The following is a 144,179-nucleotide window of genomic DNA, read 5'->3' on the forward strand; positions in this document are numbered from 1 at the left end:
GTCTTTTGTTTCCTTAGGTAGATATATTCCTAAGTATTTAATTGTTTTCATTGCAACAGTGAATGGAATAGTTTCCTTAATTTCTCTTTCTATTTTCTCATTATTAGTGTATAGGAATGCAAGGGATTTCTGTGTGTTGATTTTATATCCTGCAACATTACTGTAATCATTGATTAGCTCTAGTAGTTTTCTGGTAGAGTCTTTAGGGTTTTCTGTGTAGAGGATCATGTCATCAGCGAACAGTGAATGTTTTACTTCTTCTTTTCCAATTTGGATTCTTTTATGTCTTTTTCTGCTCTGATTTCTGTAGCCAAAACTTCCAGAACTATGTTGAATAGTAGTGGTGAGAGTGGGCACCCTTGTCTTGTTCCTGACTTTAGGGGAAATGCTTTCAGTTTTTCACCGTTGAGGATAATGTTTGCTGTGGGTTTGTCATATATAGCTTTTATTATGTTGAGATATGTGCTTTCTATTCCCACTTTCTGGAGGGTTTTTTTTTTATCGTAAATGGATGTTGAATTTTGTCGAAGGCTTTCTCTGCATCTATTGAGATAATCATATGATTTTTATTTTTCAATTTGTTAATGTGGTGTATTACGTTGATTGATTTGCGGATATTGAAGAATCCTTGCATGCCCAGTTGGTCATGATGTATGATCTTCTTACTGTGTTGTTGGATTCTGATTGCTAGAATTTTGTTATGGATTTTTGCATCTATGTTCATCAGTGATATTGGCCTGTAGTTTTCTTTTTTTGTTGGATCTTTACCAGGTTTTGGGATTAGGGTGATGGTGGCCTCATAGAATGAGTTTCGAAGTTTCCCTTCCTCAGCAATTTCCTGGAAGAGTTTGAGTAGAATAGGTGTTAGCTCTTCTCTAAATATTTGATAGAATTCAGCTGTGAAGCCGTCTGGACCTGGGCTTTTTTTTGCTGGAAGATTTCTGATTACAGCCTCTAGTTCCGTGCTTATGATGGGTCTGTTCAGATTTTCTATTTCTTCCTGGTTCAGTTTTGGAAAGTTGTACTTTTCTAGGAATTTGTCCATTTCTTCCTGGTTATTCATTTTATTGCCATATAATTGCTGATAGTATTCTCTAATAATCCTTTGTATTTCTGTGTTGTCAGTTGTGATCTCTCCATTTTCATTTCTAATTTTATTGATTTGGTTCTTCTCCCTTTGTTTCTTGATGAGTCTGGCTAGTGGTTTGTCAATTTTATTTACCTTCTCAAAGAACCAGCTTTTGGCTTTGTTGATTTTTGCTATGGTCTCTTTTGTTTCTTTTGCATTTATCTCTGCCCTAATTTTTACAATTACTTTCCTTCTAATAACCCCTGGGGTTCTTCATTTCTTCCTTTTCTAGTTGCTTTAGATGTAGAGTTAGGTTATTTAGTTGACTTTTTTTTGTTTCTTGAGGTGTGCCTGTATTGCTATGAACTTCCCCCTGAGCACTGCTTTTACAGTGTCCCAGAGGTATTGGGTTGTTGTGTTTTCATTTTCATTCATTTCTATGCATATTTTGATTTCTCTTTTGATTTCTTCTATGATTTGTTCATTATTCAGCAGCATGTTGTTCAGCCTCCATATGTTGGCGTTTTTAATAGTTTTTCTCCCTTAATTGAGTTCTAATCTTACTGCATTGTGGTCAGAAAAGATGCTTGGAATGATTACAATTTTTTTGAATTTACCAAGGCTAGATTTATGACCCAGGATGTGATCTATTCTGGAAAAGGTTCCGTGTGCGCTTGAGAAAAAGGTGAAATTCATTGTTTTGGGGTGAAATGTCCTATAGATATCTATTAGGTCTAATAGGTCAGTTAGATATCTAACTGGTCTATTGTATCATTTAAAGTTTGTGTTTCCTTGTTAGTTTTCTGTTTAGTTGATCTATCCATAGATGTAAGTGGGGTATTAAAATCTCCCACTATTATTGCATTGTTGTTTATTTCCCCCTTCATGCTTGTTAGTAATTGTCTTACATATTGTGGTGCTCCTATGTTGGGTGCCTAAATATTTATAATTGTTATGTCTTCTTGTATTGATCCTTTGATAATTACATAGTTTCCTTCTTTGTCTCTTTTCACAGCCTTTGTTTTAAAGTCTATTTTATCTGATATGAGTGTTGCTACTCCTGCTTTCTTTTGGTCTCTATTTGCGTGGAATGTCTTTTTCCAGCCCTTCACTTTCAGTCTGTATGTGTCCCTCATTTTGAGGTGAGTCTCTTGTAGACAACATATATGGGGGTCTTGTTTTTGTATCCATTCAGCCAGCCTTTGTCTTTTGGTTGGGGCATTCAACCCTTTTACATTTAAGGTGATTATTGATAAGTATGATCCCGTTTCCATTTTCTTTATTGCTTTGGTTTCGAGTTTATACACCCTTTCTGTGTTTCCTGTCTAGAGAAGATCCTTTAGCATTTGTTGGAGAGCTGGTTTGGTGATGCTGAATTCTCTCAGCTTTTGCTTGCCTGTAAAGTTTTTGATTTCTCCTTCATATTTGAATGAGATCCTTGCTGGGTACAGTAATCTGGGCTGTAGGTTATTTTTTTTTCATCACTTTAAGTATGTCTTGCCATTCCCTCCTGGCATGAAGAGTTTCTGTTGAAAGATCAGCTGTTATCCTTATGGGAATGCCCTTGTGTGTTTGCAGATTTTCCCTTGCTGCTTTTAACATTTGTTCTTTGTGTTTGATCTTTGTTAATTTGATTAATATGTGCCTTGGAGTATTTCACCTTGGGTTTATCCTGTTGGGGACTCTCTGGGTTTCTTGGACTTGGGTGATGTCTTCTTCTTCTGAGACTCCTATGATTCAAATGTTGGAGCGTTTAACATTGTTCCAGAGGTCTCTAATATTGTCCTCATTTCTTTTATTTTATTTTTCTTTTTTCCTCTGTTTCATTTATTTCTACAATTCTATCTTCTAGCTCGCTTATACTGTCTTCTGCTTCTGTTATTCTACTGTTTGTTCCCTCCAGAGTGTTTCTGATCTCATCTATTGCATTATTCATTGTATATTGACTCTTTTTTATTTCCTCTAAGTCCTTATTAAACCTTTCTTGCATCTTCTCAATCCTTTTCTCCAGGTTATTTATCTGTAACTCCATTTTGCTTTCAAGATTTTGAATCATTTTCACCACCAAAGTTCGAAATTCTTTATCAGGTAGATTCCCTATATCTTCCTCTTTTGTTTGTGTTGGTGGGCATTTATTTTGTTCCTTTACTTGCTGGATATTTCTCTGCCTCTTCATCTTGCTTATATTGCTGTGCTTGGGGTGGCCTTTCCGTCTTCTGGCAGTTTGTGGATTTCTCTTTATTATGTAGTTTTCTCGCTGTGTGTGGGGTTGGACAGGTGACTTGTTAAGGTTCCCTGGTTAGGGAAGCTTGTGTCGGTGTTCTGGTAGGTGGAGCTGGATTTCTTCTCTCTGGAGTACAATGAAGTGTCCAGTAATGAGTTATGAGATGTCAGTGGGTTTGGAGTGACTTTGGGCAGCCTGTATATTGAAGCTCAGGGCTATTTTCCTGTGTTGCTGGAGAATTTGCGTGGTATGTCTTGCTCTGGAACTTGTTGACCCTTGGGTGGTGCTTGGTTTCAGTGTAGATATGGAGACGTTTGATTAGCTCCTATCGATTAATGTTCCCTGGAGTCAGGAGTTCTCTGGTGTTCTCAGGATTCGGGCTTAAGCCTCTTGCCTCTGGTTTTTGGTCTTATTCTTGGAGTAGTCTCTAGACTTCTCTATCTGTCATTTCCAAGGTGGTTCCCTCTGTTTTAGCTTCTGTTTGCTGGTCTTTTCAGTGTCTAATTTCTGCCCTGATACTAGGGGGCGGGTGGACACTTTTTAAAGCTCAGTTGTTCAGTCATGTTCCTTTGTCTGCAGAGGAACGCTGCAGACAAATATCTCTGGTGTCTGTGGGGAGTGCTCACAGCGTCTCAGCCACACTGGGTTTGCCCTCGCTCACAGCGCGTGTGTTGTCCCAGTCTACACTGCACAGGCTCTAGGTTGCTCTGCCAGGAACTGTCTGAGGCCAGCGCTGGCTTGTATGCACTTCCCAGGTCTGAGTGGCTCAAGTTCAGTTCTCGGGTACTCCACAAAGGCACAAACTTGATTGGGCCTGCGTTTTGTGCCTTCCCGGGTCTGAACAGCTCAGTTGACCATGTGTTTGGTGAGCATGGTCGCTGCAACTTATCACCTCCCCAGTCCCTGCTACTCGGTTTTCTGGGTGTACAACCAGCGCACCTTCTCAGGTGGATATCCACCGTCCCGAGCCCAAGAAGTCTTGATTAGCAACAAGCCTGCCTGCAGTTTGTATCGGATGCCTTTCTGGGGCCTTGGTTGCCCCCTCCGGCTCTGGCTGACCTCCCTGCCTGTCTCGGTGGGGGATGGGGGATGGGCCGACCGCAGCCGGCTCGCTCTGCTCAGCCCTTTGTTCTGTGAGTGGGGCTGGCAGAGTCTTAGGTTAGAGCTTTCCGCCTTTTTGTGGGGAAGCTATCCCAGTCTGCTTTGCTATCCCCAGTTAGTTCTCTCAGATTGTTCTCGCGGCATTCAAGCCCAGGCCTCTCTCTAAGCAGTTCAGCTGGCTCCTTCCTGCCCAGCCCCCACTTGCTAATGGTGTATGCAGGGATCTGTGCTGTTTCTCTGCTGGGAGTTACTGTATGGCGGGTAATCTGTGGGTTTTAATTATTTCTTTCTTTTTCCTTCTGGTTATGTGGCCCTCTGAGGTTCCAAGGCTCGCCACAGACTCGTCAGTGAGAGTGTTTCCTGGTGTTTGGAAACTTCTCTTTTTAAAGCCTCCCTTCCCAGGATGGAGCTCCGTCCTTACCTCTTTTGTCTCTCTTTTTATCTTTTATGTTTTTTCCTACCTCCTTTCGAAGACAATGGGCTGCTTTTCTAGGTGCCTGATGTCCTCTGCCAGCATTCAGAAGTTGTTTTGTGGACTTTACTCCACGTTCAAATGTTCTTTTGATGAATTTGTGGGGGAGAGAGTGGTCTCGCTGTCCTATTCCTCCTCCATCTTGTTCCTTCCTCCTCTTTTTTCTTTCTATATATCCATCCTTTTTTTAATATTTTAAACAATTTAATTTATTTTAATTGGAGGCTAATTACTTTACAATATTGTATTGCTTTTGCCATACATTGACAAGAATCCACCCCGGGTGTACATGTGTTCCCCATCTTGAATCCACCTCCCTCCCCATACCATCCCTCTGGTTCATCCCAGTGCACCAGCCCCGAGCATCCTATATCACGCATCGAACCTGGACTGGCGATTCATTTCACTTTTTACTTCCTTCATTACATAAAGTGAAATTTGCTCAATTGTGTCAGACTCTTTTTGACCCCATGGACTATACAGTCCATGGAATTCTCCAGGCTAGAATCCTGGAGTGGGTAGCCTTTCCCTTCTACAGGGGATCTTCCCAACCCAGGGATCTAACCCAGCTCTCCCATATTGCAGGTGGATTCTTTACCAGCTGAGCCACAAGGGAAGCCCAAGAATACTAGAGTGGGTAGCCTATCCCTTCTCCAGCAAATCTTCCCAATCCAAGAATCAAACCTGGATCTCCTGCATTGAAGGTGGATTCTTTACCAACTGAGCTATCAGGAAGCTACTTATATATGTCTAGCATCTCTCTAAGAGGCTGGGAAAAAATAAGAATAACTTTTTCAGTGAAAAACTATTGAAGTCATAATATGTAATATTTGAAAATATCAGCAGTTCTTTATGTTTTTAAGAGATCCAGGTATAACAGCAACTGAAAACAATGCCTTCAATTTTATATAATAAACTTATATGTTCCTTCGATCATAACATAGAGACCTGATGGGAGTGTTTTCAGGAAACTTAAAGTCTAATTAGGCAGGGAGAAAGAAAAATACATCTCTTTTTATAAACTAAGAAAAAAATTATGAAATGCTACTATGGAAAAATGACTCTTATAGGAAATAATATTTAGACTAACCGTGACCTGATAGAAAATAAAAAATCAATAGGAGGAAAAGCATGGTGTGTAGAAGGCAAAGGAAGTGTAAATTTTCTAGGGGAAAGAAACTTGATGCATTCAATAAATGAAAATGGACCAATGGGGCTTTATCATTAGCAAAGAAATGGATCCCTCATCCCTGAGTGTGTGTTCAGTTATGTCCAACTCTTTGTGATCCCATGGGCTGTAGCCCTCCAGGCTCCTCTATCCATAGAATTTTCCAGGTAAGAATACTGGAATGGATTTCTATTTCCTGCTTCAAAGGATCTTCTTGACCCAGGGATTGAACCCGTGTCTCTTGCTTCTCCTGCATGGGCAGGCAGATTCTTTACCACTTGAAAGTCTCCCAAAAAGAGAATAATTGCCAATAATTAGTAAGAATGATCAATGGATATGGATTTGCTAATAAAGTAAAATATATTCTAGTCCAGAGTTTTAAATTACAGCTAAATGTGAGTAAAAAAACAAAAACATAAGAACACACCTATTTTTTGTTTTAACAATTTTAAACACATATCAGGCGATATTATCCAAAGGAAATCTGCTATTGTATATCAATGAATCAAGAACACAAAACAAGAAAAGTAAAGAAAAACACCAAAACGTATCTGCAAACAATAATAATTTTTAAATTTAACTTAAGAATCTGCCTGTAAGCTGAGGGATCAGCTGATCAGCTCTTATCTCCCTTGGGCTCCCTTTACAACTGGGAGTTGATGGATCTCCACTTGACATAGCTGTTATAACTTGGCTTCACTCTAGAATTCTCTCATCTCCCTTCTGTACTTCTCCTTTCAAGTTCAATTATCTTTTTCAAACTTCACCTTGCATTATGTCTGCTAAGATCTCATTGGTCAAATCATATCCCATAGACTAAGGAGTGTACTGTTACCACATTGGGAGGACAGTGCATAGACAATGGTGCGGATATTTGATCCACTTATGAGGGAAAGAGCAAGAATTTGAGGGATAGTTCAATCTACCACAAAATATATATTAATGTCTAACAAAATGGACTTTATGAAGAAGGCTTTAGTAGACATAATACTACTAATTCATAACACGTTAAGTTCACAGGGAAAGTAGTTTGAGTTTAAAACAATCTTCCCAAATAATATACATGTTTATAATTATAAAAATAACTGCAACTGATGTAAACAGAAAAAAAAATATACAGGTTTATTTCAACTTGTCTGTTTTAGTAATTAAGATTAATTGAAGGGAAATATCAGAAAGGCCTAGATTAACACTGTCTAAAAGAAATAAAATAAAAACTATATATATTATTTTAAAGTTTCTTGTTAATTAGTTCAGTCGCTCAGTAGTGTCCGACTCTCTGTGACCCCATGAATCACAGCATGCCAGGCCTCCCTGTCCATTACCAACTCCCGGAGTTCACTCAAACTCATGTCCATCCAGTTGGTGATGCCATCCAGCCATCTCATTCTCTGTCGTCCCCTTCTCCTCTCGCCCCCAATCCCTCCCAGCATCAGAGTCTTTTCCAGTGAGTCAACTCGTTGCATGAGGTGGCCAAAGTACTGGAGTTTCAGCTTTAGCATCAGTCCTTCCAATGAACACCCAGGATCGATCTCCTTTAGAATGGACTGGTTGGATCTCCTTGCAGTCCAAGGGACTCTCAAGAGTCTTTTCCAGCACCACAGTTCAAAAGCATCAATTCTTCAGTGATCAGCTTTCTTCACAGTCCAACTCTCACATCCATACATGACCACTGGAGAAACCATAGCCTTGACTAGATGGACCTTGGTTGGCAAAGTAATGTCTTTGCTTTTTAATATACTATCTAGGTTGGTCATAACTTTCCTTCCAAGGAGTAAGCGTCTTTTAATTTCATGGCTGCAATCAGCATCTGCAGTGATTTTGGAGCCCCCCAAAATAAAGTCTGACACTGTTTCCACTGTTTCCCCATCTATTTCTCATGAAGTGATGGGACCAGATGCCATGATCTTTGTTTTCTGAATGTTGAGCTTCAAGCCAACATTTTAACTCTCCTCTTTCACTTTCATCATGAGGCTTTTTACTTCCTCTTCACTTTCTGCCATAAGGTTGGTGTCATCTGGCATATCTGAAGTTATTGATATTTCTCCCGAAAATCTTGATTCCAGCTTGTGCTTCTTCAGCCCAGCGTTTCTCATGATGTACTCTGCATATAAGTTAAATAAGCAGTGTGACAATATCCACATTAAATGACATAATAATAAATAGATAAATTAATTTTAATATATTTTATTTAACCCAATATATGTTATCATTTCAACAAATAATCAATATAAAATATGTCATTTTTGGTTTTTAATTGTTGCCATATACTGTATTTATGTATTTTTATGGGAGTGGAGGAATAGCTAGTCAGTGAAGTGGGAGGGTAAAAAATTAAGAGATTACCAAGCTGTCTAGTTATTAGTGCACTGAGAGAAGGAAAATATGGTGATGTTATAGAACTGCACATGGGAGTGTTCATATTAACATAAATTGAAATTAAATAAAATGAAAAATACAGTTCCTTGGCTCAATAGCCACATATGGCTTGGTTCTTGGCTACTGTATTGATCAGCACTTGTTACAGGACATTTCCAACCTTTCTAACACAGGAAATCCTGTTCAGTTCAGTTCAGTTGCTTAGTCATGTCAGACTCTTCATGACCCCATGAATCATGCACGCCAAGCCTCCCTGTCCATCACCAACTCCCGGAGTTCACTCAAATTCATGTCCATTGAGTCGGTGATGCCATCCAGCCATCTCATTCTCTGTCATCCTCTTCTCGGTCATCCCCTTCTCCTCCAGCCCCCAATCCCTCCCAGATCAGAGTCTTTTCCAGTGATTCAACTCGTCACATGAGGTGGCCAAAGTATTGGAGTTTCAGCTTTAGCATCAGTCCTTCCAATGAACACCCAGGATTGATCTCCTTTAGAATGGACTGGTAAAGCCCTAAAGGTCTGTTACTTATTTTTATTTTATATTGTATTATATTTTATTTACAGTGTTGTGCTTGTTTCAGGTGTATAGCAAAGTAATACAGTCATATATATATGTATATGAATTAACAAAAGCAGTTCCCATCTTTTGATGGTGTGCTCATGGTTTATAACATAAATGGCATTATTTTGAGAGAGGGATAACTTAGGTATGGCATTGGTTTTTTTGTTTCTTTTTGCAGCTTGAGGCAGTTGTAAAATAACTTAATGTAGCTTTTTACAACTGTGTATTCTATAGTATTTTTTCATTTGGTGAATTTTTAACTGTTAATGTTTTTGGCATTGTGCTATAGAAATTTTATTAAAAAAAAAAAAGAATGGACTGATTGGATCTCCTTGCAGTCCAAGGGACTCTCAAGAGTCTTCTCCAGCACCACAGTTCAAAAGCATCAATTCTTCGGTGATCAACTTTCATAGTGCTATTGCAGAAAATGACCGGGGGAATGAGGGACCTCTTCAAAATGAGAAGCTAGAGAAGTCTCCTCTGAGAGAGAGGTATTTAGGCATGACCCAAAGGATAAGAAAAAGCCAATTCTGCAAAGATGAAATGCAAGACATGGGGCAGAGAGAGCAAAACGCATACAGCCCTTTTGGTGGGAGCTGTTGTGTTCTGAGTTGCACCCCTCAGGCCGACAAGCAGGCATTTGCCCAACTTCAAGACCAAAGAAATAGCCCAGAATCAGTGAGAGAGACATCAATGATTTCTTGGATAGGTGTGGCAGGCAGGACATAGTGTCAGTCTCCATTCTGTTTTCATATTCCAATAAGATGAAAAATTGTGAGAGATTCTGGAGGCAGTGATAAATGCATAAAGGACACTGGTATATCCTCTCCATTCTGTTATACTTGGAACATATGAGAATAGATTCTACCCAAGAATGCAGCAAGAGATGAAATTTGTCCTAAGAGAATAGCCAAGTTACAGCCAGGGTAGAAGATGGAGAAAACTTTTGGATAGAGATTTAGAATATGATGAAAACTGTCAATCACTAAGTAACAGTTGAAAAAGGCTAAATGGAAGAGCGATCCCAGAGAGAGGCATAGTACAGAAAGAGAGATGAGTTGGGGAATTTGTTAAGAAACAAAATGTGACAGGGAAGGTTTGACCTATGTCCATTTATCCATGTTTCTCCCTGTTTCTTATTCTCTCTGACTTTCCCACTTAGAATTTTCATTATAATCTAAAGACATTCCAGTTGTTCCTATGGCACAGTGATTGCTGTTATTTCTATTTATATTTCCCTTTTAATCTTTAACAGAGAGTAAGCTTATTAAGAACAGAGACTGGGTATTTATTAGTTTTTATTTTCCCAATGCTTACAGAGTGTCTGAGACTTAATAAGTGTTTAATGCCTGATTTAGGAATGAATTACCTCTTGACTATGCTCATTTGTGTATAGGATTGGATCTATAACTCCAAGAATTGAAAGTAAAAGCTGAGAGCATTATTTCAATTTCTTTTTCTATAAAGTATAAGGGTTTGTCCAGAATGACCTCTGTGATTTTCTGAAGATGGAGATTTCACGACTTCTAAATGACAAATCCTTTCATTGTCCAAATGTTTCACCAGTGGTTTAATTTCCACTTTCTCTGCAAAGATACCTAAGCTAGCTGTGAGAATTTTTGACAATGACCACTATTTTAGGAGCCTTCCATGTCAAGTATCTTATCATTTACTTCTCTTTTAAACATTCTGAAATACAGAGTTAAACTTTATATCAACTACCTTGAAGAAGGAAAAAAATAAAAGACTATGAGCCATCTAGCTCTAAATATCAAGTAGATGTTGTGTTTCCTGAAACCCAATCCTTTATTAAATAATAGAATTTAAGCTACTTTGTCAACAAAATGGAATTATTAATTAGTGGGCATTGGAATAAAAGATGTTTCAAGGATGTGGAATAGTGAGCCAAAGGAAATAAAATTCAACTCATGTTCATACCTTCTAATTGACTACTGTTCAGAGGGAATCGATACCCTCAACACAAGGATCGATAAGAGCAAGACTTTTTTGTATATCACCCAGGACAGCCCTCAGCAGGTTAAAAGAGTTTTTTTTAACATTTGAACTTCCCTTTGTCTTTTAATTTGCTCCAATGTACACTATTTGAAATTACAATAATAATTGTACAGAACAGTAGCCAAATGGCATATAGTAAAACATGGATTCTTAAAGTACTGTCTGGGACCATCAGGTTATATAGATTGTACAAGTCCAGAAAGTTGAAAGTTTATGGAATGAAATGTTTCCTATATTGAAAGCTTTTTGTTTTCACATATTAATTTATCCATTCAGTGCCAAAGAGGGTGTAGTACATAAATAACATGGTCACAAATAATTTTCTTTTCCCTCCCAAGTCTCAGAATTCTGCCATATTCTGATTTATACTTTTGTTCCACCCAATAGGCATTTCACACAATTTCTTTTCACTTTGCAATTTTAATTTCTAGGTATGACTATGAGAATAAGGAATGGGATATAAAGGCTTAAACAGAAATGATTTTATTTGCCATTTAGTCAATAAGCACTTAACGTGATTCGCTAGGCTCTAGAACAGAAACATATATCAAATATAGGAAATATCAAAGGAATCAATTATATTGACACTTTTAAAAGAACAAAACTGATTTAAAACTGCTTTGATCACAATGAAAATTAACATAACATCACCCGAGTAAATAAATATGAAAGAGAATAGAGTGAAACATTATGTTCATACATGTAGGAAAGAAATCTTCCTTGAGGAAGTCTTAAACATGATATTTAAGAAGGGATAAGACATGACATGGCATAACTCCAACCCAAATCCAAGGGCAAGTTTTCAATCACCAAGGGGCAGTTGGAAGAGCAAATAGGTCATGATAGAGATTATACAAAGTGTAAAAGCTAAGAGCTATAAATTCAGTTACTTCTTTTTGAATCTTATAGTAAGAGGTCTCTGCTCTGCTTAAATTTCATCATCATTTAAGTGAACTATCTTCATTAAACCTTTGTTTATTGAGTGTGTTAGTATTGAGTGTGTTAGTATATGCTGTAACATATTAACACAAACTTAGTGAGTTTAGACATCAGAAATTCAATTTTTTCACAGTGTTAGAGGCCAGAAGTCTGAAGACAAGGTGTTTCAGAGTCACGCTGCCTCCAGAGGGTTTAAGGAGGCATGTACTCCTTGTCTGCTTCAGCTCTCAGTGGCTCCGGTGGTTCTTTGGCTGTGGTCACATCACTCTCTATCTCTGCCTTGATGGTCATATTCCATCTCCTTTTCTGTCTCTCTCATATAAGAATATGTGTGATTGCATGTAGGACCCATCTGGGAAACCCGTGCTCTCCCTCTCAAGAGCCTAATTTAATCATATATTTTGCTATACAAGGAAATACTCCAGGTACAGAGATTAGGATTTAGACATTATTTTTTTAGTTTGAGGGATATCACTTAGCCCAAAATATTAGGCATACCAAATTCTGTCTTTAGTATAACCCAATTTAAAGGCAATGTTTCTTTGTTTATGAGAAGAGGAGTAATGAGATATAATGAGATCAAAAGAGCAAATAACTTGCTATGTACTATATTCTTCAAGTGAATTCTTAGAATGGTGATAGGTTTAATATTTCCATTTGTGTCAGTCTCTAGTGTGGTTGCTCTATCTTCGGTCCTGTATTCAGAATATTAAAAACAAAAATGCTTGTGATCTATTTTTCAGGAAAGCTAGGACTTATCCCAGAAATTGCTTTATCCTTGAACTTATAAAATTCACTTGTGTCAAAAAAAGAGAAAATGGAAGGACGAATAGGCAGCTCATGTGAAAATGATGACTTCATGTCACGTCTCCGTTTTCTTTTGGAGAGGATTTGCAAGCCACCATTTTGCCCTAGGGAGAAATGTTACCATTTTCACAGCAAAGTGTTTTGTTTTGTTTTTTGTTTTTTTTTTTGTACAGCAAAATGACAGTTTTCTTCAACAGTAAAACTGAATTAACTTCTGAGGAAAAATGCAGTAAAAATGTCAAACTCATAAAATATATCACGTTTTGAACATCTGCACATGTTTTTGACTGACCTGACCAAGAAAGAATATGTCCTCAAGGTACCAGTGAATCAGGGACTTGGTAGTTGAAGGACAGGTGGGGGAGAGCAGGGGGGAAATGAGGAGGAGAAGGGGGAGGGGATGAGAGGGGGAAAGTATGTTTAGTTTACAGACATGGAGCTCAGATGTGGAGCTGTTTAGGGATGCTAGCAATGATTATACTTCTTATTTGTGCAATGCCATGTTAAATAGTCTAAAAGATCTATGCAAGTCTGGAGTCAGGGAAATATAGGTCTAAACTAGAAAGGCTGATGTGTCTCGGGGAAAAGATCCCCCTTCTTCCCTCTACCCACTCCTTCCTTCTTTTTCTCCTTCCTTCCTCTAAGTCTTCTCTGCTAGTGTATTCCTATGAATATACATAATATTTTTCAGGAAAAGTGTTTTCAGTTAATTTGGACTCTTATCTGCTGTGTGCTATCCTGCACTTTTATTTATTAGCTGAATGGTGATCAAATGTTTGCTTACAGGTATGATTTGGTTTAGTGAAGACAACATTAAGTCATAGCCATTAAATACATGGAGGTGTACAGTATAATCTGCAAGAACCAGGCATTATGACCCTTTATATTCTGTTAAGTGAAAACTGAGTGTTAGTCATTCAGTGGTGTTCCATTCTTTGTGACCCCATGAATTGTAGCCCACCAGGTTCCTCTGTCTATGGGATTCTCCAAGCAAGAATACAGGATTGGTTAGCTCTCCAGGGATCGAACCCAGATCTCCTGCATTTTGAGTGGATTCTTTACCATCTGAACCACCATGAAATTCCCCTATCTACTGCTAGAGGAGATTTCAAACCACAAATAAGTCCTTTTACTTTTACAAGAAGAGGAGCCAGCCTATCATTTTTCCTTCTGATCAATGAGTAAAAGTAGAGAAATCGACACCGCGTCCCACCATGCATGACACAGGAAAAGAGAATAAGATACTATTAGAAGTAATAACAGTTCATAATTGTGTACAATCCATCATCTATAAAACTGTTCAATATTCTTTGTTTAATTTTGTCATCATAAGAGACATTGAAATGAATATGAAAGTGTCATCCTGTCAGTTTTTTATAAATAAAGACATGAGTCCAGAATGTTCACCTTCTGGTATAAGAGATGTTACCTTCTGGTACAATAATTGGGCTCACTGCAGACTAAGGTTTCATATAAGTCAGGAAGCACTTTGGGAAGCCAGAGTTTTGGCTCAGTTATAGGCTACTGACTCCAGTATACTTGGGCTTCCCTTTTGGCTCAGTTGGTAAAGAATCTGCCTGCAATGCAGAAGACCTGGGTTTGATCCCTGGGTTGGGAAGATCCTCTGGAGAAGGTAAAGGCTATCCATTCCAGTGTTCTGACCTGGAGAATTCCAGGGGGGTTGCAAAGTGTTGGACATGACTGAATGACTTTCACTTTCTTACTACTTACTGTTTGACTCTATTCCTAGGCATCAGTTTTTATTTCCTTGTATAATAGAAATGAAGTAACCTATGGTTTCTCAGATCATTTCCAACTCAGACAAGCCCAAATTATAGCAAACCATTTCAGCAAGAGTGTCACCTGCCCTCTGTACATGGGAAAACTAACTTGTCCTTTTAATATTCTCTTAATCTGACTAATGAGAGCAAACTTTGCTTTTGATGTCATACCTTGCCTTAGTGTGACCTTAGGCCAATAAGATTGTTTGGAAAAAGAGTTGGATTTCAGGATCCTACATTGTCTTTATTACTTAAGTTGTTCATAAGGCAGTCTCCTACCCATTTATGTTCCCCTCTGTTGCTAATCACCTTCCACTAAAAGTGTCATCCCTTCTAGCCTTCTCAGTGGTAATATTGTATCATAGGCAGTCAACTCATCAGATTAAAAAAAAAATAGATTTCAATCATGACTAATGTGCAGGACATGATTGAAATAGAATGTACATGTAATTGGAATGTTTCAAAGTTAACTGTGGCTTGCAAACATCCTTGAGAAAATTCAGATGTTTCCTAGTTAATAAAGAGAGGATACAATAACCCTGTAAATGAGACAACTAATCTTCGAATGTATAGCCATAAAGTTGTTTCTATTATTTATATTCTTAATGCTTCTATGAATAATTCCCATTTTGAATATTGTTTATTTGCAAGATTTTTCTTGTTGATTATTGTTACCTGATGTTTCCCTTTTTAGAGAAGCTTTTTAAGGCAACTTTGCCTCTGTTGAGCCTCTCAATTTTATCTTTATTTTTATTTCATTAATACCTGGTATGTATTAGGTGCTTTCTTTTCTTTATGATTATTCTGTATATCTTGCTATCTTCTTAAACCGGCTGTATACTTGTATACTCATTGCTTTTCCTTTTTATGTAAAGTCTATTACATTTAAGGCCTCAGTAGATGATGTTTTCCATATCCCGTAGGTATTAAGATTTTGTATTTTTGTTATCTTTCTGTAACGATGTTGTTTTTAAATGCCATGTACTCAGTGAGTGATATAAACACATTGTAAATTTCAGTTTTCTAATAAAATTTACAAAAATATTAAAAAAAAAAAAAAACAGAGGATACAGGAGGGACTTGCATACAGTATGAACTTCTGCCCAAACCTCTGTTAAGGAGCCTCTTCTGATCTATTGTTATTCAATCTCTCAGTCCTGTCTGACTCTTTGTGACTCCCATAGACTGCAGCACACCACACTTCCCTGTCTTTCACTGTCTCCCTGAATCTGCTCAGATTCGTATCCATTGAGTTGTTGATTCTATCTAACCATCTTATCCTCTGCCACCTTTTTATTCCTGACAAAAGATCCAAGACACATATCCCACATCATCGTCTATAGGATACCTTTGGGTTGTGTGAAATAGAACACATTTATTCAAAGAGAGTGTGTATACAGAAGATATGATCTCAGAATGGACATAGAGTTGAAGTTAAAGAAAGGTGAAAATGATTAAATTGAATAAATTCACTGAGTACTAATATTCTTTAAGAGTTTATCTTTAAATTATTTAATGAAAAGTAAAATTGGATGCTATCAGGAAAGGAAAATATTTTTTTAGATTCTGCTGTGCAGCATGCTTGATCTTACTACCCCAACCAGGTATCAAACCCACGCCCATTGCACTGGGAGCTCAGTCTTAACCATTAGACTGCCAAAGAAATCCCAAAAGTCTTTTCTTAAGACAATGTGTTTGCTATGTCTGTCTATGCATCATTTCATACATTCAAAACTTTTCCTCTTGTTTATTTTTTATTCCCCCTATTCTCCCAAATGAAACAAAAAAAATTACAATACTTGAAAATTATTTTAAAAGTTTTATTATTATTTAAAAAGTTAATTCTGGAAGGAGGTAAAAAGATCTATTCAGGTAGTCTTTTGACTATCCTTCTGTCTATAACAGATTTTGTGGCTCTCCGATCCATCTTTTCATTTTTTTTACATCTCGGACTGCTGTCCAACTTTTGACTTGGTGGGTAATAAGAAAAGATTTGAATTCAGTTTCAGGTATTTTCCAAACCATGATGCTTTTTTGAGGAAAGTGACAAAAGATAGACTATTGCCTATCTATTACTCAAAGGTTTCTATTTCATTTTATTCTTAATTTAAGATAACTTTATTCCTGCAGGTATCCAGTTTTACCAAGACTAACTAATTTGTAAACTTTGTAGAGTCCCATTCTCAAATAATATGAGACTGGATGTCACAGTCACTTGTTTTCTAAGTTGTTCTGATTATCCTCAGTTTGAAGTTCCCCTTGAGATCTGATGTCTTATCTTCTGTTTCCTGCTCTGTGCTCCAGAAAGCTAAACACTTCATAAACAGTTCATAAAACTTATTGCCCCTGTTCCCTGAGCTCCTCTTTCAGTTGGGATCAGCCAATAAAAGGCACCAGCAAGAAGTGAGAGAATAGAAACATAAAGGACATTCTGGATATATATTTTCCTCTTGTCTCCTTGTCAAGATGCTAGCTATGATGCACTCCGAGAGGCACCATTCCCACTGCACAGATTCTTCTGGAGTGTCCCTCATCCTTCTAGTGAACATTATCACCTCTCCCTCAACCTCTTGCCCAGACAGGCCCAGTGATGGTAGCAACTCGTTGGTTATTTTAGATCAGTTCCCTGGGAAATGGATACTGAGAGAATATTCCTATGGAGGAACTTTACTGGGATGTGCACTCAGGAGATAAAAGAACATAGGAATAGACAGAGAGCAAGTTATTCTTTGATACTCAGGCAACCATGGCTTTGCTTTACAGCTGAGATGTCCTTTAAGAGAAGTCTGGCTGGCAGTCAGCAGGCCGGGCCTTTGCATTCCCTGAGGACCTGCCAGTGATTGTGGGCTGCTCAGGGGAGGAGAATAACCTCAGATTAGGTAGATTTCTTTCACAGAGAATAATCTTTGTGAGTCCTCAGCCTCGCAGTTTCCATGGAAAGGGGAAGGAATGGACTATCATGGAGGACAGTTTTGGCCAAACACCACAACATCCATTATATTCATCCCCTTTGCTTTTCCAGCTTTCATTGGTTCCTTTAATTTTGCGTAAACCTCTGTAAGTAATCCCTTCATTGTGCTCACTTTGGTTAAACCTTTGGAAGAAGCATCGTTTTTTAGTCCAGATTCCTGACTCATAAAATATTGCAAAAGACATGAGGTAACTAACATGTATTACTTAAATACAGTGCCTATTGTTTATAGGAAATTAAATTTCTTGAAAAACTTCTTTGGCAGTTTTTGAAATTTCCACTTTCAAATACTGGTTTTATACCACTTACTTCGCTCTTACTTTGGGATACTGGTTGGTTATTTAAAATGTGTTATTTGACTTCTGTGCTGTACTGTTATAAGTCACTTCAGTCATGTCCGACTCTTTGTAAGCCTATATAGACTGTAGGCTGCCAGGCTCCTCTGTTCATGGAATTCTACAGGCAAGAATACTGGAGAGGGCTGCCATTTCCTTCTCCAGGGGAATTTTCCCAACCCAGGGATCAAACCCATGTCTCTTATGTCTCCTGCAGAATTTTTACCACTAGTGCCACACCTATTTATTTAAAATAAAGACAGTGTGAACACCTACCCACATATAATGCTATGCGGGTTACACAAAATAATCAAAAGACTATAAATGTACCCGGCACACAGCAAACATCCAATAAAGCATCCAGATGATCCAATGCTATCACTTATAATTTTTATTCAATCCTTCAAAAGCTATTTTATTAGATCGTTTAACAGTTATAGTCCTGAATTTAGTATTATACCTAATTGTTAAAGAGTTCAAATTGTTGAAAACCTTCAAAAATCCATTTCCTGCACTGCTTTAATGCAGTTTATTTATACTTCTGCCACTTTTTAAATAAATGTCCCATTTCTCCCATACTTAAAGTTCATGAACTGGTCAAAGATTTTCATAATTATACCATTATTCATAAGTAATTTAAAATATTTCATTTTCTGTTATTAATTTTGTTTAGGAGAAGCCGAACATTTAAAACTTAGCAGCAGCAGCAGCAGAACATTTAAAAATATCCATAAGGTCCTAAATTCATGACAGTGTTTTGTTTGTTGTGTGGTAGTAAGGTTTTTATTGCTATTTTTCACCTGATTGATTTGGATCTTGCCTTAAAATGTGTTTGTGCTTAGTTGCTCAGTCGTGCTCCACTCTTTGTGACCCAGGGACTGTACCCCGTCAGGTTCCTCTGTCCATGGGGATTCTCCAGGCAAGAATACTGGAGTGGGTTTCCATGCCCTCCCCCAGGTATAATTCAACTCCAGTCTGTAGTTATTGTTATTGCTTTTACTAATTTAAATCATTTCTTTAATTCTTTTCTCCAACCAAAAATGAATAAGGTGGATCACTGATGCTAATGTTTGTTCATTGCTCATATTTAACAAATTTGATGTGGCCTTTTTCATGTATGCATTTGAAAAAAGCTTAGCAAAAAGGAAGTTATGTGATTTTCCCCTTATTTTCTGTTTCTGGCAAGAAAACTAGCATTTCCTTTATTTTAGCTTAGGTGGCAATGTTGTTGTTGCTGTTGTTTGTTTGTTCGCTACATTGTGTTCCCCTCTTTTGCAATGCCAAAGACTGTAGCCCACCAGCCTCATCTGTCCATCAGATTTCTCAGGCAATAATACTGGAGAGGGTTGCTATTCCCTTCTCTGAGGAATCTTCCTGACTCAGGGATTGAACCCGAGTCTCCTGCATTAGCAGGTGGATTCTTTACCACTGAGCCACCTGGTGACATCTATGTTCACATGAATCTAGCTATATGAACCTGAAAGGAGACATACAATTTTTGATTAAAGAAATCTAAATGAATCTATTCCTGCTTCTCATCTATCATTAAATGGGTTTGAACCTTACAAAGGTGAAAAGTTATTTTGAATATGCTATTTATATTTTTATTATTGAAGGCATCCTGATTATTTCATCTTTACTACTCTTTAAAAAATATTGATTGGTAGAGTGATATTTTACTGTATTAAGTTCACTATCCTGGAAAATCACAATCACAATTTTTCTCTGGCTAACAAATTTTCTATAGAGAAGAAATATTTTTCATCACTGTGCCAAGCAGCTCTCATTAAACTTAATGGTGGCAGAGAACATTATGCTTAGACACTGGAAAGATAATACAAGGACATTAGTATGAAAATGAATTTTAGACCCATAACAAACAACTTTGCAGAGGAGTTATATATAACATAGAAATCCAACTTAAAGGCTGTTGAGTAACTCATAAAGCATTCACAAATGCTGTCAAATTCATATGCAGATAGAGGGCCATAAATGATCAGATCAACAAAACAGTAGAGAAAACTTTGGGCAAGAAAATTAAGCTCTAACTTAGTGTGGCTTTTTGTAATGACAGAGATACAGATTTTATTTTTATCATATATATGTCTTATGAATTATTTATTATTCTAATAAAATAACATAATTTTACAATTAAAAAATCAGAGACAATTTCATAGGATTAAGATGTTGCTCTTTAGATTGCATTTGGTTTTCATGAGCATTCTGATTTTGATTTGAATATTAGCTAGCCAACTGGGGCCTGACAAATACTAGAATATATTTAGTTCATCATTTAACGTGGCGTTTATTCAAATTTTACCTTCTGTGTAGGTATTTGTATGAATAGAACTTTTAACTCAAAAGCTACTAGGCATGGTAAAGTGAAAAAAAAATGCTGTTTATTTATGATGGTTGGGGGCAATCATTTTTTAATCTAAGTAAAAGAACAGCCAGGAGTCTCCATGACATTCTGTTATTTCAGATAATGTAGAATTCAGATAGCCTCCTGAAGAATATCACATTGTGTGCCTAGAATTATCTGGCAATATCACTGCTGGTGATCCAAGTTCATGTAAAACTGGGCTCCCTTTTCTAATAATATTTTCTTTCATTCAATATGTTTGCATTATTTGGAAAAGATAGGTTTTTTTAATCAATTTTTCTGTTCTTCTGTATTATGTAACCTCTTTTTGTTGTTTGTTTCTTTAGATTTGGGATACAAAATGACAACTTAAAATTTGAGCCATATTTGTTAGGGATCCAGTGGCACTTATTCAAATGGGATCGCTAGCATAGGTGAATAATGTGTATACATTTGAAAATAAGAAGTCATAAAACATTAATGTATTTTGTACATTTTCAGTATTATGAAATATTTTAATGTAGCTGTAGGAATAATAGATCCATCAAGAATTTTCTCCTTGATTTCAGCCTATCTGAGAGTCCTTACTTCATACCATTGATCTAGACTATTCAAAGGCAATTAGGAATTAAGAATAGGCTAAATCATTTAAGTATTCAAATTCATTCAGTAAAACAATTATTAGGATATTGAGAATTAAGGGTATTTCATTCCATCATCATTGACCATGTGTCTATAGGACACTTAGCATAAAAACAAGTGCTATATGCCTTGCAAATGCCTTGTTAACACATACACACAATAATAGTTATATGTGCTTTAGATCTAGTACATAAGTCTAAACTTACATTTTTTGTTATAAGGGGTTTCTTATGAATCTTTGCCATGAAAAGAAGTAGAAGGATCTTTAGAATTCAGAATTAATTCATCTGCTCTAGAACCATTTACATGATTCTATAAAATACTTGATTACACAAGTATCTCCTCCATTGCCCATACTCACAGAATGAAAAATAATTTAACCCATGGGAATGCTCATTTCTGAGACTGTATCTATACAGCCCATAGAAACCCCCTCAGTTCAGTTCAGTTCAGTCGCTCAGTCGTGTCTGACTTTTTGCGACCCCATGAATCACAGCACGCCAGGCCTCCTTGTCCATCACCAACTCCCGGAGTTCACTCAAGCTCATGTCCATAGAGTTGGTGATGCCATCCAGCCATCTCATTCTCTGTTGTCCCCGTCTCCTCCCACCCCCAATCCCTCCTAGCATCAGACTCTTTTCCAGTGAGTCAACTTGTCGCATGAGGTGGCCAAAGTATTGGAGTTTCAGCTTTAGCATCAGTCCTTCCAATGAACACCCAGGATTGATCTCCTTTAGAATGGACTGGTTGGCTCTCCTCGCGGTCCAAGGAACTCTCAAGAGTCTTCTCCAATACCACAGTTCAAAAGCATCAATTCTTCGGAGATCAGCTTTCTTCACAGTCCAACTCTCACATCCATACATGACCATGGGAAAAACCATAGCCTTGACTAGACGGACCTTTGTTGGCAAAGTAATGTCTCTGCTTTTTAATATGCTATCTAGATTGGTCATAACTTTTCTTCCAAGGAGTAAGCGTCTTTTAATTTCCTGGCTGCAATCATCATCTGCAGTGATTTTGGAGCCCCCAAAAATAAAGTCTGACACTGTTTCCACTGTTTCCCCATCTATTTTCCATGAAGTGATGGGACAAGATGCCATGATCTATACAGCAGGAGTTGGAAAACTATGGCTTCGCAAGATAAATATACACTCTAGTTCAGTTCAGTTCAGTTCAGTCACCCAGTCGTGTCCAACTCTTTGCAACCCCATGAACTGCAGCACGCCAGGCCTGCCTGTCCATCACCAACTCCCGGAGTCCACCCAAACCCACGTCCGAGTCGGTGATGCCAACCAACCATCTCACCCTCTGTCATTCCCTTCTCCTCCTGCCCTCAATCTTTCCCAGCATCAGAGTGTTTTCCAGTGAGTCAGTTCTTCACATCAGGTGGCCAAAGTATTGGAGTTTCAGCTTCAACATCAGTCCTTCCAATGAACACCCAGGACTGATCTCCCTTAGGATGGACTGGGTGGTTCTCCTTGCAGTCCAGGGGACTCTCAAGAGTCTTATGCAACACCACAGTTCAAAAGAATCAATTCTTTGGTGCTCAGCTTTCTTTATAGTCCATACATGACCACTGGAAAAACCATAGCCTTGACACACACTCTAGTATATTTTTATAAATAAAATGTTTTTGGAAAAGTGACACTCATTTGTCTCTGTGCTTTTACACCACAATGGCAGTGGTGAGTAGATACAACTGAGAATATAGAGCTCTCAGAACCAAAAGTATTCTGATTTGGCTCTTTTTGAAAAAAATTAGCTGCTCCTTATATAGTGCTCTCTTTCATTTTGAGAAGAGAAATTTTAATCGATCAACACTTAAATGCACACACATTTTAATGTATAACCAAGCTTGCTGCATTTGGAGAATACACAACATTTCTAGAAAGCCAAAAAGATCACTGCAGCATGAAAAATCTTAAGGACAGATTTGTTTAGAAAATTAAAGTTTGCCCACCTTAATTCTACTTACAAAGAGAGTGTTGTTTTTAAGATTTTCTATGGTTTTTCCCATGGTCATGTATGGATGTGAGAGTTGGACTGTGAAGAAAGCTGATCGCCGAAGAATTGATGCTTTTGAACTGTGGTGCTGGAGAAGACTCTTGCGAGTCCCTTGGACTGCAAGGAGATCCAACCAGTCCATTCTAAAGGAGATCAACCCTGGGTGTTCATTGAAAGGACTGATGCTAAAGCTGAAACTCCAATACTTTGGCCACCTCATGCGACAAGTTGACTCACTGGAAAAGAGTCTGATGCTGGGAGGGATTGTGGGTGGGAGGAGACATGGATAACAGAGAATGAGATGGCTAGATGGCATCACCGACTCGATGGATATGAGTTTGAGTGAACTCCGGGAGTTGGTGATGGACAGGGAGGCCTGGCGTGCTGTGATTCATGGGGTCGCAAAGAGTCGGACACAACTGAGCGACTGAACTGAACTGAACTGAATTCAGATACACTGTGTAAATATGGAAACAATTTTTTTCTTTGTTTTCACTTCACTTTTTGCTAATCTGTTTTCATTATCCATTTTTCACTTCTATATATGCTTCTTTCCCATTAAATGAATGTCTTCATTTGCTGATTTTTTTTAAAATTCACAGTTTCTCCTTCTTGCCATATATATTTATAAAATTATGAGGGTCTATAATTCTGCATCATTTACTAAAATAAATATAGCTTCTAGCTGTAATTCTCCTTGTCATCTCAAAGAAGAGGACAGCAGGCAACTTAGGGCAAACAGAGCTCAAAAGTAGTACAAAATGTTGTATGGGGCAGGGTATAGCTATGCCCAATTCCTCTTAAACATCTGCTACAATGAAAATGACCATTAACCCTTCATGTCCCCCCTGCTCCTACTCATTCTCAGGGGCAGTGGTAATCTTAGGGAACTCACTTTTCTGAGTTTTCACAGAGAAACAAATTACTTTGCACATCTTATTGGCAGGCAGTCCATCAATATTGATTGAGTATATACTGTGTGCAGAATAAAATTCTAGAAGCTTGGGAATAGTTAAAAAATCCTGAATTTATTGCTCCTGCCCTGGAGGAGATTATAATCTAAATGATGCTTTAGGAAAAAAGAAAAGCTCATTTTGTGGGGAAAAAAAAGTTTGACAACTTTGTTTTTGTAAAAGTTGTATAATTGGTTTACAGGCACTCAGGCTATATTGCATCAGAAATCAAAACATCTAAATTGACAGACTCAATTTAGAAAAGAAAACTTATCAAGAAAAAGCCTATGGCATTTAGAAGACCTTTCATTTCCTCTTGTTATTAATCTGGAATTCCATACATTAGTAGTGGCAGCAATAGTAGTTTTAAGCTCTTTTGGAGATTTCTGTCAAACTTCCAGAAAATATGATAAAAAATGGTCTACTCATGTCGCTTCTCTATTTCAGAAGAGTTTGAATTGTTACTAATGCTTGTGTGCTATAGTAAATGTAATTGAAGCAGAGGTGGCAGAGATGTTTGAAAGACTCTCTTAAAATAATCTATAGCTCCTCCTAGGCTTTTCTAAATTGAAAACAACATGGTTACCACTACATATTTGCCACTGAGTATGAAAGTCTTGTCTCTCAGAAAATGAGATAGCAGTTTGATGCTCATAAATCAAGAGGCATCTACTTAAAAAAAAAAAAAAGAAAAGATGTCATTGTGAGGGAACTTAAAAATACAGAGTATTTCATCTAGAATTGTTGTGACTCACACATTATCTTGGCATTCCAATTACACATTTTAATTTGACTAATTTGATTCCTCAGTTTGTTAGATCCCTTGTGAGAGACCTCTGCTTGGCTCTTTCCTGTGTGTTTCATTCCAAACACACATTCTCACTCTTGGAGTCCCTTTGCTTTTCCAGGAAATTATTTGGGGCGGAACTTTTTGCTCATATGATCCTACATGGTTTATGGAAAACAATGACCATTGAAATATTCCAGCATGAATGGGGGTTTAGATTTTTCCAAACATAACTCTCTATTGTCTCTCTTGTCTTGCTCATGACTATTTTAGCCTTTTCAGGCATGAATCAAGAACCAGGAGAGTCCTCAACTGCAGGGAACAACAATGTGGCTTGTCATGTCGTTTATTTGAAACCTCTTTATGGCTTGAGATAAGACACTTCTCACTCCCAACGGTGGTAGGGGGAATGAATGAGCTCAGAGAATATTGACTATAAATTAAATACATGAGTACATAAATAAATAAAAGCAGCATTTATTATAGTGCAGTACCATAATTAAAACTTTAATAGCTTTATCATTTCATTTCACATGCATATTCTGATTGTTTAGTACAACCAGAAAATGTAATTATTCAAGTTACATGGAAAGGCTGGCTCTTTAGGCATGTGTCCTGAGCAACCAAATGAGGCCCCATGGTCAGATGGTTTGTTTAGTTCAATGCTCTGCTATTCTTTCTTTAAATTCTTGGCAATTTTATTTTGAACTTGTGTTCTGTAAGTGAAACTCAAAGGGACAAGATGTGTAAAATATGTATGTCCCCTGTTCCTGCATGCACACTCAGTTGTATCCAACTCTTTGTGACCCCAATGACTGACTGCAGCCCCCAAGACTCCTTTGTCCATGGAATTTCCCAGGCAAGAACATTGGAAGTAAAGTGAAGTGAAGTGAAGTCGCTCAGTCGTGTCCGACTCTTTGTGACCCCATGGACTGTAGCCTACCAGGCTTCTCTGTCCATGGGATTCTCCAGGCAAGAATACTGGAGTGGGTTACCATTTCCTTCTCCAGGGGATCTTCCCGACCCAGGGATCGAACCTAGGTCTCCCGCATTGGAGGCAGACGCTTTAACCTCTGAGCCACCAGGGAAGCGCCATTTCCTATTCCAGCCCCTTTTCCCCAACCTTCTCATTGTTTATAGCATTCATGATGCCCCAAACCCTCAGAATACTATTGAATCCATCATGCCTTGGGATCCAGAGGGACTCAAAGCCAGAATAAGGTAAAGCTGTAAGGCTGTAACACATATGACTAAGAAAATGTGGACACTGACAGCCATGCTGTCCATTTGAACTGGAACTTTCTTTGAACACAGAAAGGAGGCAAGTGGTCTAAAAGATAGAGATGACCATGAAACTCTATCATATTCATGCTACTAGTCTATTAGCCAACCATTTGCAATGAAAAGTATGATGTAGAAAGAAAAGGAATAATAGGGCAAAATGTCCTTACTCAGTACACAGCAGGTTAAGGGTGTTAGTAGGATGCCTGCATATCTGGAAGTTAAATGTAAATTTGGGTTCATTCTATGCAGCAAGTCCACTGTTATGGTAGTAAAAATATGTGTATACAAAAAATGTGAAATAGAAATTATGATATTTTGGTGATTCTAATGTAAGTCAAATACTCTTATTTTGCATTTAATACCATTGCATAATATAATGATGAATGGAACATTGTATTGCAATAATTTAATTTTTTTTATTTAAAATGACATTAAAAGATGAAACAAAAACAAGTTACCATAGCAAATCAGCAAAAAGAATGTGGAAGAAAAGAAAAAACTTTATATTTCTGAACTGCTAATAGAACTTTTTTCTAACTTTTGGACAAAAGATCCACATTTCTGTTAGCTATGGGTCCCACAAATTAAGGTTTCCCTAGTGTCTCAGACGGAGAAGGCAATGGCAAGCCACTCCAGTACTATTGCCTAGAAAATCCCATGGATGGAGGAGCCTGGTAGGCTGCAGTCCGTGGGGTCGCTAAGGGTCGGACACGACTGAGCGACTTCACTTTCACTTTTCACTTTCACACATTGGAGAAGGAAATGGCAACCCACTCCAGTGTTCTTGCCTGGAGAATCCCAGGGATGGGGGAGCCTGGTGGGCTTCCGTCTATGGGGTTGCACAGAGTCGCACAGGACTGAAGTGACTTAGCAGTGTCTCAGATGGTAGAGAATCTGCTTGCAATGGAGGAGATCTAGGTTCAGTCCCTGGGTTAGAGAGAGCCCCTGGAGAAGGAAATGGAAACCCACTCCAGCATTCTTCCCTGGAGAATTCCGTGGACAGAGGAGCCTAGCGGGCTATATAGTCCATAGGGTGGCAGAAGAGGCAGACACAACTGAATGACTAACACTTTTCACTTTCCCACACATTATGCAGCTAGCATTGGTAAACAGTTATTAAAAAAATTGAGATAAAACTCATGGATTCCTAAAGATGATTATTGTTCACTTCCTCATGTATATCCTCTAGGGATTTCTTTCTTACACATGTAGTTCATCTTCTATTTGTCGTATCCTTCTTTTAATAGCATTGTATGTTGCAAAAATAATATTCTCTTCACCTAAAGTGTTCTTCTTCCAATAGCTGAAAGGTTTGCTTCCTTACCTTTCAGATATTCATCCAAGTAGCACCTTCAGAAAGGCCTTGCCTGAACACCCTATTTCTCCAGCCCCCGCCACCACCAACAGTCATGGCATCGATTATCTGCCCTTAATAACCATCTGATGGTTAAATTAAATTTGCTTAATTATTTGCTGTTTGTCACACTGTTTTTGTCTGTCTGAGCTGTTGCTGCTGCTGCTAAGTCACTTCAGTCGTGTCCGACTCTGTGTGACCCCACAGACGGAAGCCCACCAGGCTCCCCCGTCCCTGGGATTCTCCAGGCAAGAACACTGGAGTGGGTTGCCATTTCCTTCTCCAATGTGTGAAAAGTGAAAGTGAAGTCGCTCAGTTGTGTCCGACCCTTAGCGACTCCACGGACTGCAGCCTACCAGGCTCCTCCATCCATGGGATTTTCTAGGCAAGAGTACTGGAGTGGCTTGCCATTGCCTTCTCCGGTCTGAGCTGTTAGAACACCATAAACAAGGTGGCTTGTAAACAACAGGAATGTATTTTTCACAATTCTGGAGGTTGGAATGTTCAAAAATCAAGGAGCTGGCAGAGTTGGTTGGTGATGAGGAATAGCTTCCGGTTTCCAAGATGGCCATTTTTTTTTTTTTTTTTTTTTGCCTCTGTGTTCTCACATGATAAAAAAGGCAAAGAAGCTCTCTTGAGTCTCTTTTTTAAGGACATTGATCCTGTAATTGAGGAATCTACCCTAATGACCTAGTTACCTCCCAACGGTTCTATCTCCAAACACCATTACCTTGGGGATCAGGTTTTAACAAAAGAATTTAGGGGTGAAACAAAAATTCAGCCTATTTTCACAAGAAAAGTCACTAACATAAATTTTCCCTGACTTCCTTGCTAATATTGGGTATTATGCATTTTTAATTGCCAAATTGATGGGAAAATATTCTTTTTAAATTTTATTTTCAATTACCAGGGAAGATGAACATTTTTATATAGATACTATTTATAATTTCTCTTTTTAAAATTGCCTTTTCATATCCTTTGCCCATTTTTAAACATAAGCTATTTATACTTTTCTTATGACTTTCTAAGAGTTCTTAAATCTCTTAAACACAATCTTCATCAATTTTAAATGATATAAATATAAAAATACAAAAAATACAAATTTCTAATTTGTCTTTTGGTTTTAAAGGTTTAAGTAATACTTTAAGAAAATTTTAAGAGTTTATATTACATTTTTGAATTTATTAAAAATTTTGTTTTGTTAAATGGTTTTAAACTGCTAGCTAGACATCACAATTATTTTCTCATCCATTTTACTTTGAAGTTTTTAATTTACTTAGATTTTCATCTGATGTTAGGTCAGAATTAAGCATTAATGTTTATTTTTTTCTCTAATATTAGCTCAGTATCTTCATTTAATTCATAAAGTGAAGAGAAATAAAGAGCCTCTTGATGAATGTGAAAGAGGAGGGTAAAAAATCTGACTTAAAACTCAACATACAAAAAACTATGATCTTGGAATCTGGTCCTATTACTTCATGCAAATAAATGGGGACAATGTAGAAACAGTGTCAGATTTAATTTTCTTGGGCTCCAAAATCACTGCAGATGGTGACTGCAGCCACTAAATTAAAAGACGCTTGCTCCTTGGAAGAATAGTGATGACAAACCCAGACAGTGAATTAAAAGGGAGAGACATCACTTTGCCAACAAAGGTCCATATAGTCAAAGGTATGCTTTTTCCAGTAGTCATGTATGGATGTGAGAGTGGGACCATAAAGAAATCTGAGTGTCAAAAAATTGATACTTTTGAACTGCTGTGTTGGAGGATACTCTTGAGAGTCCTTTGGACTGCAAGGAGACCAACCCAGTCAATCCTAAAGAAAATCAACCGTGAATATTCATTGGAAGGACTGATGCTGAAGCTGAATCTCCAATACTTTGGTCACCTAATGTGAAAAGTTGACTCATTGGAAAAGACCCTGATGTTGGCAAAATTTAAGGGTAAGAGGAGAAGGGAGTGACAGAGGATGAGATGATTGAATGGCCTCACTGACTCAATGGACATCAGTTTGAGCAAACTCAAGGAGATAGTTAAGAACAGAGAAGCCTGGCCTGCTGCAGTTCATGGGTTAGGAAAGAGTTGGAAGCTACTTAGCGATTAAACAATCTTCATTTTTATTAATGATAGTTCTTGTTATGAAACAAGCACTGTATCAGAACCCTAGGTAGATTATTTAACTTTATCCTTAAACCAACCTCTGATTATTAGCATTTTACAGATGAACATAATGATGTGTACAGAGAATAGTTGTCAAGTTATGTTCCCAGATTGCATCATCACTGTTACCTAAGAAATGTGAATATTTGAGCCAAAGCCCAGACCTACTGAATCAGAAAATTTGGGGATGGGAAGCAGCAGTCTGTGTTTTAACTGACCCTTGAAATGACTCTGATGCACTCTCACTCAGCTTTTGAGAACCACTGGGCTACATTACTGGCTAAGTTCAGTTCAGTTCAGTCACTCAGTCGTGTCCAACTCTTTGAGACCCCATGAATCACAGCACGCCAGGCCTCCCTGTCCATCACCAACTCCCGGAGTTCACTCAAACTCATGTCCATCAAGTCGGTGATGCCATCCAGCCATCTCGTTCTCTGTCGTCCCTGTCTCCTCCCACTTCCAATTCCTAAAGGATGCAGTTAATAAGTGGAGCTGGGATGGTTCAATTCTTGCAATCTAACAGCAAATACTCAACCACTATACTAACCATCCTTCTACCAGAGCATGTGCATTTTTATATTACCCACTTCATATTTAAACATTGTTCCATATTTAATGCAGCATTCTCTGCAGTTCAACACCATAGTCAGGGTGAATTTGAAACAATACTATTTTCTTACACTTAAATTCTGTCATTTCAAGTCATAGACAATTCTTATTAACAGAGAAATTTCTTTTCACCTGGAGTGAATCAATGATCCTTCTTCAATGTGCTCTTCTTACCTGAATCTTATTTATACAGATATGATAGGAGTTTTTAGATTTAAGGATAATGTAGGAATATCTTTCTTTAAATGTAAATTTTGTTAGCAGCAGCATGAAGGAGAATGTGGGACCTGGAAGTGTAGTATTAAACACCTGCTTTGGAAGTTCCTAGAATCTTTTTCTTTCTAAACATGTTGTAAGATTCTCCAAATTATAGTCAAAGACATTGTTTATTCCAACTAGTTGCCTCTAAAACCTACCTGATTTTAAAATAAAGTTCATGTGATAACAAAATTCAGACATATCGTCTGTAAATCAGAAAGGTGATTCACCCTTCTAAGGTAAGTTGCAGCTCTCCATACAGCTAAATGAATAATTAAATAAAACCTAAAATAGTCAATGTGAGAGTAACTCAAATTGGCTTATCTTTTGTAATAATTATGTTTCAGACACTTGACTTCTACTGGGTACTTATTATATACTTGATATTTAGGATAACTGAATTTACTTAACTAAAAGTATTTATTTGTTCATATTTTAAATATTTGGCTATCATTGCTTCAAAATAACAGATGCATACAAAATAAATATATATTTATATTTCACAATGAATAATTAATAATATGAAATAAAATAGAAAACACATGATTTTTGGAGTATTTCATTCCTAACTTCTGTATTTGTTGTTGTTGTTGTTTAGCTGCTAAGTTGTGTCGGACTTTTTTGTGACCCGAAGGACCGTGGCCCTCAGGCTCCACTGTCCATGGGATTTCCCAGGCAAGAACACTAGAGTGGGTTCCTATTTCCTTCTCCATGGGTTCTTCCTGACCCAAGGTTAGAACCTGTGTCTCCTGCATTGCAGATGAATTCTATACCGATAAACCACAAGAGAAGCTCAATTTTTCATATACATGTTAATTATAATAGTCTATTTCAGTTATCACATTAAAATAAAATTATCTAAATCATTATGTAGTTCTAAATAATTATTTTATGCTCATAAATCATTTCTTTAAATTGGTATACTATAATTGACAACTGTAGGCTATATATTTTGGATATCTGAATTATTCAAAATGATGCATTCTATTGTGTAAATTATCTTTTTTTATTAAGTATTTCAATGTAATGTTTTAAAAGCTTTATATTTAAAACTTCTTTATTGTAGTATAGGAAGTGTATCCTCAAATTGAAAAATTATAGTAAAACAAGCTTTAGCAAATTCAGACTGACCTCTATTTGAACTGAAATCAATCCACCACTTCATTTTGTTATACTTCACAAATCTCTGACATTAAATGTACATGTATAGACTATCTTTAATAGAAAAGTAATCATTTGATTGCATCATGTAAAGAAAGGACATTGAAGCTCTTACTACAGCTGCTATAACCTTACAATTCAAACACCGAAATTTAAACTTCAAGTGTTTTGAATTGTAGTAGCAAATCATTAACTTATCTGGGAAGAAGCATTTTTTGTTTTATAATAGATAATAATAGCAAGTTAGTTATTAATATATATTTCTCTTATTTTTGCTTTTGATAGAAATGTGTAAGTATTAATAGCTCTTAATGGACCCATTACTTCAATTCTAAACATATAGCAAATGTGTATATATATATATATATGAATGCACATGCATGTAAGTATTAAAATGTATATATGCATGCATATATTTGTATATGTATACACACATTATTTTATATATACATATTATATTTTACAAATATATAAAGAGTATGAAAAATCAGCTTTGAGGATTATATGCATATAATCATATGCATATATTTACATAATGCATATATGTTTATATATACAGTACATAAAATTTTCATAGTTGTAACCAACCTAGCTCTTTGACTCTCTTTCCTTCAGAAAAATTCAAAGGGTAAACTTCATATTGGAATTTAAAGACATAATTTTTATCTTATTTATAGATTTTATTTTAATACTCATGTTTAAAATATTAGAGCTCTCAAAATATGTTTTTCATAAATTGTAAAGCAAATCCTCAAACCAATATACAGTAAGTACATGCCAAAATATAGTTAAATCATTGAGGGATCAAGCAAAATGGTAAAGCTCATTTAAGAAGCATACAAAAAACAATTTATATAGTCCATTAGGACTCAAATAAACTTGCTATGTTAGTAACAAGATTAGTTAACCTACTAGAGCCAATAAAAATATAACATTAAGTTATCTTTTCTACCAGGGAGTAATAATTTGCCTTTCTCTATGAATGCTCAGTCATGTCCGACCTTTTGAGACTCCATGGACTGTAGCCCACCAAGTTCCACTCTCCATGGAATTTCCAAGGCAAGAATATTTGAGCAGGTTGCCGTTTTCTACTCTAGGGGATCTTCTCAACCCAGGGATAAAGCCTGTGTCTCCTGCATCTCCTGCATTGGCAGGTGGATTCTTTACCACTGAGCCACATGGGAAGCCCAATATACCGTGTTATAGGGAAAAATCTACACATTATATGCACTTCTCAGACTTTAGGCACTACTAAATAGTAAACTTCAAATCAGGCAAAAACATATTCTAGGGCAAGGATTAGCAAATTTAGTTTTGTAAAAGACCCAATAATAAACATTTAAGCTTTGCAGGCCACATACAGGCTCCTTGTATATTCTTTCTTTTTTATGCTTTAAATGTGTAAAAACTATTTTCAGTTTAAGGTTCATAAAAAAAATAGATCATGGGCTGAATTGGTCCAGGTACCATAGTTTGTCAACCCCTGTTCTAGAGAATTAAAAACCCTTGAGTAGGCTAATTGGACAATGTCTTACATGACACTGAAAAGACATTTGGCCAACCTGTTGCCTTACTTTCATACTTCAGATAATTTTTCTTAATAGTCCTCAATTTTCATTATAAATAATCTACAAATATTCTCACAAAAAGCTTAGTGGCATTTTTTGTTGGCCAGAATGATTTATATAGGCACAGTAAAAAAGTTAGTCATACAAGCCCTGTGTGGTATACCCTTACAACAAATACAGACTCATACAACATGGAACAATTATTAAGACAGAGTTAATTTCCATTTGGAAATTTTATGAAGAATCTAGGATTGCAGTTTTAGTGTTGTCTGTTATTCTAGAGATTTCTCTTCAATCTCTCTTATTGGTTGTTTATTTTGGATTCTCAGAAACCAGTCCTCCAAAATTCATCTTCACAGATTTCATTTGCAGAACTAGTCCATTCTAAAGGAGATCAATCCTGGGTGTTCATTGGAAGAACTGATGCTAAAGCTGAAACTCCAATACTTTGGCCACCTCATGCGATGAGTTGACTCACTGGAAAAGACTCTGATGCTGGGAAGGATTGGGGGCGGTAGGAGAAGGGGACAACAGAGAATGAGATGGATGGATGGCATCACCGACTCTGTGGACATGAGTTTGAGTGAACTCCGTGAGTTGGTGATGGGTTTCTCCTAGGTCCTAGTTTTCAGCCTGTGAGAAAATATCCTTTTTTACCTGGAAGGCCTGGAACCCATAAAACATAGACTATAATTGGACCTGTTTCCTAGGAGGGTTTTGTAGGCTTTGCTTCGATATATGAAGAATAATATTTTACCTTAATACTGGGATTATCATACATGGTCAAAGAAAAAATCAAATAAAAGTTATGACTGGTTATACAATTTGTGCATACTGGTTATACATTCTACTCTTTTGAGTAGAACGACAATTCTTATTAAAGCTATGAAAATAACTCTGTTGCCATTTAAAGTAGAGGGACTTAGTAAAAGCATGTTTCTGAATTTTGAGAGGTCAGAGAAAATTATGTAAAGAATATTTTACTAAACATTTTGCAAAACCATGGTCTGTTGGATATAGACTTAGATCAAGAAAAAAGATTTCTTATCTGCTCATCAAAACAGAACAGTGAATATGTAACAGCCACACCATCAGGCTTTCACTAAAAAGTAACTACAATTAGGTTTTTATAATGATTTATTTGCCTCTTCTTAATTAATTCCTGTTCCACTGGTTCTTGGGCCAGCAGGCCATTCTTATGAGTCATCTGTTTCTCAACTAAAAAGAAAAAAAATTCTGACTCATTTCCCACTACAGTCTCACAGTTTGCTAAGTAATGACAACTCAGAAGCTCCAATACATAAATCTTTTCCTTGATATAAGAGTAGTGAAGAATATCTCTCACAGTTTTTTGGGTTTCGTTTATTTTTTCCTTGAGACCTTGAGATTGCCCTTCATTGTTGAAAACTCAACAAAACTAGTTTGTAGCAGAACCTGCAAGCTAGCATGAGGGGAAAGTAGAAGCAACTTGTTGATAATATGTTAAACAGAAGTTATTTCATTAGAGTATCCAACAGTATGAGACTGAACAAGATTGTTTTGAAGTGAAATAAATAACTCTTTTCTAAGGAATCGATCAGTGTTTTCCATCGAGGGTAAGAACACATTATGGACAATGAAGTCATTGACACATCTCCAAGGAAATCAATACATCTTACAAATGATAAAATCTTTTAAACATATTTATATTAATAGCAATTTACTTGTTATAGAATCAACCTATGAAACGCTAATCTTCACTTTTCATCTGATATCTCTTCCTTGGAGACCATGCAAGTGTTTAGGCAATTAATAAATAAGAAGCATACAAAATATCTGTAATTATTTTTAACATCCTCCTTTTATAAGGTAAAAGAAAAAAATAATTATGATGTTGCAAACAGCTATTTGTGAAATAATAAAGATAACTTTGAATTGATTTAAAAGACATCTTAAAAATTATGTATTTTTTTCTGAATTTAGGATACGGTCTTAATATGGAAAAATCAAACAATTATTGAAGTTATGCTCATTTGAGTTAGGAACATAGATGCTTGAGAATAATTAACAATTTTACCTTAATCACCTATTAACCAGAGGGACACTATAATATTACTAAAGAAATAGAAGATAATGTAAATTAAATGAATCATGGCTCTTTCTGAAGAAAGGAATATTCATTGCTTGTTTTAGAAATGATAAGAGTAAGTCAGTGTAAACCACAGAAAATGATCTCAGGGAAATACTGAGTCTCTATTATGTGGGAAGAATATTCAAAAGGTAAAAATTGCTATTTATTACTATTTGTTAAGAGAAGACTAAGCACTCTAAGACTACTTAATCATTTTATCCATGAGAAAACTAAAATTTTAGTTTTGCATTAATATAACTTTTAGCAGTAAAGAATTCACAGAATTATTTTTTATGAGCAAACCTTCAAGATTGAGTCAGCTTTAATATTTGAATACATTTTACTGTTTCTCTGCAGATTTAATAGTTAGAAGAATTGTGTGTTAGTTTTCATGGGTTGCCATAGCAAATTACTGCAACTAGGTAGCTTAAAACAACAGAAATTTATTTTCTCACAGTTCTTGAGTTTAGAGTGGATAAGTAAGGCCATGATTCCTCTGAAGCTCTAAGGGAGGAGCCTTCTTTGCCTTTCCAGTTATTTGTAATCCTAGGCATTCTTTGGCTTGTGGCAGGATGACTCCAATATCCTTCACAATCTTAATTCTTTTGATGTCCCTCTCTTCACCTGGTATTCTTCCTCTCTCTCCTTGTAGGGACAATAGTCATAGAGGATTAGGACCCACCCTAATAATCTCATCATAATCTGATTACATCTGAAAGGATTCTATATAGTTCAGTTCAGTTGAGTGCTCAGTTGTGTCTGACTCTGTGACCCCATGAACCCCAGCACGCCAGGCCTCCCTGTCCATCACCAACTCCCGGAGTTTACCCAAGCTCATGTTCATTGAGTCGGTGATGTCATCCAACCATCTTATCCTCTGTTGTCCCCTTCTCCTCCTGCCCCCAATCTCTCCCAGCATCAGGGTCTTTTCTAGTGAGTCAACTCTTCGCATGAGGTGGCCAATGTATTGGAGTTTCAGCTTCAGCATCAGTCCTTACAAAAAACATCCAGGACTGATCTCCTTTAGGATAGACTGGTTGAACCTCCTTGCAGTCCAAGGGACTCTCAAGAGTCTTCTCCAACACCACAGTTCAAAAGCATTAATTCTTCAGTGCTCAGTTTTCTTCACAATCCAACTCTCACATCCATACATGACCACTGGAAAAACCATAGCCTTGACTAGACGGACCTTTGTTGGCAAAGATATATCTCTTCTTTTTAATGCGTCTAGGTTGGTCATAAATTTCCTTCCAAGGAGTAAGTGTCTTTTAATTTCATGGCTGCACTCACCATCTGCAGTGATTTTGGAGCCCCCAAAAATAAAGTCTGACACTGTTTCCACTGTCTTCCCACCTACTTCCCATGAAGTGATGGGACCAGATGCCATGATCTTAGTTTTCTGGATGTTTAGCTTTAAGCCAACTTTTTCACTCTCCTCTTTCACTGTCATCAAGAGGATTTTGAGTTCCTCTTCACTTTCTGCCATAAGGGTGGTGTCATCTACATATCTGAGGTTATTTATATTTCTTCCCACAATCTTGATTCCAGCTTGTGCTTCTTCCAACCCAGTGTTTTTTATGATGTACTCTGTGTAGAAGTTAAATAAGCAGGGTGACAATATACATCCTTGACGTACTCCTTTTCCTATTTGGAACCAGTCTGTTGTTCCATGTCCAGTTCTAACTGTTGCTTCCTGACCTGCATACAGGTTTCTCAAGAGGCAGGTCAGTCCAAGGGACTCTCAAGAGTCTTCTCCAACACCACAGTTCAAAAGCATCAATTCTTCGGCACTCAGCTTTCTTTATAGTCCAACCGTCACATCTATACATGACTACTGGAAAAACCATAGCCTTGACTGGACGGACCTTAGTCACATTTACAGGTAGGTACTATAGAACACAACTCAAAATGCATAATAATCTGTTATTGGTCAGTTCAGTGGCTCAGTTGTATCTGACTCTTTGCAACTCCATGGACTGCAGCACACCAGGTATCCCTGTCCATCACCAACTCCCTGCTGCTGCTAAGTTGTGTCAGTAGTGTCCTACTTGTGTGACCCCATAGAGAGCAGCCCACCAGGCTTCGCCATCCCTGGGATTCGCCATCCCTGGGATTCTCCAGGCAAGAACACTGGAATGGTTTGCCATTGCTTTCTCCGTCACCAACTCCCGGAGTTGCTCAAACTCATATCCATTGAGTTGGTGATGCCATCCAACCATCTCATCCTCTGTTGTCCCCATCTCCTCCTCCTCCTCATTTTTTTCCCATCATTAGGGTCTTTTCCAATGAGTCAGCTTTTTGCATCAGGTGGCCAAAGTATTTGAGGTTCAGCTTCAGCATCAGTCCTTCCAATGAATATTCAGGACTGATTTCCTTTAGGATTAACTGGTTTGAATTCCTTGCAGCCCAAGGGACTCTCAAGAGTCTTCTCCAACACCACAGTTCAAAAGCATCAATTCTTTGGTGCTCAACCTTCTTAATGGTCCCACTCTCACATCCATACATGACTATTGGAAACACCATAGCTTTGACTAGACAGACCTTTGTCGGCTAAATAATGTCTCTGCTTTTTAATATGCTGTCTAGGTTGGTCATAGATTTTCTTCCAAGGAGCAAGTGTCTTTTAATTTCTTCTCTGAAGTCACCATCTTCAGTGATTTTGGAGCCCAAAAAATAAAGTCTGCCACTGTTTCCATTGCTTCACCCCACCTATTTACCATAAAGTGATGGGACGGGATGCCGTGATCTCAGTTTTTTGAATGTTGAGCTTTAAGCCAACTTTTTACTCTCCTCTTTCACTTTAATCAAGAGGTGCTTTAGTTCTTCACTTTTTGCCATAAGGGTGGTGTCATCTGCGTATCTGAGGTTATTGATATTTCTCTTGGCAATCTTGATTCCAGCTTGTGCTTCATCTAGCCCAGCATTTCACATGATGTACTCTGCATATAAGTTATACTACTTTCCCAATTTGGAACCAGTCCATTGTTCCATGTCCAGATATAACTGTTGCCTTTTGACCTGCATAGAAATTTCTCGGGAAGCAGGTCAGGTGGTCTGGTATTCCCATCTCTTGAAGAATTGTCCACAATTTGCTGTGAGCCGCACAGTCAAAGGCTTTGGTGTAGTCAGTAAAGCAGAAGTAGATGTTTTCTGGAACTCTCTTGCTTTTCTATGATCCAACAGATGTTGGCAATTTGATCTTGTTTCCTCTGTCTTTTCTAAATCCAGCTTGAACATTTGGAATTTCATGGTTCATGTACTTTGAAGCCTGACTTGGAGAATTTTGTGCATTACTTTCCTAGCATGTGAGATGGGTGCAACGGTGCAGTCGTTTGAATATTCTTTGGTATTGCCTCTCTTTGGGATTGGAATGAAAACTGACCTTTTCTAATCCTGTGGCCACTGCTGAATTTTCCAAATTTGCTTGCATATTGAACACAACACTTTATCAGTATTATATGTGATAGATAGAGTGCCTGACGAACTATGGATGGAGGTTCATGACTTTGTACAGAGGCAGTAATCAAGACCATGCCCAAGAAAAAGAAATGCAAAATGTCAAAATGGTTGTTGAGGAGGACTTACAAAAACTGAGAAAAGAAGAGACACTAAAGGCAACCAAATGGTTAAACCACAAAAATATGATGCTCAACCATGGCTGTTACATATGAAGAATGATTTCTTGGCATTAGTCAGCCAGCAAGAGAATAAACATTGCCAAGAGCTAGAGGCAAACACAAAACCAGAGAGAAAGAGAAATTTAGAAAATGTGAATTTCCACTGCAACTTGGGAATTAATGCAAAGTCCAAAGGGCAATGAAAATGCACTGGAGACCTTTCATCTTTCAGATCACAAGGTCTATTTCTCGAGCAATTAAGCTTAATTACCTCATGCAAGAGAGTCTACTTACACCTTGTAAACTGGCAATGTATAACTTTCATTGTCAAAATCATGTCTCTTATACAAATATAATGAGCAAATATCAAAGATGTATTTGATTCATTAATGAGGGAACTTGGAGGATAAAGTTGATTCAGAATATTTGAGACACAGAAATTTTTCATAGTTAGTTGGAAAAGAGATGCTGAAATAAATTTACTAAGTTAGGAGCAAAATGGTTTAATGTTCTATATGCCAATAATACTTAAAATTTTGTGGCTATTTTTTATCAGACAAATTAATTTCCTCTCTACCAGACAACAATATACAAGTTAATAGTAAACTTAGCACATTCTAGGCAATCTGTAGTAAACAGCCATAAAAAGTGTATTTCCCTAGAGAATTAAATAACACTGGGTAAGCCTGTCATACAATGTTCCAGTGCAATATTAAAGATACATAGTCATTTTCTTCCTCATTTCCTTGTTTGGATTATTTTTCTTAACAGATCTTTGAGATTTATTGTAGAAAGAGATTTGGAAGTGTTTTAATTGAAATGAGATAAATAAATCAAATTTGGGCTTTTTTTGTAAGAACAAATAGGTCTTAGAACTTTGGATAGTGATAAAGGTATTATATTGCAGTGTAACTGTTTATTACTCATGATTTTTAGAGTTTATACTTACATTTGAGCAGTTTATTTTTCTTTCACTGTTTTACATATTGCTTCACAGTTTATTTTGACTTTAGGTGTTACTCTTTGGCAATTAAAATGATATCTAAAATGACAATAATATTAAGAAAGTAAATATATATCTTTAACTTAGTTTCTGAAAATAAATATGACAACACTGAAGAAGGTATATTAAATTCGAAACTGCTTTTGAAGTAATAGTCACATAAATTTTATTTTGAGTCCTAATTGTGAATACAGAACTTGAAAATAATTATTTATAGGAATATAACACAAAAACAATAATAAATGATTTTAATTTATGCTTTATGTGAACAGAATGGGTGCTGGAATTCTGAGAGGGTTCAGATAAACGGGCTCCTCCCCCTCTTTTGCATCCATATCTAGAAGCAGGCTTACGAGGAGAACTGATCTTAGGGGAAGAGCTAAAAGCAGAATGACAAATGCGTGCTCTTGGTATGCCCAGTTCCTGAGTCTCTCTGAGGTAATTTCTGTCCATTTGCAGATGATTTACAGACATATGACTAAATTTTAAATGCTCTGAATCACATATTCCAGGAAGAAATAAATATTGTATCTTTTATTTATATCTGGTGGGTATCTTATCAAGTGTTTCTAATAATATACATATACCTTACATCTAGAAAATTAATCTAATGCAAATAGCCAGACTTAATCTCTTTTTAAAGTAAAAACATTTGACTTTAATTCAGTCATCTAATCATCTAAGCCTTAAGATATTCAATTTATTACTCCAATTTTTATTGATAAAAAAATCAAAGTTAGTAATTATTAAAAGACTTACCTGATGCCACCAAACTTGTCAGTTGGATTTCACCAGGATCTTTCTTAGTATTTGCAATGCTGGAGTCTCAGGAGGTGTGGGTTCGATCCCTGGTTCAGGGAGGTCCCCTGGAGGAGGGTATGGAAACCCACTCCAGTGATCTTGCCTGAAGAATCCCATGGACATAAGAGTCTGGTGGGCTTAGCTCCATAGGGTTGCAAAGAGCCTGGACATGACTGAGCAACTTAGGATGCATGCATACTACCCTAACTTACTAACACTTGCACCACTGCAAAACCTCTTGGAGATCACCTCTATTTCTGCTATTCTTCACTGTACTCCTCCTGACAATATTCTATATAATAGTCAAATACTATTTTTTTAAATTCCAACAGTATATAATTATATGAAATATGATTCAAACTGTAGTATGGCCTATAAGGCAATACTTAATTTGGTTTTTGCCTATCTAATGGTTCCATCTCTTTCAGTTTCTCTTTTTTCCACTCAAAACTTATCCTTCTCCCTCCTCCCCTTTAAAAGCACTTCTTTTTACTTCACACATGCCTTTTGGTTTCTGAACTTGCTGTTGCTTTTGAAATTGTCTCCTCCCAGATCTTTACATCACAGGCTCTTTCTAATTTCTCATCATCTACTTAAATGATCTTTTGACCACACTATTTAGTACAGTCCTCTGCCTCATCGATCTCCATCCAATTAGTTTCTTCAAAACTTGACATGACTCATTAATTCAACAATACTTGTTAAGTACTTATAGTGCCTAGGACTCTCCTAGACATTGGAATAAATAAATAAAGTAGACAGTAAATAAAGTAGACATAAATTCTTGGCTTCATAAAACATACATTCTGGTTGGAGGAGACAGTCAATAAACAAATAAGTAAAATCAATGTTATCTCAGTAGTGATAAGTGTTCAGTTCAGTTCAGTTCAGTTCAGTCGCTCAGTCGTGTCCGACTCTTTGCGACCCCATGAATCACAGCACGCCAGGCCTCCCTTCCAATCTCCAACTCCCGGAGTTCACTCAAACTCATGTCCATCGAGTCGGTGATGCCATCCAGCCATCTCATTCTCTGTCGTCCCCGTCTCCTCCCACCCGCAATCCATCCTAGCATCAGACTTTTTTCCAGTGAGTCAACTCGTCGCATGATAAGTGTTACATAGAAAAAAAAATAAGGTAAGAAAACAGATAGAAGGTGTTGGACGATAGGAACAGTATGTCAATTTAAAACAGATTTTCAGGAAAAGCCTCTTTGAGACGATGGGGTTTGAGCCATCTTGAATAATCTGAGAACGTGAGCTATGCTTATATTTGCAGGAAGAAAATTCCAGGTGCATGCTTTGACATTCCTGAAATATATTTACTATTACCAGTCTTTCCCCTACATTAGGCTCTTGTTCCATGAAATCAGTGACCTGTCTGGTGCTATTTACTCTTAGAGTCTAGAATAGTGTCTGCTGCATTAGATACACTTTAATATTTAACAGTATTCTTCTGTTTCCTTTCAGTGCATATTTTCAGTAATGAAATATTTTTGGATTATATTTTAACACAAAGCATATTGGATTAGTGTCATCAGGGAAATGACACCTAAACTCTTTTCCTGATCTGACATCTTACACATGCATTCTTATTATGCTTCGGTACTCATTGTCTTACACTTGAATCCTTTCAAATTTCTCTGCCATTTTTCTAACCACTTATCCAGGCTCATAAATTCTCCCTAGTTTATAGTCATTAACTTAATATTTTGCTGCCTGTCTAGAAGTTTAGTGCTATTTTAAACATTATGAATCTGATTATGTATTTCCTTTATATGACATTTATCTAGATATTAAATGTGACTGGGTCACAACAAAATGTCATCTTGAGTCCTATATATTCCTACTTTTTATCTGTACTTTCCATACTTATCCATGGAAAAATGGGACTGGACCGCTAGACCTCTTAATTTCATCTTATGTTTTTCTTTGTATAGAACTTTGACAAAAACTGTGTAATTTATTTATTTACTTCCCTTTCATTTCCCAGCCCCCAATGTGCCAGCTTATTTCAATTTTTAATATTAATGATGCCTGCCACATTATTCCTTCCAAGTCTCTTTCATCTTAGCCAACATTTTGATTATTCTTATACCAGTAAGTATCACGAATCCAACCAGACTGAAATTCCAGTTAGATCAAATTTTCAGTGCAAAAGTATTCCTACATTTGTGTCATAAACCTTTAATCCTCAATTTGATTGCAGAGAAACCTGAACATCATGAAGAATACAAAGAATTCTAAATAATTTTGTTGGATTTCTTCTGCCTCTCCTTTTTTAATCTTTTCAGGGGCATTTCCTGCATACCAATAATTTTTCCTTTCTTTCCCTCATAAAGGCAGCCATATTATAATTAGAAAGCTATTTGCATTTGCTGGATCTAAATATGTCTTGGTAACAAAACAAAACAAAACAAAAAATCAGACAGCTCAATTCAGAGTCTTTACATAAACCTGGCAAGAAGACAAGTTTCCCATTTTTGCACTGGGTGAGGAACTCTGCCTTACCTGCAGAGATCTTGTCGAGATATAGCAAATAACTGGCAAAGCGTATGTTCTGCTGGGTGTCTTTGAGTTACCTGTGGTGCAGGCAGTCTGGATCACCCTCCCAGCCTCCTGTGCATATTTTACAGATGCTGCTACACATGCTTCCTGGAGTCCTCAGGAGTGTTTGAAATTCAGAGGCTTGGCAAGGCATACTCATCTGATGCTTTCTTATTTAATCTTGCCGAAAGGGGTGATTCTTGGAAAGTGTGAAACTACCTTACCAAGCTACATCAACAGATGTATAGTAACTGAAACTCATTTTAAATACCTAAGGGGATTCATTCTCTTGACATACGTTTAACTCCCATTATGATTAATGGAAGCATTACTTGATTTACAGCATGCTCCTGACTTTAGAGGGCTGATGTCTGTAGAGGAAGGAACCATCAGCAGATTTATGAACTTTATTCATATTTCTACTATTGTGGAAAATAATTTCTTAGCTTACCTTCCACTCATGACTTGATTATAAGTATCACTATATCCATCCATATTGACAGAATGTCAGGGTTTGCAATAAATTAAACAAACAAACAAACAAAAAACTCCTATCTAATTAGAAAATTTCAACACAAGATTATTCACTGTCAAGTATTAATGACTGCAATAAAAGCAGAAAATTTTAGCTAAAGCAGATGATTAGACTTCGCAACACACTCAATGGCTTGACTAATTTGTCTTCTCTTCCTTCTACATTAACATTTATATGAACTTTAGCAGGAGGTACCTAATTCTTTACATATATTTTTAAACAAATAAAAAAACATTCTTTTTAAAATTATGTTAAACAACATATTTTTTATATGTTGTGTTTTTAATTCTTTTTATGCTTTTTAACATGAGGTTTTTTTCCTATACACTTACCAGAAAGCGTCTATTTGAGAGTGGGCTGAGGAGTTTTCCCTGTATGCATCCTGAATTTAACATATATTTTTAGTCCTGTGACAAGATGGGGATCAATAATGATTGCTCCAAAATGTTATATTTATAATAATCAATTAATTATTAGGTACAATTCGTGATATGTGATTAAGTAAAGCTGGAGTGACGTCAGGCTTCTTTTTTTTTTAATTAATTGTTATAATACAGGCAAGTCCAATGACATTAGTTGCACTATTTTTTTCAAGCAATGAATTTCTATTGAGCACTACTCTGTCTCAAGCACAGTTCTGGTGCTGTAGATACACAATGAACTAAAAAGATAAAAACTTCTGCCATTGTGAACTTTACATTCTAAAGGCTCTATTTTAAAACATTTAATTGTTCTAATGGATCTGGTATGATCATCAAGAATGGTTGTGCAGACATTACATTGTATAGCTAAAGAGAAGGAATAAATATTTATAGCGTGGGCTTCCCTGGTGGCTCAGAAGGTAAAGAAACTGCCTGCAATGCAAGAGACTAGGGTTTGATCCTTGGGTCAGGTAGATCCCCTAGAGAAGGTAATAGTTACCCCCTCCAATGTCCTTGCCTGGAGAATTCCATGGACAGAGAAGCCTGGAGGAATACAGTCCATGGGGTCACAAAGAGCCCGATATGACTGAGCAACCAACACACACTACATAAATAGTAGTGTCTGAGGGGCACTGGAGTGACTGTGAGGAGATACCCCACATCCAAGGGAAGAGAAACCCCAAGATGGTCGGCATTGGAGCAACTGTGAGGAGATACCGCACGTCCAAGAACAGAGAAGCCCCAGCAAGACGGTAGGTGCTGGAGTGGCAGCTGTGAGGCACTTGAGCAGCTGCTGCTCAGTGCTAGGGAGACTTTGAGGAGATATCCCATGTCCAAGGGCAAAGGAGAAGGCCCAGCGAGACTGTAGGAAGGTCAAAATTGTATTTAGAAAAAAATCCATGACCACCAGAGACGCTCAGAGGCTCAAACAAACCTTGTGCACACCGGGACCCAGAGGCCACACAGAGACCGAGACAGACCTGTGTCTGAGTGTCTCCTGAGGAGGAGCGGGCCAGCAGGGGACCACTGCAGGGGCAGGGGCTCTGGGTGCAGTAGACCTGGGTATCGCATGAGCCCTCTTGGAGGAGGTTGACATTAACCCACCGTAGAGACCCCATAACTTACATAGGACTGGGAAACAGACTCTGGGAGGGCACAAACAGAACATTGTGCACACCAGAGCCCAGGAGAAGGGAGCAGTGAGCCCACAAGAGACTGACCCAGCCTTGCCCGTGAGTGTCCAGGAGTCTCCAGTGGAGGCATGTGTCGGCGGTGGCCTGCTGCAGGCTAGGGGGCAATGAATGTACATGGGACCTTTTGAAGGAGGTCGCCATTATCTTCATTCCCTCCCTCATAATTTGGCCTCAGGTCAAACAACAGGGAGGGAACACAGCCCTGACCATCAACACAAAATTAGATTAAAGATTTACTGAGCATGGCCCCGCCTATCAGAACAAGACCCAGTTTCCCCCTCAGTCAGCCTCTCCCATCAGGAAGGTTCTATAAGCCTCTTATTCTTCATCAGAGGGCAGACAGACTGAAAACCACAAACACAGAAAACTAATCAATCTGATCACATGAAACACAGCCTTGTCTAACTCAGTGAAACTATGAGCCATGCCATGTAGGGCCACCCAAGATGGATGGGTCATGGTGGAGAGTTCTGACAAAATGTGGCCCACTGGAGAAGGGAATGGCAAACCACTTCAGTATTCTTGCCTTGAGAACCCCATGAAGAGTATGAAAAGGCAAAAAGATAGGACACTGAAAGATGAACTCCCCAGGTCGGTAGGTGCAAAAAACTGGAGATCAATGGAGAAATAACTCCAGAAAGAATGAAGGGATGGAGCCAAAGCAAAAGCAACACCAAATTGTGAATGGTACTGGTGATGAAAGTAAGTAGGATACTGTAAAGAACAATATTGCATAGGAACTTGGTATGTTAGGTCCATGAAACAAGGCAAACTAGAAGTGGTCAAACAGGAGATGGCAAGAGGGAACATTGACATTTTAGGAATCAGTGAACTAAAATGGACTGGAATGGGTGAATTTAACTCAGATGACCATTTTATCTACTACTGTGGGCAAGAATCCCTTAGAAGAAATGGAGTAGCCATCATAGTAAAAAAAAAAAAAAGGCTGAAATGCAGTACTTGGATGAAATCTCAAAAACGACAGAAAGATCTCTGTTCATTTCCAAGGCAAACCATTCAATATCACAGTAACCCAAGTCTATGCACCAACCAATAATACTGAAGAAGCTGAAGTTGAATGGTATTATGAAGACTTACATGACCTTCTAGAAGTAACACCCAAAAGAGATGTCCTTTTCTTTATAGGGGACTGGAATGTCAAAGTAGAAAGTCAAGAAATACCTTTAGTAACAGGCAAATTTGGCCTTGGAGTACAGAGTGAAGCAGGGCAAAGGCTAACAGAGTTTTGCCAAGAGAAAGCACTGGTCATAGCAAACACCCTTTTCCAACAACGCAAGAGAAGACTCTACACATGGACATCATCAGATGGTCAATACCAAAATCAGATTGATTATATTCTTTGCAGCCAAAGATGGAGAAGCTCTATATAGTCAACAAAAACAAGACCAGGAGCTGACTGTGGCTCAGATCGTGAACTTCTTATTGCCAAATTCAGACTTAAATTGAAACAAGTAGGGTAAACCACTAGACTATTCAAGTATGACCTATATCAAATCCCTTATGATTATACAGTGGAAGTGAGAAATAGATTCAAGGGGTTAGATCTGATAGACAGAGTGCCTGAAGAACTATATATGGAGGTTCCTGACATTGTACAGGAAGCAGTGATCAAGACCATCCCCCAAGAAAAAGAAGTGCAGAAAGGCAAAATGGTTGTCTGAGGAGGCCTTACAGACAGTTTAGAAAGTAAGAGAAGCTAAAGGCAAAGGAGAAAAGGAAAGCAATAACTATATGAATGCAGAGTTCCAAAGAATAGCAAGGAGAGAGAAGAAAGCCTTCCTCAGTGATCAATGCAAAGAAATAGAGGAAAACAATAGAATGGGAAAGACTGGAGATCTCTTCAAGAAAATTAGAGATACCAAGGGAACATTTCATGCAAAGATGGGCTCAATAAAGGACAGAAATGGTATGGACCTAACCAAAGCAGAAGATACTCAGAAGAGGTGGCAAGAAACCACAGAAGAACTATACAAAAAATATATTAATGACCCAGATAACCATGATGGTATGATCTAACCACCCTGGAGTGTGAATTCAAGTGGGCCTTAGGAAGCATCACTACGAACAAAGTCAGTGGAGGTGATGGGATTCCAGTTGAGCTATTTCAAATCCTAAGAGATGATACTCTGAGAAGGCAATGGCAAGCCACTCCAGTACTCTTGCCTAGAAAATCCCATGGAGGGAGGAACCTGGTAGGCTGCAGTCCCTGGGGTCGCTAAGTGTTGGACACGACTGAGCGACTTCACTTTCACTTTTCACTTTCACACATTGGAGAAGGAAATGGCAACCCACTCCAGTGTTCTTGCCTGGAGAATCCCAGGGACGGGGGAGCCTGCTGGGCTGCCGTCTATGGGGTCACACAGAGTCGGACACGACTGAAGTGACTTAGCAGCAGCAGCAGCAGCAGCAATAGATGATACTGTGACAGTGCTGCACTCAATATGCCAGCAAATTTTGAAAACTCAGCAGTGGCCACAGGACTGGAAAAGATCATTTTTCATTCCAATCTCAAAGAAAGGCAATGCCAAAGAATGCTCAAACTTTTGCACAAATGCACTCATCTCACAAGCTAGCAAAGTAATGCCCAAAATTCTCCAAGCCTTGCTTCAACAGTACGTGATCTGTGAACTTCCTGATGTTCAAGCTGGTTTTAGGAAAGGCAGAGGAACCAGAGATCAAATAGCCAACATCCATTGGATCATCAAAAAAGCAAGAAAGTTTCAGAAAAAAAAAATCATCTATTTCTGCTTTATTGACTATGCCAAAGCCTTTGACTGTGTGGATCACAACAAAATGTGGAAAGTTATTCAAAGATGAGAATACCAGAGCACCTGACCTGCCTCCTGAGAAATCTGTATGCAGGTGAAGAAGCCACTGTTAGAAGTGGACATGGAGCATAGGACTGGTTCCAAATCAGGAAAGGAGTATGTCAAGGCTCTATATTGTCACCCTGCTAATTAACTTATAAGCAGAGTACATCATGTGAAATGCTGGACTGGATGAAGCACAAGCTAGAATCAAGATGTCCGGGAGAAATATCAATAACCTCAGATATGCCGATGACACCACCTTTATGGCAGAAAGTGAAGAAGAACTAAAGAGCCTCTTGATGAAAGTGAAAGAGAAGAGTGAAAAAGTTGGCTTAAAGCTCAACATTCAGAATACTAAGATCGTGGCATCCGGTCCCATCACTTCATGACAAATAGATGGGGAAACAGTGGAAACAGTGGCAGATGTTATTTTGGGGGCTCCACAATCACTGCAGATGGTGAATGCAGTCATGAAATTAGAAGACGCTTACTCCTTGGAAGGAAAGTTATGACAAACCTAGATATCTTATTAAAAAGCAGAGACATTACTTTGCCAACTAAGGTCCATCTAGTTAAAGCTGTGGGTTTTCCAGTAGTCATGTATGGATGTGAGAGTTGGACTATAAAGAAAGCTGAGCACTGAAGAATTGATGTTTTTGAATGTGGTGTTCCAGAAGACTCTGAGAGTCCACTGCTAGGAGATCCAACCAGTCCATCCTAAAAACAATCGGTCCTGAATATTCATTGGAAGGTTTGATGCTGAAGTTGAAACTCCAATACTTTGGCTACCTGATGGGAAGAACTGACTCACTGGAAAAACCCTGATGCTGGGAAAGATTGAAGACAGGAGGAGAAGGGGACAACAGAGGATGACATGGTTGGATGGCATCACCGACTGAATGGACATGAGTTTGCATAAACTCCAGGAGTTGATGATGGACAGGGAGGCCTGGTGTGCTGCAGTCCATGGGGTCACGAAGAGTCAGACAGGACTGAGCACCTGAATTGAACTGAACTGGAGCTGTTCATACATGTTTGTATTCCAGAAACTGATTTTAAATCCTACATTATGTAAATAGCAGACAGAAATCTCAAAGTCTTCAAAGTCTCTCTGCTACTAGATAGGTATACCACAGTGACTCCCAAAATGAAAATGTATTTTCCATGGGTAAATATATGAGAAATTTATGGTAATTTAACTTCAGTTAGTCTCCATATATCTCAGAAATACTTAAAAGACTTGTTTTGCCTAGTCTCTTTTCCTAATAATTTCATGATCAAAATGAAGCATAAGAAGACATAAGAAATAGGAATAAAATACCTAGATAATAGGTGCTAAATTCTCAAAAGTAGATGCTAGTGTCATTTTCTTAAACTAATATCAGGTGATAATCAAAAACCCTTCTAGCGGGTGTTGATTCATGCACATTCAAAATGTGATTAGTAGTCTATTGAGTTTAGAGGAATAAACACTTGACAAAACTCACATTTTAAAAACAGTGACTGTAATTTGGCATCATTTAGAAGGAAGAGAAAGCTACACAAGCTTGCTCAAAATAAAAAAGTGTATTTTTTAAAGATAGAAATTCTACAGAAATTAAAACTGAGCTTATTTAGAAGTGAGAAGTTATCAGGTAGCTATTCTGAGTCTGGAGGCTAATGGATTTTAACTCATTTTCCTTGGGCATTGCTGCTCCTATCTCCTCTGGCTGAGAGGAGGATTTTGCTCCTCTCAAAATCCTTTTTGAGTGGAGCTTCTTCAGACCCTGTTTCACCATGTTGCTGGCTCTTGCCCATATTCTAAAGATCTTACTTGTGAAGCATCTAACTGTCTGGCGCTGTGTGTTCTTGATGCAAATTTTCTGGAAACAGAATATGATCAGTTCTTTTCAGAAAATTATATGTTCCAGTCTTAACTGATTAACTGTGGTCATGAGAACAGAAATATGTGTTACAACTACAGCCATCTAAATCCATCATTTCTGTCAGCATTATGAGTTTGGAGATATTCCAAGGAAATGGGTATGCTACTGGCAAGAACACTTGGGTTGGAAAATTTTATTTGCACTAGGAGGTTGACTGCATCAATACTCTTGTCCTCTGGTTTTCCACTAGGTCCAGATGATAGGTTGAACAAGCAACTGAGGAAAGGAAAAAACAGATTTGATTTTTCACTCCAGTTGCTTTTTCCTTGTGAAGTCAACTGGAGTTGAAGTTTTGGAGACAGAAACTAGATTGAGAGGAGTTGAAAAATAAGGACATATAAATAACAATTCACAAATATTTTGAAGTTTAGTTTGGAAAGGAAGGTTGGAGAGTGTAGGCTTTAGTAATCCATAGGGTTGAGGATGACTTTTTCTCTTGTTGGCTTAAAAAGTGAGCAGTTTGGCCAGGTGTATATTTATTTGGAAGGGAATGACATGGCAGAGAAGACACAGGCCATAATCCATAAAACAAAATCATTGAAAAGGGAATTAACAATGCATTTGTTTGCATTGTTGAAGGGATTGGAGTTTGATCAAAAAAGAAATGTTTCTCAAATGAACCTACAGAGAGTCAGTCAAATCAAGATTATATTCATTTACTCTGAATTGAATTGAAATATTTATTGTATTGAGTTTTCAGGTTTTGTTGTTGTTGTTGAAGATAATCTTAATGAATTTGAAAATGTGGATTTGAAAATCTATTTTTATGAGTGAATCAGTTACTGCTACTCAAGTAAACTATAGATAAGAATATATAAACTTGATAATTTGAGCTACAGTTCTAAGTCATCCATTGTTGCCTGCATGCTAAGACGCTTCAGTCATGTCTGACTCTTTGTGACCCTGTGGATGTAGCCTGCCAGACTCCTCTGCTTATGGGATTCTCCAGGAAAGAATACTGGAGTGGGTTGCCATGTCCTTCTCCAGGGGATCTTCCTGACCTAGGGATTGAACCAGTGTCTCCTGTGGCTCCTGCATTGCTGGCAGATTCTTTACTGCTTAGCCACTGGGGAGGCCACATTCACTGTTGAGTCATAGGTAATTTTGAGCACATGTGAGGGACTAAAGGGACTGACCAAACAAAATACTATTTTGTAGAAATCTGAAGATTCACATGGGAGGTAATTCATTTTAAGAAAATGAGCTAAATAAAATGAATTTGACCTAATAAAGTCTAGGGTATTAGCTTTTAGTAAAAGATGATGACTTTCACTTGTCTTTGTCTACAGTTTTCTAGTTCTATGTCTGCATTGCAGAGAAGAAAAAAGACTGGACATACCTTTCAAGGGACTCTGTGACACCTTGACACCCAAGCAGCACTGTGACATGTTCCTCATCCACATGATTAGTCAGAGATATAGGTTCATTCTGATTTTTTGGAAATTAGCATAAAATTTCACAGCTTCGTGTTATCAGGAGAGAATTTCTGAATGCTACAGACCTGGGAACTCTGACAGAGGAAGCAGAGCCTTTTAGAAAGGCTACCACATCTGCATTCCCTTATAGAGAAGCAGGGGCAGGGCACACCAGTCCAGTGGTGCAGGGGAAAGAGGAGGATCCCCTCTGAGACCTCCCAGATGCTGTGAAAGATGGAGAATCTATGGCATCACAAAGGAAGAGCAGTACCTGTCTCTGACAGCACAAACACTGAGCTCATTGAGCATGTATAGGATGTCCCCTCAGAACTCCCAGAAATCACTCTCAGGAGACTTTGTAGGGGGCTGAGGAAGCAAAATGTAAAAGTAATGAGTCAGAAAACAACAACAACAGAAATGAGATATTTCAGTAATGACCCTTGCAGGACTCCAGCATATCATTTATTCATACTAAAGTGCTTCATGTTCAGAATGTGATAATGTATTTCAGTAAGTGGTTTATTTAATGCACAGGAGTGAATCAAGCACTGAGGAGGTCTCCTAATTATGAACCACCAAAAACTCTCAAAGGTATCAAGTAGATAAGCTTATGATTTTCATTATATACACGTGGACATTGTCTTTTTCAACCATAGCTCTGAATTAACAAAGCTATCACCAGCAAATGCTAAGCTGCCTTTTTCGTTTTTCACTCCTTGAAATAATACATTTCATGTGCCTACACATAACTACACGCATCTGTTGTTGCATTCCACATAAATTATTTTGTATCCAGTAACAGAGATAATATATAATTAGTACTTAAAAGGCTTTAAATCAATATTTAGAAATTTGAGTTTTAAAAAGTATAATAAAAGACCTATTAATTATAAATTTCCTTTTCTAGAGTTGTTAGGAATCTCAATTTCCATAATCAATGTATCTTATTAAAACTCTACCAAATGCATTGCTATATCTACCTCTATGCTTTTTGCTATTAAAAAAAATTATATGTTTGTTCAGGAACTGAGGCACCTTTGTCCTCATATAGTCCTACTCAGTGCAAAGATAGGACGAGAAATGGTGCAAACTGATGTAGACTTCATGAGATTGTCTAAAGCTAATAATATTGGATTTAATGAGCTGTTCAGGTGTTGCCTACTTGATAATCACACATCCTACAGGGTGATGAAAGAAAATGTTGAAAGCATGGGCTCCCAGAAGAATGAGCTATGGTCAGGTAGTGGAGAGTGAAGAAAAATTCTGTCAAGTGATGTGCCAAATTAATTTGCTGGGACTGCTAGGGCAGCATCTGTCCAAGTGCATGCATGTGATGAGTGACTGTCATGAAGACCAAAGGTTCATAGAGGATCAGAAGCCTGACATATCCAGGCTTGTTGGCCTACCTCTTCCATCTCCTTAATGTCTATGATATTATTTAATACTTCAGTGAATACTGCCATTCCCTAGTCTTCAAGGAATTGTCTCTTAGAACCCACAAGACAATTCCGATATTCTCTACCCTCAGCTCACATCAGAAAAGTCTGGCTAAAAACAACGAGGAAAAAAAGTGAAAGTAAGGACAAAAAATATCATTATCTGACTTTTAGGATTTGAATAAGATCACTGTTTGTTTGTTTGATTGTTTTTATTTTTTAATCTTGGGCTAGGACGTCTATTTAATGTCATCTTCACCAGCAGGCGTCAAAGCCAGAGTCTGTTCCCAGCTGCCCCAGATTGGAGACCTTGGGTTACCGGAGCAAGCCCTTCACAAACCAGTTATGGGTGCTGGGATCCCTGGGGTGAGTCACCCCTCAGAGTGGAGAGCCCAGTTCTGCCTTCTGCACCTGTTCACTCTTGTGGGTACCATCGCAGTATGGGGGCTTCTGGGTTGCCTTGCGGGTACAGCATGCCACCATTCAGATCTCCTCGGCCTTGAACTTCAGCACCTTTGAAGAAGTGGGAGCCATCACAGAAGGGCTGCTTTTTCTGTGGCCACACACACACCACTTGTAGGTTTTCCCAGCCCCTAGCTCCACCTTGATGGGTGTTTGTAGGCCCACCACGGACTTGGCTGTGGTTTTGGGGAACCATCTAGCCAGCCAGAAGGTGATGTCCCAATCTCTGGTTCAGTATCCAGGGCGCCGGCCACATGAGCATCCCGACACCATGCAGGGAGCCCATGGCATCCCCACTGCTGCCACAGCACCACACTGACTCCGCCAAGATCACTATTTTTAATAATGTCTTTTGAGTTACTTACCAGTGTGTGTGTGTGTGTGTGTGTGTGTGTGTGTATCTGCTTTTAAAACAAAACAATACATTGTGTGACTGAATAGTTCTTGGTCCATTTACTTATCTTCCTTTATCAAATAAGATGCATTTTTTCATGAATAAGAAAAAAAATCCATTTTGCTCTAATAAAATAGTGGAATGAACATCAGTATGGTTCGGTCAAGTTGCTCTCATTGTTATCAAGATTCTGGATCTGTTTCTCTGATTTACTGTGCTCTATTAAATTCATAAGTCTATTTATTATGACAGCATAAATAATTGCAATATTTTACTTTCCAGATCAACACACCTGAAAGAACACCTTTCTTATTCCAGGCAAATCAAGCTGAAGTTCCAAAGTGTACTGTGTTTTGGCCTTTTCAGGTCTCTTACTTGCCCTCTGGGCTTTCCTGGTGGCTCAGTGGAATCTGCCTGTCAATGCTAGAGACACAAGTTCCATCCCTGGGTTAGGGAGATCCCCTGGAGAAGGAACTGGAAACTCATCCAGTATTCTTGCTTGGGAAATCACATAGACAGAGGAGTCTGGCTGGCTCCAGTTCATGGGGTTGCAAAGGAATCAGACAGAATTTGGTGACTAAACATCAATGACCTGCCCATTAGTGTGATCACTGGGATAGAACAAATTGTTTAATTCTTAAACCTCACTTTTCGTCGTGGGGTGAAGTCTGACTCCCCATCACAGCTCCTCAGGGCAGAAGATGGATGCTGAAGAGGAAACAGGAATAACCCATTTGTTTTATTGTCTCTTTTTTTTCCTTCTTTTTCTTCTTATTTTTTTAAAATTTCATTTTGGTGGCATGTGCAGCATGTGTGTGATCTTAGTTCCCTGGCATGGGATGGAACCTGTGCCCCCTACACTGAGAACTTGGAGTCTTCACTACTGGACTTCCAGGGAAGTCCCTGTTTTATTGGTTCTTATAAATCATCAGTTCAGTTCAGTTCAATTCAGTCGCTCAGTCGTGCCCGACTGTTTGGGACCCCATGAACCGCAGCATGCCAGGCCTCCCTGTCCATCACCAACTCCTGGAGTTTACCCAAACTCATGTCCATTGAGTCAGTGATGCCATCCAGCCATCTCATCCTCTGTCGTCCCCTTCTCCTCCTGCCCCCAATCCCTCCCAGCATCAGGGTCTTTTCCAGTGAGTCAACTCTTCGCATGAGGTGGCCAAAGTATTGGAGTTTCACCTTTAGCATCAGTCCTTCCAATAAACACCCAAGACTGATCTCCTTTAGAATGGACTGGTTGGATCTCCTTGCGGTCCAAGGGACATTCAAGAGTCTTCTCCAACATCACAGTTGAAAAGCATCAATTCTTCAGTGCTCAGCTTTCTTCACAGTCTAAGCCTTTGACTGTGTGGATCATGATAAACTGTGGAAAATTCTGAAAGAGATGGGAATACCAAACCATCTGACCTGCCTCTTGAGAAACCTATATACAGGTCAGGAAGCAACAGTTAGAACTGGACATGGAACAACAGACTGGTTCCAAATAGGAAAAGGAGTACGTCAAGGCTGTATATTGTCACCCTGCTTATTTAACTTATATGCAGAGTACATCATGAGAACACTGGGCTGGAAGAAGCACAAGCTGGAATCAAGATTGCCAGGAGAAATATCAGTAACCTCAGATATGCAGATGACACCACCCTTATGCAGAAAGTGAAGAGGAACTCAAAGCCTCTTGATGAAAGTAAAAGAGGAGAGTGAAAAATTTGGCTTAAAGCTCAACATTCAGAAAACTAAGATCATGGCATCTGGTCCCATCACTTCATGGCAAATAGATGGGGAAACAGTGGAAACAGTGTCAAACTTATTTTCTTGGGCTCCAAAATCACTGCAGATGGTGATTGCAGCCATGAAATTAAAAGATGCTTACTCCTTGGAAGGAAAGTTATGACCAACCTAAATAGCATATTAAAAAGCAGAGACATTACTTTGCCAACAAAGGTCTGTCTAGTCAAGGCTATGGTTTTTCCAGTGATCATGTATGGATATATCATACATCATTCTTAAAAGTGTTTATTTTACCTTGTGAAATTTTACCTTCAATATAAAACATTTAAATTAACTGGTCAAATCAAGGACTAATTTCAGTGCCCTGATGTCTTTTTCTCCAAGCATTAAGCTTTGTACTAACCTTCCAGCAATATACTTCGTAAAGATTTTAACCTTTAAAAAAATATATTGCTCTCAAATCTGAAATAAGAATATATGCATACCAGAATCATCTTTTCTTATTTGACATTCCTATTGCCTTGAGATTACATAAATATGCTCTGGTGTTTCTGAAGGTTGTAAATATAAAATCCATACAAGAATTAAAAAATAAAAATGCACAGTTAGGAGAGCCAAGAACTTAATTTGTTTAATCTGGTTACTTTTATCATTCTTAGCAATCTTACTTGATATTTTCTTTCACTCTAATGTTATCTTCTTATTTCTCCCTATTTTTTATTGAGAAAATATTACAGCAGAATTTCATCTTAGTGATTTCCATAGAGTGTCCACTTTTGTGCTCTGTACTTTCTACTACTGTTAATTCTACTGTTATGAAGAAACTGACCAAATTTTATCACTGACCCAAAACCACACAGGTTAAAATTTAAGTAGTGATGATGTGGTGTTAATGGAGCTTGTGAATATTTATTATTGAAAGATCCAAGGTGGCTTGGCCACATGGAACATATTGTTCCTGTCTTATTCTGCACCATATGGAGAGTTCACATTTGCATTTTAACCTAATCAAATATCAAATATTAATACAATCAGGAGGGGTCTAAATATTTTGAGAGTACTGTGACTTTTTAGATTATAAATATGAATAATAGACTTGGCTAAGTTACAAAACTTAAATATAATCATAGCTTTGGGCATTTTTCTGTTTTCTATTAAAAAAGCCTTCCCTTGTGCTTGTCCTGAATGTAATTAATATATGTTTCTAATCACAAATGTGCATAAAATAGTGAAGAAAATAGTCCCAGGTTACTAGATTTTATTTAAAATCAGTGTCTTCTTTCCTATGGAAGTGTAGCATAACTGAATTTGATTAAACATGTTCTTAATATTTTACATTAAATATCTAACAGTTTATAAACAAATAAGGCCATGACCAGCTATTCTTGATTTGTATTAGATGTGTTAATGTGGTTAGCATAGATGTAATCTTTTATCATTTAAAATACTGATATCAGTTTATATGATAGGACTAACATAGAAGTATTTACTTTTGCAGTGCAAATGCTGAATATATTATGTGAAGTATTTTGCAGTCAATCATACTTTACTATTTTTGACAATATATATTAAAACAGTTGATGAACAATATGTCCTATTTAAGAGTCCTGACGTTCTCTTGTAATGAACTGTTCCTTGAAGACTGATATTGATCACCACTTGATATAGTTTAGAGTGCATCTTCTATTTATTGAGGAGACATCCAGGAAATAAAAATGACATATAATACAAAGATTAAGGTCATGATGTATATAGCAAAGGAATAAAGTAAAAGTGTCAGCATATTTTAGTATAGGATATAGAACATACATTGGATTTTTTAAACTTTATGGTTTTGCTTTTGGTAAACTGGGTGAATCTATCAAGGAAAAATATCTGAAATAGTTTGATATACTACCTGATATAGTTTGAAAAGGATATGACACACTGAGTAGATCTCATGAAACATTTCAATTATGTTTGACATAATAAAATGAACTTACTCAGAAAACCAAAAGTTTTTTTCTGAATATGACAGTAAAATCCTGCTCTATACAAAGTTATTTTGTTCTGAATTGGAGACTCATTTTGGAGCAATTAATTTTCTGCACAGTAAGCAGGGTTGTGAAGTGAAGTTGCTTAGTCGTGTCCAACTCTTTGCAACCCCATAGACTGTAGCCTACCAGGTTCCTCTGTCCATGGGATTTTCCAGGCAATAGTACTGGAGTGTATTGCCATAGTGCAATACAATATAAAGCATTTCATTTTCACTTTAGCCAGTGTAGTAAAAAAAAAAAAAATGCTATTGGTCTCTGGAATTTAGGAAAAAAAGTTTAATAATGCTAGTTGGATAAAAGCAACAAACATCTAGAAGCAGATTCACTTGAAGTTAGTAAATATGGGCTGAATTCTGGACCAAATAGACAGCATAAATAAATTCACTTGCCAACTGAATGACCACGGGAATTTTGGACATTAACCTCTTAACCTCTTTGGACATTAATTTCCCCATCCATAAAATGGACATTATCATAATGCAGCTAAATAGGGCTGTGCTTATACACAGAAAGCATTCAGTAAGCATAAGCTAGTATTTTTGACCAAGGGGGTAAGAAGAAAGTTTCAGCTTTTGGTAGTCTATTATCACAGAATAACTATTACACTGGAAATCAATGTTCTATATTTTCTTCTCAAATATTTAGAACTGAAGGGAACATAGCTTTTATTCTGCAGTCATTTAATCTCCCAAATCTCATTATTTTAGTGGTAAAATTCCTTGCTCAATTTTAAAAACGGGTAAATAGTCAAATTTAAAACAAAATAATTGAACAATAACTTTTCTACATCAGAGGAGGCAACTGACTAGGCTGGCTATCAGCTCATAAATTAAATATTATTAAAGGTATATTATGAACATTTGAAATGAAATGACAAAAGTGCTAGTTATTTTGTGTATAGTCTTCTTCTCCATATAGACTATCCTCAACTTCCCTGCTATTATGAATTTATTCTAGTAATTATAGGTTAACTGCTTGATATATATGTAGAATGTTTATTTTGAAATGCCAAGTAATTACATTTCAAGATGCTTCATTATGTTAGAGAGATGGGAAGATGATAGTCACTTTATTATTTTAAGATTGCCATTGATATATAGAGTGCAGCAATATGTAGGAAAACTGTTCAGGATTTGAAAAAGAGGCTCAAAATAAATTTGGGAAAAATTAATTTCAGTTTAAGTTGGGAATTTTAAGTTATTCTAATTAATTCCTATTTTTCATAGGGATTCTTACAACAGCTTTCAAATTTTAAATTCTCCAAAACAAAGTTGATTTCAAAACTTCCACCCCTTATCCTACTGTGCTGGTTTTAAAGTCAGACTCTATAGGATTCACTTGAAAGGTTCAAAGAATATTGAGAAAGGATGCATGCTGCTGCTGCTGCTAAGTCACTTCAGTCGTGTCCGACTCTATGCGACCCCATAGATGGCAGTTCACCAGGCTCCCCCGTCCCTGGGATTCTCCAGGAAAGAACACTGGAGTGGGCTGCCATTTCCTTCTCCAATTCATGAAAATTAAAAGTGAAAGTGAAGTCACTCAGTCGTGTCCGACTCTTTGCGACCCCATGGACTGCAGCATACCAGGCTCCTCCACCCATGGGATTTTCCAGGCAAGAGTACTGGAGTGGGTTGCCATTGCCTTCTCCAAAGGATGCATAAATTCATTCAAATTAAATAATACAACTATTATTTTAATGTATATATTTATCCTAAAAGAAGAGATATTAAATTTGGCTTAATAAATATAAATTATAAAAATGCCAATGCTTGTTGAAAAACAGTATTGAAAATCAGATTATTGTGTACTTTCAAAATCAGAGATGAGGTTTATTTTAGATTTAATTTATCAAGAGTAAAAACAAGATTTCTTTCCTAAAGTGTCACACTTTGCATAGCTTTTATTAGTACACTAGAAAAAGCATGGAGAAGGACATGGCACCCCACTCCAGTACTCTTGGCTGGAAAATCCCGTGGACACAGGAGACTGGTAGGCTGCAGTCCATGGGATTCCTAGGAGTTGGACACGACTGAGCGACTTCACTTTCACTTTTAACTTTCATGCATTGGAGAAGGAAATGGCAACCCACTACAGTGTTCTTGCCTGGAGAATCCCAGGGATGGGGGAGCCTAGTGGGCTTCAGTCTATGGGGTCACACAGAGTTGGACACGACTGATGCGACTTAGCAGCAGCAGCAGAAGCAAAAAAGCATCACTTTTTTTCTTGTTTATTTATTTGAGATTGTAGCATTGAAATATATACATTACTATATAGAAAAAAGATAGCTAGTGGGAAGTTGCTGGATAGCACAGGTAGCTCAGCCTGGTTCCCTGTGAGGGCCTACAGGAATGCGATGCGGCAAGGGAGGGAGGCTTAAAAGGGAGTGGACATGTGTATACTTACGACTGATTCATGTTATAGTACAGCAGAAACAAATACAACATTGTAAAGCAATTATCTTCTAATTAAAATTTTTAAAAATGAGTAAAGTACCATTTTTAAACAAGGAATTGTATACAGATAAAATTCAATCCACTAATTTATTCAACTTTATACATATTTTTGAGCTGCAAAAAGATATACAATTTATTTTTATTATTGTAATGAATGTCCTCCCTCCAACTTTGTCTGATTCAGAAAATACTTCTAGTTTATATGTGTTTAATTCTGTTAGAAATTCATTATAGGCAAGGAAAAACTATTCATACTTCACTCTTTTATCAGATAATGGAGTCTATAATGAACTTCAGTTCAGTTCAGTTCAATTCAGTTCAGTTGCTCAGTCATGTCCGACTCTCCGTGACCCCATGAATCACAGCACGCCAGGCCTCCCTGTCCATCACGAACTCCCGGAGTTCACTCAAACTCATGTCCACACCTTGAGGGGGCATGAAATGAAAGTGTTATTTATTCAGTCGTGTCCCACTCTTTGCAACCCCATAGACTGTAGCCCACCAGGCTCCTGTTGTCCATTGAATTCTTAGGCAAGAATACTGGAGTGGGTAGCCATTCCCTTCTCCAAGGCATGTTTCCAACCCAGGGATAGAACCTGTGTTTCCTGCATTACGGGCCAATTCTTTACCACGTAACATTAGGGACTGGCAAAATACTGTACCTTGAAAAAGATAGAATGGAACTAAGAGTAAAGGTGAGTTGATCTCTTTAGTTACTCAGGAAAGTTTGAACAAAATCATATAGCTGAAAGTTACACTTTTTTTTTTTCAATTCTTGGAAATATGGATAATCTCTGTGGCTTATTTCACAGAGTTGTTATCAATGTGAAGCAAATCAAATATTTGTAAAGTTGTTTGAAATCAAAGATAAGTGAAGATATTAACATGTATTTGGCTATGATCAATCACAGTTTGGATTGATCACCACAAACTGTGGAAAATTCTGAAAGAGATGGGAATACCAGACCACCTGACCTACCTCTTGAGAAATCTGTATGCAGGTCAGATTGCTATGATCAATTGCTATGATCAGATGGCTATGATCAATCACAGTTTGGATTTGGATCACCACAATCTGTGGAAAATTCTGAAAGAGATGGGAATACCAGACCACCTGACCTGCCTCCTGAGAAATCTGTATGCAGGTCAGGAAGCAAGAGTTAGAACTGGACATGGAACAACAGACTGGCTCCAAATAGGAAAAGGAGTACATCAAGGCTGTATATTGTCACCCTGCTTATTTAACTTAAATGCAGGGTACATCATGAGAAACTCTGGGCTGGAGGAAGCACAAGCTGGAATCAAGATTGCCAGGAGAAATATCAATAAACTCAGATATGCAGATGATACCACCTTATGGCAGAAAGTGAAGAAGAACTAAAGAGACTCTTGATGAAAGTGAAAGAGGAGAGTGAAAAATTTGGCTTAACGCTCAACATTCAGAAAACTAAGATCATGGCACCTGGTGCCATCACTTCATGGAAAATAGATGGGGAAACAGTGGAAACAACAGCTGACTTTTTCTGGGCTCCAAAATCACTGAGGATGGTGATTGCAGCCATGAAATTAAAAGATGCTTGTTCCTTGGAAGGAAAGTTATGAACAACCAGGACAGCATATTAAAACGCAGAGACATTACTTTGCTGACAAAGGTCCATCTAGTCAAGGCTATGTTTTTTCCGGTGGTCATGTATGGATATAAGAGTTGGACTATAAAGAAAGCTAAGCCCCAAAGAATTGATGCTTTTGAACTGTGGTGTTGGAGAAGACTCTTGAGAGTCCCTTGGACTGCAAGGAGATCCAACCAGTCCATCCTAAAGGAGATCAGTCCTGGGTGTTCTTTGGAGGGACTGATGTTGAAGCTGAAGCTCCAATTTTTTGGCCACCTGATGCATAGAGCTGACTCATTTGAAAAGACCCTGCTGCTGGGAAAGTTTGAGGGCAGGAGGAGAATGGGACGACGAGGATGAGATGGTTGGATGGCATCACCGATACAATGGACATGGATTTGTGGACACCAGGAGTAGGTGATGGACAGGGAAGCCTGGCATGCTGCGGTTCATGGGGTCGCAAAGAGTTGGACACGACTGAGTGACTGAACTGAACTGAATCAGTTTGCATAACAGCACAAAATACAATATATCCAATTTTATTTTTTATTCCTGTGACCATTATCATTGGCGCCATAAATCTATCTTGCTGAATTTGGAGTTGGCCTAATGTGGTTACCACTTCCAAAAATCTATATTTGCCCTCTCTACCACTCATGGAACATTCAGCCTGAATCTGTTTCAGTTCATGTTGAAGTTTGTCCTCAATTGCTTTCAGATGCAAGGCAGCTGAAACTTATTTAGAAGAAAACCTAAGGGCAGCTGAGTGCTGCTGCATTCTTGGCAAGTTGCAGGCATATCTAATTTCAAATTTTAGGCATGTATAAGAAAGAAGGGTGTCAGAGTGAGATTCAGAGTACAGTACTCATTTTATCAAAGAGAACAGACTATGATCATAGCATTCTGATGCTTCATTTACTAAATACATTGTGTTTTTATTGATATCTTTGGAAAGTCACTTCAGCTCAATTCTCTGAATTTTAAAGCATAAATATAAGTTCAAAATGTGCAATGTGCTGTACAATAAAGTTAGAATCACAATGGACTTAGCCCAGAACATCTGTTCTCCTTGCCAATACCCCTATGGGCATACCCTTTAGTCTTTTGTTTTTAGATGACAGCAGACCACGGTGATAATGAAATTTCTAAAATAAACACAACTACTCTCTGGAAACTTGGTTCCACCTATTCTCTTTAAAAAATTCATTTAAATCAACTAAAACGAAAGTGTTTAACAAGGGCATACTATGAGTTTAGGAGTTTCTTTCATCCAAAGTTTTCCTTGGTCGATATTATAAAAACATTGCCTTGATCACATCTCACCAATTCAAAACGCTGATTTTAAAGGTTAACTTGAAGCATTTGGCAAGAGATAAAATATATATAAATAATTTTATTTCTAAATTTGATGGTTTTAAAAAATTTCTAAGAAAGCTCTAACTGAACAGGCTGTGACCTTCTTGGTCATGTTAATTAACTATTATTTGCAGTTTGGGGCTTCCCAGGTGGCTCAGTGGTAAAGAATTTGCCTGCCAACCCAGTAGACAGGAGACACAGGTTAGATCCCTGGGTCAGGAAGATCCCATGGAGGAGGAAATGGCAACCCACTCCAGTATTCTTTGCCTGGAAAATCCCATGGATAGAAGATACTGGCAGGCTACAGTCCATGGGGTTGTAAAGAGTCGGACACAACTGGAACATGCATGCTAATCCCCTATAATTTAAATATTTTAAAACACACTAATAAAAATAAAAGTTGAAGCTATCAAGATTCATTAGTTACAAATGAACAATATTCCTATGGCATTTATTTAGGCAAAGCAAGCTGATTTACACTTTTCATATGGGTAGTTTGACTATGTGTAGTCATAACCTACATATTTACTATGCTTTGATCACAGTTCACTCTAACATTCCTAGGGAAAATAATATGTTGCTGCAGCTGTTGCTAAGTCGCTTCAGTTGTGTCGGGCTCTGTGCAACCCCATAGACAGCAGTCCACCAGGCTCCCACGTCCCTGGGATTCTCCAGGCAAGAACACTGGAGTGAGTTGCCATTTCCTTCTCCAATGCATAAAAGTGAAAGTGAAGTCACCCAGTCGTGTCGACTCTTAGCGACCCCATGGACTGCAGCCTACCAAGCTCCTCCATCCATGGGATTTTCCAGGCAGGAGTACTGGAGTGGATTGCCATTGTCTTCTCCAAAATAATATGTTATATGTTGAATAATATTGAACCTAGCCTAACAGACTTAATATTACCTTAAGAGAAGAGATTTTCTAGCACCTTAGGCAAACTAGTACCTTTCGCAAATTCAGTTTGTTCATTAAATTTACATGGAAAATGCAGTGGAAAGTGGATTCATTTACTTCGATAATTGAGGCCTCAAGCTCAATCATTTCAGTAACTATACAGATGATTGAGGCAAGATTTTACTTTTTTCTTTCCTATAGTACATGAACCAAGAACTTCCAGATGTTCAAGCTGGATTTAGAAAGGCAGAGGAAACAGAGATCAAACTGCCAACATCTGTTGGATTATAGAAAAAGGAAGAGAGTTCCAGAAAAGGATCTACTTCTCCGTTATTGACAACCCCAAAGCCTTTCACTGTGTGGAACACAACATACAGTAGAAAATACTTAAAGTGATGGGAATACCAGACCACCTGACCTGCCTCCTGAGAAATCTGTATGCAGGTCAAGAAACAATAGTTAGAACTGGACATGGAACAACAGACTGGTTCCAAATTGGGAAAGGAGTGCATCAAGGCTGTATACTGCACCTTGCTTATTTAACTTATATGCAGAGTACATAATTTGAAATGCTGAGCTGGATGAAGCACAAGCTGGAATTAAGATTTCCGGGAGAAATATCAGTAACCTCAGATATGCAGATGATGTCACTCTTATGGCAGAAACCAAAAAGGAACTAAAGAGCCTCTTGATAAAAGTGAAAGAGGAGAGTGAAAAAGTTGGCTTAAAACTCAACATATAAAAAATGAAGATCGTGACATCTGATTCAATCACTTCATGACACATAGATGGGGAAACAAAGGAAACAGTGACAGACTTTATTTTCTTTAGCTCCAAAATCACTGCAGATGGCGACTGCAGTCATGAAATTAAAAGACACATGCTCCTTGGAAGAAAAACTATGACCAACCTAGACAGCTTATTAAAAAGCAGAGACATTACTTTGCCAACAAAGGTCTGTCTAGTAAAAGCTATGGTTTTCCCAGTAGTCATGTATGGATATGAGAATTGGACCATGAAGAAAGCTGAGCACCGAAGAATTGATGCTTTGAGAGTCCCTTGGACTGCAAGGAGATCCAACCAGTCCATCCTAAAGGAAATCAGTCCTGAATATTCATTGGAAGGACTGATGCTGAAGCCAAAGCTCCAATACTTTGGTCACTTGATGCAAAGAGCTGACTTATTTGAAAATATCCTGAATGCTGGGAAGGATTGAAGGCAGGAGGAGAAGTGGATGACAGAGGATGAGATGGTTGGATGGCATCACTGACTCGATGGACATGAATTTGTTCAAGTTCCGGGACTTGGTGATGGACAGGAAAGCCTGGTGTGCTTAGTCATGGGGTTGCAGAGTCAGACACAACTGAGCAACTGAACTGAACTGATTCTTAAATGATCTTGATAATTGCTTCTTTTTCCCTTGATTTTATGTGGAAAGAAATAAAGTAGAAAAATTCCTCATAGTTTTCCAAATATTTTTTCCTATTGCCATTTTGCTCAAAAAGTCTTTTTTAAAAATTCTATCTGAGATATTTAATAAATAATAGTTAACCGATTCCCTCCAAAGAATGAAGTTGTAGGGATACACACACAGACAAATGTGTATATTGTGTGTATATGTACATGTGTACTTTTACACATATGGGTTTTCCTGGTGGCTCAGTGGTAAAGCACCCTCCTGCTAATGCAAGAGACACTGGTTTTAATTTGGGAAGATCTCCTGGAGAAGGAAATGGTAGCACACTCCAGACACCATGACTTAGTGGCTAAACAACTATTACATATATCAAATCCAAGCGAGATAAAAATTCCCAATCAGGAAAATATTATATATATCAAGTCCAGTAGAGATAAAAGATTCCCAGTCAGCAAGTCAATTAACATATATATATATATATATATATAGTGTGTTTCCCTGGTGGCTCAGGCAATAAAGCATCTACCTGCAATGCAATAGACCTGTTTTCAATTCCTGGGTTTAGAGGATCCCATGGAGAAGAGAATGGAAACTCACTCCAGTATTCTTGCCTGGAGAATTCCATGGGGAGAGTATCCTTGCCAGCTACTGCCATGAAGTTGCAGCGTTGGACACAAATGAGTGACTAACACACTCACTTTTCACTTTTCATATGTATATAGTATTACATACATGTTATATGTGTATAAACATATATATGTTTATTTATAAACATATATTTATATATAATAGTTGGCAATGGTAGCAACACAAGCAGATAGGTGAGAAGCTGATGACATAGCAGTGAGTTGTCTTTATATGTGGCACTCCTTTGATGGTAAACTATAGAAATAGCACAGAACCAAATATCAGGACATTAGAAAGTCTCCTAGCAAGCCTCCACAGAGGGGCTATTGGTGGACTTTGTCAATGAAACGGAAATTATGCATGAGTCTGTTTGGGCACTCCATACATTATTTTCCCAGTCAACTGAAATTTATTCTATTCCAATAAAAATTTACTTATTTTCAAAAAGATCATGCTTTCTCTTAGGCCTCCTGAACCTATAGTCATTAAAGTGTCAATCAACACTATAGCTTCTTTCTGTCTCCCTCATATATTTTGATATTTCTTTTCCTCTGCCTCTACCATGCATTCCAAAGATAGGTATCTGGACCAGTATTACCCAACAGAACTTTCTGCACTAATAGAGTTGTCTTAATTTTGCACTACCCACTTCAATAATCTTTAGCTATATGTGGTAATGATTTGTGACTAATGCAACTGTGGGACTGTATTTGAAGTTTTATTTAACTTTAATTACTCAACATGTAAATTGAGATATCTCCAGTGGATTATGGCCATCATATTGGAAAGTGAAGCTGTGGAACTTGACATTGCTATAAATGCATAAAGTACAACATCACAATATAAAGCATTCTACTCTTGGTCCATCAGTCCAGTTCCTATAATCTAATACTTTGCTTAAATAGTTGATCAGACTCAGCAAGTATTCTAGCCTACTCTTAGCTGCTTCTTAGAGTTACTTCCTTTTTTCTTAGTTAAATATTATTGTATATTATTGTGATCACTATCTTGTGCAATTTTTATTCTGTTGTACTCCACTGATAAAACTACAAACTCTTAGCTGCTTCTTAGAGTTACTTCCTTCTTTCCTAGTTAAATTTTATTGTATATTACTGTGATCACTATCTTGTGCCATTTCTCTTCTGTTGTACTCCACTGATAAAACTACAAACTCTAACCCAATTTGTTGTAAATTTCATATGAAAAGAAGACTCATTAAATGGCCTGGAAGGGGAAAAAAAAACACACACAGATGTGCTGATCTTTATTCCTTTAAATTTAAGACCATGGTCCAGCTAAGATGACCACTTACAGTCCAGCTAAGATGACCACTTACAGTTTATACAGAATTCATATGTATAAATCAACATTCTTAGGATATTACTATATATTCTTTGAATACACCCCCATGAAGTACTTCCTCCCCACAAAATGGTGCATAACAAACATGAAATGTGTAGTATACAGATATCATTTATTATTAAATAGTTTGTAGTGTATAAATTTAGAACATTTCTTTTTGACAACAGGTGAACTGATGGCTAATTTACCATTTAATTCTGTCAGGAACAGGCAAAGCAGTTTCTCACTTTGGATAATCTGATGCAAAGTCATCTATAAATTTAGAGTTGAAATAATATAAATGGCCCTTTTAACCATGACCAGCTGAAAATAACACACTTTTTTTTTAAGTGAAAGTACGTGATTTTTCACTCCTAGCGATTTGAGAGTTCAGTGTTAATGTGGTGTTTCTAATGAGAAACTGTTATTAGAAGCATAGGAGTGAAATAGTGTGAAATGGTGGTGAGTGTGTCTATCATATTACTGTAGGTACTTGGACTGGTGCGAACTTGATAACCTTTAATGGCCCTCTTTAAGAGCTGTTAAAATATTATTGAAAATTCAGTACCAATATTTTGTTTTCATGTAATAGGAAATAACAAAACTCACTTTAAAGCTTCTCAGCTGTTTATGAAGAGCTCACCTGATTTAATTGAAACTCACTAGAATTGAATGTACTGAACAAAAAAATGTTATCATGGTAAAATTCCACATGTTAAGTCTCATAGGCTTTAAAATTTTTGGTTAGGTTTAAGAAATATGTGTTATGCAGCGAGGCAGTTAAGATGAATGTGTTGTAGCAGACAGTTGTTTTTTTTTTAATGGTGTTAGACTTGAATTCATCCAGTTATTGTTTGAATGAGGGTGGGTGGGTAGAAGGATAACAAAATTACTGTTAGTATTTCTTTCCTTAAGGAAAAAGATGTGAATCCCAGTCTTATTTCAGGGAAGCCTTTGAAGCTATGATGGACATAAGTATAAATTAAATGTATGTATGTTTCATTATATTGCTCTTAAAAGACTACTGAGGTGGCAGTTTAATTCTTAAAAACAATAAAATGAAAGCATAAAAAAAAAAAAAAGACCATGTACTGTTCTACACTGTCAAAGTCATCTTATTATGCCTTTATTATTGTTCATGCTCCTGCTAGTCAGAATGACCGGTTCATATCATATGTCTCCACAAATATCAAAATTCCTTCCTCTATCCTCAGTGACACTTGAGTATATAAACTAACAGTTCACTGAGGAAGAGTTATCAGATAAGTCTACTTCATCAACTTACTGAAAAATTCCTACCTCCGTCTTGTTGAATGTCCTTCCTTTTTCTAAAATGCACCTAAAGAGTGCCAAACTTAGCAATTTTATACTTACTGTACTCTACCTCCTAAAAATTGTCCTAAGTTGGCTTGCTTCCTGTTATTCTTTTTTTTTTTTTTTAGGCCAACATTCCTGATTTATTCAAAATGAATGAATAGTTCAGTTCAGTCGCTCAGTAGGGTCTGACTGTTTGTGACCCAGTGGACTGCAGCATGCCAGGCTTACCTATCCAGCACCAACTCCCAGAGCTTGCTCAAACTCATGTCCATTGATTCGGTGATGCCATCCAACCATCTCATCCTCTGTTGTCCCCTTCTCCTGCCTGCAGTCTTTCCCAGCATCAGGGTCTTTTCCAGTAAGTTAGTTCTTTGCATCAGGTAGCCAAAGTATTGGAGTTTCAGCTTCAGCATTAGTCCTTCCAATGAATATTCAGGACTGATTTCCTTTAGGATGGACTGGTTGGATCTCCTTGCGGTCCAAGGGACTCTCAAGAGTCTTCTCCAACACCACAGTTCAAAAGCATCAGTTTTTCAGTACTCAGCTTTCTTTACAGTCCAACTCTCACATCTATCCATGACCACTGGAAAACCATAACTTTGACTACAGGGACCTTTGTAGGAAAAGTAATGTCTCTGCTTTTTAATATGCTGTCTAGGTTGGTCATAAGTTTTCTTCCAAGGAGCTAGTGTCTTTTAATTTCATGGCTGCAGTCACCATCTTCAGTGATTTTGGAGCCCAAGAAAATAAAGTCTGTCACTGTTTCCATTGTTTCCCCATCTATTTGCCATGAAGTGATGGGACCAGATGCCATGATCTTAGTTTTCTGAATGTTGAGTTTTAAGCCAACATTTTCACTCTCATCAAGAGGCTCTTTAGTTCTTCTTCAGTTTCTGCCATAAGGGTGGTGCCATCTGCATATCTGAGGTTATTGATGTTTCCGCCTGAAATCTTGATTCCAGCTTGTGCTTTATCTTGCCTGGCATTTCGCATGATGTACTCTGCATATAAGTTAAATAAGTGGGGTGACAATATACAGCCTGATGTACTCCTTTCCTTATTTGGAACCAGTCTGTTGTTCCATGTCCAGTTCTAACTGTTGCTTCTTGACCTGCATACAAATTTCTCAGGAGGCAGGTCAGGTGGTCTGGTATTCCCAACTCTTTAAGAATTTCCCACAGATTGTTGTGATCCACACAATTAAAGTCTTTGGCATAGTCAATAAAGCAGAAGTAGATGTTTTTCTAGAACTCTCTTGTCTTTTCTTTTTTTTGTAATTAATTAATTTTTTATTGGAGGCAAATTATTTTACAATATTATATTGGTTGGTTTTGCCATACATTGACATGAATTCGCCCTGGGTCTACATAAGTTCCCCCTCCTGAACCCCCCTCCCCCCTCCCTCTTCCCTTTATCCTCCCTCTGGGTCATCCCCGCATGCCAGCCCCGAGCATCCTATAATATGCATTGACCCTGAACTAGTGATTCATTTCACATATGACAACATACGTGTTTCAATGCCATTCTCCCAAATCATCCCACCCTCACCCTCTCCCACAGAGTCCCAAAGACTGATCTATACATCTGTGTCTCTTTTGCTGTCTCGTACACAGGGTTATCATTTCCATCTTTCTAAATTCCATATATGTGCGTTAGTATGCTGCATTGGTGTTTTTCTTTCTGGCTTACTTCACTCTGTATAATAGGCTCCAGTTTCATCAACCTCATTAGAACTGATTCAAATGTATTCTTTTTAATGGCTGAATAATACTCCATTGTGTATATGTACCAAAGCTTTCTTATCCATTCATCTGCAGATGGACATCTAGGTTGCTTCCATGTCCTGGCTATTATAAACAGTGCTGCAGTGAACATTGGAGTACATGTGTCTCTTTCAATTCTGGTTTCCTCGGTGTGTATGCCCAGGAGTGCAATTGCTGGATCATATGGCAGTTCTATTTCCAGTTTTTTGAGGAATCTCCACACTGTTCTCCATAGTGGCTGTACTAGTTTGCATTCCCACCAACAGTGTAAGAGGGTTCCTTTCTCTCCACATCCTCTCCAGCATTTATTGCATGTAGACTTTTGGATAGCAGCCATTCTGACTGGTGTGAAATGGTATCTCATTGTGGTTTTGATTTGCATCTCTCTGATTATGAGGGATGTTGAGCATTTTTTCATGTGTTTGTTAGCCATCTGTATGTCTTCTTTGGAGAAATCTCTGTTTAGTTCTTTGGCCCATTTTTTGATTGGGTCATTTATTTTTCTGGAATTGAGCTGCAGGAGCTGCTTGTATATTTTGGAGATTAATCCTTTATCGGTTGCTTCATTCGCTATTATTTTCTCCCATTCTGAAGGCTGTCTTTTCACCTTGCTTGTAGTTTCCTTTGCTGTGCAGAAGCTTTTGATTTTAATTAGGTCCCATTTGTTTATTTTTGCTTTTATTTCCAATATTCTGGGAGGTGGGTCATGGAGGATCCTGCTGTGATTTATGTCGGAGAGTGTTTTGCCTACGTTCTCCTCTAGGAGTTTTATAGTTTCTGGTCTTACATTTAGCTCTCTAATCCATTTTGAGTTTATTTTGGTGTGTGGTGTTAGGAAGTGTTCTAGTTTCATTCTTTTACAAGTGGCTGACCAGTTTTCCCAGCACCACTTGTTAAAGAGACTGTCTTTTCTCCATTTTATATTCTTGCCTCCTTTGTCAAAGATGAGGTGTCCATAGGTGCGTGGATTTATCTCTGGGCTTTCTATTTTGTTCCATTGATCTAAAAAGACTTGTACATAGAAAACTATAAAACACTACTGAAAGCAATCAAAGAGGACACTAATAGATGGAGAAATATACCATGCTCATGGATTGGAAGAATAAATATTGTAAAAATGAGTATACTACCCAAAGTAATTTATACATTCAATGCAATCCCTATCAAGCTACCAAGGATATTTTTCACAGAACTAGAACAAATAATCTTACAATTTGTATGGAAATACAAAAAACCTCGAATAGCCAAAGCAATCTTGAGGAAGAAAAATGGAACTGGGGGAATTAACCTGCTGGACTTCAGGCTCTACTACAAAGCCACAGTCATCAAGACAGTATGGTACTGGCATAAAGACAGAAATATAGATCAATGGAACAAAATAGAATGCTTCCTGTTATTCTTAAAGTAAAACGTCATCCTCTTAGTGGGGCCTTCTTTGATATACCAGCTTCCTTGGTTGAACCCATTAATATCCATCTCATTGTCCTGCTTGATTGTTTTTATAGTATGATGACTTCATGAATGTATTTTGTCTGTTGGTTTACTTGTATGTAATCTGTCTCCTCTATGAGATTCAGTTCGGTTCAGTTCGCTTCAGTCGCTCAGTCGTGTCCGACTCTTTGAGACCCCATGAATCACAGCACGCCAAGCCTCCAGCTCTTTATGAGCATGGGTGAGTACTGTGTGTTAGTTACTTTATCCTCAGCAATTTGAATAGTGCCTAGAATATTGGAGGACTCTAAAATACTTATTGAATGGAAAAATAAAGGTAGGGACGACATAAAAGAAATTTTTCTTTTGTACTCAGCTCAACCAAGGTATCATCTTTTGAATTATTCCCTCTTCTCTACTCATGCCCACAGTTCTAGGAAAAGAGTCTCTCTTCAAAGAGTTGGACACGACTGAGCGACTGAGCACTATCTATGTGGTAGTTTAGTCACTAAGTTGTGTCTGACTCTTATGACCCCATGAACCATAGGCTTCCAGGCTCCTCTGTCCATGGGATTCTCCAGGCAAGAATAGTGGAGTGGGTAGCCATTCCTTTCTCCAGGGGGTGAACCCTGATTACCTGTATTACAGGAGGTCTCCTGCATTACAGGTGTATTCTTTACAGACTGAGCCACCAGGAAAGCCCAAGCACTATCCATAGTCTAATATAATAATATCTCACAGTAAGCAGTTTATTGATACATTTGTCACAAACTTTCTTAAATTTAGAGATCTCAAAATGCCATACTGGGCTATTTTTCTTCTTTCTTTAATGCCCTTTGCCTGTTGACTTCATCCATTCTGATGATTTCAATTGCCATTGTTCCAAAAAAGAATGTAAAGTTTCTTATCTGTAACATAGATGTCTCATTGACATTCATCTCTACTGTTTACTTTATATCCTTTCACCAAGCATCATCCTTCTTCAAAATTTCCTATCACAGTAAACAAAACACTAGACATTTAGCATCTCAGCTATGAGATGTTATCACTAACTCTTTTCTTTTTCTTCCCATATTTAAATCCTCACCAGATCTTGACAATTCTGTTTTCAAAACACATTGCAAAACACTTCACTTCTTTATGTCACTACTGCTTTGCCTCTTGTCCATTTATCATTCTAGCATGAACTTCTGAAATAACCAAATAACTAGTCCGTTTGGTCTACAATTTTTCCCCTCCAATCTCTTCTCCACATTGTGGTTGAATGGTTCATTTAAAAAGAACGTCTGATTATATTACTCTACTGCTATAAATTATCCTTTAATTATTGTAAAAATTATTTCATGAAGACCTATATTTAACAGCTGCTGCTGCTGCTAAGTCGCTTCAGTCATGTCCGACTCTCTGCCACCCCATAGACGGCAGCCCACCAGGATCCCCCGTCCCTGGGATTCTCCAGGAAAGAACACTGGAGTGAGTTGCCATTTCCTTCTCCAATGCATGAAAGTGAAAAGTGAAAGTGAAGTCACTCAGTCATGTCCAACTTTACATGACCCCATGGACTGCAGCCCACCAGGCTCCTCCACCCATTGCATTTATAGCTAACATGGGCTAAATATACCTACCTCTCCAGAATTGAGAAACACCACTCTCCTGCACCTTTTCTTTACTCCAGTCTCAGTAACTTACCTTGCCATCGTCATTTTTTCCACCTATGTGAGCATTTACTTGGAGGCTATCTTTATTTCTAAACTTTCTAATTATCACCTTTTATTTATCTTTCAGATCTGAAGATCAAGTGTTACTTCATGAAGAAAGACTCTCCTGATCCCAGCTCACCTCTGTCCTCATGCTCCTATGATCTCTTATAATTCCCTAAATTTAAAAATATCTGAATGCTTATAAACTGACAGCAATAGACTACAGTGACATGTTTTTCTGTGCTTTTGATTTTATTTCTCATGAAATATATCCTTAAAATTCTGTAAAACTGTGTAAACTTTCTTTTATTGTATCCTAAAAATTACTGTGTGAATCAGGCAGGCTAAACATCATCTCCAATTCACAGGTAAGGAAACTGCAATTCAAATTTCAAGGGCTGAGTGATAGAAGCAATACTTGAAGCTAGGTGCCCTGACACATGGTATATTTTTAGGCCTGGACCATCATGTGTGTTAGTGTAGTCATAATTAAAATTTAAATACATACATACATATATATATATATATTTGTGTGTGTGTGTGCATGCGTGTGTTGCTCAGTCATGTTAGACTATGTGACCCCATGAACTGAAGTCCACCAGAATCCTCTGTCCATGGAATTCTCCAGGTAAACATACTGGAGTGGTTAGCCATTCCTTTCTCCAGGGAATCTTTCTGACTCAGGGATCATTCCTGCATTGCTGGCAGATTCTTTACCATCTGAGCCACCAGGGCCAGACATCAACATGAACAGATAAAACTAACATCCTTAGAATTTATTTTGTTTATAGAATTTTTTGTTGTAGTTAAATGGCCTGATTTTCATTTAACTTGACCTTGTATTATGTTCCTGGTGGTAGTTCACAACTTTTTAGTAAAGAGAGGAAGAAAAAACTTCTTGTTAGGATTCAGGCTTCAAGCTGTTGCAAGAACAAATTATTCTATGCTTACAATTCATTGTATAATAAACACTTTTAAAAGGAAAAATATACATCTTATATTCAATGAAGTGTTGTTCTCTTAGAAACTTATGAACAACAAAGATTTGAAAACAATTTTGCCACATATGACTCATGAATAAATTCTCTCTTCGTTGTAGAAGGCACCAACTTTGCCCCATTATTAGATGAAATAAACCCAAGGACAAAAGAAATCAAGAGGTAATCCTTTTGGCAATCTTGTCATGCAGTTTCTGCAAAACATTCCCTGCAGTGCAGGATTGTTCAAAGCTTCACATGCTGAGTCTAGCTTGCTGTGCGAAAAAACTAGATGCCTCTTGCTGAGAAAGATTTTCTGAAAAGGAAAAGGAACTGAGTGACTTGCTATGTCAGTATGCCCAAGGTCTTGACAGGCCATAGTCCATGTCTCAGCGATCCATTGTATTTGTTTCACAAATACCGCACCCTGATTGGTTGAAGGTACCTAACCTTGAGAAGGAAACATCTCATTTAATGTTACCCTCTTTTTTCCAAAGAGCTTCTTCGGCGACATCAGCCTTTTATTTTCCATACTTTTTTCTCTCTGCTTCCTTAATCCTATTAGCACTTGATGTCAGAAAATATGAGACATTATAAACTACAAAAATACATAATTCTTATAAGTTTATAATACAGATAAAATGCAAATACTCAAGGTTATGCAAGAAAGTTCTATCTTATGAGATTTCTAGACTCACTGACAGTGTATTAAAACTTTACATGCTTTGGGGAAAAATATCTGGGATTGAAGAATGACCCTTTTCCACTGTTGTTCACTTTGAGAACTAAAGGTAAAGATTGACAGGGAAAGTTCTTGAGAAGAGTTGTTGCCAAAAAGAGGACAGAAATTTCGCTATATAGGAGACTGAGTGTGTTGTACTATAGGCTGCCTCTTAGTCGATTGTCATGCATTCATATAGTTGAAATTGTATTAATGTAATAGTAAACTGATTCGGCATATTAATGTAAATAGTACAAAGGAGATATGCATAAACAATCCATAGATATGGTTTGATATATATTGTGATTTGATTTTAATAGTATATTATGGTACCAAAAATTTTAACCATAGCATAACACTTAAAAAATGTTTAAAACTGCTATTTGACTATTCTTTCACAAAGATTTTCTCTCATTATATTATCAAGAATTGAAAAATTTAGAATTCTAAAATCTACTAAATATCACCTCTCTCTTTGTTTTTTAGAAAGATAAACAGAGCCCAAAATTGGTCAAAATTCCCCATATGCAGTTAGTATGGAGAGGACTTTGCCTCATTCCAGGCTAGTGACCTCTATTGGATGACGTTATATTGTGCTTTATTTCTTTGGCTTCCATATTTAATATGCAAAAAATCCAAAATATCATAGGACCAAATGTAAAGCATGAAAGGTAAAAAACAAAATGAAGATATATTTCAAATTTAACTTTCAATGACAGAAACTCAATTTCTGTGGTTGAAATTATTCACCATTTAGATGAGTACTACAAAACATTTCTTTAAAAAAATCAAGTTTCTTGACTAACAAATAATTATCATCTTGACTTTTTACATCTTCAAATTAAGCATCAAGTTTAGTTTAAGCTTCAGATTTAAGCCCCTTGCAATATTTGTGGTTATTGTAAATTAAAACAAATGTTGAAAAGAAAATTACATTAAATATAGGGTTTGTTGTTGTTTGTTGTTTTAATCACAAAGTCGTGTCTGACTCTTTGTGACCCCATGGACTATAGTCTGCTAGGCTCCTCTGTCCATGGAATTTCCCAGGCAAGAATCCTGAAGTAGATGTAGCTATATTTAAGAATCTTTAAAGAACTGTAGATGCTCAATAAATATTTTTAAATTAAACAAATTTTGTGAAGTTTCAGATATTCTGTAGCCTCTAGAAATTTTCCCTTAGTGTTAACATTTTAATAACCATGGTGCATTCATCAAAGCAAAGAAACTTACATAGATGAATTACTATTACCTGAAGATTTCACTAATTTCTTCATAAATATCTTTTGCTGTTCTAGAATCCAATCCAGGGTACCACATTGCATTTAATCATTGTGTTTATTCTCCTCTGGTTCCTGGCAATTCCTATGTCTTTATTTCAAACAACATTGTTCATTTTGAAGGGAAGTAGTTAGGCGTAATGTGGAATATCCTTGAATTTTGATTGGTCTGATGATTTTTTCATGCTTAGATTGGAGTTAGAGTTTTTAGAGAAGAATACCACAGGGATGAAGTGACCTTCTTAATACATCATATCAGAGATTACATGATAACAATGACATATTCTTGGTGATGTTAACCTTGATGAAATTAATGTCCTCCATATGCCTCCACTGTCATTTCTTCATATCTAATAGATCTGTTTTGAATTCTTCTGTGAGAAAGGTTTGTCTCAATTTATTTATTTTTTATTTAAGATGTAGTAATTTCACTATTGTATACAATTTACATTTTTTTCTATGATTCTAATTTTCTAATTTCAAACCTAACTGGATGACCCACAATTCTTTCTTTTTTTTTTTCTTTTTCTGAGAACCTGAAGTGAATGGGAGTAAAGAATTTATATTGTCTTTAAAATGTGTTTTCTTATCTGATCTATTAGAATCCAAATGCCAGAAAAATCCATGCATATCTTCAATAGGAAATCATGGTAGAAAGAAATTTGATGTCCGAATATGGACCAAGAAAATATTAAGTTTATGCTGAATAGTCTGGATAAAGCTTATCAGTCTAATTCATTAAAGATACACATGTACCTTCTAAGATAGGAGATATGACAGCCAAAAATAATATCTTGAGCATTTTGAGATGTAACCAAACACAACTGTTTCTTTTTTGCATGCTGACAGATGGACTATAACCAATTGAAATTGCAGCTACATTCCACAAACAGGGAACATATTTTCTAAAAGCCTCAGCTTCAAGGGATTTGAGTTTATGCTTTGGAAGGACTAAATAGCCTGCTCATCGTGACCTCAATGTGCAACAAGGGACATATAGAGACAATAGATCCTGCACACATATTGGTTTATAACTATTAAGTGCCTTAAAAGTGAGAAACAAAACTTTAGAATCAATAGAGATTTTTATGGGAAGCCAATGAAGAGATTTTCAATTAAAGGGTAATATGTTCAAACAGATGAATTCCTGTAAGGATGTAGCTGCCTGCATTCAACAGAGAATATGTTTTGGAAAGAGCACAGCTTTGCTTACCCATATGTAGAAAGTTTGAGTAATCTCCCAACTTTATAAAAATATATTGTTAATACCACATAGAAGATATTTATGTTATAAGAAAAGTTTCTCATGATGAGATAATGGATTAAGAAATATTTTGTAAGTAGTAAAATCCTCACAAATGATAGTAAAGATTATTAGAGTTATTACGTAATGATTCTCAATGTACAGCTTGTAAGAGGTGTCAGTTTAATGGCAATTTTACTTAATAATGCTGATAGGAGTGAACTATGATTTCACCCATAAGTGAAATATTTGCTTTGAGATATTTCACATTTTTTTCCACCCTTTTTAATAAATCTTGTCTAGATGAGATTAACATTTTCCAACAATGAAATTATTCTTGCATCAACTGACTTTTACCTACTCCATGTAGAGTTAGGCAGGGACATGACAGTTCACCTGATGGCCTGTGTTTACGGTTTCAGTCAAAAGTGACACACTGACAGCAAAGTAAGAAGTTCTTGCGCTGAAAGTTCCTCTTAACCCACCAAAGTGTGCATAATCACAAACTGAAACAGAAAGATAAAAGTGACCTAAAAGTGACAGGAGGAGATAGATCCTTAGTTTGGTTGATACTTTGCATGAGTTTCTCAAACTGTCATCACCATTCACATAGTCACTCTGCTTTAAACACTTTCATTTTTCCCTGCTTCCCTGTGTTCATATACAATTCCCTTGTTGCTGTTGTTCAGTTGCTCAGTTGTATCCAACTCTTTGTGACCCCAGGGACTGCAGCATGTACATAGGCTTTCCTGTCCTTCACCATCTCCCGGAGAATGCTCAAACTCATGTCCACTGATTGGGTGATGCCATCCAAACAACTCATCCTCTATTGTCTCCTTATCCTCCTGCCTTCAGTCTTTCCCAGCATCAGGGTCTTTTCCAATGAGTCAGGTCTTCCCATTAGGTGGCCAAAGCATTGGAGCTTCAGCATCAGTCCTTCCAGTGAATATTAAGGGTTTATTTACTCTAAGATTGACTCTTTTAATCTCCATGCAGTCCAGGGTACTCTCAAAAGTATTCTCCGGCACCACAGTTGAAGGCATCACTTCTTTGGTGCTCAGTCTTTTTTATTGTCCAGCTCTCACATGCATACAGACCTTTGTTGGCAAAGTACTATCTCTGCTTTTTAATATGCTGTCTAGGTTTGTCATTGCTTCCTTCCAAGGAACAAATGTCTTTTAATTTTATGGCTGCAGTCACCATCTGCAGCGATTTTGGAGGTCAAGAAAATAAAGTCTATTACTTTTTCCATTGTTTCCCCATCTATTTGCCATGAAGTGATGGTACTGGATGCCATGATCTTCATTTTGTGAATGTTGAGTTTTAAGCCAGCTTTTTCACTCTCCTCTTTCACCCTTATCAACTGGCTCTTTAATTTCTCTTTGCTTTCTGCCATAAGGGTGGTGTCATCTGCATATTTGAGGTTATTGATATTTCTCCCGGCAGTCTTAATTCCAGCTTGTGCTTCATCCAGCCCAGCATTTCACATGATGCACTCTGCATACAAGTTAAATGAGCAGGGTGACAATATACAGCCTTGACATACTCCTTTTCCAATTTGGAACCAGCCCATTGTTCCACATCCGGTTCTAACTGTTGCTTCTTGACCTGCATATTGGTTTCTCAGGAGACAGGTAAGGTGGCTTGGTATCCCCATCTCTTTAAGAATTTTCCAGTTTATTGTGATCCACACATTCAAAAATTTTAGCATAATCAATGAAACAGAAGTAGATGTAATCAATGAAGCAGAATCAGAAACGTCTACCTCTGATCCCCTCGCATTCTACAAATCCTTTCTCAGAACTTCTGTGGGGATGAGCTTTCTAAAGTCTAATGTGATCATATCATCCTTTGTCTTAAAACCCTCTAATAGTTTCCTGTATCTCTCATGATGGAAAATGAAATTGATTAGCATGTCCTGTGTAGCCCTTCATCACCTGGGATTTGCTTTCCTCTCCACACTCCTCTGACCTGGCCTCTAAGTGTTTGTAATGAGCTGCTTCTCTTGTCTGTTTTCAGGCCCTATTTCCCTAGTCTTCTGCCTTACTGTCCTTCATGCATGTTGCTTCTTCAATCTGGAACAATTTCCAGTCTTTTGAGGAGATTCTCCTGTATCTTGGAATGGCTTGAGTTCCCTGTAGGTGTTTCCATTGCCACTTTAGGCATGTCTCGTTATGTGCATTTGTATATTTTCTATTTGTCCTCTTGTCTGTCTTCTTCACCAGATAAAAAGTTACTTGGTCGGGGGCTACGCTCTAAGTCTTATTCCCAATATACAGTTGATATTTATTAAATATTTGCTAAATATACACCAAGACTGTGTTTTCAAGTATATTGTCAAGTAAATGATGTATTGAAAGAAAAAAATAATCTCTTTTCATGGTGTGTACATTACTTCAATTTAATAATGTATTAAGGTTTATAAAATATTTGGAAAAACTATAACATTCATAAAAATATTTTATCAGTCTTTCTTAGTTTTTTACAGTTTTCACACAACTTTTTTTTCAAAATTAACTTTTATATCTATTTTATAATCTCAGTCTGATAATTTATGATTTTTGATGAATTTTTTATCAACAACTTGTGAGTGATGTTCCAGATACATAAAATTAATTGCAGTTAGGTTTTCTATTTAAAACATTTCAATCTGGAATTTCTTACATGTAGATAATACATGTATGAAATTAATAGTAGACTGGCCACTTGATGAAGAGCATAGTACACTTAAAAAAAATAAACTGATACGCAAAACATAAGCCATTCATTAAGAAGGTACACTCAACAAGGAGATTACTGATTTGAGATAAAATGAGGCACAAATCACAATTGGGCTCAACATCCTCATAAGTGCTGAAACATAAAGTACCCCATCAAAAGAAAACTAGTAATGGAATAACCACTCTGGTATTGTTGGGGAAACCCTATTTTGTGTAAGCCAAAATTACAATAATTGAGAATGTTTAGAATCCTGGAACTAAATCAGTAAACGACATTTGTTTTTTTAAATCAAATCTCTACCTTTAAGAGCTCTCCCATGGTCAGGAAAGCTGTTACCACCTGAGAATCATGACAGTGGCTCACTTCCCACCAAATCATCTTGCACAGTAACTTAAATGGAAAACTCTCTTGCTAGCAATAGCACTACATTTGAATAACAATAATGCAACAATCAGTAATGCCAGTTTCATACAAACAACAGGCACTTTACAAGTATTATCTTCCTTAACTATAAATACCTTCGAAGAGAAACTGTGTTACATTTTACATAAATATGCAAATATAGAGATAAAAATAACATGTTCAAGGTAACTAAAAAGTAACAGGGCAAGACTTCAAAATCATGTCCCTTTGGATTCATAGCCCAAGATCTTAGCCAAGGAAAATAACACATAGCTTCAGAAAAGGAAAGTCACATACAAACTTTATTTTGGAAAAATGCAACTGTCTTTACTCATTTGGCTTTCAAACACCCATTTCTTTCAAAATAAAGTAGCCTATTCTACTTCTAAATAAGGACATGCTTTCTTGTTTTGTTTTCAAGTTAGGTCTTGTTTTGTTCTGATGAGATCTCTGGAGGTAGTTTAGACATTTAAAAGTGATGTGAAGATGAAGTGATAATTTTATCACCACATATTGTATTCAGTTTAGACATGTGGCTATTTTGGTGAATGTTTTTCTTTTTTTTTAGGGCTTTGTGATTGACAGAAATTACATCGGGATAACATAAAAAAATTAAGACTTGCAACCCTAGGGAAGCATTATGTACAGCTAAGAAAAATGGAGATTCTTGTAACCATTCTCTTTGGAGAACAGTAGAGTCCCTCTGTGGATTCATATTTTCTAATTGTATCATCTTGATTTCTATGAAAATAATACACATCATCTAGCACTGTCATTAGGTTCTGGTGCAATATAAGCATATTTCTCTTATTTTAGCAGTTTTCTTTTATTTATTAGGAGTCATGTCAGGTTTATTAACTTCAAAAGCTATTTTCACAGATTATTCAAAGAAGCAAGAAGTTGCCATAGAAGCTAAGCCAGGTTTCTCTGTCACAAGAAGAATAAGTGTGAAAAAATATTTCTAGTCTTGTGAAAACCAAAGCAAATTATTATAACACAACATTCCTGATCTCGTTAAAAAACATTTTTCAAGTTGAATGGAACTACTATTTGTTAAGGAAGAGCTCTCCAGGTATAAACTTATAGGTCACTATGTTGCCAGGAGCCTCTACTGTACATCACAGTTAAACTTTGTGGCTGAAACAACAAACAGATTTTCTTAAAATACTTGTATAAATACCAAATTTCAGTCTGCTAACTGGTTCATATATTCTGGACATGAATAAAATATCTTCTTTATTTGGCTACTTAATGGCCATATTAATACTATAAAGTTCCAGGATTAAATCTCAAAGCATTAAGGACATTATTAGGATACTAGGACATTAACATGGGCAAAAGGAAAACATCTAAATGAGTGTGAAAAATTATTTTTGCCTTGATTTGAATCCTGTTCTGATATAATTTTTATCGCAATTATATATTAACTTTATTTTTTCCATTTAAATATATAAATTTGTATTTATATCTAAAAGTCTCTTAATTTCCCAAATTAAGCATCTTATATGTGCCTGATAAAGGAAAGAAACACATAAGGATATTTTTTTCTGTCTGGGATTGAGTCCAGATGGAAAGAAGAACATTTATTATGAGAACTTATGACTAACCCTGTCCTTTCACGGAGTCAGGGATTAACATAAATATGTCATGATCTACTAAAAGCTAAGTCTGCACAGAATCCTATAGATAAAGCCTTACCAATTCCAATTTATAACGTAAAATCACAAAACACATGAGACAACAAGCCACCATAAATCAGAGTAAAGGAATAACAAAGAACATATTTAGAATCAAAACTAATTCAGATGTTAGAATTATCAAATAAAGATTATATTAATTCAGTTGTGTCTGACTATTTGCAACCCCATGGACTGTATCCCACCAGGCTCCTCTGTCCATAGAATTCTCCAGGCAAGAATACTTGAGCAGATTGCCATTTCCTTCTTCAGAGTAAAGATTGTATATTAAGTCCATTTATAACATCAAAAGAAAGAAAATATGTAATGAAATAAAGAACAAATCAATGTTTTTTTAAAACATTCCCAAAAGTAAAGAAGGTAAATATAAAAATAAATGAGATTAAAGTATTAAAAATGAAGTACTGTATTGCTGTTGCTACTGCTGTTGCTAAGTCACCTCAGTCATTTCCGACTCTATGGAATCCCATACAAGGCAGCCTACCAGGCTCTGCCGTCCCTGGGATTCTCCAGGCAAGAACACTGGAGTGGGTTGCCATTTTCTTTTCCAATGCATGAAAGTGAAAAGTGAAAGTGAAGTGGCTCAGTTATGTTGGACTCAGCGACCCCATGGACTGCAGCCTATCAGCCTCCTTTGTCCATGGGATATTCCAGGCAAGAGTACTGGAGTGTGTTGCCATTGCCTTCTCCGAAGTACTGTATCAATGACTGTTAATTCAATTAAAAGGTAAATGATCAAAGTGGAAGAATATTATTAACATAACTCAAATGATTAGGTGAAACAATAAGCTGTATGCAGGTGACAGCCAGTCAATAAACTGAATACCTGAAAATTCCTGATAGTGAAGCATAAGGTTAAGGTAGAAAACATAAAGCTGAGAGATGTGATAGAAAGTCTGTAACACAGACATAAATGGAATACCAGAAGAAGAAAATGCAAAGAACAGGGGAATATTTATGAACATCTTCTACTTTATGAAGATGTATTAACAGAAATTTCTAAAGTTAACAGACCCAGCACAAGCACAGAAATTGAAACTAGAAATTGTAATTAGAAATCTTCCAGCAAACAAAAGCCCAGGACCAGACAACTTCACAGCTGAATGCTACCAAAAATTTAGAGAAGAGCTAACACCTATCCTACTCAAACTCTTCCAGAAAATTGCAGAGTAAGGGAAACTTCCTAACTCATTCTATGAGGCCACCATCACCTTAATACCAAAACCTGACAAAGATGACAGAATAAAAGAGAACTGCAGGCCAATATCACTGATGAACATAGATGCAAAAATCCTTAACAATATTCTAGCTATCAGAGTCCAACAGCACATTAAAAAGATCATACATCATGACAAAGTGGGCTCTATCCCAGGGATGCAAGGATTCTTCAATATCTGCAAATCAATCAAAGCAATACACCCCATTAACAAATTGAAAGATAAAAACCATATGATTATCTCAATAGATGCAGAGAAAGCCTTTGACAAAATTCAACATCCATTTATGATAAAAGCCCTCCAGAAAGCAGGAATAGAAGGAACATGCCTCACCATAATAAAGCTATATATGACAAACCCACAGCAAACATTATCCTCAATGTTGAAAAATTGAAATCATTTCTCCTAAAGTCAGGAACAAGAAAAGGGTGCCCACACTCACTACTACTATTCAACATAGTTTTGGAAGTTTTGGCCCCAGAAATCAGAGCAGAAAAAGAAATAAAAGGAATCCAGATTGGAAAAGAAGAAGTAAAACTCACTGTTTGCAGATGACACAGAAAACCCTAAAGACTCCACCAGAAAATTACTAGAGGTAAACAATGAATATAGTAAAGTTGCAGGATATAAAATCAACACACAGAAATCCCTTGCATTACTATACACTAACAATGAGAAGGCAGAAAGAGAAATTAAGGAAACAATTCCATTCACCATTGAAAAGAATAAAATACTTAGGAATATATCTACCTAAAGAAACAAAAGACCTATGTATAGAAAACTATAAAACATTGATGAAAGAAATCAAAGAGGACACAAATAGATGGAGAAATAAATCATGTTCATGGATTGGAAGAATCAGTATAGTGAAAATGAGTATACTACTCAAAGCAATCTATAGATTCAATGTAATTCTTATCAAGTTACCAATGGTATTTTTCACGGAACTAGAACAAATAATTTCACAATTTGTATGGAAATACAAAAAAACCTTGAATAGATAAAGAAATCTTGAGAAAGAAGAATGGAACTGGAGGAATCAACCTACCTGACTTCAGGCTACACTACAAAGCTACAGTCATCAAGACAGTATGGTACTGGCACAAAGACAGAAATGGAACAAAATAGAAAGCCCAGAGATAAATCCATGCACCTATGGACACCTTCTCTTTGACAAAGGAGGCAAGAGTATACAATGGAGAAAAGCGAATCTCTTTAACAAGTGGTGCTGGGAAAACTGGTCAACCACTTGTAAAAGAATGAAACTAGAACACTTTCCAACACCATACACAAAAATAAACTCAAAATGGATTAAAGATCTAAACATAAGACCAGAAATTATAGAACTCCTAGAGGAGAACATAGGCAAAACACTATCTGACATAAATCACAGCAGGATCCTCTATAATTCCCCCTCCCAGAGTAATGGAAATAAAAGCAAAAATAAACAAATGGGACCTAATTAAAGTTAAAAGCTTTTGCACAATGAAGTAAACTATAAGCAAGGTGAAAAGACAGCCTTCAGAATGGGAAAGAATAATAGCAAATGAAGCAACTGACAAAGAATTAATCTCAAAAATATACAAGCAACACCTTCAGCTCAATTCCAGAAAAATAAATGACCCAATCAAAAAATGGGCCAAAGAACTAAACAGATATTTCTCCAAAGAAGACATACAGATGGCTAACAAACACATGAAAAGATGCTCAACATCACTCACTATCAGAGAAATGCAAATCAAAACCACAATGAGGTACCATCTCATGCCAGTCAGAATGTCTGCTATCAAAAAGTCTGCTGCTGCTGCTAAGTTGCTTCAGTCCCGTCCAACTCTGTGCGACATCAAAAAGTCTACAAACAATAAATGATGGAGAGAGTGTGGAGAAAAGGGAACCTACTTACACTGTTGGTGGGAATGCAAACTAGGACGGCCACGATGGAGAACAGTGTGGAGATTCCTTTAAAAACTGGAAATAGAACTGCCATATGACCCAACAATCCCACTGCTGGGCATACACACTGAGGAAACCAGAACTGAAAGAGACACATGTACTCCAATGTTCATTGCAGCACTGTTTATAATAGCCAGGACATGGAAGCAACCTAGATGTCCATCAGTAGACGAATGGATAAGAAAGCTTTGGTACATATACACAATGGAATATTACTCAGCCATTAAAAAGAATGCATTTGAATCAGCTCTAAAGAGGTGGATGAAACTGGAGCCTATTATACAGAGTGAAGAAAGCCAGAAAGAAAAACACCAATACAGTATACTAATGCATATTTATGGAATTTAGACAGATAGTTACCATGACCCTATATGTGAGACAGCAAAAGAGACACAGATGTATAGAACAGTCTCTTCGACTCTGTGGGAGAAGGCGAGGGTGGGATGATTTGAGAGAATAGCATTGAAACATTTATGTTATCATATGTGAAACCGATCACCAGTCCAGGTTCAATTCATAAGAAAGGGTGCTCAGGGCTGGTGCACTGGGATAACCCAGAGGGATGGAATGGGGATGTATTTGGGAGGGGGGTTCAGGATGGGGAACACATGTACACCCATGGCTGATTCATGTCAACGTATGCAAAACCACTACAATACTGTAAAGTAATAAGCCTCCAATTACAATAAATAAATTAAAAAAAAGTTAACAAAGTAATGATTCCACAGTCTCAGTAAGAACTCAAGCAAGATAAATTATAAGAAGTCTGCTCTTCGTAATACTACAACAATACTATAAAATATTCAGAGAACGATAAAAATATTGACTACGAATGATAAACACTAGATGTCTCAATAGCAAAAGTAAAATATAATGAATTAAAAGTGTGCAAAGTGAGAGAAATGTTTAAGTAAAAATTGCACATAGAGTACAAAATAAATTTGTCAGCATGTGAAAAGTACTTTAAAGCAAAATAATAATAATAATAATATTTACTAAAGATAGATCCTCACTTGAAATTCTACAGAATGCAATTTAGGAAGAGTAAATTTGAACCCCAAAGAAGGACAAAAACATTAGGCAGGAATAGTGTGAAGAAAATTAAGCATGATCAGTATAAGCTTTGGTTGCCTTATAAAAATGAATGGACAGAAGGAGGAACAAGATGGCGGAGGAATAGGACGGCGAGACCACTCTCTCCTCCACAAATTCATCAAAAGAACTTTTGAACGCGAGTAAAGTCCACAAAACAACTTCTGAATGCTGGCAGAGGACGTCAGGCACCCAGAAAAGCAGCCCATTGTCTTCGAAGGAGGTAGGAAAAAACATAAAAGATAAAAAGTGAAACAAAAGAAGTAAGGACGGAGCTCCGTCCCAGGAAGGGAGGCTTTAAAAAGAGAGAAGTTTCCAAACACCAGGAAACATTTTCACTGGCGATTCTGTGGCGAGTCTTGGAAGCTTAGAGGGCCACATAACCCTCTTTTTTTTTTAAGATTTTTTTAAAACCCACAGATTACCCGCCAAATGGTAACTCCCAGCGGAGAAGCAGCGCAGATGCCTGCATACGCCATTAGCAAGCGGGGGCTGGGCAGGGAGGAGCCGGCTGAACTGCTTAGAGAGAGGACTGGGCTTGAATGCCGCGAGAACAATTTGAGAGAACTGGGGAGAGCAAAGCAGACTGTGGGATAGCTTCCCCACGAAAAGGCGGAAAGCTCTAACCTATGACTCGGCCAGCCCCGCTCACATAATAAAGGACTGAGCAGAGCGAGCCGGCTGCGGTCGGCCCATCCCCCATCCCCCGCCGAGACAGGCAGGGAGCGCAGCCAGAGCCGGAGCGGGCAACTGCGGCCCCAGAAAGGCATCCGATACAAACTGCAGGCAGGCTTGTTGCTATTCAGGACTTCTTGGGCTCGGGCCGGTCGATATCCCCCTGAGAAGGTGCGCCGGTTGTACACCCAGAAAACTGAGTGGCGGGGACTGGGGAGGCGATAAGTCGCAGAGACCGCGCTCACCAAACACCTGGTCCCCTGAGCTGCTCAGACTGGGGAAGGCACAAAACGCAGGCCCAACCAAGTCTGCACCTTTGTGGAGTACCTGAGAACCTGAACTTGAGCCGCTCAGACCTGGGAAGTCCTTCAACCCGGCGCCGGCCTCGGACAGTTCCCGGCAGAGCAACCTAGAGCCTGTGCAGTATAGACTGGGACAGCATACGTGCTGTGAGCGGGGGCAAACCCAGTGTGGCCGAGACGCTGCGAGCACTCCCCACAGACGCCAGAGATAATCGACTGCAGGTTCCTCCCTTCCCAGAACAGGACTGAACAACTGAGCCTTAAAAAGTGTCCACCCACCCCCTAGTATCAGGGCGGAAATTAGACACTGAAGAGACCAGCAGACAGAAGCTAAAACAGAGGGAACCACCTTGGGAATGACAGATAGAGACGTCTAGAGACTACTCCAAGAATAAGACCAAAAACCAGAGGCAAGAGGCTTAAGCCCGAATCCTGAGAACACCAGAGAAGTCCTGACTCCAGGGAACATTAATCGATAGGAGCTCATCAAACGTCTCCATACCTACACTAAACCCAAGGGTCAACAAGTTCCAGAGCAAGACATACCACGCAAATTCTCCAGTAACACAGGAAACTAGCCCTGAGCTTCAATATACAGGCTGCCCAAAGTCACTCCAAACCCACTGACATCTCATAACTCATTACTGGACACTTCACTGCACTCCAGAGAGAACAAATCCAGCTCCACCCACCAGAACACCGACACAGGCTTCCATAACCAGGGAACCTTGACAAGTCACCTATCCAACCCCCCACACAGCAAGGAAACTACATAATAAAGAGAACTCCACAAACGGCCAGAAGAGGGAAAGGCCACCCCAAGCAAAGCATTATAAGCAAGATGAAGAAGCAGAGAAATACCCAGCAAGTAAAGGAACAAGATAAATGCCCACCAACACAAACAAAAGAGGAAGATATAGGGAATCTACATGAAAAAGAATTTCGAATTTTGGTGGTGAAAATGATTCAAAATCTTGAAAGCAAAATGGAGTTACAGATAAATAACCTGGAGAAAAGGATTGAGAAGATGGAAGAAAGGTTTAATAAGGACTTAGAGGAAATAAAAAAGAGTCAATATACAATGAATAATACAATAGATGAGATCAAAAACACTCTGGAGGGAACAAACAGTAGAATAACAGAGGCAGAAGACAGGATAAGCGAGCTAGAAGATAGAATTGTAGAAATAAATGAAACAGAGAGGAAAAAAGAAAAACAAATTAAAAGAAATGAGAACAATATTAGAGACCTCTGGGACAATGTTAAACGCTCCAACATTCGAATCATAGGAATCCCAGAAGAAGAAGACAAAAAGAAAGACCATGAGAGAATACTTGAGGAGATAATAGTTGAAAACTTCCCTAAAATAGGGAAAGAAATAATCACCCAAGTCCAAGATACCCAGAGAGTCCCCAACAGGATAAACCCGAGGCGAAATACTCCTAGACACATATTAATCAAATTAGCAAAGATCAAACACAAAGAACAAATATTAAAAGCAGCAAGGGAAAAACAGCAAATAACACACAAGGGGATCCCCATAAGGATAACAGCTGATCTTTCAACAGAAACTCTTCAGGCCAGGAGGGAATGGCAAGACATACTTAAAGTGATGAAAGAAAATAACCTATAGCCCAGACTACTGTACCCAGCAAGGGTCTCATTCAAATATGAAGGAGAAATCAAAAGCTTTACAGACAAGCAAAAGGTGAGAGAATTCAGCATTACCAAACCAGCTCTCCAACAAATGCTAAAGGATCTTTTCTAGACAGGAAACACAGAAAGGGTGTATAAACTCGAACCCAAAGCAATAAAGAAAATGGCTACGGGATCGTACTTATCAACAATTACCTTAAACGTAAATGGGTTGAATGCCCCAACCAAAAGACAAAGGCTGGCTGAATGGATACAAAAACAAGACCCCCTTATATGTTGTCTGCAAGAGACCCACCTCAAAACGAGGGACACATACAGACTGAAAGTGAAGGGCTGGAAAAAGATATTCCATGCAAATAGAGACCAAAAGAAAACAGGAGTAGCAATACTCATATCAGATAAAATAGACTTTAAAACAAAGGCTGTGAAAAGAGACAAAGAAGGAAACTACATAATGATCAAAGGATCAATCCAAGATGAAGATATAACAATTATAAATATTTATGCACCCAACATAGGAGCACCGCAATATGTAAGACAATTACTAACAAGTATGAAAGGGGAAATTAACAATAATGCAATAATAGTGGGAGATTTTAATACCCCACTTACATCTATGGATAGATCAACTAAACAGAAAATTAACAAGGAAACACAATCTTTAAATGATACAATAGACCAGTTAGACCTAATTGATATCTATAGGACATTTCACCCCAAAACAATGAATTTCACCTTTTTCTCAAGTGCACATGGAACCTTTTCCAGGATAGATCACATCCTGGGCCATAAATCTAGCCTTGGTAAATTCAAAAAAGTTGAAATCATTCCATGCATCTTTTCTGACCACAATGCAGTAAAATTAGATCTCAATTATGGGAGAAAAACTATTAAACATGCCAACATATGGAGGCTGAACAACACGCTGCTGAACAACGAACAAATCATAGAAGAAATCAAAAGAGAAATCAAAATATGCATAGAAATGAATGAAAATGAAAACACAACAACCCAAAACCTCTGGGACACTGTAAAAGCAGTGCTAAGGGGGAAGTTCATAGCAATAAAGGCACACCTCAAGAAACAAGAAAAAAGTCAACTAAATAACCTAACTCTACATCTAAAGCAACTAGAAAAGGAAGAAATGAAGAACCCCAGGGTCAGTAGAAGGAAAGAAATTGTAAAAATTAGGGCAGAGATAAATGCAAAAGAAACAAAAGAGACCATAGCAAAAATCAACAAAGCCAAAAGCTGGTTCTTTGAGAAGGTAAATAAAATTGACAAACCACTAGCCAGACTTATCAAGAAACAAAGGGAGAAGAACCAAATCAATAAAATTAGAAATGAAAATGGAGAGATCACAACTGACAACACAGAAATACAAAGGATTATTAGAGAATACTATCAGGAATTATATGGCAATAAAATGAATAACCTGGAAGAAATGGACAAATTCCTAGAAAAATACAACTTTCCAAAACTGAACCAGGAAGAAATAGAAAATCTGAACAGACCCATCACAAGCACAGAAATTGAAACTGTAATCAAAAATCTCCCAGCAAACAAAAGCCCAGGTCCAGACGGCTTCACAGCTGAATTCTACCAAAAATTTAGAGAAGAGCTAACACCTATTCTACTCAAACTCTTCCAGAAAATTGCTGAGGAAGGGAAACTTCCAAACTCATTCTATGAGGCCACCATCACCCTAATCCCAAAACCTGGTAAAGACCCCACAAAAAAAGAAAACTACAGGCCAATATCACTGATGAACATAGATGCAAAAATCCTTAACAAAATTCTAGCAATCAGAATCCAACAGCATATTAAGAAGATCATACATCATGACCAAGTGGGATTTATCCCAGGAATGCAAGGATTCTTCAATATCCGCAAATCAGTCAACGTAATACACCACATTAACAAACTGAAAAATAAAAATCATATGATTATCTCAATAGATGCAGAGAAAGCCTTCGACAAAATTCAACATCCATTTATGATAAAAACCCTCCAGAAAGTGGGAATAGAAGGGACATACGTCAACATAATAAAAGCTATATATGACAAACCCACAGCAAACATTATCCTCAACGGTGAAAAACTGAAAGCATTTCCCCTAAATTCAGGAACAAGACAAGGGTGCCCACTCTCACCACTACTATTCAACATAGTTCTGGAAGTTTTGGCCACAGCAATCAGAGCAGAAAAAGACATAAAAGGAATCCAAATTGGAAAAGAAGAAGTAAAACTTTCACTGTTCGCTGATGACATGATCCTCTACACAGAAAACCCTAGAGACTCTACCAGAAAACTACTAGAGCTAATCAATGATTACAGTAACGTTGCAGGATATAAAATCAACACACAGAAATCCCTTGCATTCCTATACACTAATAATGAGAAAATAGAAAGAGAAATTAAGGAAACTATTCCATTCACTGTTGCAACGAAAAGAATTAAATACTTAGGAATATATCTACCTAAGGAAACAAAAGACTTGTACATAGAAAACTATAAAACACTAGTGAAAGCAATCAAAGAGGACACTAATAGATGGAGAAATATACCATGTTCATGGATTGGAAGAATAAATGTTGTAAAAATGAGTATACTACCCAAAATAATTTATACATTCAATGCAATCCCTATCAAGCTACCAACGATATTTTTCACAGAACTAGAACAAATAATCTCACAATTTGTATGGAAATACAAAAAACCTCGAATAGCCAAAGCAAACTTGAGGAAGAAAAATGGAACTGGGGAAATTAACCTGCCGGACTTCAGGCTCTACTACAAAGCCACAGTCATCAAGACAGTATGGTACTGGCATAAAGACAGAAATATAGATCAATGGAACAAAATAGAAAGCCCAGAGATAAATCCACGCATCTATGGACACCTCATCTTTGACAAAGGAGGCAAGAATATAAAATGGAGAAAAGACAGTCTCTTTAACAAGTGGTGCTGGGAAAACTGGTCAGCCACTTGTAAAAGAATGAAACTAGAACACTTCCTAACACCATACACCAAAATAAACTCAAAATGGATTAGAGAGCTAAATGTAAGACCAGAAACTATAAAACTCCTAGAGGAGAACGTAGGCAAAACACTCTCCGACATAAATCACAGCAGGATCCTCCATGACCCACCTCCCAGAATATTGGAAATAAAAGCAAAAATAAACAAATGGGACCTAATTAAAATCAAAATCTTCTGCACAGCAAAGGAAACTATAAGTAAGGTGAAAAGACAGCCTTCAGAATGGGAGAAAATAATAGCAAATGAAGCAACTGATAAAGGATTAATCTCCAAATTATACAAGCAGCTCCTGCAGCTCAATTCCAGAAAAATAAATGACCCAATCGAAAAATGGGCCAAAGAACTAAACAGAGATTTCTCCAAAGAAGACATACAGATGGCTAACAAACACATGAAAAAATGCTCAACATCCCTCATAATCAGAGAGATGCAAATCAAAACCACAATGAGACACCATTTCACACCAGTCAGAATGGCTGCTATCCAAAAGTCTACATGCAGTAAATGCTGGAGAGGATGTGGAGAGAAAGGAACCCTCTTACACTGTTGGTGGGAATGCAAACTAGTACAGCCACTATGGAGAACAGTATGGAGATTCCTCAAAAAATTGGAAATAGAACTGCCATATGATCCAGCAATCGCACTCCTGGGCATACACACCGAGGAAACCAGAATTGAAAGAGACACGTGTACTCCAATGTTCACTGCAGCACTGTTTATAATAGCCAGGACATGGAAGCAACCTAGATGTCCATCTGCAGATGAATGGATAAGAAAGCTTTGGTACATATACACAATGGAGTATTATTCAGCCATTAAAAAGAATACATTTGAATCAGTTCTAATGAGGTGGATGAAACTGGAGCCTATTATACAGAGTGAAGTAAGCCAGAAAGAAAAACACCAATACAGTATACTAACACATATATATGGAATTTAAAAAGATGCAAATGATAACCCTGTATACGAGACAGCAAAAGAGACACAGATGTATAGAACAGTCTTTGGGACTCTATGGGAGAGGGTGAGGGTGGGATGATTTGGGAGAATGGCATTGAAACACGTATGTTGTCATATGTGAAACGAATCACTAGTTCAGGGTCGATGCACGTTATAGGATGCTCGGGGCTGGCATGCGGGGATGACCCAGAGGGAGGATAAAGGGAGGAGGGAGGTGGGAGGGGGGTTCAGGAGGGGGAACTTATGTAAACCCGGGGCAAATTCATATCAATGTATGGCAAAACCAACCAATATAATATTGTAAAATAATTTGCCTCCAATAAAAAATAAATTAACTACAAAAAAAAAAAGAAAGTAAAAAAATAAAAAAATGAATGGACAGAAAATCATGTCTCATTCATAAAGGGAAAATAATACGAAATAAAAACTAAGGTGTAGCATCACTCTTTGTAATGCTGATTCATTAATTATTAAATTTATTTTAAAAAGTCCAATTACATTAATTGAAGTTTTGTCAGTTATTAGGTATTTGTTTCCCATTCACCTCTCTGTTCACATGCTGAAAATGTCTGTTCCTTTGGGGTTTATCTTTTACATCAACCTCCTTTACATTCTCATTCGTGGGAGCTATAATTTTATTACCTCTTTGCAAATATTAATGATAACATTTTGTACTTTTGCTATTTTCCTCCCCTAAAATAGATTTTAGATAATTTCATCTGAAAATCTCTGAGAATCAATGTGTTTTCCTAAGTTTGGTGAATGTTTGGTCTTCCCATTATTTAAAAAATATGCAGTGTTGTTGTCTGATTAAATGCAGAAATCACACTAAAGAATTCAGTGTCCTTTGTGGCAGGTGGCAAAACAGAACTGAAAAGATGTGGGCTATGAACTCAAATAGACCCAGATTCAAACCCCTCTGAAACCCTGCCCATTTTCTTTACCAGTATGTTCATTGCACCATTTCTGTTTCACATACTGTTTTTTTTCTTTCAGTTAGTTAAGTTCCAGTCTCCAGCACTGGTTTTTGTATCTTCTACTGGCATAGCCTTCAGACTTTTAAAATAATTTTTGTTAATTATTTTAGCTAATTTGTTGGTTATTCAATTTTGTTTCTCAGCTATAAATTCACTTTTATATAATCATTTTTGTGACTTATGGGGGTGGAAAACTGCTAATATATTTATCATTGGTCATCTGGTTTCCTGTTAGGTTTTGCAATGGGGGGGGTGCTAAGGTAGACAGGCAGCAGGAAAATAAATGAAAGCTTTCCTCCTTCCTGCCTGCTTGCTCTTCTTTTCAGCATCATGTCAGCAGTGGCTCATATACCTGAGCTAGTGATTGGTTCTAGCTTCTTGCTTCTTCCAGAAGCAACATTATTCTCAATGGTAAAATGGAGATGACATTTCAAATGAATATCAATGAAAGAATAAATATTTCAGTCAATCTTAGTGCAATAGAGAGACTGAATTAACAAATTCTAACTTGAATGAATTTCCAAGACATAATTGAAGAAAGAAAGATAACAGAATATATACAAAATAACCCCATTTATATAGTTTTCAAACACATGGGACAAATGTTTAGGTGTTAGAAACTACGAAGAAATGCAAGAAAATGAGCTTCAAAATTTGGTTCTCTGCAGAGGAAGGGAAGGGTAGAGAAGCCTCTTTGGGTAAGTAATAATTCCCATATTATTATTCTTTAAAATTTACACCCATTTGTCTCAGACAACCTTTTGTGTTTAAACTATTTCTTAATAATAATAAAAGTGAAATAAGTAAAATACAGCCTTTTGTTAGGGCTTTGGTAAGATAAATTTTGGTATCGGATAAGTAAGAAAATGCTAGAGTTTTCGTCAAAGCCATCTTAGTAGAGATAAAACAAAAGCCCGTTTTGTAATTATAAATATACCATTGAGATTTAGAAAGAAAGAAATATAGGAAGGAAAGGAAGGAGAAAAGGAAAAGAGGAGGAAGAAGGCAGAAGAAAGAAAGAAAAAACAAGAAAAGAGAAAAAAATTCTACTCTTACAGTTTCAATGAAGAAAGAGGACTCTTCTCAACAGTCAGTTCAGTTCAATTCAGTCACACAGTCGTGTCCAACTCTTTGCGATCCCATGAATCGCAGCATGCCAGGCCTCCCTTGTCCATCACCAACTCCTGGAGTTCACTCAAACTCACATACATAGAGTTGGTGACATGATGGCCATCCAGCCATCTCATCCTCTGTCGTCTCCTTCTCCTTCTGCCCCCAATCCCTCGCAGCATCAGACTCTTCCAATGAGTCAACTTTTCGCATGAGATGGCCAAAGTATTGGAGTTTCAGCTTCAGCATCAGTCGTTCCAATGAACACCCAGGATTGATCTCCTTTAGGATGGACTGGTCGGATCTCCTTGCAGCTTAAGGGACTCTCAGGAGTCTTCTCCAACACCACAGTTCAGAAGTATTAATTCTTCTCTGCTCAGCTTTCTTTATAATCCAGCTCTCACACCCATACATGACCACTGGAAAAACCATAACCTTGACTAGACGGACTTTTGTTGGCAAAGTAATGTCTCTGCTTTTTAATATGCTGTCTAGGTTGGTCATAACTTTCCTTCCAAGGAGTAAGCATCTTTTAATTTCATGGCTACAATCACCATCTGCAGTGATTTTGGAGCCCTAAAATAAAGTCTGACACTGTTTCCACTGTTTCCCCATCCATTTCCCATGAAGTATTGGGATCAGATGCAACAATGGAATTATCTTTATAAGACTATAAAATGAAAGTCATAATTCTTGTTATGAGAAAATCCAAGAAGTGTATATTTTCATCACAATAAAAATTTTAAAAATGAGTTCTACTCAACTGATTATGGTACTTTGGTAATAACCCTCCTTGCTGTGGTGGTGTGGTGGTGTGGTGGTGTTCTGTTGCACAGTCGTGTCTGTCTCTTTGCCATCCCATGGACTGCAGCATGCCAGGCCTCTCTGTCTCTCACCATCTCCCAAAGCTTGCCCAAGGTCATGCCCATTGCATCGGTGATGCCATCCAGCCCTCTCATCTTCTGATGCCCTCTTCTCCTTTGCCCTCAATCTTTCAACATCAGGACACTTCCTACTCAACTCTTATTCAATTAAACATATCGACAAATCTATCTGTTTTAATGGATAGCCACACAGTTTTATGTAGTTTGACAGACATTTTCTTAGTCTCTTTTAACACTCCTACTTCAGTTGTTGATGTTACAGTATTTTCCTTAAGGTACAATTAGTTATTTAAAATTAATGTAAGATCTATCTCTCTTCTTACCTTTGTTAGCTCTCAACAGTCTGTCTTCTCCATCAGTCTCTGTTTATGTTTGTTTTTCCAATTTTATTTATTTATTTTTTTAAATTTAATTGGAGGCTAATTAATTTACAGTATTTTTTTTTGTTTTTCTTCTTATTTTTTTAACAGCTTTATTGAGATAAAGATTCACATATTACACAATCCAACCATTTAACGTCTAAAATGCAATGGTTTTTGTGTATTTATGGAGTTGTGTGGCCATCACCGTGATCAATTTTAAAGCACTTTCATCATCCCAAAAAGAACTCTCATACCCATTGATGGCCACTTCTCATTTCCTCTCCAACCCCCATCTCGGCCCTAGGCAACCACTAATCTACTTTCTTTTTTTTTTTCAATCTTATCTTAAAATGGAGTAACTTTAGTTTTATGAGCAGCAAGCAAAGTATAGAAGCAAAAATGCATTACAGGAGCATTAAGTTCTACATTAGGTCACAGCATCTAATCTGAAATTTGTACTGGTTTTGCCATACATTGATATGAATCTGCCCCAGGTGTACATGTGTTCCCCATCTTGAACCCCCCTCCCACCTCCCTCCCCATCCCATCCCTCTGTTTCATTCCAGTACACCAGCCCTGAGTATCCTTCATTTTCTGTTCCCTCCCTACTTTCTTCCCATCACTATTACCTACTTCAGAACTCAGGGGATAGTTTGGAAAATTTTTACATAAATTCATAAAGTTTGGAAAATTACACTTACATTAGTAGAAATCTTGGTTTAAACCCAGAGACAATCATAGCACACTACTCACACTTCTCTACTCCTCATATCAATTTGTTTCTTAGTTTGTGGAATAATTTGCTTAGCATTATACTTCTGCTGCTTTTAGTGGAATCTGAGTCAGAGATTCCATATTTGCAAATTTGCTTACTTGCTAAAATTTGTTATTCAAAATAAATAAATAAATAACAGGGAACTTTGGCAGTCTTTTGTGGACATGCCCAAAGCAGAGAAAATGTCAAGTCACCAATGTGCACATTCCCAGCTGAGGTCAAACAAGCAGACACTACCTTCTTATTTAAGCTTTCATATTTTAACAAGGGCTTTGAAGATGGCACTAGTGGTAAAGAACCCACCTGCCAATGCAGGAAACATAGGAGAGCATTCATTTGATCCCTGGGTCGATAAGATCCCCTGGAGGAGGACATGGCAGCCAAGTTCAGTATTCTTGCCTGGAGAGTCCCATGGACAGAGTTGCCTGGCAAGCTACAGTCCATAAGGTCATACAGAATCAGACACGACTGAAGCAACTTAGCGCGCACACACACACATTGTAAGCAAATGGTGTTTTTCAAAATCTATTTAGTGTCACCTTTTCTTTTTTAGCATTTTTATGCTTTTTGTTGTGATTTGCTGTTAAAATGACCCCCTAGTGTAGTGTTGGATTGCTATCTGGTATTTCTAACTGTAGGAAGGCTGTGATGTAGCTTATGTAGACAATACTGTGTCAGACAAAGATTTTTTTCAGGCATGAAGTATAGAGCTTGGTTGTGACTTTGAGGTTAATGAATCAACAATATACATTAAATATGGCATCTTTAAACAGAAACACACCTAAAATAAGTTTATATGTTGATTGATGAAACTGTTGTGAAGAGAGGCACAGAGGAACTTAACTCTTTATTTCCCTTAGGAACGATGATTTAGCATCCCAGAAGAGGTGTTTGTAGTGATTATAACTATTGTAAACAGCAAAAAATTGCTGTATATTAAAAAATAATAATTATAGGATATATAAATTTCATGCATAGGAAGTGAAAAGTAAGTGAAAGCATGAAAATGTCATATATATATGTGTATATACATAGGTATTGAGCCACTTTTTTTTGTCTGATACTATACATGTGTATTTAAACTAACCAAGCGACCAAAAAATATTACAAGATATTGATTTGAAAATTAGAGACTGAGAGAATGAAAAGCTTCTAGTTAGCAGAGGGGAGTAAGAGAATTAAATTCGTAATACATAATTTTTACTATATCATTGTAAATTAATATTATTAATGGAACAAAATCATTTTCATGAGCTTAATAACTCAACTTACCTATATTCTGACATAGTGATAAATTAGCTACAAATTCTGAAATGGGGTTTTTTAAGAGCATAAGTCATATTGTCTATAACTATGAATTCATGTTTGAATTGCTCACATTCAATAGTCTGTGTTTCTTAGGTTCATAAATTAGAGTGTAAGTCAGCACTCAAATATGCATCTTTAAGAACATCAAATGCACTAATTAATATATTATTTATTTTAAAATATATTGCATTAAAATATTTTTAAGAAAGAAAATTTCCTGAATGCACATAGGATATTATTTACATTCCCACAATTTGCTTTTACCACACTTGTTTTAGGCAAATGACCTATTTCACTGACTTATGTTTGACAGTGATTCTTTATGGCACTTTAAATATTAACTTTCAAAGCCTTTGATATAATTTTTTAACCAAATATATGAAGATTTTTCTTGGGCAATAACAAATTATCCCAATATCCTAGATCTGATAGTTTTAGCTAAGACACAAATGGATAAAACGAAAGGACAGTGAATTAACACAATTCAGTTTTTTGAATTTTTTTTTTTCACTTCCAATTGTTTTCACAGAGAAAGATACTATTCTCTGTTAGTAAAATAGGTTATATTAGGAAAGATATGTCAAGAAAATTTATCTATAACTTTGATCTATGCTGTGTATTTGGCATATAAATGAAATATTTTTCTTAAGTATTTGTGGTCTCTGTCTAATGGTACAGCTATTAGAATTCTCAGTATTAAGTTTGATTTAACAGGTTGATTGCATTTTTAAATTGTGTATACCTTATATTGACCAATATTTAAAAAGTTCCTTTATGAAAGCTTATTTCTTCTTAGTTTACCTAGTGATGGGAGAAATACTTTGGTATTATCTCTTTTTAGATGCTAAAAACGTTTGTCATCATGGCATATGATTTTTGACCTTGTCACTGAATCAAAATCTTGGAAAAGCATTAAAATATTCACTCTTAACTAGATTCCATGGGCAGTTATGGGAAGAAATCCATGAGATTTCTTTATGAATTTTGAGTACCCAAGCATCCAGGTCACTGTGCAATATACACCATTAGGAAAAAAGAAGGAGGAAGAAAAGGAGATGGCAAGATTCTCAGAAGCAATGGCACCTCTGTAGTATTAATAGTTACATCAGTGTCATAGAAATAAGGCTTATTTGTAGAGACCCTTACTGCAAACCAAAGCTCCAGTGCTGTGAGTTTTATAACATTATGTAATTGATGGTCTGCACCAAACAAATGTTCATAATTCCAGGAAACTGGGGCATTTTACTGTAATGATTTTTGTTTCCAAAATATGTGAAGTCATATTCTAACTATTTTCAGATGCACATGCACCTTAAACATAATGTGGCATTTTTCAGAAATATGTATTACTGTCAGGTGTGAGCAGAAGGTACGGGGGATCTCAAATCAGGAAAATCAAAAGGAGAATCTGAGAAAGGTAAAAGAAATCCAAAATATTCAGAAAAGCAAGGCTATCAAATGTGGAAATTTAGTCCATGCTGAATCAAAATGACCAAAAAGAGTGCATTAAATAAAAAGTGACCAAAAAGAAGCTTCCATAGAGATGTGCTTTCATAGCTCCTTCAATTCTTTTGACTTATTTATGCTTGTGTCTAAAACTTTGAATACCCAGAGAACATCTAATGCCCCCCGCAAAAAAATGTTTACTAGCCACCTTTTCTAAGACAGAACTTTTCTCTTGAGACTAGAAGTACACCTACTTCTAACTCTCATGATCAATTCTGCCATCTATCATAGATTCCTTTAATCACTTCCACTATATTTCTTTCCATAATTATTTAACCATGTTTTTGTCCCTGGTTCATCAAAACAGTGACAATACCACCTTCGATCAGCTGTATGTCCCCTCCCCCAATAGTGCTTTCTGTTTTTTTCCTCACTGTGAATATTTGTGGTGTTATCTGTGTATTATGACTTACTATTTTCACTTAAAACAATGTTTCTACCTTTTCATAAACTTGCAATTTGATGTCATCACCCCATCAACATGCCTCCCAGGTGGCTCAGTGGTAAAGACCCTGCATTTCAATGAAGGAGACACAGGGATTCTGAGTTCAATCCCTGGGTAGGGAAGATTCCCTGGAGAGGGAAATGGCAACACACTCTAGTATTCTTGCCTGGACGATCCCATGGACAGAGGAGCCTGGTGGGCTACTGTCCATAGGATTACAAACAGTTAGGACATATCTCACTGAGCAACTAAGTATGCATGCACACACCGATCAGTACTGTTCTTTCTGTCACTCAGTTAAACAGCAAGTGCTGGGTTGCTAATTCGTAGACTGCTTTTCAATCCTTAGCTGTCCTGACTTCTACATACCCTCTTTTCTTGAAATGTGCTTTTCCTGGCTTCTGGCACACAGTCCGCTCTAGTTCTTCCTTTCCCTGTAAACTGTATCCATGCTGAGCCACTTAGAAGTCTAATCATGATCTCTCTTGCCTTAAGCTTAGATAAGTGCTATATGCCTATCCATACAGGTATTCTGTTGCTCTTTTTTCAGCTACAAGAATAGAGTCTGAATTGCCCATCAACTTCTGTACCCTTCTTAGAAGCACAGGAAATACTTACTTTCTCCAAGTACTAGTGAGCATGGGAAAACTATGAAAGAATGTTACAGTCCTTGCTAGCTACTCTCTTAGTCATTTTTTTTTTTTTTAACTGTTCTTACCACACAGTGCAGAGAACTTGAGAAGGCTGACTGAGAGATAGTTATGAGACTTATCATTACCTTAAGAAGAAGTGCACAAGTTCCTTATGATTTCAGATCCTTTCAAGCACATTTTTATTATTCTGTCATTTACACTTTGCACCCAAAATTCCACCTGAAGCTAAGGGGCAGGTCATGGGGGTCCATCTCATTGTCCTTTCTTCTAAGATTCTTTCTTACTGATTAAGTTTTCTCTACTCTTCTCAACCCATAGAATCTTTATTCACTAAATCTTAGATGTGTTGTATTGTTCTAATATGCTGTTCTCTGGTTCTGCTGTAGCATCATTTCCTGGGGAAATTAGTTGCCAGAGAAATGAAATTGATTAGGGGAATGGACACGGAGAGGGACAGGGTTTTGGGAGCTGGGGAGAAAATGACTGTACTGAAAGCAGAGCATTTAATGTACAACTTTGAAAAATGAAATGGTGATGCTATGTGTAAAATAACATTTTTGTAGATTGAATGCTGGGTTTCTAAATATTTTAATATAGCAAAGTACATAATAATAATTTAACTCTTCTGCAGCTGTTTTTCCACATGTCACCCTGTAGATTGGCATTTGTCTGGATCTTTTATCATCTTTTCATGTTCTGTGCTTGATTTTGCCTATGATACATATTTTTGTACTCTACCCTTTTGCATTAAGAACACTGAATTCTTTGAAAAAGACACTGTGACAATGTTGTTTGCCTTTTCTTTTTTTTTTAATCTGCTGGCAGATGTTTGGGCTTCAAGTCTCAGATCTGTGTTCTTGTCAACTTTTAAGGAAAAATGTCAATGAAATAATTATTTTTAAGTTTTAAATACTGACATTTTACCAATTGCCCAAAATAAATAAATCTTCTAAATACCTCATAATAAATTTAAAGAAAATAAAATTATATTATTAAATGTTAAAAATCTGAAATTTGTTGATACCTAGTGGAGGTTGTTATTAATATAGCTAAGAGGTTGTAAAACATGGTAAAATAATTAAAAACTATTATTAATGCCATTTTAATTGTGTTATAAAATAGAAAACATGAAAATGAGTAAAGGAAATCCATTTTCAAAATGAATTTGGGAAACCCTTGGGGTGGAGTGTCTCACACAAGTACCATTCGTGAAGCCTATGTCATATGCCCATCAGAAGAAGCTGACTTTACATCCCCTAGCAGGAAAAAGAAAGCTTTTCTCTTTGCCCAGCAACAACCCAGCCAATGGGAAACTATTACAACTCAGCCAGTGAAAAGTCACCACAATTCCAAGTTCTCACTTTCCTCTAATGAAATTTCATTAAATATAGCCCTTCCCAACTTCCTCCATTCCTCTACATAAAAACAGAAACATTTCTCTCCTTGTTCCCAGAGCTTGCCTATAGTTTCCCATAGTATGGATATCTTGAATTGCAATTTTTCTCCTATACCTGGATAAACTTGGCTTTGTTGGCTAATCCACTTCTTTTTTGTTTGAGAGCTTGAGAGCTTGACAAGGGCCATATCCAAGTCTTCACTTACAAGTGAAATAAAATGTGCCTCACATGCGTGCATGGTAGGTCGCTTCAGTCACGTCTGACTCTTTGCGACCCCGTGGACTGCAGCCCACCAGGCTTCTCTGTCCATGGAGTTTCTCTAGATAAGAATACTAGAGTGGGTTGCCATGACCTCTTCCAGGGGATCTTCCAGAACCTGGGATTGAACTTGTGTCTCTTACAACCTCTGCATTGGCCAGTGGGTTCTTTATCACTAGCACCACCTGGGAAGTCCCGCACTAGCATATATAGCTAAATATAGCACCATGGGCTTCCCTGGTGGCTCAGATGGTAAAGAATCCACCTGTAACATGGGGGAGACCTGGTTTTGATCCCTGGATTGGAAAGATCTCCTGGAGGAGGGCATGGCAACCCAATCTAGTATTCTTGTCTGGAGAATCACCATGGACAGAGAAGCCTGGTGGGCTACAGTCCGTGAAACTCCAATGCTGGAACATCCTTTGCCTGGCAACTGATTTTTTAGACTGCCCATACTATCACACACTTTACAAGACAGCTTTACTCTGTCATTTAGTTCTTCATGCTGTATTTTTCATCCAGGTCCTTTGCTTAAAGTTATTAAGAATTACTAATAATTTGGAATAAAATTATTTAGTAGATTTGAAATGTTCAAAATATCACATTATTATTATTATTTTCTAGTGGAACCACATGGCATGTGGGATTTTATTTCCAGAACAAGGGATTGAGCCCATGAGCCCTAAAATGGAAGCATGGAGCCCTAACCACTGTACTGCAAAGGAAATCTTTAAAGTTGCATTTGTTTTGATTTTTTTCTAACTAAAAATCTCCTTACTAAGAGTGTTTTTACTGGGTAAAACGAGCTTTTTTGCTTTTCAGGTATAGTTGTATAAAGAAACAGAAGGTCACTTAATATATTAATGAAATAACTTACAGATAAGTTTGGTCTAGATGGAGAGGATGTTTTAGACAGGAAAGTTGTAGGCTGGTTTTCACAAATAATGTGCAAAAAGAAACATTTTTCTCATGGTTAGTGCTCAGAATCTCCTCTCACTGTCTCCTTGTCCCTTCTCACATTTTAATACTAATGTAGTTTTAATGTAATAAATGGTCAAACTGATACAAAATATATATCATTTGAGGAACAGTGAAGACAGGGTATCCATTTCACCAATGTATATAAAATTTATTGATTTTATATTAAATATTTATTTTCTATTGTCAGTTATGATTATTATTATAGAATGTTTATAGTCTTGTTCTGGAGAGGAGAAAATTCCTGCCAGAAAAGAAAAAAAAAAACTGCTTACACAATAAAAAATAAATGTGGTTAAGATACATCAAAAACAAACTCTTTACTCTGGGAGTCATAAATGTCAGAAGGCAAATTGGCTCAAGGAGATAATGGAGAATCTATAGCTTAGAGGATAAGAAAGGTGCCAAGCACAGGAGCAGCCTGGAGGTTGGCATGGACCTTGTGCACTTTTTCATGCTTGAGAGAAAGCACTGATTTCCTTCTGCCAAGTCAGCCTCAATATTAGTGTCATGGAGATTCTTCCTATGTTTATGGAGATTGTCCAGGTCTGGCTTACATACTGAAAGGTATGTACTGGCATCTTTACAAATATGAAAGCCAGAAAGGAACCAGCTGGAAATGTTGAAATGTTGGTGTGAGAATTCAGCCTGCTTAGGGGAGAGGACTGGGAAATTATGCCAGCTAGGACAACAAACTATTGCAATATAGCAATGCAGTGATTTGGGGCCATTTGGAAAAAGACTTTTTAAAAATTTTTCTACCTGGCCATGAAGAAACATAGAAAAAAGTCCTATCTCCTCTATTGAATCAATTGTGAAGGAAGTTAAATCAATTACAGAGGAAATTATTTTTTTAATGTTATTGTTTTATTTTTTATCCCCATGCTTAGTAACTCAGTCATGTCCAACTCTCTGTGCCCTGTGGACTGTAGCCCGCCAAGCTCCTCTGTCCACAGGATTCTCCATGTAAGAATACTGGAGTGGATTGCCATGCCCTTCTCCAGGGGATCTTCCCAACCCAGGGATAGAACCCATGTCTCTTATGTCTCCTGCTTTGGCAGGTAGGTTCTTTAACACTAGTGCCACCTGGAAAACCTAAATATGTATGACCTAGTTAAAACTGGTTCAGTTACACAAAAGAATCTGCTGGGTCTTATATTACATTCACTTGGAGCTTGGTGATTCATTTCTAGTTAATACATATATAGATTAATGTCACTTAGCAAGGAACTACTTCAAAATTTGTAGCTGTCCTAGAACACTTTTTTCTTTCCGAGGGAGGAAAGAGGAAGCCACTGAGAAGAATTATCAGTGCCTTGGAACTCATTTTCTTCTTCTTTCTATTTTATTTATAGTACTAGCAACAATGTTTCTGGTAAAAAAAGTGAAAAATTAGGATGCAGTTCAGTGTGGTTTTCAATGGTATGGCCTGTGTAGTAAAATAGAACTAAGTCCAATTTCTACCTTTGCCATTTACTAATAGTATGATTATGGACATATTACTGAAATATCCAAGCCCCAAATGTACCATTAGTATAAGAATAAAGCAAACTTTTAGTTTAAGAGGATGAAGTGAAGAATGTATATTTAAAAACAACAAAGTAACTGGAATATAGTAAGTATTCAGAAAGATTATCCATTTGAGCATTCATAAATACTTAAAGGCATGCTCAAAATTCTCTAAGCCAGGCTTCAGCAGTATGTGAACCGTGAACTTCCAGATGTTCAAGCAGGTTTTAGAAAAGGCAGAGGCACCACAGATCAAATTGCCAACATCTGCTGGATCATGGAGAAAGCAAGAGAGTTCCAGAAAAACATCTATTTCTGCTTCATTGACTATGCCAAAGCCTTTGACTCTGTGGATCACAATAAACTGTGGAAAATTCTGAAAGAGATGGGAATACCAGACCACCTGACCTGCCTCTTGAGAAACCTGTATGCAGTTCAGGAAGCAATAGTCAGAACTGTACATGGAACAACAGACTGGTTCCAAATAGGAAAAGGAGTACATCAAGGTTTTATATTATCACCCTGCTTATTTAAATTATATGCACAGTACATCACGAGGAACGCTGGGCTGGAAGAGCACAAGCTGGAATCAAGATTGCCGGGAGAAATATCAATAACCTCAGATATGCAGATGATACCACCCTTATGGCAGAAAGTGAAGAGGAACTCAAAAGCCTCTTGATGAAAGTGAAAGAGGAGAGTGAAAAGGTTGGCTTGAAGCTCAACATTCAGAAAACAAAGATCATGGCATCTGGTCCCATCACTTCATGGGAAGTAGGTGGACAAACAGTGGAAACAGTGTCAGACTTTATTTTGGGGGGCTCCAAAATCACTGCAAATGCTGATTGCAGCCATGAAATTAAAAGACGCTTACTCCTTGGTAGGAAAATTATGACCAACCTTGATAGTATATTAAAAAGCAGAGACATTACTTTGCCAACCAAGGCCCGTCTAGTCAAGGCTATGGTTTTTCCCGTGGTCATGTATGGATGTGAGAGTTGGACTGTGAAGAAAGCTGATCGCCAAAGAATTGATGCTTTTGAACTGTGGTGTCAGACAAGACTCTTGAGAGTCCGTTGGACTGCAAGGAGATCCAACCAGCCCATCCTAAAGGAGATCAGTCCTAGGTGTTCATTGGAAGGACTGATGCTAAAGCTGAAACTCCAATACTTTGGCCACCTCATGCGACGAGTTGACTCAATGGAAAAGACTCACGCTGGGAGTGACTGGGGGCAGGAGGAGAAGGGGACTACAGAGAATGAGATGGCTGGATGGCATCACCGACTCGATGGACATGAGTTTGAGTGAACTCCGGGAGTTGGTGATGGACAGGGAGATCTGGTGTGCTATGATTCATGGGGTCGCAAAGAGTTGGACATGACTGAGCAACTGAACTGAACTGAACTGAAATACTTACTGAGTGTATGATTTTCAAGAGAATAGCAATCCTTGCTCTCAGGAAATCTAGTGAGAGAAAACAGACAATAAAAGAATCAAAAAATTAGAATTTTTCAGATGCTGTACATTATATAATGGAAACATATGAGGAACATGTTAAAGTGGTAAAGAACCCACATGTAACAAAGCAGATGCAGGTTCTATCCTGTAGCTTGCTAGGTTCTTCCCTCCGTGGGATTTCCCAAGCAAGAATGCCAGAGTGGGTTGCCATTTCCTTCTCCAGTGATCAGCCACTGAAGTGGCAATGGCAACCTACTCCAGTATTATTGCCTGGGAAATCTCATGGACAGAGAAGAGCCTGGAGGGCTTCAGTCCATAGGGTCTCAAAAGAAACAGACACGACTTAGCAACCAGACAGCAAACTAAACTAGGTATTCATACTAAACCAGGTATTCATAGAATAAGGCCCATTGCATTTCAGTATGTTTCTTTGATAAAAACACATTGCAATGAATACATAGGGAAAAAAAAATGTATCCTGGATTTTAAAGTCTAAGTATTGTCTTGCTTGCTCACTTTCTGCCAGTTTAACTTAGTCAAATTAATTAATCTTTGCAAATATTAGTTTCTTCTACTTAAAATTTATATCTTGTCTGACTTATCTATATTAGATATATTTTAAGGAGCAAAATAGTCGACTCACTGTAAAAGACTCTGATGCTGGGAGGGATTGTGGGCAGGAAGAGAAGGGGATGACAGAGAATGAGATGGCTGGATGGCATCACCGACTCGATGGACATGAGTTTGAGTGAACTCCGGGAGTTGGTGATGGACAGGGAGGCCTGGCGTGCTATGATTCATGGGGTCGCGGAGAGTCGGACACGACTGAGCGACTGAACTGAACTGAAGGAGCAAAATATAGATTTAATAGCTGTATATATACAGTTGTGTGTATAAATATGTACACATGCACTCAGGGTTTGTGTCAGATATTGTTACATCTGCCAATAACAATGTTTGTGGTTAGATATCTATTGACACCCAGTCTTATAGTTTTCAGAAAATAACATTCTTTTGCAAAAACTAATGAATAGATGTTGTAACATTAATTACAGTACAGAAAAGCACAATAAAATGTATTATTTTATGCTCCAAAATTTGTTAGTGGAAGACTAATGCATTTTTCCATCTATAAAAACACTGATATAATTATGCAAATGCAAAGTAAGATAACACAAAGTTTCTACTACCTGAAGCATAAATAATACCTTGAAAAAATATCTGGGTCATTTAGAAATATCTCTTGTATAATATTTCAATCCCTGTCTGCTACAGTTGAAGTGTAATTCATATCTCTTTCCTTATGGAAAAATTTTTGTCATAAAATGCCATGACCTAGTATCTTTCTACTAATTCTTCCCAGATTCCTTCCAGAATTTCACTTCCCAGAAGCAAACTTCTTTCCTGGAATAATTTGATAGTTTCTGGTTTCCAGTGATAGCAATAGGAAAATGAAAAAAAAAAAAAAAGGAAAAACTGCCTTGAAAAAGCAACGGGAGTGATATATTCTAGGGCTGAATTTTCATTCATTGAAAAGAGAGAGCTATAGTTAATGCTTCAGATAATTTAGGATTTTTTATTCTTTGGTAAAACTAATTCATTATTCTTGCAGAAACAAGCCATATAAGTAAATGTACCTCAGAGCAGTTTAGGTGAAGTTTAGATCTATCTGACTAAGGTCTGGGCTTTGAGGCTTAATACTTGAGAGTGATAGGAGCAATAGAAAACATAATCATACTGATAATGGCAAAAGCTAGTCTTGAAAATATTTCATCACTGTCATATATAAAAGAGACTACAGGTCAAAGGATCTGAGAAGCAATTCTGCAATATGAGAAGCAATTTAGCATTCACAGTATAGAAGAGCTTAGTAATGAACATAATTTACAGTGGGAGATATGTTGAGAATTTACTAGCAGGTTGTTGTCTCAATACAATGCATATGCTCATGATCTGTGAGAAGTATGAGATAATAAGACACAAACTGAAACTTAAAAACATAGCTGGCTTTAAGATGGGTAAGTACAGATTGTAGAAAAAACTTTTAAGTGAAACAAAAAATATCTTTAAAAAACGGATTAATTACAGAATCTTGAAAGGCATTAGATTCAGAAAGGAGCAGAATTGGCATTGTTAGAAATGAGGTCAACAATTACAAAGACAAACCTGAAAATTTCTCTCAAATAGCAAATAGAACAAGAAAATCAAATATAGTGGGAGATGGTTGTGGAAACCTTTATACACAGAACAGTGGCCAGAGATATTAGATGCTGATCAGCTACACATAGGAGAAAGATATTAAAGCAAGTGAAGAACAAACAATAATCAATATATAAAAGAAGAAAATTCTTCTGGAATAAAGTATGCTTCCAATTGCAAGCTGAATGGGACACTTGGAAAAAAGAATAAATAAATATATAAATAAAAATCAACTTTTAAGTAACTTCAGTTCAGTTCAGTCACTGTCTTGTGTGATTAATTGTGACCCCATGAATCACAGCATGCCAGGCCTCCCTGTCTATCACCAACTCCTGGAGTTCACTCAAACCCATGTCTATTGAGTCGGTGATGCCATCCAGCTATCTCATTCTCTGTTGTCCCCGTCTCCTCCCGCCCCCAATCCCTCCCAGCATCAGAGTCTTTTCCAGTGAGTCAACTCGTCACATGAGGTGGCCAAAGTATTGCAGTTTCAGCTTTAGCATCAGTCCTTCCAATGAACACCCAGGATTGATCTCCTTTAGAATGGACTGGTTGGATCTCCTTGCAGTCCAAGGGAATCTCAAGAGTCTTCTCCAGCACCACAGTTCAAAAGCATCAATTCTTCGGCAATCAGCTTTCTTCACAGTCCAACTCTCACATCTATACACGACCACGGGAAAAACCGTAGCCTTGACCAGACGGACCTTTGTTGGCAAAGTAATGTTTCTGCTTTTTAATATACTATCTAGATTGGTCATAACTTTCCTTCCAAGGAGTAAGAGTGTTTCAATTTCATGGCTGCAATCAGCATTTGCAGTGATTTTGGAGCCCCCAAAAATAAAGTCTGACCCTGTTTCCACTGTTTGTCCACCTATTTCCCATGAAGTGATGGGACCAGATGCTATGATCTTTGTTTTCTGAATGTTGAGCTTCAAGCCAATCTTTTCACTCTCCTCTTTCACTTTCATCAAGAGGCTTTTGAGTTCCTCTTCACTTTCTGCCATAAGGGTGGTATCATCTGCATATCTGAGGTTATTGATATTTCTCCCGGCAATCTTGATTCCAGCTTGTGCTTTTTCAAGCCCAGCGTTCCTCGTGATGTACTCTGCATATAAGTTAAATAAGCAGGGTGATAATATACAATCTTGACGTACTCCTTTTCCTATTTGGAACCAGTCTGTTGTTCCATGTACAGTTCTGACTGTTGCTTCCTGACCTGCATACAGGTTTCTCAAGAGGCAGGTCAGGTGGTCTGGTATTCCCATCTCTTTCAGAATTTTCCAGAGTTTATTATGATCCACAGAGTCAAAGGCTTTGGCATAGTCAATGAAGCAGAAATAGATGTTTTTCTGGAACTCTCTTGCTTTCTCCATGATCCAGCAGATGTTGGCAATTTGATCTCTGGTGCCTCTGCCTTTTCTAAAACCTGCTTGAACAAGGCAAAGTGAAAACAAGAGTATTGGGCTAAGTGAAAGTATATATGCTCACATGTTCCAGCCACAGGGAAGGACAGAACAAGGAGGATGAACACTGCTGTCTTGTTCTTTTTCTATAGGTTATTGTCCACCCACCTTGACTTCATCCCCTCAGACTTTCTTTATAAGGCAGGGTCTCAATTTCAGTTCTTAAAGGATTACAGCACCTCCTTGGTCAGTCCAAATTCCATCTCAAAGATATTTTAAGAAAAAAAAGAAAATGATTAGCTTGGAACAAGGTGCATATGTACTTTCCAAGCAAACATTGTAAACAGGGAGGTAGGATGTCTAAATGGAAGTGACTCTCATTTCAGACCACTTGTCAGAAGTCAGAGGAGGGCGCTCATTTTCTTCTTATCTTTGTTTCACACACACATGGAGAAGAAAAAAAAAAAAAAAGAAAAAGCAATAGGAGAATTTAACTTTCAATGCAAAGTGAAGAGGAAACTGATCTGGCAAAGCCAACTTTCTCTTTAGTTTGAAAGCAGAAAAGGAAATTGTAGGAAAATCCATACAGTGCTAATCTTGACCTGTTTTATTATTAAGATTGGCTAAAAAAGAACACAAGAAAGATAAAAAATTAAAAGATATCCTATGCTCTTGCACTGAAAGAATTAATATTGTTATTAATAAAATGTTCATATTACCCCAAATGATCTATAAATTCAATGTTATCCTATAGTAGTCCAATGAAATTATTCACAGAAATGGAAAAAGAATCCTAAAATTCACATTCATATTGACATAAGAAAGTCACATAGTTTAATGGAACAGAATAGTTCAGAAATAAACCCATTATATACAGTTAACTGGCTTTGACAAAGGCACCAAGAACACACAGTGGAAAGTGGTAGTCTATTCAATAAATGCTTCTGGGAAAACTTGATATCTATATGCAGAATGGAGCTGGACCTCTATCTTACATCACTCACAAAAGTCAACTAGAAATGGAATAAAAACTTAAATGTAATACCAGAAATGGTAAAATTCTTAGAAGAAAACATAGGAAAAAATTTCCTTGACATTAGTCTTAGCAATGATTTTTCACATATGACACCAGAAGTACTGGCAACTAAAGCAAAAATAACGTGAGATTACCTCAAACTAAAAATCTTCTGTGCAACAAAGGAAATCATCAAAAGGAAAAGGAAACCTACAGAATATATGCAAACCATATAGCTTATAATAAGTAAACATCTAAAATATATAAAGAAATCACACTGTCAATAACAAAAAATTTAAAAAAAATCTGATTTAACAAAGGACAGATGACCTCTATAGACATTTTCCAAAGATGATATTCAGATGGCAAACAGGTACATATAAAGGTGATCTATACCACTAATTATCAGGGAAATGCAAATCAAAACCACAATGAGACATTACCTCACACCTGTTAGAAGTAGGAATGTAAACTGAGACAGTCATTATGCAAAACATTAAAGATATTCCTCAAAAAAATAAAAAACTGCCATATGTTCCAGCAATCCCATTTCTGAGTATACATATGAACGAAATAAAATCAGTATCTTGAAAAGATATCTGCACTCCTATTTTCTTTTCTTTTTTTTTTTTTCTGAGTGATGCAGTCTTTACTTGTGAGGGTAACGGCAAGATCAAACATATGCACCCGTAACATAATATTTTATAGATACATCATATCCCTTCATTTTACATATATTTATTGAGTGCCTACAATGCACTAGGCACTGAGAATGCTCCAATGAACAAAAGAGATAAAAATCCTTGCCCTTAGGAATTTTTTTTCTTTTTACACAACTGATGCTGTATGCACTTCATTGTTTTCAGAACATTCCTGGCAATTAGAAACTTTCATACCATGATGATTTTTATAACCGTAATATAATAGATAAAGGAGTTGTAATAGTAAATACACCTTAAATATGGATACACACATTGACATGCACAAGTCTAAAGGTTATACTGTCTAAAAGCTCTGTCCAGACACTATCTTTGTGGGCTCCTGATTGTAAGATCAGCCCAAGGCTAATACTGAGTTGTCCATTAGATCTGAAGTTTCACATATATAATATATATTTCTGTATAATTTATCTTCCTGAACTTTTTAATTATAAAGTAATTAATTTAATTACAGTTATAAAGTAAATTGTACATATCTCCAAGTTAATTATTTGTTTCACCCTTTGCAACATTTAATAAACGCTCATTATTTGCACTCCTATTTTCATTGTAATAATAGTATTCTCAGGAGCCAAGATATGCAAAGAATGCAAATGTCTGTTGATGGATACACTGGTACAGAAAATGTGAGATCTATCTATCTATAGTAGAATAGTATTCAGTCTTTAAAAGAGGGAAATATTGCCCTTTGCAACAACGTGAATGAAACTGAATAGTACTATGTTAGTTGAAATAAGTCAGACAAAGACAAATACTGTATGGTATCACATGTGAAATCCAAAAAAATAAATTAATTCATAAAAACTTAAATTCCTAGACAGGAAGGAAAATGGTTGTAGTGAGGGGTTTGGGTGTGGAGAGATATTGATTAAAGGGTACAAACTTTCAGTTATAAAATGAATAAACACTGAGGATCTAATATTATGGCTATGATAATATTGTATACTTCAAATCTGCCAAAAGAGTAGATTTTAAGCATTCTCACTATAAAAAATGGCAGTGGTGTAAGTTACAGATGTATTAATTAACATGATCAGAATTTACAGGTGTATTAATTTACATGATTGTGGTAAATATTTCACAAGTTATACACATATTGAATCATCATATTACATATTTTAAATATATACAACTTTAATTATCAATTTAACTTCAATAAAACTAGAGGGAAAGGAACAGAGAAAGAATTAAAAAAATGAAACGTGAGCAAAGGAAACGTTGAATAAGGCTGTAATTAACTCAAACTTTCCCACTGTTAAGTTTTAGTAAATATAGCTAAAAATGTATGTAAGAATAGAAGATTATGAGTGTCAGGTTGGGTGCTCCAGAAATACTCATTAAATAATGGAAAATAAAATATAATGATGGAGAATATTTCAACAAATTTGAAATTTAAATCTGAGAGATTTAAATTAGCATAGCCTTTATTTTCCTCTCATATTTCTACTGAATTAATGTTTAAACAGTTCAAACACAATTTAAAAGAAAGAACGAACATAGAGCAATGAGATACTGAAAACAAGAGAAGACACATACTTGAGTGAAACTTTTGTTTTATTTGGAAATTTGTGATTTGGTGTCTAGAAGAGTAAAAGTGGAGTATATGGCTCAGAATGTAAAGTACAAAAAATATACTTAAGGATCTTAGTACATAATACAGTTGAGAATCATTAACTAGATATTATGGATAGAGAAGCCTGGGGGGCTACAGTCCACGGGATTGCAAAGAGTTGGACATGTCTAAACAACTAACACAAACACACACACACACAAGGCCTAAAATTTTCATTTACTAAGCGATATTTACTTAGTTAGTTCTCCACACTGAGGATAGAGAGAAGCCCACTTTTCAAAAATCAAGTGTATTTTAATATCTCTCAACAGGTAAGTTAAAAATAAACTCTAAATTCTTCAAGAGTTTGGCCAGGGTCTTACTCATTGTTTATGCTTGATGTCTAGGGTGGCACTTGGTCAAAACAAATAAACGAAAGAAGCAGATACTAATTCTCCAGGCTAGAACACTGGAGTGGGTAGCCTTTCCCTTCTCCAGGGGATCTTTCCAACCCAGGGATGGAACCCAGGTCTCCTGCATTGCAGGATTCTTTACCAGTTGAGCCACCAGGGAAGCCCAAATAAACAGTGAGTGGTAATCAAATGTCTGAAACATAAGTAGGGCTCATTTTCTGATACCATTATTATATGGAAATTATATTTTTAACTGCCAGCAGCCCACTGTGATCTTTAGGTTAATATTTGTAATTCAGGAATTGCTAACTCTCTCCAAATTATTGACTTAATTATGTAGTCCAAACTTTTCAGCTCTTTTCCAAGATTTTTAAAAAGCTAAGATTCTTAACTTAAAATCATACCTTAAAAGCAGACTGTGCATGTGATTTTTGGACAATTGCTGTTAATATATTTTATTTTTCTAGAGAATCACTCAAGAACAATTTGAGAGCACTTTGGGAAAGATGGTGATATGATCCGAAACAGATGACTCCTATCCTCCTCCAGAGTTCATAATGAAAGTGTCAAGAGAATATGCTCAATTAATGAGAATAATAACATGAAATTGTTCTCTAACTTGATGGAATAAAAATGTAGAAAGCCCTTGAGGCCTGAAACCACAACCTTCTTTCTGTGAGAGAGCAGTGTATTTAGGCATGAGCAGATAAATTTTCCTGCACATTCACTTATACATGCAAATCAAAGAGATGAGGATTGGAAATTAAAATTGGCAAGGGATCTGTCAGGAGATATACCTTTTGGTCAAACCTTACTCCTGAAGTGTTGGAATTCACCCCAAACAGTGGTAAGACCAAACCCTGTGTGTCTGTGAGCACATGTGCCCATACATATCTATGTTGAGGTTTGTGACAGGGTATGTTGTGGGATAGCATAGGAGCATAGCCTAAAACTGGACATGGGGGTAGATATATTTCTCTTATCAACAGGATGGACAATTAGATTTGCTTCTGATTCCAGACCCATGGCCAAGTCACATGTTGGTAATCTATCATATATTCTTGCAATTTGTATCTTGAGTGAAAATACATACATATCCACTGACATACAAATATACACATGTGCACAGAGACCCACAAATACACACATGCACACAGATGTATATACATAAGTACAGAGAATAGTTTATCTAGTATTAATGAATGCAAACAATTTAATATTTGCCACAGACAGTCATGTTTTAATTATAAACATAATACATAAAGGACACATACTCCTTTCATTCTCCTTCTGGCATTCTGAATCTTGTCAGAGGCAACCAAACTACTAATACGAATTTGACATGCTTGTCCCCTGGTCATGTTCTAATAGTAATCTTTAATGACTTTGTTTTAGAATTCACACAAATACTGGCACACAGAATGAATCACTTTTCAATTGCTTTACATTTTTACAATGTGAATTTAGCTATATATCTAGGTCAATATTTACTCACCTCTGAGAGTATAGACTATGAAAGCTCCATGTTTTATTTATCTTTCACTTATAAATGGGTAATTTGTTATATATATATATATATATTAAAAGGCCTGACATGGTCTGACCCTTTGATTCTTCTTGGGTCACATTAGCTACTATTCTCCTTCCTGCTTATTTTGCTCTAGTGTCATTTACCTCCTTGAAGTTTCTCAAAAATAAATATAAAAAAAGGTAGTGGGTTTAAGCCTGTAAATTTTAGGATAGTGCATTACTTGGGAATAAATAACCAAACTCTATGCTCTTTAGAAATATTACCATCTTTATTTACATCAGAACTTTAGATTTGTAGGTGGCTATTGTAGATGATCTCAGCAATAATTCACTATTGCAGAGGTATAGAATTTACTGACTTTTTTGTTAGTCATGTATCCGGTAATCTTGCTTAATTCTCTAGTCCCAAGACTGTCTGAATAGTATCATGTGGAACCATGAACAGCAGACAAGGGTGTTCTTAATGCAGATTTCATAGGACTAGAGTTTTTATGGCTCCTGATTTTATGCAGAGAACTTAGTTCCATCTCTGCCTTTAATCTTAGATGACTTCAATACTTCCTAACTGGTCTTCCTGTTTCTACTGGTGCCCTTACCTCTTCTCTTCAGTGCAGATAATCTAGCTTCTAAAAGATATAAGTCAGATAACGCTGCACTTTCATTAAACCCCCTAATGGAATCTTAGCCCACATAAAATAAAATTCAAACTTCTTTACAGAGACACAATGCATCCTACATTCTTCAGTTCAGTTCAGTTCAGTTCAGTCACTCAATCGTGTCCGACTCTCCGCGACCCCATGAATCACAGCACACCAGGCCTCCCTGTCCTTCACCAACCCCCGGAGTTCACTCAAACTCATGTCCACAGAGTCGGTGATGCCATCCAGCCATCTCATTCTCGGTCGTCCCCTTCTCCTCCAGCCCCCAACCTTTCCCAGCATCAGAGTCTTTTCCAGTGAGTCAACTCGTTGCATGAGGTGGCCAAAGTATTGCAGTTTCAGCTTTAGCATCAGTCCTTCCAATGAATACCCAGGATTGATCTCCTTTAGAATGGACTGGTTGGATCTCCTTGCAGTTCAAGGGACTCTCAAGAGTCTTCTCCAACACCACAGTTCAAAAGCATCAATTCTTTGGCGATCAGCTTTCTTCACAGTCCAACATTCACGTCCATACATGACCACGGGAAAAACCATAGCCTTGACTAGACGGACCTTGGTTGGCAAAGTAATGTCTCTGCTTTTTAATATACTATCAAGGTTGGTCATAACTTTCCTTCCAAGGAGTAAGCGTCTTTTAATTTCATGGCTGCAATCCGCATCTGCAGTGATTTTGGAGCCCCAAAAAATAAAGTCTGACACTATTTCCACCGTTTTTCCATCTATTTCCCATGAAGTGATGGGACCAGATGCTATGATCTTTGTTTTCTGAATGTTGAGCTTCAAGCCAACCTTTTCACTCTCCTCTTTCACTTTCCTCAAGAGGCTTTTTAGTTCCTTTTCAATTTCTGCCATAAGGATAGTGTCATCTGCATATCTGAGGTTGTTGATATTTCTCCCGGCAATCTTGATCCTACATTCTTAGATATCCACAAATCATTCCTAGGTCACCTTTGTTTGTTTTCCTCCAGGCATTAACTTTTCTTTGCTAAAAAAAAGTAAAGTTGCTTACAGCTAGGGACATATGAACTTGCCCTTTTCTCTCTTTTGTATGTTTCACCCCCACTTTTTGTACAGGGGACTAATTTTCTACAATTTGATCTCAGATCTCTATCAAGTTATCTTGTTTAATTTCTTTCATGCCACACATAGACATTATCTTATTTATTTATTACCTCTCTGAAAAAGGATACAAATTCCTGAAGACAAAAGACTTCTTTTGTATATTTCTGTATCTCCACAACTAGAGTGTGTGCATGTGCATGCTCATTTGCTTCAGTCATATCTGTCTCTTTGTGACCTCAGGAACTAACTGAAGCCTGCCAGACTCCTCTGTCAATGGGATTCTCCAGGCAAGAATACTGGAGTTGGTTGCCATTTCCTCCCCCAGGGGCTCTTCCTGACCCAGGAATCAAACTGGTGTCTCTTGTTTCTCCTTCAATAGCAGACATATTCTTTACCACTGAGCCACCTGAGAAGCCTCCACAACTAGACTAGTACCTTAAATATAGTGAACACATAACTACTGAAACAAAATTGGAAGTAACCTCAATGCTGAGTAGCGAGTAAAATTATCTATAAGTGCTAAATAGATAAAATATTTCTATCAATTTAATATTTTAATCATGAAAAACTGTACTAGCTATAATGTTTATTGAACAGCATTTTGTTTGTTGTTTTAGTTGCTCACTCATGTCCAACTGTTTGCAACCTATGGACTATAGCCTGCCAGGCTTCTCTGTCCGTGGAATTTCCCAGGCAAGAATATTGGAATGGGTTGCCATTTACTCTCAGGGGGATTTCCCTGACCCAGGGATTGAAGTTGCATCTCCTGCATTGATAAACAGATTCTTCACCACTGAGCCACCAGGGAAGCTTTAATGTCTTAATAATGTGGAAAATGCACTAGCATTGATTTTTAATGAACAGCATGAAGTGAAGTTGCTCAGTCGTATTTGACTCTTTGCGACCCCATGGACTTATGAAATACAGTGCAATCACAACCATGCAAATCATCTACTTTTAAAAAATAGGTCCATGAGAATGATAAAAGTTTATGTGTGTGAGAAGGTTTATTATGTGTGAGACGTTTCAAGTTGTAGATAATTTTATTTATTGTCTTTTATAATAGTCACATTTTCCAACTTTTAATAAAAGTATGTGTTTGGTAATAAAATTAAATAATAAATGCCTTGAACAAAAAGTTCTTTTTTTAAAATAACTCTCATTGATTTTTTTCTCCTGCCATTGATTCCATATGTAGGAAAATTGCTGAAGACCATCACAATTGTTTATAAGAGTTGATAGAGTGTTGACCAAATATTGTTAAATCAGATATGACTGTACATTTATTATTTACAATAATTTGTTATATAACCTTTTTACATCAGATGGAATGTAAATTCAGAAAGGTGTGAGTTGTTTAATTGTTTCCAACTCTTTGTGATCCCATGGACCATAGCCAATTGGGCTCCTCTGTCCATGGAATTTTCTAGGCAAGAATAATGGAGTGGATTGCAATTTCCTTCTTAGGAACTTGCATTGGCAAGGTCTCTTAAATTGTCAGGCAGATTCTTTATCATGTGAGCCACCAGGGAAGTCTGTAAATACTGAATTGAAAGTTTTATCAAAACAGTTATGATTGAGACATCCATGGAAATTACAATATAAATATGGGACTTATATTAAATAAGTAATTGATGAGGGTTATGGTAAAGAAAATAGGATGAAAGTAAAGAAATACATATAGGCTAAGAATTAGACTGTAGGAGCCAGGCAGGCTACAGTCCTTGGAGTCACAAAAATAGGACATGACTGAGCCACTGACCACAATAAGCAAAATTAAATATTAATCAAATTAGAAACTATTTTGAAATTCACAGTAATCCAAGTCTATGCCCAACCACTAATGTTGAAGATGTTTAGCAGTACTATAAAGACATGTAAGATCTTCTAGAACTAACACCAAAAAAAAAAAAAAAATGCCCTTTTCATTATAAGGGGCTAGAATGCAAAAGTAGGAAGTCAAGAGATACCAAAAACACCCTCTTCCAACAACACGAGGGATTACTCTACACATGGACATCACCAGATGGTCAATATCAAAATCAGATTGATTATATTCTTAGCAGCTGAAGGTGAAGAGTAAGCAAAAAAAAAAAAAGACTGGGATCTGTGTCTCAGATCACAAATTCTTTATTGCAAAATTCAGACTTACTAAACAAAGTGGGGAAAACCTCAGGCCATTCAGGTATGAACTAAGTCAAGTCTCTTATGATTATACAGTGGAAGTGACAAATAGAGTCAAGGGATTAGATCTTATAGACAGGGTCTGAAGAACTATGGACAGAGGTTCATGACTTTGTATAGGAGGCAGTGATCAAGACCATCAAAAAGAAAATGAAATGCCGAAAGGCAAAATAGCTGTCTCAGGAGGACTTACAAATAACTGAGAAAAGAAGGGAAGCAAAAGGCAAAGGAGAAAAGGAAAGATATACCTATCTGAATGCAGAGTTCCAAAGAATAGCAAAGAGAGATAAGAAAGCCTCCCTCAAAGATCAACGCAAAGAAATAGAGGAAAACAATAGAATGCGAAAGACTAGAGAATTTTTCAAGAAAATTAGAGATACCAAGGGAATATTTCTTGAAAAGATGGGCACAATAAAGGACAGAAACATTGTGGAAAAACAGAATCAGAAGAGATTAAGAAGAGGTGGCAAGAATACACAAAATAACTATATAAAAAAGATCTTAGTGACCCAGATAACCACGATGGTATGATCACTCACCTAGAGACAGATATCCTGGAGTTCAAAGTCAAGAGGGCCTTAGGAAGCATCACTACAAACAAAGCTCTTGGAGGTGATGGAATTCCAGCTGAACTATTTCAAATCCTAAAAGATGATGCTAAGAAAGTGCTGCACTCAATATGCCAGCACATTTTTAAAACACAGCAGTAACCACTGAACTGAAAAAGTCAGTTTTCATTCCAATCTCAAAGGTCAATGCCAAAGAATATTCAAGTTACTGCACAATTGCACTCATTTCAATGCTAGACAGGTCATTCTCAAAATCCTTCAAGCTAGCCTTCAACAGTACATGAACTGAGAACTTTCAAATGTACAAACTGGATTGAAAACAGGCAGAGGAACCAGATATCAAATTGCCAACATTCATTGAACAAAACACAAGAGAATGCCAGAGAAACTTCTACTTCTGTTTCATTGACTGCGCTAAATTCTTGACTGTGTGGATCACAATAAACTGTGGAAAATTCTTAGACAGAAGGGAGTACCAGACCACCTTACCTGTTTTCTAAGAAACCTGTATGCGGGTCAAAAAGCAAAAGTTCGAACCAGACATGGAATAACAGACTGGTTCCAAATTGGGAAAGGAGTATGTCAAGGCTGTATATTGCCACCCCACTTATTTAATTTATATGTAGAGTACATCATGTGAAATGCTGGGCTGGATGAAGTTGAGCTGGAATCAAGATTGCCAGGAGAAATATCAATAACCTCTTATAGGCAGATGCCACCACGCTAATGGCAGAAAGTGAAGAGGAACAAAAGAGCCTCTTGATTAAGGTAAAAAAAGAGAGTGAAAAAGTTGGTTTAAAACTCAACATTAAAAAAAAATGAAGATCATGGCATCTGGTTCAATCATTTCATGACACATAGATGGGGAAACAAAGGAAACCATGACAGACTTTATTTTCTTGAACTCCAAAATCACTACAGATGGAGACTGCAGCCATGAAATTAAAAGATGCTTTCTCCTTGGAAGAAAAGCTATAACTAACCTAGACAGCATATTAAAAAGCAAAGACATTAATCTACCAAGAAAGGTCCATCTAGTCAAAGCTATGGTTTTTCCTGTAGTCATGTATGGATGTGAGAGTTGGACCATAAAGAAGGCTGAGCACCAAAGAATTGATGCTTTTGAACTGTGGTGTTGGAGAAGACTCTTGACAGTTCCTTGGACTGCAAGGAGATCAAACCAGTCCATCCTAAGGGAAACCAACCCTGAATATACATTGGAAGGATTGATCCTGAAGCTGAGACTCCAATACTCTGACCATCTGATGCAAAGAGCCTGCTCATTTGTAAAGACCCTGATGTTGGGAAAGATAGAAAACAGGAGGAGCAGGGGACAACATGGGATGAGATGGTTGGATGGCATCACTGACTTGATGCACATGAGTTCAAGCAAGCTCTTCGAGATAGTGAAGGTCACTGATGCCTGGCATGCTGCAGTCCACAGGGTCACAAAGAGTAGGACACGACTGAGCAACTGAACATCAACAACAACAACAACATTTAGAAATTATTTTAGATGAAACTTATCCAGTTATTGCCTATAAGGGGAAACGCATATATTTCTATGATCTAAATTTTAACACTTAAAAATACACTTAACCACTTGTAAAAGAATGAAACGAGAACACTTTCTAACACCATACACAAAAATAAGCTCAAAATGGATTAAAGATCTAAACATAAGACCAGAAACTATAAAATTCCTAGAGGAATACATAGCCAAAACATTCCCATCACAGCAGGATCCTCTATGATCCACCTCCCAGAGTAATAGAAATAAAAGCAAAAATAAACAAATGGAACCTAATTAAACTAAAAAGCATTTGCACAACGAAGGAAACTATAAGCAAGGTGAAAAGACAGCCTTCAGAATGGGAGAAAATAATTGCAAACGAAGCAACTGATAAAGAATTAATCTCAAAAATATACAAGTAACTCCTGAAGGTTAATTCCAGAAAAATAAATGACCCCAGAACTAAACAGATATTTCTCCAAAGAAGACATACAGATGGCTAACAAACACATGAAAGATGCTCAACAGCACTCATTATCAGAGAAATGCAAATCAAAACCACAATGAGGTGCCATCTCATGCTGGTCAGAATGGCTGCTATGCAAAAGACAATAAACAATAAATGCTGGAGAGGGTTTGGAGAAAAGGGAGCCCTCCTACACTGTTGGTGGGAATGCAAACTAGGACCGCCACTATGGAGAACAGTGTGGAGATTCCTCAAAAAACTGGAAATAGAACTGCCATATGATCCAGCAATCACACTCCTGGGCATACACACCGAGGAAACCAGAATTGAAAGAGACACGTGTACCCCAATGTTCATTGCAGCACTGTTTATAATAGCCAGGACATGGAAGCAACCTAGATGTTCATTGGCAGACGAATGGATAAGAAAGCTTTGGTACATATACACAATGGAGGATTACTCAGCCATTGAAAAGAATGCATTTGAATCAGTTCTAATGAGGTGGATGAAACTGGAGCCTATTATACAGAATGAAGTAAGTCAGAAAGAAAAACACCAATACAGTATACCAATGCATATATATGGAATTTAGAAAGATGGAAACGATGACCCTATATGTGAGATGGCAAAAGAGACACAGATGTAAAGAACAGTCTTTTGGACTCTGTGGGAGAAGGCGCAGGTGGAATGATTTCAGAGAATAGAATTGAAACATGTAAATTATCATATGTGAAACAGATCGCCAGCCCAGGGTGGATGCATGAGACAGGGTGCTCAGGGCTGGTGCACTGGGATGACCCTGAGGGATAGGATGAGGAGGGAGGTGGGAGGGGAGTTCAGGATGGGGAACACGTGTACGTCCATGGATGATTCATATCAATGTATGGCAAAAACCACTACAATATTGTAAAGTATTTAGCCTCCAATTAAATTAAATAAATTAATTTAAAAAATACACTTAGGATCATCTTAACTTTTTTGAAAAAAGGAGAGAATACATGGTTTGGAAAAATTTGAATATAATATAATTTTTATTTACCATATGGTTCCTGTTTTATAACAACTCCAAATTTCAACTGTTTGGCTCCAATTGTAAGCTCTCTGCTCAGGTAGAGGTTGTTATTTAAATAAGCATATTTCATTTTTAGGCAACTATACTGATTAAATTCTTTCTCATACTGAGATGAAGTATTCTTTGTCTGCTGCTGCTGCTACTGCTAAGTCACTTCAGTCGTGTCCGACTTTGTGTGACCCACAGACAGCAGCCCACCAGGCTCCCCAGTCCCTGGGATTCTCCAGGCAAGAACACTGGAGTGGGTTGCCATTTCCTTCTCCAATGTGTGAAAGTGAAAAGGGAAAGTGAAGTCGCTCAGTCATGTCTTACTCGTAGCGACCCCATGGACTGCAACCTACCAGACTCCTCTGCCCATGGGATTTTCTAGGCAAGAGTACTGGAGTGGCTTGCCATTGCCTTCTCCCATTCTTTGTCTACATTTTACTTAACTCAGTCCTCTGAAGTTATGTAGGATAAACCTAATCTCCCTCTCGACTGAAGGCTAGTTTTTCTAGTATTAGACTGCTTTCAAAAAGAGCTGTCAAAGACTCTTAAATTGTGCCTCTTCTGGTCTAAATGTATTATTTTGAAATATATCACTGCTTCCAGATATAGTTATGCTAGTCATTCTTCTAGACTCTCTAAAATTGTGATGCCAGAATCAAATTTAGTGATTTATGCATACTTTGGCCAATTAAAAAAACAGTAGGGGACTTTATTGGTCTTTTCATTTAATAATATAACTGTGACAATGTATCTTAAGTTGCCTTATTTATTTTGATGATCATGTAACATTATTGGTTTTTATATAGCATGCTGCTGCTGCTAAGTCGATTCAGTTGTGGCCTACTCTGTACCATCCCATAGACGGCAGCCCACCAGGCTCCCCCATCACTGGGATTCTCCAGGCAAGAACAGTGGAGCCGGTTGCCATTCCCTTCTCCAATGTGTGAAAGTGAAAAGTGAAAGTGAAGTCGTTCAGTCATGTCTGAGTTTTTGCGATCCCATGGACTGCAGCCCACCAGGCTCCTCCATCCATGGGATTTTCCAGGCAAGAGTACTGAAGTGGGGTGCCATTGCTTTCTCCCTTATAAAGCATTCAGTTCAGTTCAGTTCAGTCGCTCAGTCGTGTCCGACTCTCCGCGACCCCATGAATCACAGCACGCCAGGCCTCCCTGTCCTTCACCAACTCCCGGAGTACACTCAAACTCGTGTCCACAGAGTCGGTGATGCCATCCAGCCATCTCATTCTCTGTCGTCCCCTTCTCCTCCCGCCCCCAACCTTTCCCAGCATCAGAGTCTTTTCCAGTGAGTCAACTCGTCGCATGAGGTGGCCAAAGTATTGCAGCTTCAGCTTTAGCATCAGTCCCTCCAATGAGCATCCAGGATTGATCTCCTCTAGAATGGACTGGTTGGATCTCCTTGCAGTATAAGGGACTCTCAAGAGTCTTCTCCAACACCACAGTTCAAAAGCATTGATTCTTTGGCGATCAACTTTCTTCACAGTCTAACTCTCACATCCATACATGACCACGGGAAAAACTAAAGCATAGCATTTATTACTTGACTTTGCCAAGGTAACCAATAAGTTTTATAGTACTAAACCCAGTGAAGCAAATTAGAGTTTTTCTTTGTTGACCTCTGGTAAGAATTGAATTGTGTCACTTAAAAATACTTGTTGAAGACCTAGCCCTAGTATCTGCCAATATGATTTATTTGGAAATAGAGTCACTACAGATGTAATCAAGTTAAGATGAGGACATACTGAATTAGGTGAGCCTTATTCCATTATGTCAGGGGTCTTTTTCAGAAGAGGAGAAGAGACACAGTCATATGCATAGAGAGAACACAACTTGATGATGGAACCACTGACTGGAATGATGTATCTCCAAGTTTAGGAACACTAAGTATTGAGAGCAATACATGAAGCTAAAAGAATAGCATCTACCAAAGCCTTCTCTTGCATCTTTAGAGAGATCATAGCTTTGCTTAACCTTGGTTTTAATATTGTAGTTTCTAGAACTTTTGAAACATTTATATTGTTTTAAGAGACACAATTTGTACTAATTTGTTATGGCAGCCATAGGAAACAGATCTGGATACCAGGAAGTGGGGTACTGCTGTAACAAATATCTACAAATGTGGAAGTGGTTTTTGAATAAGCTAGTGGGGAGAGGCCAGATAAACTTTGAGGTACATGGTAGAAAAAAATCTAGATTGCCTTGAAGATACTGTTGGAAGAAATATGTATGTTCAAGGTTCTTATATTGAGGATATCAGATGAAATAAGGAATGTCATTTCAGAACTATTAATACCTTTGTAAAAGCCAGCGACATTATAAATTGGCAGAAAATTTGATTTAATTTTGTTCTATTGTCAGATGGGAATTAGAACTTGTAGGTGATAAACAAATAGATTAGGGGATTTCTAAGCAAAGTGTGGAAGGCAAAGCACAGTTTCTCTGTGTGACTTACAGTAAAATACAAAAGGAAAGAAAAAGCTAAAGAAAATACCATAAGGCCAATAGGAACTAAAAATTGAGGATTTGAAATATTTTTAGCTTATTTTTATTGAAAATAATGGTAAAGCACACTCTGGAGAGAAGACCAAGAGTGTGACTGGACCAAATTTTGCTGGAGAGATTAGATGTGTGATTCAAACAATCACATTAGCAGAAATGCTACCAGCTTGAACTGAAGGATAGTGATGGGAAGAAATGACAGAATGTTACCAAATTTCTGGGATTCTGTAAGCAGGAAATGGCTGATAGGGCTATTTGGCCACAACATGTGTTAACCTTCAACAAAAAAGTAGAATGATTCTGAAATTGTCTCAGAGGTCAGAGGGCCTGTGGTGGGCATGCCTATACTTTGATTTTAGATTTCTAGTTCCCAAAACTATGATTTCAAAATTTCTGTTGCTTTAAACAGCTCTGTAATAATTTGTTACAGCATTCCTTGGAAACTAATACAATTTTTCAGCAGCTTTTGACAGTGCCTGATACCATCTCCAAAGTTTCCCTCACCATAACTTCTATTTTATCAAAGCTTTTAAGTTGATCTCACTACACCTGTTATTGTCCACTTCCAGAGCATTTCCATCTTGTAGTCACAGTGTTCCTTTAATTAACTGTTCATCAGTCTGGTGATTTCTGTCCCATAGAATTCCTGTGTGGCTGTCTTTAAAGTGGTAATTCAAAGAACCCTTTGAGGAACACATGGACAGGAATAACAAGTGAGAAAGGGGGATCATATAGTACAGATTTTTATGGCTTGACCTAGAAATGGTATACATGTGTTCCCTCACATTCCACCAATCCAGTGACATTACCACACTTAGCTAAATAATAAAGTTTGGAAAATCACATCTAATTGTGTGTGCTGGAAGAAGATAAAAGTCTTATGACACTTAAAATCCACCTTATTTTTTGGTAATAAACATGCATTTTACCCAGACATTTCACTCACTTAGTTAAAATTATTTGCCTAAGAGAGACAATATAAAGCAATTACAGTCACAATGTCCAATTCAATTATCAGTCATCCAGATGATGAATTATCCTCTCCATCAGAATCAGTAACTAACTCTTCAGGTACAAGAACCTATGGACAAAAAGGACAGGTTATTCCTGTCACAAACATCAGTTCAGTTCAGTTCAGTCCCTCAGTCATGTCTGACTCTTTGCGACCCCATGAATCCCAGCACTCCAGGCCTCCCTGTCCATCACCAACTCCCGGAGTTCACTCAAACTCATATGCATCGAGTCGGTGATGCCATCCAGCCATCTCATTCTCTGTTGTCCCCTTCTCCTCCTGCCCCCAATCCCTCCCAGCATCAGGGTCCTTTCCAATGACTCAACTCTTCACATGAGGTGGCCAAAGTATTGGAGCTTCAGCTTTAACATCAGTCCTTCCAATGAACACCCAAGACTGATCTCCTTTAGGATGGACTGGTTGAAACTCCTTGCAGTCCAAGGGACTCTCAAGAGTCTTCTCCAGCACCACAGTTCAAAAGCATCAATTCTTTGGCACTCAGCTTTCTTCACAGTCCAACTCTCACATCCATACATGACCACTGGAAAAACCATAGCCTTGACTAGATGGACCGTTTTTGGCAAAGATATGTCTCTTTTTAATATGCGTCTAGGTTGGTCATAACTTTCGTTTCAAGGAGTAAGCGTCTTTTTATTTCATGGCTGAAATCACCATCTGCAGTGATTTTGGAGTCCACATACTCACTCAATAATTTCACAAAAGCTGGAACACAATAGCACCAGTAAAACTTTTGTGTGAAATAGGAAGAATGGGAGATATTCTAATAATCAGACTTTATTAAGATCTCTTATCCTAAGTGAAGAGAAAACTTTTAATTAGATAATTGTTCTAATATCTGAGAAGAATGCTTTCCATTGTTTTTATAATTTTTTTCTATTTTCTAGAAGGTTCTTTATTGTCCATTACTCTTCATATCTATATCACCAGTATGTATTAGGAAAACATATTCCCAGGTCTCAAGAGATTTTGCATAGTGGTTCCAGTGGTAAAAATTTAGGGTTTCAAATGTTAGTTTAAGGCCTGGACAATTTTTTAAAGTACAAGTTTATGATTTCTTTGCTCACATAACTCTCTTAAAAAACTTATTTTATCCCCTAATCTATTTCTTTCTATTCAGATCCATATATCAGTAATTATGTCCCAAATTTTCCTAAATATAGTTTCCAAGCTGGATTCACTTCTTTGTTTCTATTGTCACTTGACACTCTTGAATTAATGTTGGCTATCTTGAGAATGCATGAGACAACTGATTTTGTTGTGAAGACAAAAGCTTTATTAGGATAACTGCTATTAGGTTTGGCTACTTTTTTTAATGAGAAGTCTTGCTGGACACTTGTCACCAAAGAGTTTTCCGGACTTTTCCTTCATTGCCTGAGTTTTGAAACAATTAGGTTTCTCAACATTTGAGGCCTATAATTTCTGAATTTTCTGCTTTCTCTTTAACCTGTGCTGAAACCTATCTTGACTTGAATTTTGGCTGATTTCATCTTTTCTTTGCAGCACCTTTGTCAGTGCAACAAGTAGTATTTTTTGCTGAATCCAAGCATGTAGGGCTTGCTTCAGGAAAGGCCAATAAATTGAGAGACGGGTTGTTGGGGCCAGGAACTGTGACTTTACTGTATTCAGAAAGCCAGTAGACAAGTAAGATTTTGGACTACTGTCCCAAAGAGTCATCCTACTCCAGTTAGAACCCAGAATTTTTTTATACTAAAAGGAGAGGGGATATAGTTAATTTTGGCAAACTTCTTTTTTTCTTGCCACTGTGCATGTAAGTCAGGTAACTATATTCCTGTAAACCTCCAATAAGTCATATGTTATTCTCTGTTCTACAACTTTGTATCTCTATATGAAAGGACAAATGTTATACTTGTAACAGTCACAAGCTTGAGAATGGCCTATCCTGTGTATTTCAGGCTATAGCAAAATTCTCAACTGTATCAAAAACAATAGGATACAAAGGTTACAGCAAAAGAAATAGATCCCATATGGAATTAGATTTGTTCTTCCTTATTAACTCCTTCAAACTACTTTCCATTGAGCTACAGACTTAGTAAGCTTATGATTCTGCCATCACAGTTATTGCAGGCGACTCTTTCACCACAATGTTTCCCACAGAATAGCAGATTTCTCCATCTCTTCAGCCTGCTATGTTGAATTTCTTATTGTCTTACCCTATGTTACTAAACAAATGCTATGTGCATTAAATTTTATTTTACTTATATAGTTTGCATTCTCTGCACCAATTCTCACAAATATTATATCGATCAGAATTCAGTTAGGAGACCAAAAATGTACTTAATAATTTATATAATTAAACAGCTCTCTATGAAATTAAAGTCAGCAAAAACTATACATAAATCAAAAGTCTACTCAATTTTGGGCATCAGGAAGTTGCAGGACCCATAAGAAACTGCCAGCAATAATCATAGTTATCCCTACCATCAAAATGGGTAGGTGGAAGGGAAACCCATAAGGCCACTATGAAATATCACCTCTAACAAAATCCACATGTGTGCCAGAGGGAAAACTAATAATGGCTTCTGTTTCCCTTCCATCTTTCAAAAGTTGTATGTTACTCAATGGTGAATTTGATCCAGATCCTTGAAGTAAGGATCTCAAGAAATAAAATGTCATATCTCCAGTCCTTGAAACAAAGGAAAAGAATAGTAGGGGAAATGGTGCTATGTTGCCAACATTCTGCATTTCAGCTTCCAATCCATTCTGAAATCTTAAACCTGTGCTCAAGATTCTCTGAGATATGGCTCTGCCAACTTCTCACCCTTCTGGCACTTTAGATTCTCACCTGACACATGCCATGCTTTGCATCAATACAGAAATATAGTTTTCTCCCTGAAACAATTTTTTATTCACTCTTCTATTGCCCAGCAAACTACTACACATTTTTTAAAAATCTCACTTTAAATATTACTTATTCAATCTTCTTTTTTAAATCTCTAATAAAGTTTAAATAATATCATTATATGTTCCTACTGTACCATGTATTTTTGTAGATGTTCTCCAGGAAGGGAATGGAAAATTGAGTCAGATTAAATATCATTAATTAAATGCATGTGACTGTAAGATAGATCTACTTAGTGTAAAAGAGGCAAAGCAAGCACAAAACATATTTTTCAATGATTTGAAATTTAGTTCATAAATGCATGGAAGTAGAGTCCAAATTAAGGAATTACACAAATAACTAACTGTAACAATGAATGATCTACTATCATTTACAATTGATTTTCTAAGATATGTACTTTTTGCATGAACCTTTTTGTGGACAAGACAGTATATGGGGGGAGGCAGAAGTCAACTAATCAAAGATTAGGGTCCTACATTCAATTAAAAAAACTAATATTAGGACTTCAGGATTTCTAAATTGATGGCAACGCCATTCTTGCCAAACGTTCACTTAAGACATCCGATATATGAAAGAAGCTGTCTTTTAGACAGGTTAATTATCTCTTCCTCCAGATTCACTAGGCTCTGTCTATTTTAACTTAGGTTTCCAGGACACAGAATATGTGGACTTCATTATCTCAGTGCCCCACAGAAAGGTCTTAATTCAATTACTTCTAATGTTAAACCTGCTGCTTTTGTAGCTGAACAATTTCTATGTTTTTCATAAAAACGTGTGAAGACATCATCCGTTATGTTTTTCAATGTCCCTAAACATAAAAAAAGCACATGTTAAAGTCTCGCTTCAATTTTGAGCCAAGAAAATGTTTGTGTCTGAAGACAACCTTGGGAGAACCACATTTTTCCTTTTTGCCTTGGCTGCCAAGATGAGCAGACATAAATTCAGTGTTTATCTGAAGTGATTGACTCATCACAGGTGTCTGATAATAGCAATTCTTCTGTTCCCTTAAAGTGCTTTTTTTTTTGGCAGGCTCTGGAAGGAATGTTTAGCAGAATTGCTTTATACTGTACTGAATATGATTCAAAGTCTTTAAAAAACAGCAAAACAAAAGGCACCAAGTATAAATACTAAACAATCAAATAAGCGTAGTAATAACATAATCATGCTATCAAATGCACAATGCATTATTAGTAAAAGCATACCTTACTTTTAATAACACAAAGGCAGTTACTTCATTTTATATGTTCCTCTCATTATGACATAAAAAAATATTCCTGAGAAATAGTGTTCTGAACAACCTTTTCTGTTTTTCTTAAAGCAAAACATTGATTGATCCATTCAAATGTCTTTATATACCTATGTATCTTTTAAAACAGTGTTTCAAACAGTTATACATAGTTAGTACATTAGATATTACTTATAATATGAATTTTAGCATTAATTCTAAGGATATAAAAATAAGATAAATGTTTACTTTATAGGAAATATTATATTACTATTATATTCACCAGAAACATTTTTTTCAGAAAATTATGAATTAAATGGTAGTTGGAACAGCAATATATTATATAGTAATAGCCAGGAAATAAGCATAAAATTTGAGAGATTAACATGTAAGGCTACATTCTTGTAAAACAGTAACTTTACTGTGTTCAGCATGAACCAATTTGCAAGAGCTGTATGGGACTTTGACCACCCATGTGTTATGCTATGCTTAGTTGCTCAGTCATGTCCAGCCTCCTGCTACTCCATGGGCTATAAACTTCCAGGCTCCTCTGTCCACAGGGATTCTCCAGGAAAGAATACTGGAGTGGGTTGCCATGCCTTCTTCTAGGGGATATTCCCAACCCAGGGATCAAATCCAGGTCTCCCATATCACCGGTGATTCTTTACTGTTTGAGCCACCAATGAAGTCCAAATAAACCCATAATGACTCACTTAGATTCATATGAAATTTTTCTTTTTACATTGTGAAAAACATTAGAATTTTCTTGAACATTTTATAATAAATTTAAGTAATATGAAGATCTATGGAGTTTTATATTAAATTAACAAATCTAACAATAATAAAAAATGATTGTTAGATGTTAGAGTAGTGTATGGATATAAAATAGTAAACCATATTATTTTAATTCTTGGTTATAAATTTGAAAACATGTTTTATATAGAATATGAAATGACATTTATGAAGCTTTTTATTTCATATTTTGTTTGTTTGTTTTGAGATAATGGCACAGAGTGTAACAAACTAGCCTAAAAAATAATTTTCTGGTCTTAGTTGAAGGAATAGAAGAATAAATAAGAGATTTTTTTCTAAATATTTTCTATTATTTGAATGTTTGTGCACTTTGAACCATCTTGCTAATCTAATTCATGTATCAGTAAGATGGGATGTTTTGCTTTTTGAAGAAAAGGAAAAGATTCATCAAGTATAGTTCAGATCATTTTTTTTTTTTAATGTTTATCTTTATTTATTGATTTGGCTGAACAGAGTTTAAAATTTAAACATACAGTTATTATTCATGGCAGCAATTGTGTTCCCAGTGAAATAAAAATTATGTTTAAAAATGTACATAAAAGTTTATAAAGGTATTTATATTTGTAATAATTTAAAACTGATAACAACCCTGATATCCTTCAATGAGTGGAAGGTTAAACAAACTGTGACACGTCTATACCATGGATTAGTACCAAGTAACAGAAAACAACAAATTATTGATGGAGTGACAGTGGGAGACAAGTGGAATGGGCATAGCTATAAAAGCATTACATGAGGGATTCTCATCGTGACAAAGTATTCTGCATTTTAATGGAATCCATGTGAATATCCTGGTTAGGATATTGTAGGTTTTGTAAGATGTTACCACTGTAGAAAAGCAGAAAAAAACACAATTATCTAAAAACTTTTATGTTTAAAAATTGATGTTTTAGAAAAGTTTAACCATTGTTGAAGACACGTAGACATAGTTGAAAACATGTTTAGTGAACTTTGTTGTTCACTAAATAATTGTTGTTTAGAACTTTGTTCTAAATTATAGGAAAATATTCAAAATATAGCATATATATACACAAGAATGAAAAAATAAAAACAAGCGATATTAAATATAAAGTGGAAAATTTCAAACACAGGAGAGAATGCATGGAGCAGAAGCAATATTTGAAGCAATATTAAAGCAAATTTTCCATAATTAATGAAAGATTTTAAACCACAGATTCAAGAAACAGCAGAAAATTTCAATTTGAACAAATGCAAAGAAATGATACTTAGACCTTTTACAGTAAAATTACTAAAAATTACATTAAAAATCTTAGGGGTTGGGAAATCTAAACATTTATTACTTTAAAAGACATAACAATAAAGTTGAATTTTCAGCAGAAAGGAATCTATATAATATATTCAAAGAGCTGAATAAAAGTAATACGTCAAATTTCTTATCCTGCAAAAAGTAGCATTGAAAAATTAAGGGAAATTTTGAGTAGGATGGAATTTTTGATAGGCTAAGGCTTTGAAAAGGCTTCTCTGGTAGCTCAGTGGTAAAGCATACACCTGTCAGTTCAACATATGTGGGTTCGATCCCTGGATTTGGGAAGATCCCCTGGAGAAGGAAATGACAACCCACTCTAGTCTTCTTGCCTGGAGAATCCCATGGATAGAGAAGCCTGGCAGGCTACAATCCACAGGATCACAAAAGAGTCCAACATGACTTAGCGACTTAACAAAAACAACAAAGCTCTAGCTGTGAATATCTAGAGGAGTTAAAAAAAAAAAAAGAGGGAAAAGCCACAGAGAACTTCAGAAATATCCAGAATGGTGAAATTAATATTCCACAGAGTGAAGACATGTGGAAAGGTGGAATGATTTTCTGTAACTGTTTTTCCACTGGGAAACTTTGTTGTTGAAGGTAGATGCAGTCAAGAGGGTGACCATATGATATTGTCCTGATAAGGAGTCACAGTGAGAGACCATGAAGGATGCTGAAGCTCCAATACTTTTACTACCTGATGCAAAGAACTGACTCACTGGAGAAGACCTTGATGCTGTGGAAGAGTGACTGCAGGAGGAGAAGGGGACAGAGCATTAGATGGTTGGATGGCATCACAGACTTGATGGACATGAGTTTGAGCAAGCTCTGGGAGTTGGTGATGGACAGGGAAGCCTGGTGTGCTTCCTGCCCATGGGGTCACAAAGAGTCGGACGTGACTGACTGAACAAAACTAAATGACACCAGTAGGGCATTTGCAGGCATGATAAAGCTACCGTGATAATGGAGACATGAGGAGCCTCAACCAAAAAGCTAATTTCTCACTTAAACATTCTTGAAATTACAAACCTCATGGGGTGGGAGGCTTAAAAAAAACTAAAGTTTGAATTTTTTGAAAATTATTTCAATGTTATGACAGTCTAGCAATAGTGAGGAAATAATGATTGGAATTCAACTCTTAACAGGAAAAGGAAAAAAACACTGTGGATGTCCATGTTCTCATTTAAAACCCTGGGAGGATTCACACTTCACACTAGGGACAGGTTTAAATCAGATATACACTAAGTATTACCCAAGCAGGAATTTTCCTCTATTTAGCTCACCATTGTATGAAAGTTGAGATATCTGTGAAGAAAGAAGATAGCATTAGGATTCTTAATCACTCTGTTTCAGTGTCCAGAGTTCTATCATTGGGCATGACAGTGAGCAGAAATATTTGGACAAAAAAAATAAAGAGAGAATGTGAAAATAGAAAGACAGTGATAAGTTAGACAGATATTGGAGTCTTCAGATTAATAGTCTAGTAATTACTATTAATATGTTCCATAAAGGGGGAGAAACATGGAAAATGATAGAAGAAAGGCAGACATTACTAGAAAAATAGAATCCGTGGGAGGAGGAAATGGCAACCCACTCCAGTATTCTTGCCTAGAGAATTCCATGGACAGAGGAGCCTGGCAGGCTATGGTCCATGGGGTCACAAAGTCAGACTCAACTGAGTAACTAACAGCAAATTATAAAAGGTTTGAAATTTTAAAGCTATGCCTAGCACAAAGTAAGCAGTAAATATTTTCTGAAGGTATTCTTTAGAGATGTAAATACGATAATTTCATCAGTGCAATTATAATTAATGCCATATTACCAGTTAATCAAACTGAAAATAAATGAATATGCACAAATATATAAAAAAAAAACATATAGCAGTGTCTGAAGACTTGATTTGGAGAGTGAATTGAAAAACAACCAGGGAGCAGTCTAATTGCACTTAGCATTCCCATCACCCATAAGCTATATGTGCTATAATTATTATCGGCGCTTATCCTGGAAACAGTTAATCCATTACTTAATTTGTATTTGGAATTGAGTCAAGGAAACTATCAGATAGAAAGAACTTCTTTGGTGATTTGCAGTCTTTGTAAGTAATTCATGCTTGTAAACCCAGCTGTATGATTGCCTCCATTTAATCTATCTCTTTCATTTTTAAAAAGCCACCAGTTATCTTAAAAAAAAAAAGCCTCTTTTTCAAAGATGGAAAATTGTATCTTAGTGTAGAGGTACATAATGCACTGATGCTGATAACAAAACAGAATAAAGGAAAATTAAAGGCTTTAGAGCAAAGCTCTTACAAGATGCATTCACGTCCCTTTTAACTGACGTTATATAAATGAACACAAAAGAAATAACTCTCCAAAAGGCAGGGAAGGAATACGGCAGGAGAGCCAAGTTTTGAAGAAATATGGAAGAGGATGAGTAGTGCTGGACCATAGACAGGGATACCAGAAGCTGGCAGGAGAGATCAGAACAAAGTGAGCATATATGGAAGGAGCAGTAGGACTCTGGCAGATGCGCCATTTCAGACAGTGTGTTTGGTACTTAGGTTATGTTCAGTTAGCTGTTTGTGGATTTACAAAATTAGGAGAACATGCAAAGTTCCCACCAGGATGAATATGTGAGAGGTGAGAAACAGATTTTCAGGCTTCTAGCCCACATTTTCCCTTAAAATTCACTATGCACAAATTACAAGAAAAAAGGAGACTCTGAAATATATTGTAGGGTCCAAAGAAACATGTGGCATGGTCATGCTTGCCAGGGCCTCAGAATTGTGTTCCTCTGCAAATTCTTCCTTCAGTGATACAATAAGCTTCAGATATGTATCATTTTCCAACATTGTGTCTTGTGGTGAAATTAAGGCTTGCTTCTCACATTATGATAATCTACACTGAAAGTAAGAATCACATAAAAAAGTCACCTGAAGCATACATTTTCCCTCAAAGGTCATTATGTTTCTTTACTCATTTTTACGCAAATATATACAAAAGAAATAAGGTATTCCAAAAAGCAAAAAATGATGGAGCAGGAGATCTGATCTGGTGCTAGGTGGGGAGTTATGTCTTACCAAAAGGATTGTGTTACTTTCCTGTTAAAACCCAGAAGTACATGAATAATATGATAAAAATACTTTTATTGAGTGCTATCTGATGACTATATCCCAACAACTCCTTTAGTATTGTACAGTTCAGTTCAGTTGCTCAGCCGTGTCTGACTAGGCAACCCCATGGACTGCAGCACACCAGGCCTTCCTGTCCATCACCAACTGCCAGAGTCTACTCAAGCTCATGTCCATTGAGTCAGTGATGCCATACAAACATCTCATCCTCTGTTATACCCTTCTCCTACCTTCAATCTTTTCCAGCATCAGGGTCTTTTCCAATGAGTCAATTCTTTGCATCAGGTGGCCAAATTATTGGAGTTTCAGCCACAACATCAGTCCATCATCCTTTCTTTAGGATGGACTGGTAGGATCTCCTTATATTCCAAGAAATCTTAAGAGTCTTCTCCAACAAAACAGTTTAAAAGCATCAGTTTTTCAGCATTCAGCTTTCTTTATAGACCAACAGTCACATCCATACATAACTATTGGAAAAACCATAGCCTTGACTAGATGGACCTTTGTTGACAAAGTAATGCCTTCGCTTTTGAATATGTTATTTAGGTTGGCCATAATTTCATGACTGCAGTCACCATCAGCAGTGATTTTGGAGCCCTCAAAAATAAAGTCTGTAACTGTTTCCACTGTTTCCCCATCTATTTCCCATGAAGTGATGGGACCAGATGCCATGATTTTAGTTTTCTGAATGTTGAGTTTTAAGCAAACATTTTCATTCTCTTCTTTCACTTTCATCAAAAGGCTCTTTAGTTCTTCTTCACATTCTGTCATAAGGGTGGTGTAATCTGCATATCTGAGGTTATTGATATTTCTCCTGGAAATCTTGATTCCGGCTTGTGATTCATCCAGCCCAGCATTCCTCATGATGTACTCTGCATATAAGTTAAATAAGCAGGGTGACAATATACAGCCTTGACATACTCCTTTTCCTATTTGGAACCAGTTTGTTGTTCCATGTCAAATTTTAATTGTTGCTTCCTGACGTGCATATAGATTTCTCAAGAGGCAAGTCACATGGTCTGATATACCCATCTCTCAGAATTTTCCATTTTGTCATGATCCACAAAGTCAAAGGCTTTGGCATAGTCAATAAAGCAAATATATATGTTTTTCTGGAACTCTCTTGCTTTTTCGATGATTCAACGGATGTTGACAATTTGATCTCTGGTTCCTCTGCCTTTTCTAAAACCTGCTTGAACATCTAGAAGTTCACGGTTCACGTATTGCTGAACCCTGGCGTGGAGAATTTTGAGCATTACCTTACTAGCATGTGAGATAAGTGCAATTGTGCAGCAGTTTGAGCATTTTTTCGCATGCCTTTCTTTGGGATTGGAATGAAAACTGACTTTTTTCCAGTCCTGTAGCCACTGCTGAGTTTTCAAAATTTGCTGGCATATTGAGTGCAGCACTTTCCCAACATCATCTTTCAGGATCTGAAACAGCTCAACTGGTATTCCATCACCTCCACTAGCTTTGTTCGTAGTGATGCTTCCTAAGGCCCACTTGACTTCACATTCCAGGATGTGTGGCTCTAGGTGAGTGATCACTCCATCTTGATTATCTGGGTCATGGTCTTTTTTTTGTACAGTTCTTCTGTGTATTATTGCCAACTCTTCTTAATATCTTCTGCTTCTGTTAGGTCCATTCCATTTCTGTCCTTTATTGAGCCCATCTTTGCATGAAATGTTCCCTTGGTATTTTTTATTTTCTTGAAGAGATCTCTAGTCTTTCCCATTCTACTGTTTTCTTATATCTTTGCACTGATCACTGAGGAAGGCTTTCTTATCTCTCCATGCTTTTCTTTCGAACTCTGCATTCAAATGGGTTCAAATTTGATTCAAATATCTTTCCTTTTCTCCTTTGCTTTTCACTTCTCTTCTTTTCACAGCTATTTGTAAGGCCTCCTCATACAGCCATTTTGCTTTTTTTCATTTCTTTTTCTTGGGGATGGTTTTGATCCCTATCTCCTGTACAATATCATGAACTTCTATCCAGAGTTCATCAGGCACTCTATCTATCAGATCTAGTCCCTTAAAACTATTTCTCACTTTCACTGTGTAATAGTAAGGGATTTGATTTAGGTCATACATGAATGGTCTATTCCCTACTTTCTTCAATAAAGTCTGAATTTGGCAATATGGAATTCATGATCTGACCACAGTCAGCTCCTGGTCTTGTTTTTGCTGACTCTATAGAAATTCTCCACCTTTGGCTGCAAAGAATATAATCAATCTGATTTCGGTGTTGACCATCTGGTGATGTCCATATATAGAGCTTTCTCTTGTGTTGTTGAAAGAGGGTGTTTGCTATGACCAGTGCGTTCTCTTGGCAAAACTCTATTAGCCTTTGCCCTGCTTCATTCCGTGCTCCAAGGCCAAATTTGCCTGTTAGTCCAGGTGTTTCTTGACTTCCTACTTTTGCATTCCAGTCCCCTATAATGGAAAAAAACATCATTTTTGGGTGCTAGTTCTAGAAGGTCTTGGAAGTCTTCTTAGAAGCGTTCAATTTCAGCTTCTCCAGCATTACTGCTTAGGGCATAGACTTGGATTCAGTTCAGTTCAGTTCAGTTCAGTCACTCAAATGTTTTGCCTTGGAAACAAACAGAGATCCTTTTGTTGTTTTTGAGATTGCATCCAAGAACTGCATTTAGAACTCTTGTTGACTGTAATGGCTACTCCATTTCTTCTAAGGGATTATTGCCCACAGTAGCAGATATAATGGTCATCCGAGTTAAATTCACCCATTCCAGTCCATTTTATTTTGCTGATTCCTAAAATGTTGATGTTCACTCTTGCCATCTCGTATTTGACCATTTCCAATTTGTATGAAAATGTAAAAAGATAGGACACTGAAATGGCAAAAAGATAAGACACCGAAAGATGAACACCCCCCACCCCACGTCAGTAGGTGCCCAATATGCTACTGGAGATCAGTGGAGAAATAACTCCAGAAAGAATGAAGAGACAGAGCCAAAGCAAAAACTACATCCAGTTGAGGATGTGACAGGTTATGGAAGCAGGGTCAGATCCTGTAAAGTACTGTACATATTAGCTCATTTACTCTCAAACAACACTTTGAGAGAGATATCTTTATTATGGGGTTTCCCTGGTGGCTCAGACAGTAAAGAATCTACCTGGAGTGCAGAGACCCGGATCAGGAAGATTCCCTGGAAAAGGGAATGGCCACCCACTCCAGTATTCTTGCCTGGAGCATTCCATTAACAGAGGAACCTGGCGGGCTATGGTCTCTGGGGTCACAAAGATTTGGGCACAACTGAACAACTAACACTTTCACACACACATTTCACATCATTATTATTTCTACTTTATAGAAACATATATTGACACATAGAACTATTGCATAATCTATCCAGATTTACATTCCTTATAAAGGCAAGTCTCAAATCCAATCCAGGCTGTCTGTAATTCCCAAGTATGACTGCTTTCTCTTACCTCTGAGGCTTGACTGTGAAAAACCCCTTTTAGATGTTCCTATCTTTGGCTTGCTCCCACTACATAATTCTGTTGAACCTTATCATTTTTTTCCCTGCTATTAGTCTTTCCACTAGAATATAACTCTTTACAGAATATTGCACTTGCCATGTAACTTGCTTGTCACTGTGTTTCCAGCATGGAAATAATGCTTGGTTTATATTTGATGCTTGATACGTTTTTGTCAAGTGAATAAAGGATACTCATTGATTATCTACTTTGTGCTACATATAATGAAAGATGTTCCTTGATTATCTCAATGAGTGATGCTGAAGAAATTTTAAATGAGTGAGAACTCAATTGAGTGGTTAGGTCACTTGCCTTGTAGGTGACCAGAAATAAACCAGCATCATGAATTCCGGCTGCTTTTTGATGATACTTAAAATTCCGCTATCATTTTTTTTTTTTTTTGGTAGTGAGATTTTCTATAGATAATTCATTTGAAGTACTGGATCAACATTTTAACATTCACTGTTTCATTATTTGGATTCTTTCTCTCTCCCTCATCCATCCTGCCCCAGAATCTGTGGGTCACAGCCACCATGTTCCTGCTGCTAGACCTGGAGACCTAACACATTTCCATGTTAAGTAAAAATGTATTATATGAACACATAGTGATAGCCCTGTTTAACTGCTTTTACAAATTATTTAAACATAAGGGCTGAATTCAGTGTTTTCTGATGGATCATCTATCAAGCGGCGAGTGGGGTTTTGAAATGAAATTTGGATTATAGACTGTTTCCAATGTTCTTAAGTCCAGGATAATGCATGTCTGGAAACATTGGATCAACAGAGGAAAAGATAAAGCTACATAAGACATTGAAATGAAAAAGAGAATACCTGTCTTGGAGGGGGACCAAACACCCAAAAAGACCCTGATTAAAACTGTTTGCCATGTTTGATAGAATCAGATTTTGGAGAAATTCTGCAGTAAATCAGTTTCCATTTTTCTATGCACAGTCACTTTGCAATGGCTTTAACTAGAGTCCATGAGATCTGAGTGAACACTGTTTATAAGTACTGATGATTATATATTAATTCAGGGCTATTATAAGTCCATGGAGGAAAAAAGAGACATCTAAAAATGCAGAGCATAATGGGGAGCAGAAGCAATTTAGGGGCCACAAATGTGAAATATGAATGAAAAATCATTCTAAAAGCAGGGCTTCTGGAGTGTAGACAGGAGGGTAGGGTGCCAGCCCAGAAAAATCAGGAAGACCTTCACCACCACACTGCTCCCCAAATGACTCTGTCAGGAGGCTCCTGACAGATTGCCAAACAGCATCTAACTGAGGTCATTAAAATGTCAAATGTCACTTTAACTGGAAGAGCTTCATTCCCAGTTCCTGGGAATTTTCTGAGGAGCACAGTTACTTTCTGCTTCTTTGCCTGTGAAGCCTGAAAACTGCATTGACTGATGAAAAGAGTAATATGTTCATCCTTCCAGCCAAGAATTGGCAAACCAAAGGTCCTCTGCTTTTTTGTCCATCATGATCTGGAGTCTATCGACTGATTCACTCTCTCTAGTCATATGTATTGACTTGTACTTTTTAAACACGTCATGGTCTTTCATCTCTCTACCTTTTGTAAACATGTCTCTCCCCTTAAAATGCCCTTTATAACCTGGTCAATTTGCTCAATACTTTCCCACTTATCAACTTTTAACTTTGAAGCTATTTTCTCTTTGATGTCCATTTAGATAAATTCCATAAAGTAGAAGTACTTACTCCCTCTTTTATGCCCCCATCAAATTAAATATCTTGTTCTTTAATTTAGGCATATATAATATCTCTTTTTACTTTTATGTTTACATTCAACCCCCCTTACCACTATTGTATTATAAACATCTTGAGGAGTTTAGCAAGTTAGCAAATAATAAGAGATTAAAGAAATATTTGCCTTATTAATGTATTAAATAATCATATAAAAGTAACATTTTCTGGATTTTCAATTTTCCCTTAGGTCAGCTCATAATTAGCACATCTGTGCACACAAAGGACTCTTGATATTCCATAATGTGTGGAAGTAGTCTTCTACTAAAAAATAAGGAGAAACATTGAATATATGACTTTTTACAGTGATCACTCCAAGACCAATTATTTCTGTTACCTGGGAAAATTATTTCAATTTTTAAATAATGAAAACTTCATCAGTGGAATGAGTATAGCTAATAGTATCTTATCTATTGGAAAAGATGAGAATTAAAGAAAGTTTATTTCCTATTATTTACTCTATGAATTTATTTTTCCCAATAAGACAAGTTTCTTGCATGTGTTTTTCTTTTTATTGGGATTAACTCTGGCTAATATTTAGAGGAAAAAATTAACTCTATAGACACAGAATGTAAAAATGTGGTAAAAGCTGTTGCCAAGAGAAAAGAAGAAATCATAGTTTATTAACATATCAAAACTTCAGGTCCTCTTTTACACTTGTGTTAACCCAAGATCCCTTCTGAGATTTGCCTTGTTAACAGAGAAGGAAGAGCACTCTGGAGACAGGGAGGCATGAAGATTTGATCTGATACTCAGTAGGGAGGAGCAAAGGGAAGTTTGTATTCTCAAGCTACTTCAAGAGTACTGATAGCATATACTTGAAAGAGGACATAACATCTACCTAGAAGAATAATGAAGATCAATAAAATGGTTATAAAATTTGTCCAGGATAACAACCTTTAAGATCTATAAAGAGATAACAGTGTTTGATAGGGATGGAAAGTGTGTACTGGCCTGGATTGTGAGGGGAGAGGGGTTCTTTAAAACATTAGCTGTTCTTTGTGTTAGTCAAGATGTTTAACTTTTATACTGTTTTACATAAAGTTCTGTTAGTTGTGGGTAGGTTAACATGATTGTCATTGACTTTATCATCATCAATAACAACAATAGTGTTTTAGTCAAAACAAAAATGCTCATTTCCCTCTCCTGTATAAGAAATATCAATTGAGGGCCTAATGATCCATTCAGAGGAGGCTCAGATGATATCGGAGTAAAGTCCTATCATAGGAGAGTCTATAAATAAACATTTTAAGGCTATTTTTTGTATATTGTAAATTGATTTCCAGAAGGTCATATTTATTTTCTCTTTTGTAAATTGTCTATAAGTCACTATTAAGTTCTTTGTGTCAGTTGTAGTGTGAATTTATTTTCATGAGTTTTATAATTAAGAACACCAATATTTGATAGATTCTATTCAGGAATAATATTTTTCCATTTTAGTTCTTATTTTATAGATGTATTTATCTTTTGGGGGTGTACTGAGCATTTTCATAATATAGGAAAAACATATTGCTAGTTTTAAAATGTTATAAATGTTTTGAATTTTATTTTTAGTTCTAATCCAAGGTTCTAATCTAATCCAAAATCACTGCAGATGGTGATTGCAGTCACAAAATTAAAAGATGCTTGCTCCTCGGAAGAGAGCTATGACAAACCTAGACAGCATATTAAAAAACAGAGACATTACTTTGCTAACAGAAGTCCATGTAATCAAAGCTATGGTTTTTCCAGTAGTCATGTATGGATGCAAGAGTTGGACCATAAAGAAAGCTGAGCAACAAAGAATTGATGGTTTTGAACAGTGGTGTTGGAAAAGACTCTTGAGAGTCCCTTGGACAGCAAGGAGATCAAATCAGTCAATCCTAAATGAAATAAATCCTGAATATTCATTAAAAGGACTGATTCTGAGGCTGAAGCTCCAATACTTTGACCACCTGATGTGAAGAGCCCACTCATTAGAAAAGACCCTGTTGCCTGGAAAGGTTGAAGGCAGGAGGAGAGGGGATGACAGAAGACGAGATGATTGGATGACATAACTAACTCAATAAACATGAGCTTGAGCAAGTTCCAGAAGATGGTGAAGGTCAGAAAAGCTTGGCATGCTGCAGTCCATGGGTCGCAAAATTTTAGATATGACTGAGCAACTGAACAGCAATAACAACAATCCAAGCATTATGATAAGATTACCTGCACTTCTGATTTTTTTCTTGTTTTCCCTTATAGGTGACTTTCTTTTCTAGAGTTGAATTTTTCCTAACCAATTATTCTAATGAAATTTAAAAATAATTATTTCTTCACTTAAAATATTTGGGTAGATAGGAATAAATGAATTATCATTTACTTTCAATGTAATATTTATGTGCATAAAATAGTTATCGTATCTTACATAATGACCTTATTTGGGGGGATTAACTTTCTTCACCAGACTTTGAGAAGATGAATAAGTAGGGAGCCACCTCTCATTGTATCTAGAATGTGCTTCAGCAGCTTTCATGACACTAAATAGACAAAAAAACCAAGTGGATTTTCAACCAGTTCTTCACCAAGTAAAGACAATCATTTCAAGTTGATAAGTCCTGTGCACTGGTGTGGAAGTGGCTATGAAACTTGTGTCCTAGCCTAGTTAAATATTTCCCCTATTCAGATGGAAGTGATACCTCACTCCCTAGAACTTTTGAGGTGTTTCATATGATGACCACTGTGCTTTCCAGGAATCTCAGATACACCATCTCCCATCTAGAACTATCTCTTCCTTTGGTCATTTCCCAGAGCCCTATGCCCATTTGTTCCTTTTTTCTCCTGTTTTCTTAGGATTTTAGTCTTTCCTATTAAAATAATCAGT

The 144,179-nt window shown here is 37.1% G+C and overlaps 1 long non-coding RNA gene and 1 pseudogene across 1 annotated transcript; one reads left to right on the forward strand and one right to left on the reverse strand.

Moving 5' to 3' along the window:
* Positions 1 to 8,841: 8,841 nt before the first annotated feature.
* On the forward strand, positions 8,842 to 73,548 carry LOC148778051 (uncharacterized). The gene is made up of 3 exons (XR_016037116.1): positions 8,842 to 8,930; positions 73,002 to 73,110; positions 73,423 to 73,548. It is a non-coding gene; the product is annotated as an uncharacterized LOC148778051 (long non-coding RNA).
* Positions 53,177 to 53,546, reverse strand: LOC129540528 (CDGSH iron-sulfur domain-containing protein 3, mitochondrial pseudogene; annotated as a pseudogene).
* Positions 73,549 to 144,179: the final 70,631 nt, after the last annotated feature.

The sequence above is a fragment of the Moschus berezovskii genome, chromosome 4, assembly GCF_049115385.1.
Source record: "Moschus berezovskii isolate FMDL1 chromosome 4, NW_MosBer_1.0, whole genome shotgun sequence".
NCBI lineage: Eukaryota > Metazoa > Chordata > Mammalia > Artiodactyla > Moschidae > Moschus > Moschus berezovskii.